Here is a 144,179-nt window from a genome sequence, read left to right on the forward strand (position 1 = left end):
GAATCACATTCCGGATATATTATGGAATTCAGAATCGGAATAACAGTTTTAGTCTTGGAATAAAACCATTTAAGTTGTTCGAACGTATGTTAGTACCTCCAGCAAACCCACTCATTTCCTGCGAGACTGATCCTAAGACTAAAACGATTCTTTTGAAACATCGACCCGGTGAGACAATTTAAACGTGGTTAGCGATGGTGTGCATGAGGTACCTTTGATAACACGTGTACTATGGAACGCTAAGGCTCAGATTTTGATATGATACGGGGAGTGATGGTAGGAACGTTCACATCCAAAGTGGGGGAAGAAAAAAAAAATGACCAGCTGGGCTCGTCCACCCCTTAGGGATGCTTACTTCTCAAAAGATATCCGATTAAATCGAGGAAAAAACGACTCAAGTCTGAAAAACGCAGCAATGCGTCAGCAATTTTGATGAATGTCAAATCAGTTTGGAAGTACTGGCTTCGGAGGGAGAGGGGGGGGGCGCGGGGCAGAGAGAGCGATTAAACCTGCATCTGCAAAAGCTATTCCATGTTTTATGAACTGTGACATTATAAATGACATTTTAGAACCATAATACCTCGTCTATTGCAGTGCATCTATCATATCTTATCACTGATCAAACCGGGTGTGCTTTCACTACAGTGGCCGAACTCCAACTTGCGCTGAATTGACCGACGCGTTACGGAAACAAACTGTTCGGGAGCTGAGCTTTGGGCGTGCAGATATCCTGTCCTTCCGACAACGGCGCTCGAGATCGGCGCTCATATAACGACGATATTAGTGTTAACACCGGATATTCTCTCATTTGTGCATGAGAGAAGTCTTCGGCTGACCAAATGACTCTTATCGTGCCGGAGCGGGGGGGTCAATGTTTTAAATGAACGCAGCAAACACACACGCACTACGACGGCCGCCGGGTCCGTTTCAGGTTCGATGTCAAGGAAAACACGTCTTTATCTCGCCCTCTCTCTCAAAGGTCAAAGACCCCCCCCCCCCCCCCCCCCCCCGACGTGTGCACAAGCCCTGGAACAAAGTACTCCAGGGGAACAGGGTATTCCCTCAGATGAAAGGTTAAAAGGGAGGGTCCCCGTTACTATGTAAAAAGGGCGCCGCAAAGCAGCACCACACGCGGTTTTCAAGCAACAATTTTTTAAAGGATTTGAAATTACTGATATTAAAAGGGCGCGGGACTCCGTTTGCATAGATAATGTGTGCAGAGGCGCACAGCCACACCCCTAATGTACATCATTGCATTTCCTCACATCTCATTTTAAATTTTTTTCCCTTCCAAATTCCACACAGTTAAATATTGTAGCTCAAAATCCAGTGTCCATATAAACAGGGGGAAAAAACAGCATTTTTCAGACTCAATCGGCTGGGACGCGATGCGGCTTTCGCGGCGGTTAGACAGACGTCTCGGCACGCTGACGGGATCTGAATCGAGGAGTTTTACTTCGCTTTATATAAAAAGGTTTAGAATGGATATATTGTGTTTCTAAAAAAACGGTTATCCTCCAGTATACTATATACAGCACTATGTTCGGTGCCCTATGCTGACCACCAACCCGCCCGCACGCACACGCACGCGCAAGCACACGCAGACACACACACACACACCAGTCATTCAGGCCATTAAAACAAATGCAATGGTGGAGAAAAAAAAACAAAAAACATTGCATGTCATGTTATGAGCAGCACCTCCCTCGTAAGGTCATCCCCAAGAGGCTCGACTGCTCTGTGCGTTTCTATGAACTGCCACTGGATGGCTGCTGCTGTGAATTATTGCTATGACCAGCGGTGGACGATTCCAGGTTCACAAAGTTAAAAGTCCTGCCATGTTTGTTTTTTGTTTTAATCCTCCGCCCATGCCAGCCGATTCCGCCCGTGCGCCGCCTACCTCTGGATAGTGCTAACTCAGCAAAGCCCAGGTGGGTTGACTCAAAAAGTAGCGGGAGAGGACTTTTATTTCTCTACCTGGAATTTTCCACCCCTGGCTCTCGACTGCTGCCCCTGAGTAGAACCAGGCACTTACTACGTGTGCTCGAGTGGAGCCCGACAAAACCTTTGTGTTGCATTATAATAATCAAAATATAAATAATTTATTATCGATGTAACAGGCGGGAAAAGAAAAAAAAAAAAAAAAAAAAGAAGACTTCACAAACTATACACAAGTCTGTGAGGCCTTGTGACCTAACCAGTGCAATCTAACCAGTGTCGATGAAAGAGGATATGGAGAGGCTCAATCCATCACAGTAAATCTTTTTTGTTTGTTTAAGTTGTAGTCTAGAGGATGCAAATCCACTGGGTTTATTCCTTAAAAAAATGGAGCTGAGGTGGCAAAATCCATATACGTAGCTAGTGGAGGTATTCGGTTTTCGGAATCCCGCGATACTATCAAGCTTGTTTTGCGGCTCGGGGATTTGTGACTTCCTGCTCCGGTGGTTGTAACGCCGCCCAGCCCCCCACCCCACGGTGAGCGAGTGAGAGAGAAGTGGGAGGGAGGGCTTTTACACCGGTGAACCACCAAAACCATACCGGTGAAATAAACAAGCCGCCAGAAACAGCTGTGCGTCGGCCTCCAAATGTCCTCCAAAACGGCGGAGCCTGTAAACACGGCGCGGGGAAAGCGATGAACGGGGGATAACGTCCCTTCATAACAGCGAGAGCACATGGGTAAGGATGAAGAGATGATGCAGGGATAGATGACACGGGGGGGTGGGGATGGAGGTGGGGGGTGGGATGTGTAGCCTCCCCTTAATCGCCTTTTTTTATTCTGAATTTTGAGTCCCAGAATTTTGAGGCTGTCGAGGGAGCCCGTATATCACTGCCGACAAGATCAAGTCCAGATCCATTTCAAAACTATTAGAAGCAAAAAAATAATAATAATAAATAAAAATACAATTAGTGAACTTCACATCGCTATTGTTGGATTTGGTCGATGCTCAGCAGATTTGCATCAGAGGGGTAAGAAAAGAAGAGGTTGAAGGAGTGAAGCCGTCCTAGTGTCCAGGTACTAAACAGTTATAACAGTAGCCACACCAACAGTACCAGATTGGTGGGGTGCGGTGGGGAGGCGCCTTTTCTGGCGACGGGCGCCAACGCCCGCGTCACTCGCCCTTTGCGTTGGCATCGTCCGTGACGGCGGCGGGCGCCCCGCCCCTGCAGCGGCTGCGCTGGTACAGGCGGAAGCCCTTGCGGCAGAGCAGCACGAACCAGTAGACCTGCGGCGCCAGGATGCAGGAGTTGCCCAGGTTGGTGGAGAGGGGCAGGTGGAAGGGGACGCTGTACAGCGGGATGCTGTGGTGGTGGCCGTACACCCAGTACATGTAGGGGAAGAGTGCGATGCGGCACGCAAAGAAGGTCAGCAGTACCATGCCGCCGTTCGCCTTGTGCAGCCAGCAGTCCTGGAGGCCCAGCTGAGGGACGGAGCGGGGTGGGGAGGGAAGGGGAAAGCAGAGAGACGTCATTTTGAATCCTCGGATACCATTTAATACTCACCTCAGTACAAGCTGATTATGAATTGTCTCACATCTGGTCAGTTAATACCTAACTTAGTATGAACTTGTCCAATGTTGACACTTGACACTATGAGTTTTATAATTGAATCAATGTCGATCAGAATCGCTGAACTTTGGGCTTTTTACAAGGGCTATATACTTAGTATAACATTATTGAAACAGTTGGTGCAAGGTTAAAGAAAGGGAGGTTTAGGTATAAGGTTAGAGAAAGGGAAGTTCAGGTATGGGTTTGGTGTGGTTAAGGTCAGAGTAAGTATATTAAAGGGTGGATACCAAAACAAAATGATTTAGGGAGTCCCTAATGTCCATATGAGGTCGATATCAAGTTAAGTAGTAAACGGGACCTATTATGCTCCTTTTGTTACACAAGTTGAGTAGGTCTCTGAAGGTCCCTAAAACATGTTTTTGAAATGTTTTTGCTGAAAATACCACCCAGATGATGCATTCTAGCCATTCTTACGTGCGTCCATACCATCCTGTACGAAAACGGGGTGTTTTATGTGAGAGGAGGCACCCTCCCGAGGTCTGTGAGCCAATAATGTTTGAGCGTGGCTTCCTGGGTTTCGTTGTATTTACGCCGAAACTTTCACTGGTTTCACCTCATCAGTTCACCAAAATCTGCTTCTGAACAAATTTGAGGACAGAAATAAGTAATCCAGTTGCTGAATTTTCACTGATTATCGATCTACAGGGCCTCATTTAAAAGTTTGTTCGGACTTTTGTTGCTGTATTCCAAGCATGTGGGAGACATGGACATCGCGATGCACCGCGAGGATCTTTTGTTTCATGTCAAAGTCGGAAAATAAAAAAAATACATCTACAATAAAAAACACTATTACACTAAAGCGAGTCGCGCTCTACCGTCAACCTACTGTGTCCTTTTTTTTTTAGAAAGCAAGAAACAGAATTATTTTAAAAATATTTACATTTATTATTTAGTATTTCCATCGTCTGCAGGTTCTTCATGGACAGTTGGTTATAATTCCTCTATCATTTAAAACTATTTGTTTGTTGAGTTACTCAGATGGGGGGCCACTTCTAATCCTACTATGGGCCCTGTGACGTAGGAAGGGTACAAAATCTGATCGGGGTGTTTCAGGACATGCTTTCTGAAATAAGACAACTCACATAAAACCGACTGGGTTGTCTTATCTCACAGTTTTTGTGTTAGTAGGTCCATCAGAAACCCAAATGTATGTGCAAAAGCACTGAAAAAGTGAGTTTTTCATAAAAGGTCCACTTTAAGCTGAGTTTACGGAACATGGACACTTAATTGAAACGAAAACTCAACTGATAGCCCGTCGATACAGAGTTGAGTATTAACATTGGATTATCCAAATATAAAAAGCGTCCAAATATAAAGCCCTTGGCAAAAAGGCTTGGGTTTTGTAAAAACAAAAACGATACATTTTGTGGACTGAATTTTGAGGCCCTTGGTTGGGGTGTGTGGGTGAGAGTATAGCTATTGTCGAGACTTACACATCGCTTAAAAAATGCTCAAGTTATCAGGGTAAGAGAGCGTTAACAAAGCATGAATGATTAGGGAGGGTAGCTTCTTCTACCGCCTACAGCTATTTTTTTACCTAAAATATTTAAATACATAAATAAGCCGTGGTGAAAAGACCCAGGAAAAGGGGAACCGCTCCAAGCGAACAAATCGGGTGCACGGCGTGCCGCGCTCAGCGCTACAATAAAAGCTATTTCACCATTACCGTCTCACCCTCGGGTCTTTTATATATCATGGCGTCAAATGAGTCTCAAAACTTGCGAGTGTACAGAAGGGTATCCGCCAGCGGAAAAACCACCTGCGCCGCGCACACGAATGCGATTCCTCGAGCGCCGGGGTGTGACGAGCGTGAGCTTCTGAGACTTTGTGGGCGGGGAGGGGGTGGGTGATGTCTCCGCTCCTTAGCTTGGTCACTTTGGACATCTATGAGAAGAAGTAGTTAAAATGCACTAGGATCGCATATGTCCACAGTTAATTTTATTAGATGGTGGGGGTTTTTTGGTGTTTAAAAAAAATAATAATAATAATAAAATGTACAAGTCAAGAAAGAAATCTATGGAGACAAAAGAGAAAGGAAAAGCAAGAAGCCTTTGGAAAGCTCTCAAAAAGGGAATCTCTCTCTAACCCCCTTAAATGCATCTACACATTCACTGTGATTTCATTTTCTATATGAATAGGATTTTATATTCTGTTGCTTCCCAGATACAACATTGTGATATTTGGAGGAGTGGGTTGTTTCCCCAGAAAGGTAACTGGTGGCTGCTACTACATACCACTGGCTATACATTTTAATTGATGATTAAAATGTTGATGATAAACAATGTTTACCAAGGCACTGGTCAGCCTGTCACGATAACTCATTTTGTTGGACGATATATTCTCCCAGAAATAATTGCGATAAATGATATTATTGTCAATTTAAGACCATTTTTGCCACTGATATAGTGATAATTTAGTAGCATAATAATGAAAGTACACCCTTTCCAACAGCAATGAACTTCTAACTCTTAAGAATATTCAGACATTGTAATATGGAAAAAAAAAAAATCGAAATATCCAAAATAGATAAAACGTAAATATCAAAAAACCACACAACTAAACAATAAATATAATGGACTCGAGTAACACGTTATCTTCAGCTGATTCTTTGTGTGTGTGCGTGCGTGGCTCCCAACAGAGAGCAGACGAGAGGACAAAAGCAGTGTGACCACAAATGACAGCAAAACATGTCTCAGCATAGGGGCTTTTTTCTGTTCATTCAGCTCAGTAAGATTCATTTGTAAAATGGTTGACACGAGGCAAGTAATACATTATTTGTTTTTGGATTTAGAAATACATTTATGTCTCAGATTTGTTTTAAACCTTAATACAGATTTGTAGATAGAGTATTAATTGATCTTCTCCCATTTGTATTTATTGCATTATATGTATTTGTGAATTGTGACAATTCCTTCCATAACGTGTTTTAATTGACTTTGAAACGTACAACATTTAGGCTACATCATGTCATTTAGCTGGCACTTTTGGTCAAAGCCACCTCCAAATACATTTTTCCTTAAGTTCAACTATAAGTAGAGTAGATATGGATATAAAAAACAGTTTGATGTTACGAGCAGCAGAAAGAAGAAAGTCTATGATCGTGGTCAATGTAAAAACCCCAAAAGATACAGAGGAGATCATGATTTCGGATGATTCTTTTGTACTGTTTAGGTTTTGTGACGTTGATACTTGGGAGTAGCGGCATCGCTCCCGGACGATGTGAAAAAATGCTTGGGCGCTGAGCACACTCTTATAATGGTAGGGTAAACACTGCTGTTTATTCTGGCATCATGTTGGCGATATTCTTATGTCAACAAACTTGATGTAAACACAACGGGCAATTATCCAGGTCAGAAAAATGATCGCCGTCATGTCCATATACGGTACGATAAGTCCCCTGTCACAGATAGTTACCCGGCGAATTATTGGGATAAGCTTTCCAGCACCGATAGTGAGTTTTACTATTCACACATGCAGCTACGTTCAGGAACAATTCCATCTTGCATCTTTTAACACATGCCATGATAAAGAGGAATAGTTGGGGCAGGGGACAGTCCACGATTCTGATTTTCGAATCGGAATCGTGACACCCCTAACGCTGGCATAGCCGGTGCACAGCATGGGGAATTACTAAAATACAGTAGCAGTCAGTTGCCTTTCTAGAGAAACCATCCACTGCTCCAAATATCAAAATGTTGGATCTGGGAAACAATACTGAAACTTCATTTTGGCACGACTGTAACGGATTTTTCATACGACCCACGCACCTTTTCGATTGTACTAACGAGCAAATCCGAAAAGAAGAAGAAATAGATAAATGTGCTTGTGGAACCGTCCTTTAAGTACACTTTATGTGGAGGAGGCGCTTCACGCAGGTATGGCGAGAGACTGGAACCACATTCAGCTCACCATTTATGTGTCTTGCACTTTAATAATTGATGCTACAAAGACGAGCTGCAACCCAGACCACACAGGCCGCTTAAAGGCTTTTTGGAGATAGTGTACGAGCGGAACAGGAGTTGCGATGGTGGTTGGAAAGAAACCGGATGCATTCCCTGCCGATTAAAAACGACATAACCACATAACCAAACGTGTATAACAAGGTGTAGAACGAACGAAAGGCACATCCCATACTTACACGAACGGACAGATTTTGTGTGCCGATGACATGCTGTTGGACTATGCATATGTGACATGGAAAAGGTGACGCTCGGTGGGCTGCTGGCGTGTGTCTGTGCACATTCTCACCTGAATAAGTATTTTCCCCAGAGAGACGAAGGGCGTGCTGAGCTCCGTGAGAAACAAACAGCCGACAAAGAAGTCCCCCTGGTCCTTCCTGAAGAACTGAGACACACAGAGCGAGCGAGAGAAAGAGAGAGAAAGAGAGAGAATGCACACGTTTAGCAAATAAACATAAGCACAGACAAGATGGAGCTGCCAGAACAGGAAAACAGGCAGCCCTGGAGAGGCCTTAAAGAGCCAAAAAGAAAGAGAGGATTTAGTATACTTTTTAATAAAAAGTCCGAAAACAACTATTCATACAACGATACAGGTCAGTATGAACAGAGAGTAGTAGTAGTAGTAGTAGTTTGATCCAAGATTATTTCATATTTAGTTATTGTAGTATAACAACAGATTAAACTAAATCAGAGGGAAAAAGTCAAATTTGTTAATCAGACAAATTTACAAACAATTTGCTCATTTTCTGGAATGAGAAAAATAGAATGAATAAAGTAAAACTGGTTTCCAAAATAAAAACATCAGAGAGTCAGAAGAGTCCGTTCGGCTCAGAGTTGTGAATGGGATTCTCCCAAAAATTGAATTCCGCCAAAATGGTTCCTTTTTGTGGACTGCAAAGTGTAAATCAGTCACATTCAAATATGAATTATGCCAAATGCCTGGACCTTGTTTTGTCTTGGACTCTAATCTCTCTCTCATCATTCCCATCACTCACTATAAGTAGTGCATAACAATGAGCACAGTTCACGAGGATTTTCGGGGTTCACGGGAAAGTGGTAGGCCATAGCATTTTTTTGTGTGCCCGTGTGCCGAAAAAAGAAAAAAGGTTGGGAAACACTGATCTGGATGGATGGACGGATAGGAGGCACCTGTCCTGACAAAAAAGATGAGACGAGACGAGACGAGACGGGACAAGCGCTGTCTGGTAACGGCCGCCCGTCGCTGATTTGTTGGCGATGAATAAACCATGAGTGTGAGCAGACGGAGGGTGCCGCCATCTGCCTGGGGGAGACTGACGGAGACCGCAGAGAGCAACGTAACACCACACAGACTAACCGCCGGGCTATGTCACCCCATCCCTGGCACCCTAAGTGTGTGTGTGTGTGTTGTGTTCATACGCCAGTGTGGCAACTTGTAAATGGCTACAGGAGTTCTATAGTGGACTCGAACCCACCGGCTGCGACCACCACATCGACTGCGGGCCCACCGCTTACTTCCATGCATTAACTTTCTGAGCGAGCGGGCAGGTTTAGCGATGGGAGGAGAGAAATGAGTAAAGAGGCGGGGGAAAAGGGAGGGGAGAGAGGCACGGAGTGAAGATTAGGGAGGCAGGGAGAGGACAGGGAGGACAGGAGCAGCTGGGGCTCAATAATGCAGGGTAAAGTAATCTCCTGTCGCCATTTACAGTTGTGGCAAAAACAATGGCGTCGAGTTTCGGTTGCACCTGGCCTGGCTAACCTGCCGTGTGCTGCGCTGAGAGAGAGAGAGAGAGAGAGAGAGAGAAAAAAGGCAGGTCAGGAGCGATCCAGGCCTCTGTGTGTTTAGGGGTTGTGTTACATGGGGAGGGTGGGCAGCCGTAGTCCAGCGTGGCCGTTCATTACAGGGAGGGATAGCAGCTTGTGTTGCCAAATAGCGAGAAGAGGGAGAGGAAATGACAGCACCGAACAATGCTGATTTCCGTCCTCTGACAACCTCTGATGACATTATGGGGATGGCTATTGGTGCTTTCCTAAAATATTAACACAAGACATATTTGAGAAACAATTACTAGCAATATGGATATTATGAACAACAGGTAGAGACAGAGAAGAACAGCTAGAACAGCTAGTTCGGAAAAACGCATTACTTTACTGTGATGCAGCCTCCGGGACAATATTTAACTGTGTCACAATGTCAAGATAACTAAAATCATATGCACGTGGGTAAGAACATTTCTAAGCACATATTTGTGAATACACATTGTGTGTAATGTGTATTTTATGGTGTTTATTTTATTCTGCATGTCATTGTGTCTTCAAACCATGAAGCCAAAGGTAAATTTCTACTTCCGTTGACAATAAAGTTCTGTTCTCTGGTAGCGATACCTAGTCTATATACTGGGGAAGCTAAGTAAGTTATGGAACCGTTCGGTACGCCCACAGCGGCTCAATATGTATGCGTGAACCACAGTATTATGATATCACGGTAGAAGTCCACCGGACGCGTTGGTGCAGAGTACGGTGGCGGCGCGGCGTGCAGTAAGTGCTGCTTCCTATTGAATCCACTGTTTCAGCTCCACCGGCCACGTCAGCCGCACTGCTCCGTGTGGGGTCCGCGCGGCATTTCTCAATTTTTGCGTGAGAGGTTTTTTTGTTTTGTTTTTCCTTTTCTTTTTAACTGCGCGTGGCTCCGCGGCCTTTACAATAGAAACACAAGGTCAAACTACGAAGAAATGTTTGTGTAAAGAGTGCAATCAATCAAGGTGTCCCGTCGGAAAAGAACCCCCTGCGATGGCAGTGTCCCCCTTTATTACGGACTTCTCTTCAGACACTCGCGTCCACTCGCACCGCGTCATAAGGGAACAGTCTCGGTGGGTGATGAGCCGTTCTTTTTCTGAACCGTGAGCCCACTGTACATTGCATCCCTACTATATACTACACTTAGTCTGGTATCGGACGCACGCTGTCATGGTGCAGAGGTTGGTTTGGTAATTATTGAGTAGTGAGCTGTTAACTAGCACAATGTTCCTGCTTTTCTCTCCACTACGGCCGTTGCACATATTGGTTTCCCCTGATTTGACTTGGGTTGTGCTTATAGGTATTCAACTAGTATCTAAGCGTTCTGATCTGATTCCTACACATGACTTCCGTGGGTACGACCTGACTTGACCAGAGAAAGGATTTTGGTGGTTCATTCCCATCCATCCAGCCTCCCTCCTACCTACCATCCATCCCTCCCTCCCTCCTTCACTCACCAGTGTGACGGGCAGCAAGATGGTAAGGAGGGCGATGTGGTGCAGCACCAGCAGAAACTCTCTGCGCACAAAGGAGTTCAGGGTCCTCAGGGAATGGCACTTGTACTCCTCGTGCCCTTTGACCTGGAAGCGGTAGTAGTGGCTGAGGTACATGGCGTAGATGTCGTACGTCATGTATGGAACGCCATACCAGATGACAAAGTAGGTGGTAAGCCAGTGCCTGCGTAGGGATGGGAGTGAAAGTTCGAAACAAATGAATGCTTTAACAATATTTACAACTGAATCGTCTTGCTCAGAAGACATTAAATGTTGCTCCATGCTGTCCAGAAATCAGCTGCCGGGGTTTGTAATGAGAAACCCAGAGATGGTGCAGCGTACTTTAGTATGAGAGTAAAAAGAACGATTGCTTCTCAGGCGTACTACGTTGTCATATAGATGCCCCACTTCCCTTCAGCGTGTTATGGGTTGCTGAGGACTGCATAGAAACTTTTACCAACATCTTGAACTTGCAACGCTTAACAATGTTTGTGTTTTACCTATCTGCTGGATTTCTTTTATTTTTTTTAGCTGATTTTTTCCTTTACAAATACTCACAGTGTTTGTAAAAGACTTGAAAAGTGTTCTTCAAAATAAAGTGCAATATTTCCATTATTACAGTATGTGGCACACTGCAATCAGTGTAGGCTTTATGTATTACCACTCCACATCAAAGTGGACTAGATGCATTCCTCGATTCATAAGCAAGAGGATTGAAGTACTAATACTTTAAAGCGATGTGGAGTTTTGTAGAGCATTTGACTGAACACGTTCCTTACCTCCATACAAATCAGTATTAGCAGTAAAAGTGTGTCTGAAAAGCATACGTCTGATCTAAAATATGAAGCAGATCGAATATCACATGTAGATACGGTATAACAAGGAAGGACTCAGGTTAAATACATTTTGAATGTTTAATTGTTACGCTTTGTTTACTCATTTGGCAGTGAGAAACAACAGAATTGGTCGAAAACAATCATATTGGTATTAAGAAACTATCGTAGTGGTTTAAATCATGAGTGGATTGTAACAAGGCGAGAAGCTGTTTCATTGTTGACGTGGTCCCTTTATTAATAGCTTAGGCTGTAAAAAACTCTTATTATGATATATGTACATGGAATGTATCGACCTGGTTCATACTGTAGTTACTCAGAAGTATGTTTTTTAAACAACGGAAAATCAATGGATATACAATATTGCGGCACATATAGGCTATAATCAAATGTTTCCCCACACACACACACCCACACTTGCAAAGCCATTTCAGGTTATCACAAAACCTTGGCCATCTGGAGGTTTAATTAGTGCTGATTACGGTGATGGTTAATTGTGTGTGGAAATGGGGCAAAAGCTGCAGGAGAGGGTCTGCGCTCCTGACCCTTGACCAGTCACTGGGTTCCTGCACTGTTCAGGTCAGCGGCACAGGGGATTACAGTGGAGGCACAGCAGAGTTCCAAGCTGGTGCTACACCCGTCACCTTTGTGCATTGTAGCCACTTGCTGAGGGGGCAGCCGAAAATGAGGACCAACTGGAGTGTTGGAGATTGGATCTGAATATCGCTCAAGGAAAGGATCTTGGTTGAGTTATTTACACATACACTCACGTGTGTGTCCATGTATAACATGTAACAGCTGTACTTTTATGAGCTATGCTATAATAGAATTTGTGAGTTTATACAGACATTTGTGAGCGAATGGAGCCTTTTCACAGAGGAACACAGGCATAGCTCACTCTAGGTGTAGCTTGGGTCTGTTTTCTTAAGGTACACCAGTAAAGACAAACTATGGTGATTAGGTTCAGTCTTTGAATTACAATATTTGTATAGTTTTGTCCAAGTGCACTGTCAAAACATTCTGTGGCATTCAATAGCAAAGTCTGATGCCTAAGTAGGTAATCTCTACGGCTCTATGGCTTCCCAGGCAGCAATGTTGCGGCGGTCAACATATCCCAGAATGCAGTTAAGTAGCAGTAAAATGTTGCTGCAAGAACAGCCAGTACAAGCGGATCTGTTCCAACTCTACATAATACATTCTGTATGGACAGGCTGTATCTACTCCATTTTTTGGTCTTTGGGTGCAGGACCGCCGTTGCCGTGTCTTCACCAGCAGAGGGCGCAGTATCAGCGGTCTAGTCGTCCTACAGTAGTCTTCGTCGAGAAGCCATAAATTCACTGTGGCTGATGTGATGAGTGCGAAAGGAAATGATAGACGGTGGTTCACTGCCGGTGCATGCCCACACCCCCACCCCTGAGTCCATGTGGGTACACCAGCGTTTGACTCGCGAGTACGTGACTCGAGACTAACTCCTGTCCATGTGCAGACCAAAGGAGAACAGAACTGAGCAGTGTCGTGGTAGGTATTAAGCCCTGGGGGTTGGGGGCAGGGGGGGGATTATCAGCCTGATGACTGGCCACAGGGAGAGAGCCAGGAACCAGGCTGACGCACTTCTGGCCACTGGCGCGGCGGGGGGATTAATACGCTAGCATTAGCTTGTGAACGCGCCATAGCCGGCCTGCGTGGAGATGCTAATGCTAGTCCATTCAATGGCTGACAGGTGGCCCCACCAATGGCCCGGGCGTTGGGGGGCAGGGCCGGAGATTCAGCGCGGGGCTTTGGCCAAAAGCGGCTACAGTGGGCTAATGCCAGATTGAGCTAGCCTACAGATGGGCTGGGAAAGGACAAGGGGTCAACAGATGTGGCATGGGAATGTCAATCAGCACACAGACAGCACTTACAGAATCATGTGGGGAGGCTAGAGAGGTCGCGCCCAGAAACAAGGTGCTTCATTTACTCCCCGGTGCTCGCCTGTATGCCGTGTCTCTGTACTTACGAATAAGTCTTGAGAAGGTTTAACCCAATATAATACATGTTACACACACGTGTCTGTGTGCAACCGCTGACCCTTAAGACCCTGTTGTGGGGTTGCATTACTTTAGGTAAGTATATGTAAGCCTTGAGATGCAAAGTACAAGAAATAGGTTGACAAAAAAAAATGTAAATAAATGTGTGTATATATTTATTTATTATATAAAAAAAAAAAAGTAAGTATCTAAAAGATTTGACAGGTTTATATTGACAAGAACTGCAGGGAAAGTATCAGTTATGGAAACATTCTGTGGTCTTCAACAGCACAGTGTGGTACCTAAGTAGTTAATCTCCTCAGCGTCATTGCGTCATTGAACCAAAAATAAAACCAAAGGTTTGCACAGTAAGAGTATTTGTTAAAAGGGATTTCATTTTTCTTTCAAGTTGGGCAGGAATGGAATTCTATATAAAAAGCAGACCTTTAACATTCAAAGATTGGCAGCGAAAAAAGGTATTGTTTACCAACGGTATCAAGTCAAGCCGCCTCTATCGCCGCCGGTATTGTACCTTTCTGACCAAGTCCGAGCCCTGTTGAGTACCCTGACAGGCGGAGAGCCTCACCTGTCGTTGATGACGTTGCCCCGGCACGAGGACACGATGATGACCCCTGCCGTGGTGGCCATGATGGCGTGGATGGAGGACACCAGCCTGGTGAAGAGAGAGCGAGACAGGGCAGAGGGAAGGAGACAAGCAGAGGAACGCGGGACAGAGGAAAGGGTGTCAGGTCAAACAGGCTCTGAAAAACCCCACCCATTTACTTTGAGCAGCTACTGTCATCCTATATAATATTTTGGCAAGAATGGACAAACATTGCGATAAAAACACTACATTGACGTATTAAAGTGATCGAATATTCTGTGTTTGATATAATTGTTTAAATGTATGCTGTGATCGTACACGCTTATGCTTGTCCCCAGATTCACACGTTTGATTTGAATCTATAGAAAGCACGAGTCGCCACGTGATTCCTATCTGGAGTCAGGAGGTTTGCTGTATGTTTACATGCATGGGTACCATCTCATTTAGAAATGAATGAATCGCGGTTGTTGGGATCACTCCGCTACCCTGGGTGCTGAATGAGATGCCACTCAGCCTTGAATTTGGACACGGCCTGAAATTGGTTTGACTTATTGTCCAGTTTGTAAACACTCAGGAAAGGGGAAATTTACTTACAGCTTATCTGTATTTGCTGGCGCACTATCGTTTTTTAAAGCGTATTGCATCAATGTGTGTGATTAAATTAATATGGTATCACTCTGCGTTCTTATCTTATGTAAATCTTTAGAAATGTCAGCCTAACTTTACAATACGGCTTATCTAATCTCTATGAGTGATTATGTTTTAATTTTATTGTTTAATAAAACATTGAAAATGGATTGACTTCGATAAAATTGTTGTGTTTAATGTTACAATTACTTATATTATTATATGTATGTAAACAGGACATACACATACATGTTAACAAATTATTTATTAACAAAGATATGAAGAAAGAAAAGGGACCACGTGCTCAGTCTTAAACCAAGTGCTGATTCCTTATATAAGCAGTTAAAAATAGGAGTGGGTGACACACAAAACACACATCTTGTCTGATATTGTAATTAAAACAGGAGAGGGAAACATTTCGGGCAACAAGGTTTGTTTAACCAATTTAGCAACTATGCTGTAAATCCAAAGTGGATGGATTTACAGCACTGTACAACTTAAAAGAAAGTGCAATAGCAGTGGCCCATGAGGCATGTGGGTACTATAGTATTTAGCCCTTTTTTAAAACACAAATCTAACAGAAAAACTTCCCAAACAGTCAAAGCTTTACTTAACGTAACGGAGGGACAATCAACCACCCTAATTCTAGACTCCTGTTGTACCGTGTTTCACCGCGGTCACTTATTATATTTAAAACTACAATGCTAAAAACTATCGGGGAAAAAAATACTTCCACGGCCAGCAGCAATCCCCTCGTTTCCAGTACTGTAGTTACATGGCTTTCCCCGGGTGTGGCCACGTGGGCTACCATACGGCTACTGTACAGGACCACCTCATTAAAACCTCGCCACTTCATAAAAAAATCATACGAAACCTCACTTCCTGCAGAGTCCTACATTAAAGGGCTAACAATGTACTTCAAAGGGAAAGGTTTAAAAAGTGTGTGTGTGTGTGTGTGTGTGTGTGTGTGTGTGAGAGAGAGAGCGAGAGAGAGAGAGAGAGAGACAAGCCGGTCATTTCCTGCTTGAACCTGTGACCTGCTGTTCCTGCCACTTTCCATGCCAATGACGAGGCGTCATGGCAACAGAGGTCACATGACCTGCCCTGCCAGGAAAATTTAAAAAAATATATATATTAAAAAAAATAAAATCACCGGGCTGAAACCTGGACAAGACTCTCTCACACACACACCTTTTCAATTTGGTACGACAAAGGATTCACGTGTGTCACTATAGCATAAAGAACATGATACAAGATAATTAAATACTATCAACGATAACAAATCCAAAAAATTCACAGTGGTTGCCACACACTCACATGTATAAAATGCGTACACGACAAACAGTCTCAGAGGGTTTCTCAGAAGGAGGGATCCCGCTTCCAGGATGACCAGGCTGCAATGTATGACGAGTGGGCAATGTTAATAGCTATTAATGACAAGTATTATGTGATAAACGAGTAGTAGATATTGAAGAATTGCGTAATGGCATAACTGAACACTTACAAACCCCCAAAAACAAACATCAGAAAAAGTTGTTAAGTTTATTAAACGTTCTCCTGGTGTGATCACCCACTGTCCCTCAGACTGTGAGCTGCCATGGCCTGTCTCGCTCTCTCTCCCTCCCTCCCTCCCCCGTGAGCCTTGCTGCCTCCCCTGGGCCGTCGTTGTGTACTCAAGTCATAGGACCAGAGTTCTACACAATCCCTTCTTTGTGTGTCCTCTGGTAACCTCCTTTGAGACGTGAAAACCAGGGTTCCAGGAGTGAGCGTGCAGTTGAGAAGGAGGGCGACACTGGTGACGGAGCGGCAGGGATGGAGCAGGGAGATAAATTACTTCCCCCGTCACCCCCTGCTGCGCCGCCGCACCGGCGCGGATCACCGCCTCCCGAACACCCCCCCCTCCTCGCCCCATGACCTCTGGCTCACTTTCACATCCCGCTTTGGACTTTCACCGCTGTGACTCAAACACACACGGCGTAGCTATCATGCAGATATGGGGGGCAGAAGCTCGGGAGATAAGAGCGTATCGTCTAGGGATCGTCAGATTGCCGGTTCGATCCCCGGCTCCTCCCGGTAGCGTGCTGGAGTGCACTTGAGTCAAGACACTCGCTCACTGCTCCCGTTGTGCTGGTGTGCACCAATGCACGGCCGCCAGCACCGATGCACGAATGCGGGTGTGAATGGGTGAATGTGAGGTATACGCATTGTAAATCACTTTGAGTCGTATGACTAGAAAAGCTCTATATAAATGCACCTCTTTCTCTCTCCCTCTCTCTCTCAAAAAGCTCCTCCGGTTAATGGGCTATGTAACACCCAGTTGCACACAGTCCACTGCTGCTGTTGCAAGCAGGTCTGAGGAGGAAGAGTGCACAGCAAATGGGAAAAGTGACAGCAGAAACTAAAAAAAGGCAAACGGAGCAAAGCACATTCAAGGCAAGCATTCTGCCCCCTCCCCGCCCTCCTCTGAAATGGATGCAGTCATTCCACTCACGGCATGTTTCCGTTCCCCAAATTGAATTCAATAGCACGGCTCTTTGTTTAAACTACAAGAAACACGCACGCACATTTCAACCGCAAATCTCCATGGTGTCCATACTTGGTTCCCTATTGCTCTCATGTGGGTCAAGTTGGGTCTTCCTATACATACTGTACACGCAAATGAATAGAGGCTCGTGTGTAGCGTGGATGGAAGGTCTGAGCTCTCCCGCTCATTACCATGGCTTGCAACTCAATCAGCCGTGATGGCGATGACCAGTGAGTCGTGAAGCATCCATCATCCACCATCTCACAGACCTAGTTTTGAGTCCCCCACCTTGTGCCCCCTCGCCTTTTCCTTTTATAGTGGACTTCTGTTGTTGGCGCGATGTGGCCGTCACACTGTGTGGTGCCCCTCCGTGCATGCTGAAAGAAAGCCACGCTCGCCGGGGCCCGGGCTGCACCCGACTGACACAATTCTGTCGCTTTTTATGGTGGTCAGTCGGGAGGGGCGGAGCTGTAGCCTACCACGCCGCTCGGGCTGTTTGTGGCGCACGGTATAGACTGTGTGGGGAGGGAGTTATTCCCTCAGAATAGAATACCTTGATTTTACTTTATAAGGTATCCCAGCCGGTCTGTGTGCACTGCGCAGTATTCCAAGCTGTATTCCAACCTCAGACATGTCTGTACAGAGTTGTTTAGGGACCTGTTTAGGGAGTCTCAAAATGATCATTTTAAGCGATGCGTTTGGAAGACGGGCCACGTATTCTCCATCTTTCGATGGTCTGCTCCTCATAAAGCTCCTGGATGGTGTTTTGTTGTTTTCCCAATGATTTCACTGCTCCACAATATCGCCCCGTCCAGCCGAATCTTCCAGGCATTCCTGAAAGACTCTCAGCACCACGCACTTTCGGTATCTGTTCATCGGCCTCGCTACATTTGTGTGGGTTTGAGCATTCTAATCCTCTGTGGTGTCGACGACCGGTCTTGAAACTAGGCCAAGGTCGAGCCACCCCGCTACCCCGCGTTGGGAGTCGAGCGTTTGCTCCCGGCGCCACGTTAAAGAGAAATATCCTCATCGTTGTGTAAATGCGTGTAAAAAGAAAAAGAAAATGCGCGTTAAAAACAGCGGTCGAGGTCCCCTGTTCGGTGTTTGACATGTTTTTTTGGGGTTTTTTTCCCCCAGTCAAGGCGAGTATCTACTCTGTGTAGGAATTAACCGACAAGCTATGGATGGGGCACAACCCTATACAGCTTGAGGAGCGAGTGAGTCAACAGCTGTTATCTGTTATCTGCACCCGCAGCTGTAGGAGCTGAGATCTTCTCGCCAAACATGGACCACCGCAATAAGTAAACAGTGGGTGACAGTGACTGAAGGCCAGACAGTTAAATAAGTTCAATGGATCACTGCCGAGCAGTCATCTTTAATTTATCAGCGCACCGTCGGCTTGGTGATCTCGCTGGAAAGATTCCGACACGTCAATGGTTAACCCAATATGGTATGATACCTTTTGTGTAAAAGTGTTTGACTTTCTTGAGCGCGTTAAAATCTCCAAATGGAACAAAAGGAGGTCGTCACGCATCACAACGTATTCAAGGAGAGGTGGAAATAACGCGATTAAATGCGGCTTGATTATGTCCAAAAAGGAGTTGAGGGCATATTTGGTGAAATAGACGGCGATCGTTTGAATTAAAAACAAATAAATGAAAGTTGAATTTGTCCTCAAATCAGACCAAAAGTGCGACGCGTTACATTTGTAACAATCCTGTAGTTCAAAATGGATTTTGTTGTCACACTTCCATCATTTCATTTCCAACTGGCAAGTGAAGGACTCACCACATATTATTGTATTTAAAAGTGCACATTCTTCCTGTCAATTTTGAGCTGGGAAAACACATATGTAAATAAACAATATCTCCAAAACCATTTGGTCAGTGTCAGTGATACATATATAGACATTTTTGTTGCTCTGATCTTATCGTTTCATACCCAATGAAAAATGTAAAAAGAATGCCAAAAGAAAAGAAAGAAGGAAAAGAAAGAATTCCAATTTCCATTCATCCCCCCGTTTAACAGTGTCAGGTCACAAAAATTGAAAAAAGTCAATTTGCATTTGAAACAATACATTTTTCCGTTCGATTCTTGTTAATTGCTTGCCACCATCGTGTTTATGGCCAGGCGATCATAAGTGTGGTAAGGCGCTTTACGCCACACAGCCAACTCAGCAGTCGGCGCTTACCCAAGCTCAGAGGTGGATTAACCAGAGTGACAGCGTTCAAATGAGCACTGATTTGACCCCTGCATGTGTGAACGTGTCACACTCGCCAGAAAACACTGGGTGATACACTGAAAAACATTGTTATATGACACTAGATATCGATCGCCCTGTCCTGAGTGTGCTTATCCTAATCTTCTGATAGAACTTTAAAACACTGACTGTCCCTGCGCTTCAAGGCTGTGCGACAGCAACATCGATGTTATTTTCTCCACTTATTTGAACTTATCAGACTTTGCTCAGCGAGTGCCTGTTTGGTCATCATTAGAGCCGGCACAATTGTTACATGATCCCCTGATCGGAATTATTTGATCGGATCACAATCCTTTTCGGAAAAAATTGTTTGATTCCACATCATTTGTTTCCTTCGAAATCGAAGGGGAGTTTTAAACCGGAGTTAGAAATGCTGCATTACATAGAACGTAAGATGCGATTTTCCATCGGTTTGGTTGAGGGAAATTTACTGTCTACCTGAACGTTTATGTTCCGATTTTGGATGTCAAAAAATAACTCTCCTGCAATAAGTAGACATTATAACACTCTTATAAGTTCCAGTTTACGACACTATTATAGTGGCATGAACTAACAGAACAAGACAAATGCATTGTTAATAGAAATTGTTTGCGTGACAATTAATCGTCAGTGATAACTACCAATAACTTCTCAAATGTATATATTTGTTTCGTTTTAAGAGAGACCATTTCATCGCCCAACCTTTGTTCATATTGCGCAGTCATGAAAGAACCAACAGTCAGCCCCAAAGTACCAATCGAGGTATTTCATCGTATATTGTCAAGTTTGACTCTTTCAGTAGTAGCCAGCTCTACCGGTAGTTTGATTGACATTGTTGTGTGTCTTTTCACTCCGTAAGAGTACTGATGATTTTCTTTTAATAGTATGGCTTTCTTCTTAATTATTAATCACTAAAGGCTACAGATAGATATAGCATCGATCGATGAACCACCGGAGAGAGTATGAGTTGGGGAAATTACAGATTTCAATTGTGCGTCAGCATTAAAGTAGAATTCAATGAAATAGCCCGTGTTGGCTGGATTACGCCCCACGCCGGATTAGGTCGCAAAATTCCCGTGGAAAGGGAAACTTTTTTCCCGGCTCCGCTGGTACCATCGGGACACAAGAACCCCCAAATCGGGCTCAACGCCTTCCGTCCCCGAAGGTCCACCTTCTTCCACTCGCCCACCTCTGTCACTCAAGGGCGCTGTGGGTTTTCTCGGGGAACGTTCATTCCCGTGGATGGTTTTATCGGCCCCCGACGAAAGCAGGATACCTGGTTTGCGGAATTGGCGGCGGCCCCGGCCACCGACGACAGACAGGGCTCAATAAGGGCTGACAGGGACGCCATTGTTAACTGATCACTCCCTACTGGAAGAATGCTCATGTCTTTAATTGATTATGATATATCATACTATTTTTTCCTGTATGTTTTCATGCATTTTGCTATTTACCTTCTTAATGTATGCGTATGTGGTTGCATGGAACTACTGAGCCCCGTGCTCTTGAACTTTTTAAAGGGGGGGGATATTTCTCTGACTAAAAGGTGCTGTTCTCTCTTTGCCAATGTCCATCCCTGTCGACAGTTTACGGACCACAACTAGCTACAGCACATAGAGCGTCTATAGCACATGCACAACGGTGAAACACCGAAGGGCTGGTCCGAGAAGAAGTGGCGGCGAAATAAATATTGGATAGATATTAAACACGGGATTGCTTCCGACAAAACAACATTTCGGATCACCGCTTCTAATGCCCGTTATTTGCTGTGGACCAGCGACGAGGGCCCCGAGTGGACATATAGGGTTTCAGTAGGGGTCCTTAAAAGTGCCAGTCCCGGGCTACCTCTAGGCTGAACTTGCTGAAGACGTGCCTGTCTAAATATGAGTAATGAGGACCCACGGCACCCCGCACAGTCACAGCATTTCGGACCTGGGAGATGCCTGCGCATTATTGTCGCGCGACATCGAATTTCCAGCCAGGCTGCTGCGGCTCCGGCGCGGCGAACGGGCTAAAACTGCTAGCACGGGGAGTTTTACCCGGGTGGTGGGTGGTGGTGGGTGGAGGGGGGGGTGGGGGGTGAAACGAGCTTACCTCTCGCTGACGAGCACCGCGTCCGCATCGGTCCACCGTTTGAAAATGGACGGGAGGATCCTCCGAAAGGCGAAGAACAGACCGGGGAAAACTACCACGCCACACGCCAAAACTTGCAACATCCTGCGCCTCGTCAGAAGGGAGCTCGATCTCCGTTTTCTTACCGGGGCTAAAACCTCTCTCCTGTAATTATTATTATTATTATTATTATTATTATTATTATTAGTCTTTTTTTTTTTTTTTTCCTCTCCCCTCTCCGCCCGCTACACGCGACGTTTACTCATTTTCGGTGGCCCGGGAGGGTATCGCCGTGCTCGGCTCGGCTCGGCTCGGCTCGCTGGACGGTCTCCGCGCTCACGCCACAATCCGGGCACCAGTGAGCGCAGCGTTCTCCCGTTGCCTCAGCAGCGCGACGTCCCCGGGTGGGCGGTCGCTGGACGATCAGTTCTTCTTGAACCGCGGCAGCGGGAGCCCACGTCCGTCGAGCGTGTGCGCCGGTGGCTGTTTCCCACGGGAACGTCACAGTTACTTACGACATAATAACAGTAGTCATGGTAATGCGTGGAGGGTGTCCCCGGGGGAATTGCGAACGCGTGCGAGCCCCCTGTACGCCTGTGCGTGTGTGCACGTGGGGCAGGGGTGTTGATGTATGTATGTGTTTGTATGTGTGGGGAATTCCACTAACATGTTTACTTACGTTTCCTTGACTACTTGAATTCCTTGACGGACTCTATTCCTTCCCATGGAAAACCTATTGGGCCAAAATGGGGCACTAGACAATTACCAGACAATCCCAGGTGAAATTGTAAACGTGCGCTGCCCCTCGCCACTCACTAATATGTTATTTTTATTATTAGAGGTCCATCACATAATAATAATAATAATAATAAAAAATAAAAAAATAATTATTATTATTATTATAATGGCCCATTATTCCGAAACCCCAATAGTCGAAAAAATGTTGTGTTCGAGATGGTTAAGTTTAGGTACAAGGTTAGAGATGGCAGGGGTTAGGGTGTCTCCCATGTGCAGTGGGACATTTTTCGTAATAACCGGAGGGTTGTGTTAACTTTAATTTGGGCTAGTTGGTAGCGGCGACGATGCTACTACTGTAGCAGCACACGCGCGCTTCATCCAATACACAGTTCTTCTGGTTGACGTACATGGGCCAGACGTGCACAAGCACCTCCTCTTTTTGCATTCTTCATATGGGATGGAAATAAAATAGCGTTGGTCCAGTGCGTCGATCAAAGGTCCGTAGGTGTAAAGCGGAAAGCCCTCCACGACGAGGGTGCGGGTCTCCTCCAGCCTGGGGTCGGACGGAGGGAGGATCTCGGGGTCCAGGGTGTTGTTGACGCCGTGCGATTTTTCAAACTTCACCGGATTCTCCAGCCAGGCGTAGACGGTGCTCATCATGGCGTCCGTGTCCAAAGCGGTAATGACATCGTACCGCTTAAAGCCACCTTCACCGACTTCAATCTGATGTCGGGGCTTGAAGAAGTCGTCCTGATGCGCCACACAGCAGTTAGGAAGGTTCTTGATGAGGTTGTGAGTGAGCATGAAATGGAAATGACCTGCCTAGCAGCATGCGCTCCCTGTGTCACCCGGGTGGCTTGCTGGCCATCCGTGCATCAACTAGAACGAAATTCAACCCTAACCCAATTACATAAATCAGTCAAAGATTGGCTCAATTTCATGGACACACTGTTCTAATAGTTGTATATCACAGTAATTCCAGGATGTAATTCAGGATAACATTAGTTTGTATCATATTAATTCAGGTAAGAGGCCTTTTCATTCATAGATCATGTAAAAAAAAATACATTGATAGTTTTGGGGGTTTTTTTCCCCGACAGTCCATTCCTCAGTACCTATACAGTATACCAGCGGTTCCCAACCTTTTTGGACTCACTTGAAAATCTCGAAGTGTCTGCGGCCCACATCCGACCAGAAGTAATACGGGAACCAAACACTGTGTTCTCAGAGGACGTATATTTTAACAATCATATGCATTCTCATACATACAGCCCAGTAGTGGGAAAACGAAAAAAATAGGTGGTTTAAAAATAACCACATATCTATGGAACTTTCGCATAACATTTGTAACGTAAAACTAACAATCACAGGAGCACATTAATATTGACTATTACCAACGAACTAATAACTTTCTATAACTCTATTACTCAGTCTATATGAGAAGGTTGGTGCTGCATGGCAGACACCAAATGCGTGATGTCTGGCTTAAGGGACGTCAGTCTCAGGCAAAGATCTGGCTCAACATTCAGTTTATTCCTGTGTCTCGTCTTCAATGCCACAAGCGCGTCTCACAGAGATACGTCGTCGGGAAAGGCATCAGAGCCGGCACAGCTCTGTTGGACGGATCAGGATTTGCCTTCACGGTGCCCATACGCGACGCTTCGACGACTTCCCTGATACTCCTTGAGTTTATTATTGAAAAACTCAAGCGGCTTGGACCTGTCCTGTTGGTGTTTTGTCTCGAGGTGACGGCGCAGGTTACTCGGAATCTCGGAACACACCACGCACAGCGGTAACGGTTCGTCCGCCGTGCCTGTCCAAAAAAATACCATTGATAAATATTCAGCGCTATGCTTTCTCTGAACCTTTCCTTTTCAGCGTGCCTGACGCTACCCAACCCTCCATTTTGATTATCACCGCAAGTTAAAAAATGTACAGGCGCACGTCCATCGTGGTCCGGCGTGGACGTAGTATGCCCGAACATAGGTTCCTATCTATCAATGATGAGGCATTTTTGAAGGTTTTAAAGAAAATACCATGATATGATTTTTTTTTTTTTTCACATTTAAAAATGTTTTTGAAATTAATATTGTTTTTATGTATTTTTCCAATAAAATGCGTTTTGCCCGAGATGTTGCGGCCCACTTTGCAATACCCTCACGGCCCACCAGCGGGCCGCAGCCCATAGGTTGGGATACCTTTGATGCCCATAATCTAAACCCTGCCCAGTGTCTCCTTTTAGTCGTTATCACCAAACACTGAATTTTTTTTTCCACCAGGCACGATCAGATAACAAAACAATGCTTCTTTCGAAATGTCACAGAGAGAGAGATACAGGAGAACAGTAAAAAGTCCTGGCTAGGTTGGGCCCGGGGCAACAGGGTTCAACCGCCTTCACTCTTTGAAGCCCCATTGAACACCGACAGCACTGTTAAAAAAAAAAATAATTAAATAAATAAATAAATAAAAAGTCCTAAAAGAAGAAAAATAAATGTGTTTAGGAGAAATAAGATACCTGAAACAAGCTAGAATATAATTCATTTTTGTAGCAAAGATATACAAAATATGGACTGTGTATGGCAATAAACCTCAATGACTCATGCAGCAGTTAGTGTTTATGAGTTTAGAGTCTTTATAGTGGTGTGTACTATGCAAAGGGAGATTATTTACGTACAAATGACCAGTTTAATTTAAATGAAGTGCTTCCTGGTGCCACTGTAGCAATGCTGCACTGTCAGAATCAAGTGAACCCTCCCTTCAGGGTCCCTGTGCACCTTTTCAGTTTGCCCTTTAAATTCCAATTCTAAATATACATGTAAATATAAAAATTATAAAAATAAAAAAAATTGAATTTCAATTCAGGTAGCAAACAGAATGCTGAATTGATATTGACATTTGAATTAGAGGAAGCCCAAAAAGAAATCTATATACATACTGAAACATGTGGAATGCTTCTCAAACATTGGTGTCTTTTCTCGAAAAGAAAAAAGTTCCATGTGAGGAATAGACTGTTGGATTTCATTTGTTTTGCCTTTAGTTTAGCGGATCACGGAGAAACAACACCCCATCTCCCACAATGTCTAACTTAACCCCAACGTCTTCAAACTGGAGCCAAACAATCCCTTGGAGCCAAACAGCAGGCATACCAGGAGTGTTTGCTTGGGTGGGTCTTTGCCATAAATCAGACTTTTAAGAGCTGGATTTTCATAGTTTCCGATATTGACGAAGAAAACCTGTAGAAAGATTCCAGGATGGAAGTCTCCACGTTCTCCTATAGATGTCATCAATGCCAGCGTTCCCTGTCTTCCCAACTGGGTCTAATTATTAGCCCATGAGTATTTAAATGGGACCTATTATGCTTTTCCTTATTTTCTGTCATATATATAATGTGACGATGTGGGATGTTCATATCAGACGTAAATAATGAGGTAAACTAATGACAAAGTAATCGCCCAGGCTTCCGACCGCTCTGAACGCTCGCTTTGCCAAGGTTTTCTCTACTCTCTGCACGAGCTGATGTAAGCTCGTCACGGATTTCTTTATATGGTCATCTGCTCCATCCCATCCACTGTGCGTTTCCTCCAATCCAAACCAATAAAAACAATGTGCTTTTATTGTTGATGTATTTCAGTTATTTTATTACATTTTATTTTTCAACATTTACATGAAACGAAAAAAATCCCTATGTCTTCCACAATCTTGGAGACCAACAACCAAAGTCAGAACTAACTTTTAAATGAGGCCTTGAATATGAGTGGAGATTCAACAACTGGACTGCTATTCCTTGCCTCAAATTTGTTCAGGAACAGATTTGGTCAGACCGATAAGTTGTAATAACTGAAAGTTACGGAGTAAATACAATGAAAGCCGGAAGCCATGCTCAAAAGCCATTGGCTCACAGACATTGGGGCCTCTGGAGGGAGGCTCCTCCCACTTAAACAACAAACAACAACTTGTTTTGGAACAAGAGGGTTATAGAGGCATGTTAAAATGGCTCGAATGCATAACGTGGACGGATTGTCCAGCAACAAACTTCAAATACATGTTTTGGGGACCCCAGAGACCTACGTATATTAACTAGTGTAAAAAGGAGCATAAAAAGTCCCCTTTAAGGTCCAGTCGTTTGCCAAGTACTCATTGTACACTTAAATATATCCCCTTTATTATGTACAAAGACCATTCTTATTGGGGGACTAGCCTTGGTTTTACTTGATTATTCAAAAATAAGTCTTTGGTGTAGTCCACCCTTACAAAATGAAGTAATGGGCAAAAAGGCCTTGTAGTTTTTGCAACAAGCACAGAGCTTTTCAACCTCTGTATGGACCGCTTGGCGCTTGCCAGCGGTGCTGTGATATTGTTTCAAATTCCACTTTCAAAAAACATGGATGGTTGATGTGGCGGACCAAGGGGGCGGGGTCAAGCCACCGCTGCAGACAGGCGGTGCGGGCTCCCATCCCGGGGCCGCTCAGCTGCTCTGGATCGGGCGAATCAATGGAAGGACTCCGCTGATTCGTCCAATCCCAAAACAGGAGGTAATAAATGTTTGGTTGTCCCCGCAGTGAGGATCGGCGTGCCTGCGGGGCATGTGGCACGGGGCGAGTTAAGCTTGACCGGCAAGATGCTGGACTCAGACAGCGGGAGATCACGAAAGCGGCGGACTGCATGGACTATTTGTCCCGTCTGCCCAAATTTACCACCTAAACCTCCTAAAACAATGGAGGGAAGGCGTGCCTGCACTGGCCACAGGGGCGATTGAGAGGGACGAGTTGGGGCCGGAGGTTCCAAAGCCGGCAGACTACACCGCGGCCCTTTCAAGCGACCATCTCTTTCCCGGCCAGGGAGAGAGATGGTCTGCCGACGTGTTCTCTCCCCTGCCCGGCCGTACGCCCCTCATACTCCACCATGTAGAGATGACCCCTGGGATGAAAGTGCGCTCTTGGCCGTATAATCTGCCCGAAAACAAACCAAAAATAGTGCCGGCGGAATTAGAGGCCATGCTGGACACGGGGGTAATAGAGGAATCTGTGAGCGAATGGTCCAGCCTCATCATGCTAGTGGGTAAGCCCGATGGGTCGGTGCGGTTATGCGTCGATTAAGGTCCCAAAACAGGAAGTAATAAATGTTTGGTTGTCCCCGCAGTGAGGATCGGCGTGCCTGCGGGACATATGGCACGGGGCGAGTTAAGCCCGACCGGCAAGCTGCCGGACACAGACAGCGGGAGAACCGCATGGACTATTTGTATATTGGCCTGCGAACCCCTGGGTTTTCCTTTTGGCCCAGGGGCCACCGTTTTGATCTAAAAAGACCGAACAATAAAGACGCCAACCGGTGCTGTTTTGCCTCCGCCTGCCTCCTCTTCCTCATTCCCCGGCCTGCGCCACTATGCACCTCCACAATGGAAATTAGCTTTTGTGTTGCAAGATCAAAATTGCTGGACCAATTCGTCTAGCTCATCAGTTCCAGACAGAAAACCAACAAGTTACACACTGAAAGTGAGGACGATTAGCAGTTACGAAAGGTTTGTCTCTTTTTCGAGATTTGGCCCTTCATGTGTCACTCAGAAAAAAGAGTTGTTTGATTTTCCGACCCTTGGTCCATTTGGTTCAGTCGGTGTCGTGCATGGTGTGCGAGCGAGGACTTTTTGTTTTTGAATTTAGAATTTGATAAAAAAAAAAAGATAACCGGATACAAATTGTTTCGTTGAAAATGAAAATGGATTACTACAAAAATCTCACACCCACACCCACACACACACAGTTTTATCGGTGGGAGGGCTAGAGATATGTTTATGATGGGATGGTGTTATAAAACTGACCATAAAAGAGGGTGCCTGCAAATATATACGCCAGTCTGACAGGAAAAGAAGCATCTCAATAACCATCATTGGCCTTCATCTAGGTGAGTGAATCATCTTGCTTGTAAGTTTTCTTTCGTTTTTGAGTCCCAGGGGAGAAACAAAACCTAAAGAAGAACATGGAATTTGGAATTCATCATTAGGATATACTTTATACAGAAAAGATGACTGATTGAACCTGGTCATTGAATCATGTTAAGCCTTTTTTGTGGTAAACCTAAACGATGACGAGGAAATTATCTAATGGAGAAAGCACTGCCTCCTTTTTTTAAAATAGATTCTCCACCAAGCTCTTGCCAACTGAATCGCTGTTCCGCCTATATCGGACTTGTCATCTTTTTATTGCAGCATTATTCCATTCAGAAATAAAGGGAAATGTTAATCAGTCAAAATGTTTCCCGTTGCTTTTGAAGCCATTGTTGATTGGGAGGTTCCTCCTTCATTTCAGAACAAACGCAGCTGAGATAAATGTGTTTTTGGAGAACGGGGAAGTTTCCGGATGGGAACAAATGATCTTCCTTTTGGGTGTCCGGAACAGTTCCTTTAATTCTCGCGAAGAGTATTTTGCATTTAGCACACGTTTAGCTTGTGTCTTAATTCAGGTTTTCCTGCACTGTGTCCTGTGTGCGTGTCTCTCTACCCTCAGGGACCCGGTGAAACACAACTGAAACTGAAGCCCTCACCATGCCTGGGAATATGCCGTCACTAACAGTTTGTCTTTTCTGCGCAGGTAAGAATCAGGGCCGTGTTCCAATGCTTAAGTACCAAACATATAGAGGTCACCGAAAGATCTATCACAGGAGTCTCCCAGTAAAAGAGAAACGTGTTGGTGTATTTCTGAATATGACCCAGATTAACCAGAAAAATGAAATAACACACAGTAGAAAACCTTCAACCAATACCTACAATCACTGCCCAACAACTGCTTGTTCTTCTCTGGAGATACTCCTGAGAGGTTTTCTGCTGTGTGGCACTTTCTAGGGCCTAGTTAGTTCATCAAATCCATCATTCCATATCTGATACCTCATGAACTGAACAGCACTTTCAAATGAATATTTCTTCCTCTGTAAATCGTTCAACGGGACGGGACCCCTTTCTACCTTTACCGACAGCATTTCTGGGTGGCGTTTTTGTTGATGAGCGCTCCGTCAGCGCGGAACCCCCCTCATTCATACACCTAGATGTCAAGTCAAGCCCCATGTCCGCCGTGGAGCCCGTCCCCAACACCAGCGCTGGCACCAGCCCACCTGTCGAGGGGACCACCGCCCCGTCCACCGTGGAGCCCGTCCCCCACACCAGAGCTGGCAGCGGCCCACCTGTCGAGGGGACCACCGCCCCGTCCACCGTGGAGCCCGTCCCCCACACCAGCGCTGGCACCGGCCCACCTGTCGAGGGGACCACCGCCCCGTCCACCGTGGAGCCCGTCCCCAACACCAGCGCTGGCACCGGCCCACCTGTCGAGGGGACCACCGCCCCGTCCACCGGGGAGCCCGTCCCCATCACCAGCGCTGGCACCGGCCCACCTGTCGAGGGGACCACCGCCCCGTCCACCGGGAAGCCCGTCCCCGACACCAGCGCTGGCACCGGCCCACCTGTCGAGGGGACCACCGCCCCGTCCACCGGGAAGCCCGTCCCCGACACCAGCGCTGGCACCGGCCCACCTGTCGAGGGGACCACCGCCCCGTCCACCGGGAAGCCCGTCCCCGACACCAGCGCTGGCACCGGCCCACCTGTCGAGGGGACCACCGCCCCGTCCACCGGGAAGCCCGTCCCCGACACCAGCGCTGGCACCGGCCCACCTGTCGAGGGGACCACCGCCCCGTCCACCGGGAAGCCCGTCCCCGACACCAGCGCTGGCACCGGCCCACCTGTCGAGGAGACCACTGCCCCGTCCACCGGGGAGCCCGTCACCAGCACCAGCGCCCCGACAGACCAGACCACTGAACCGGTGTTCGAGGAACCCTCGGGCCTCTCGTCGGGCGAGATTGCGGGTGTGGCCATTGGCTCCATCGCTGGCGTGGCGGCCGTGGGTGAGTTGGTACACGTGGCACACGGTGACTTGCTGTTTCTGCCAATCTGGGTCACCTTACAGCTTTTTATCATTAACTACTGCCCTAATGGCAGATGAACAAGAGGGTTTTATTGACACGCCCTCAATGGGTGATAATAAAACAAGTGAACAGCAAGAGAAAAGGAATGAAGAAGAAGAAGGAATGTGTAAAAGTGTGAAAGTTGGGAGTGATTTGGGATGAGGGTGAGATCTGATTGTGATTATCAAAAAACTTGACCTTCCACTGTGTGTCTCTTTTTTCCTCCATCTCTCTGTTTCAGGCGGAGGAATCTTTGCTGCCCTCAAGTTCACGGGAAGAGTGTGAGACATTCTAAAATGACCACAGGACCAACTAACCACAGATCCTAAAATCAGCACAATGTAAATATAGTATATTTAATTTGCGGATACAGCTGTGCAGGATGGATTCTGCTTCAGAATGCTCAGTGAGATTGGGAAAAATTGGGTAAAATGTCTTTTGAGCACTCATGTCTCATTTTCCCAATTTTAACTGAGTTATGAAATGAAACACACAAATGTAAATGATTAATTGCAAAAAATGAGCTGTGGAAGAGGGACAATATGATTTTAGTTAGTTCGTTTTTTCCATACACTCACAGTCTGAACTGCAGTTTAATACGGATGACAGCTGCATGAAACTCAGGGGCTGTTCACTCTCAAGGAACTACACTGTGCCAGACCCCATCAGAAAAACTTGACGTTATCCAAACACAGTTTCCTAATGTTTCTCAACTTAGTGGATAAAGTGTGCAACTTAGCCGTCAACATCGCATTGGAAATAGTGACATCGTGAGGAGTCAACATCAACAGCTATGGCATAAAGTTTTATGAAAGGGAAAGATTTCCCGATAAGCTCTCCATGATAACATTATTGATTGCTTTGTAAATTATTACATCCCATTGCTGCTCAACGTCAGGGACCGACCAAGCAAAGCACGAGACACGCAGGTATAGGGTGAAATAATTTGACGGTATTTGCTGTCCCAAAGGATAAATACATGGGCAATACAACCCAGGAAAAAGTAACATAAACATAGAGAGATAAGAAAACAATAAACAAATTGTCTGTAAAAGAACTATTCTCATGCCCCAAAATAAAAGTCCCTATGATTTCTGCAGAATGGAGCATTTTGTGTTTAAATGTTGTTGCTTTTCAAAATATGTTGATGATAATTTTGCCATGGGCCAGATCATAAACTACTTTTGCTTTTATAAAGTGATTTGTTTGACGGTGTAAAGTGATGATATTCTTAATGGGTGGTGTCTTATGGTCTGATATGCAGCTCAACGGGGACCATGAAACCCTAATAAACACTTGTTAATATTTTTGTCATTTGTGTCCTCCCAAGAGAATTTACACACACCTATGAAGACCTGTACGCAATGTGCTTTTTCGACTGCGAGCTTGGATGTGTTGTAGCAGGGCTAAAACTCAAGCAAACTCCATAGTATTTTCGGAAGATAAAAGCGCCTTCATGTCAAACGGTCAGGGTTGCAGGGCGGTGCTTCCCCGATGTTCTGTTCTTTTCAAGTCAATTGATCAAAATGACTCAAACTTGTTCCAACCTCCCGGCCCTCCACAGAATTCAAAATCAAGCACTAATTAATTCATAACTTATAGCACAATTAAATTCAAAGAGGGCAGTTTCATTTTCAATGGCAGGAATTTATTGGAGGGATTATTCATATTTTATATCCAGCAGAGCTGCTACGTTCTTATAGAGCTGTTGCTTTCTAATGACACGTTTTAACGGAACAAGTTTTAGCTGAAATCGAAATTGAAGAGTTCAATTTTTTTTCAGAAAGTGGTTTCACTGTGACTCAACGAGCGCCTTTATCATTATACATTTCAAATTGGACTTTGCTCCGCGTTGTGCGCTGTGGCCTTTTACGATGTGGTCATTAGCAGCGGAAGAGTCAACAAAAGGCCTGGGTGAGAACCTTGACAACAGCATCGCCACCACACAGGTACCAACCATCGAGCTGTTTCCACAAGACATATGGCATAAACGGTGTGTGTGTGTGTGTGTGTGTGTGTGTGTGTGTGTGTGTGTGAGAGAGAGAGACAAGCTTGTACATGAACAAAATAGGACAAAACTGATGTGAAGTCAACAATCCTTACCCTTTAATGCATGAGGAAGCCTCCAAGGGCCATGTGGTAGGGAAACACACAACATACAGTTTGCAGTGTGTGTGTGTGTGTGTGTGTGTGTGTGTGTGAGCGTGCGTGCGTGCGTGTGCATGTGTGTGTGTGCAGAAAGTTCTTCTATTTCGATCCTGAGCCTACACACCAATACATCGGGATAGTTGCAAGAAACCAAGTTGTCATTACCAACATCAGGTGCACAAACAAAGGCTGTCTCATAAGGGTTTATATCTTGAGAACTCAGTCAGACCGAGAGTCGTTTGAGAAAAAAGAAAATATTTATTGTAAATACAAAAAGACGAAAATCAGATGAAGAACGGGGAGAAGATCCAGCTGAAAAAAAAAATAAAAAAGAAATCGTTAATAAACAAACAAATAAATAAATAAATACATAAATAAACACAAGCAGGGGAGACATCTGGGCCGACCAAGCGTCGGCCCGTCGATGGGACTTTGCATTCTCACGAAAGCAAGCAGACGTAAACTAAACTGCAAAAAACCCAACCGGAACAAGGCGACGCGATCTCCCTGCCCAAAAAGAAAATGGATTATGACAGTGCATTGCACTGCTGCCTCACAGCAAGAAGGTCCTGGGTTCGATTCCCGCCTGAGTCGCTGTTGGCACCGTGCTCCGGCGGGTTATCTTCCAAATAGGAGCCTTTCTGTGTGGAGTTTGCATGTTCTCCCCGTGTTCACATGGGGTTTCCTCCACCTCACGTCAGTAAGGACCCCCCTCAAAAACATGCACCCATCATCGTCTGACCAGCGATGGACACTTATCACCTGGTCCCCGGGCGCGTCCACGTATGCTGCCCACTGCTCCTGGCTGCGCCCCTGGAGGAAGGACAAGCCAGGATGGGTTAAATGCAGAGGAACCATTTCACCGGCCACCATCCAAAAGTGTGTGTGTGCATGTGATGTGTTGTGTGGTAATTAAAGATACAAACTACATGTTTGTAAAAAGAACGGTGGACGTACTACATCTCTTTACGCTACCTCTCCTTACAGCATGTTTTTGCGGGTGGTGACGACGACACTGCAGAGAACCATTTTCCGGCCTTTTGCCCTCACAATGCATTGTGGGACACGCTGATATGTGTGCGATACTACGATAATTCAACCGACCCACTATGGCACCGGACATACTGATCTGCCGTGCTACGTAGCATGCTCGTGTAGCATGGGAGGAAAACAGACACAAGGGCTCGTGACACACCGTAACACCAACGTTGGTGAAACACACAGTGGCAGAGTTGGGGATGGGGTGGGGTGTGGGAATCCTCAGAACCAGGAAGGAATAAAGTTACGACTGAAATACCAGTGGCGGCCTGGTCACTTCCCTTCCAAGAAGTTGGCCTCCTCGCAAAGCGATCATCTGTCTTGACCCTGGAAATCCAATCTGCAAGAGCACAGGCACACACGCACAGCAACCAGCTCTGGACACGATAAACATGTCCACATACAATCCACACAAGACACTCAAGCTGACGAACATGCACGCACACACACGCACACACACACACACACACACACACACACACACACACACACACACACACACACACACGCATTTACCATGTAGTGTAGGCTAAGAAAAACACCCATGTACTTGCAGCGTTTGGAACCCCAGCAAGATCTGAGCTGTATACCATTACCTGGCCCTTCTCATGATCCCCTTTCCCCACTCCACACACACACACACACACACACACACACACACGCACACACTAATCGCATGAGAGACTAGCAGCATACACAACACCCTCCAGTGGAACAGCTTTGCATTAACTGCGATCTTGTCTTATGTGGGTCAGAAGTGTGTGTGTGCGTGTGTGTGTGTGTGTGTGTGTGTGTGTGTGTGTGTGTGTGTGACATAACTCCCATATGCCATTTGAACAGCTCGCTCAGGCCATAACTGCAAACTGACGTGGACAACGCAGCTCCTCGAGACGGACGCTTTGTTATCCAATTAAGTTGAAGCACATGTACGCACAGATTCCCTTTCTCTCTCTCTCTCCGATACTAGTCTGACGTGTAGGCCTAATCACCTCCCGTCACTGGATTAGCCACTAAGGCATGCGTGAATGTGCAAACGAGCTCAAACACCGGTTATGGGAAGACGTAGCATTTTATTGATTTCTACGGAATAAAACTGATTCCACTTTCGAGTCGCAGGCGCCATCACCTGTATTCAGCAGTCACAGGTGAACCCTTTCTCACATGAGATTTTATATAATGGTTGCATCAGTTACAACTGCAAAAACAGTACACAGAAGGTTTATCTCCAGAACATACCATGCAATACCATATCATACCACACATTGCCAAACGCATAAAGGCATGTCATGGTGTCTTTCAACTCCTTTCTTTAGTCAAATCAGCCGCTTGCCACATTATATTTTGTCTGTCAGGACTTCAGCAGCTTCAAGAGCTTTTCATAGAAGCTGCACCAGCAGAACTTCTATTCTTTTCTTTTTCTTTTTTTTTGCTCACAATGATAATTTCAAAGTACACCAATCAGCCACAACATTAAAACCACCACTTATAACCACTAATATTGGGTAGCTCCCCCTCGTGCCACCAAAACAGCTCTGACCCGTTGAGGCATGGACTCCACAAGACCCCTGAAGGTGTCCTGTGGTGTCTGGCACCAAGACGTTAGCAGCAGATCCTTTAAGTCCTGGAAGTTGCGAGGTGGGGCCCCCATGGATCGGGCTTGTTGCTCCAGCACATCCCACAGATGCTCGGATCGGATCGGACCCAAACCCCCGTCATCCACATGATGTAGAAGAAAACATGATTCATCAGACCAGGCCACCTTCTTCCATTGCTCCATGGTCCAGTTCTGATGCTCACCTGCCTATTATAGGCATTTTCGGCATATGCATATGTAGCCCCGTACGCAGCAAGCTGTGATGCACTGTGTGTTCTGACACCTTTCTATCATAGCAGCATGAACTTTTTCATCAATCAATGAGCCTTAGGCGGCCATGACCCTGTTGCCGGTTCACCGATTGGTAAACATAAAACCGCTTTTGGTAGGTACTTAACCCCTGCATGCTGGGAAGAACGCAACAAGACCTGTCGTTTTGAAGATGCTAGCCATCACAATTTCGCTCAGATCCTTACACTTTCCCATCATCCTGCTCCCAACACATCAACTTCAAGAACTGACTGGTCTAACTGCTGCCTAATATCCCAACCCATGACAGGTGACATGACAGGTTGAAACAAAATTATATGATAATGATCAGTGTATGTTCCTAATATCCATAATGACTAATCCCTGTGTTGTAGTACAGTTTCATGCCTACAATTAATAGTTACTACAATTAATTACAATAGGAGCCTTTCTGTGTGGAGTTTGCATGTTCTCCCCGTGCTCACATGGGGTTTCCTCCACCTCACGTCAGTAAGGACCCCCCTCAAAAACATGCACCCATCATCGTCTGACCAGCGATGGACACTCATCACCAGGTCCCCGGGCGCGTCCACGTATGCTGCCCACTGCTCCTGGCTGTGCCCCCGGAGGAAGGACAAGCCAGGATGGGTCAAATGCAGAGGAACCATTTCACCGGCCACCATCAAGCATGTGCGTGTGTGTGTGTGTGTGTGTGTGTGTGCAAGCATGTGTTGCAGTGTGGTGTGTTGTGTGACAAATAAAGACTGTTTCTTCTCTGTTTCTTCAATTTTGTACCATGGAGTAGAGGTAATATCCAAAGTCTCCTGTCGTGTTGTGTTAATGGGTGACATTTTGGCTTGACAAGGCAGACGCCCATATTTGTAATAACCGAAAGTCAACATTTTACCCCCAAACAATGTCATCACGTGTACCTTTAAAGGCCATGTTTGCTGCACGAGTCCTGTATAGACTCTAGAGGGCGCCAGAGGTTTGGCGTTTGCAGGCATGTGATTAAAATAAGACTCGGTTGTGGTCACGTTCAATGAAGAGACACGCGTAGCTCTGCAAGAAGAAAAGTGACCTTTGGATTGGTTTTAAGCCTCCTGTTAAGTTCAAATGTACTGACGACATTTTTGTTTGGGGTCAAATTGGCCAGTTTAAAACCACTGAATCTGATTGTAATTTAAACTGTTACCGGGTTCATGACCCAGCTACTTTGCGTTGGTCCCCTGAACATCTCAATAGCTGACCGAGTCTCGTTTGACTTGTAATGTCTCCCGAGCCTTTTTTTCACCTTTACATGAGCAGCACTAAGTCCACCCTGTGTTTCAAGTGGGGAGAGGGACCATGACGGCTTTCCATCTTTCAAAGCGAACGGGAACGACCTGAATCACAGTTCTTGCAGAATCTATGAAAAAAGTGCGGGAAGGTTTATTAAACCGCATGGGAGAGTCCCTCAATAGCAGCCCAGACGACAACAAAGTCAAATGAAACCAAATATTGAAAACAGCTGTAAAACTTTTATATCTTCGCAGATTTTATGGAGCCTGGGGTCAAAATGAGCCCAAACAACACCGTTGTATACTGTGTACAGTACAGGACATTGAACACATATTCTTATGTCTAATTTTATGTTTACCAGTTTCCTCTCATGAAATTAGGAAAGGTCATGAAGTTTCAAGCTGAAAACATATATTAGTCATGTTTTTAGAACTGCCAAAACATTGAATGGGGTCAAATTGATCCCAAACATAACAGGAGGGTTAAGCAAGGTTTAAGAAAAATAACACCATATTCATCCTTATCGCCCTCTCAACAGGAGAGGAACAGGGCCTGCCACTGTGAGTCCATATAGCCCCGGCTCTTAGAGCGGGGTTACCAGTCCACCGGGCGGAGAGCCCTGTCTCACAGCCCTGTCTCGGTACAGTATGTTGATGCCGTAGAGGGCTTTCCATTCACGCAACAAGTCCATCGACGACTCCATCCACCTACAGTCTGGTGCCCGGCGTGTGGGTGGAGGCGTGGTGCGGCCAGCTCGTAGAAAAGCATGTAGGCGTCGCTGCTGCGCACTTGGCGGGGGGAGATTGGGCTCACTCTGCGGGGATGGGAGCATAAACAGTGTGTTGCCAGAGTGTGGGATATTAATGGGAAAAATGTGGCTGTGTGGCTCCAAGGTAAATTCTTTGATCAGTTGATAAGATGACTAAGGATACGATGAAATAACACTTTAATCATTAGTCACCTTGAGGAATTAAGGTGCAGACAAAAAAAAAAGAGCTGAAAAATATTGTACTGTATGTATACGCATATAAACAGACGGTAACAAGGGGAAGCACTTGTACAGCTGCACGTTATCCCTTATCTATAGTCTGGTGATGCTAGCGTGATGCTAAAAAAAGAAACGGCAGCAAGCCCACTCAGTGACTTCAATAACAGGGATTAATACAGTGTGGGTGTCGGCTCGCTCCATTAGCGGCAGCACAAACAATACTTATGCTTATCTCGGGCAAATTGTTAGCAGAACTAACACAAAGTATTATACTGCAGGAGTGACACCTAGAACCAGGCAGCTTGACCTGCTTTGCTCCCACTTAGCAACTATCGATAACGATAACAACAAGTGGGCATCACTGAAATCAGTTATTTCTTGGCTAAAAGCGCTTTAGGCCGGCTTTACAACGAATCCGACAAACGACAGCAATGCACCACAAGTGTCATTTTTCGTCATTTCTATGGAGAGTTGGAAGCTGCATGCAAAATGCTCCAACACTGCGGTGAAGGGCTGGACCCGACTCCGAATTTTGTCGGTCGAATCGCATTCGGCTGTTCAAAGGGAATATTCGACTATTTGTTGGCACAGGCTGGCCGGCGCTGTCTACCTCTCCGGCGGCACCAGTGCACCGTGCGCCAGCGACAGGGTGCCTGCGATCAGCTCGCAGAAACAGTGTGTTTTTATTTTAGACGCAGGTTAGTTCATTTTACTTCTCCTTATGGAAACAAAACAAGTGCGTATCCAACGGTATGGAACGAAACCATGCATAATGACTCCCCTCCCTCCGTGACTCCCCCTGATCACCCTCTCTCCATGCGTTATGCCTAGAAAATAATCTTAAAGAGTCGACGAGTTGTCCCCCATTCCTCTGTGCCCTGTGCCCCGTCCCCACACTGTTTTTAGTTGTTTTATTTGGAGGAACAGGGCACGGCGATGGGGGTGCACGGAGAGCCGTGTTCGATTCACACATATTAAGATTAATTTCTGATTCCCCTTATTTCCAATTCTTAATTGAAATGTTATCCCTGTGCATTTTATTGTCATGGACACTGACTGAAAAAACAAACAAAACAAAAAAAAAAACGCCCGCTCGACTTGAAGAATCTCAGTCGAGCGACGGGTTTCCAACTGATGATTCGACTCGTGGACTTTCGGGGGGCGGCCCTACTGTGGTGAAAGACTTTGCATCCGACCGAGGCTCCAGGCTGCGCTGAATGTTCTCAACTCCCGCGACAAATATTAGATCCGACAGTCCGACCGGAAGCAACTGTTGCCGAGCATGACGAGCTAGAGTTATCGTAACTGGGCTCTGAATTAAGTAAATAAGTCATGTTTAATGACACTATTAACCTTGACGTAGGATCTTACCATATTCACGATCGATACATCTCTATTTATATGAATGAATTGTGTGTATTTTCCAATTTGTGCACACTTTACAAACACTTTATAAACACTATATAAAGGAAGTTTTCAGCTCTGTTTCATTAAATATGGTAAATGTCCAGCTGACCAAACTACCTGCTGATGTACTGGAAAAGACCAAGCTCCCATTTTCACCAAAATATTTTGTGACATGATATCAAGGCAAGTGCACTAAGGCAGCCACTAGGGTGCCGACATTCGGATCCGATTTTTTCGGATTGATTGTAAACGCCGATATCCTGAGGGTTTAGCTGTTGCGAGTTAAGTGTATTGATGGAGTACCTGGAGTCGTTGTAGCTGTACCACTGTCCCAGCGCAGGGTTCCTGCAGAAGGCCGTGTAATGGCCGCCCAACGTGTTCCCTGAGTGGTTGGACACAGCATACAAGTTGTACACAGCGGGTTCTAAACAGGAAGAGAGGGGACACTGAGCTTCAAAAAAACAAAAAAAACGTATTGAAAAATAAATATCTATTCAACTTCTTGTTTTGTTAACAATTACTTTAATTGTTAACAAAACAAGAAGTAGAATATTTATTTATTTCCTCTCGGCTCTCACCGCCGCCCTCCAAGGAGAACTCCCCGAGGTCCAACTCCTGGAGAGGAAAGTGGATGAAGGTGGAGAGCTTGCTGCTGTGGATCTGGGACTTGGAGAAACGCTTCAGGTCTGGGGAGGAACGGCGGGTCAAGGAACAGAGGAAAAAAAAAAGCCTGATACAATATGTAATTTTAAGTAAACATAGTCTTCGAGGCTCTTTATTAAGTACAAACTGTTCCTCCAAATGTCACTTAACAATGTCATGTCAAATTACAAGTGGAATTAGACTAAAAAGCATCACGGGGAAGGTATATTCACATTTGGATACACTAGTGTAGTTCTTATGGCATTGTGGTAGTTTCTTACAAGTTTCTGTGTAGCGGTAACCATTTGTCCAATGTTACATATTGCACCTTTAAAGAAATCAGTTCTGTTATGGCCACCCAAGTGGCTTTTTCAGGGACCTACGGCACAAAGACACAGACGATGAAGTTTAGAAAACACAATTTATTGTGGCTTGATACAACAAGCCCCGGAGCAAATGGACACGAGTCATGACACGTGCTCCTCTCCTGAGTGTGTGTGGGGATGGGTTTGACCTGTTGCTCATTAGACAAACCAACAAGCAACAGGTATGCAGCCACTTTGATCCTGGGCCCCAATTTCCTAGACCCAGGACAGGTGTGGCTGCTCAGACCACACCACCCCAACACCATGTACCCCTGACACCAAGCAGAGAACAAAAAAATAAAGGAAATGCCTGGACTCTGACACAGAGTTCCTATACCTAGAAAGAACAGACTCTGACACAGGGTTCCGAAACAAGCTACAGTGCCAAGACTGTTGTGTAAGTGCATTTACTGCTTTTTATCTGTTATCTAGTATTGTACTGTTGTAACTCAGGACTGCTGGTTTCACTCTGAACCCATCACTGTTAATTGCTTAGCCATCAACAAAGGGTGTGACTTCTAGACACTCCCCCAAATCGGTAAGTCCTTGTCTTTGTGTGGGCGTGCCTTCAGCCGGGTGCCATCAGTCCGAGCACGAGAACAGCCGTCTTCAATCAGCGGTCATGCTACATTCACAGGGCTGTTACTAAAGCGTCAGCCCCGTGTGCAGCTGTTCTCGTGTGAAGACGGTATTGTGCAAAGACTTGCAAGTCTACCTGTGCAAGTCCACCAAAGCAAGGACACCGAACAAGGCAAACCTGTCTTGTTTTTGTCACCTGATACACAATGTGCAACTACCACATTTCTGTAATTTCAAAGTCACACAGAAAGCCTCGTTATAACAAACCCCGATGCAATCTGGGTCACCTCAGGTCTCTGCAGCAAACATCATCTGCAAAGACCTCCTTCTCTGTTGGCTTGGCTGCAGTTAACAAGGCCAACTTTATTTCTGGTTCTGCTAACCACCTCTCCTTGGAGCGCCTTGCTCTCACTGAGATGTGGATTAAACCTGAAAATAGTGCAACCCCGGCTGCGCTTTCCACAACCTACTCATTCTCCCACACCTCCCGACCATCTGGCCGTGGTGGTGGGACTGGCCTTCTAATTTCCAACACATGGAAATTTAATCCACTGCTGCCTTTAAACAACTTTGTCTCCTTTGAATATCATGCCATCCTGGTGAGTGCTCCGGTAAAAGCCTATGTGGTCGTCATCTACCGTCCCATGCTCGTCCTCGGTGACATGAACATCCACTTGGACAGTGCGAGCTCGGTTGACTTCCTGTCTTTGGTTCGCTCATTCGACCTAAGACAGGTCCCGCCTCCACCGACTCACGAGGCTGGCAAAGAGCTTGATCTCATTCTTGCTCGGAGCTGCACCACAGACAACCTAATGGTCACCCCTCTCCATCTCTCAGACCACTTCTTCATCCGCTTCAATGTTCAGCTTCCGGAACAACCGTCTACCTCCCCACCCATGATTTCCATCCACCGCAATCTCCGCAACATGTCTCCCACCCACTTCTCCTCTGTGCTCTCCTCTTCTCTTCCACCTCATGGCACTTTCTCCTCTCTACAGGTTAATGATGCCACAAATTCTCTCTGCTCTACCTTGAGCTCATGTCTGGAGAGCCTGTGTCCACTATCCACCAGACCTGCTCGATCAACCCAGTCGCACCCATGGCTGAGTGTCAGCCTCCGGACATCGCGCACTGACCTCAGAGTAGTCGAGAGAAAATGGCACAAATCCAAAGCAACTGAAGATCTTGCAAGCTACCAGACACTGCTGTCCTCCTTCTCTTCCAGCATCACTGCTGCTAAGAAGGCTTTCTTCAACGACAGGATCAACGGTGCCACGGACACATGTAAGTTATTCTCCACCTTTGAGTCTCTGCTCTACCCTCCACCACCTCCTACAGCTACCAACCTCACTGCTGATAGCTTTGCCTCCTTTTTTACTGACAAAGTGGCAGCTATCAGCAGCCAATTCTCCAAACAACTAACTCACAACTTGTCTACTCCGGCATACATACATACATACATACACACACACACACACACACACACACACACACACACACACACACACACACACACACACACACACACACACACACACACACACACACACACACACACACACACACACACACACACACACACACACACACAGCATATATTGTATATAGTTTTTTTTTCTTCTGCTAGCAAGGAAGGGAGGGGTGAGTCTGACATCAGTGTGAGAGCAAAGGATACGAAGGACGAGGATCTGGGGAAACCTCTGGATGGTGAATCTTTTGGTGCATTGTGTTCTGGCTTTGCATCGCTGGCAGGTCTGAGCCAGTGAGCGAGCCAGCCAGCCAGACACAGACAGACAGACAGACAGACAAACAGGACACAGCGTGAGCTTATCTGCGGACATCATTAAAGTCCCTATGACTTGGGGGGCGAGGGGGTTACTGACTGGTTTCTCCTCTCCGTCCAGCATGTCCTCCTTGGTGAAGAGCCTCATGCAGTCTATCAGAGACACCTCTCCTGAGCTCCTCTGAAGACAGACACAGCACATCCAGTCCCAAATAAGTCACCTTCTTTGAGGGAGAGGTGACTGTCTAGAGCAGGCTAATTCAACAATGAATTGGAAACAAATCACTGCAAAACTGGACTTTACTTAGATAAGATGCAGTTAAAATTCAGGTCCAACTGACTTTTGTATCTGGACGTAAGATAGATGTTAAAGCTACTTCTTTATTGATCTGCTTTAATATGCCATGCCATTTACTGTATCTAATGTAGTTGTGATGATTTATAACATATAGTACCTGATATGATACCTGTATTTTATGCACTTGCCCCACAGTGCTATATAGTTGTTTGGTATATGAATTTGGCATGTCTGTTTTATTAAGAGTTAAGGTGGACAGTAGAAAACAAATTTGCACTAAGTGGACAATAAAAGTTTGAACATTTGAACACCACGGACTGCAGATGAAACTTGGCCACCCTCAGCTAACTCTGATAGATATACATATCGATTAATGTGCATTGTCCATGACAAATAACAAAATAAATGAATAAAAATGGAAACACTGGTTCCAAACTAAATGTGTTGTGTGTGTGTGTGTGTGTGTGTGTGTGTGTGTGTGTGTGTGTGTGTGTGTGTCCGTGTGTGTGTGAGCGTGTGTGTGTATGCGAGTACATGTACCTGTGCGATGGGCAGAGACAGATCCCAGAACGGGTCAAACGTGGTGGAGTAGAAGCCACACTCATTACAAGTGAGACAGCTCTTCAGCTGTCCCACGAACAGATCTACACAAATGGACACACACATTCAGCATACAGTTACAATTACACAGCCCAGCTATGAAATGGAACGGAAATGTGACATAAAGAGACAAAGGATTCGAAGTTTGAGTGTGGAGGTCCCTATTCAATCTTCATAAATTACAGGTCACCCACCGACCACTTTGCTGTCCTCCCTCTCTTGGTATTTATTCCACATGCGGTGGCCTTTCTCATCGTCCCTGCAAAGATAAACGCAGAGCTTGACCTCTCACCTCTCCTCTTGTTAAAAGTCAACCTCCAGTGAATTTTGTATTTTTTCAGCAATTTAATGTTTTTCGATACTGTCAATGGATCCAGATATTTGAGAAATAACTGATTTTAGCACCAAATGTTCAAAATGTCGAGCTCTTGTTGCTCACTCTCCATTACTGGCGCTAGCGAGTAGCCCGGTGCTGGGAAGAATCTGTTTTGTTTATCACTGGATGCCTCGTGTTATAATATGTCAGGTTCATTTAGGACTGAAACCTATATTTTCTGTTTGGAGAAACTTTAGAAACAGAATCGGAATGAGTTTATTCCGCTAAGTACATTTTCATATTTGAGGAATTTGTCATGCTGAAGATTGGTGTTTTAATCTACAGACAATTGGCACCAAAAAGTTGAACAGTCTGGAAAATAATAATAATAATACATAAATAAATGTATAATTTTATTATAAATAGACTACAATAAAATAGGCAAATATACACAAATAGCCCCCAAAAAACACAAAACAGAGATAGCCAAATATATAAAAATAGATAAAATAGAAACTAGAATAGAATCACAAGATGTACAATTTGCCGCAATCAGGATTTATTTGAATACCAACAAAAAACAAACATATGAATATCCTATAGTATAGATGATCCATAAACAAGAGACATATCCAGTCTAGTTTTCAATATGATCGATGGACAAACGATCGCTAGGTGGTGGAGACTTACGGGAGGTGGTCACAGTCATCTGTGGACGCTTTGGGGCGCACCGTCGCCCTGTTTAATTCACTGTGGAGACAGTCCAATAAGAAGCGCAGGAACTCCTGAGCATCATGCTGACTGGACAGTGAGGGTTGGTATAGAGCAAGCGAGAGAGCGAGAGAGCGAGAGAGAGAGAGAGAGAGAGAGAGAGAGAGAGAGAGAGAGAGAGAGAGAGAGAGACAGACGGCTCATTCCTGATCCTACAACGGACATCAGCTGAGGAGAAACACCCTGATCTACCAGCAGCAACTAGGGTCTTTAACTAGTCACCTCCAAAGACATTCAGTCTTTGGAGGTGGGACATACAAAATACTATGTTTAAGGCAGATCCAGGTAACTGTTTAAAAAAATGGTCGGCCAAGAGACGTGTTTGCACCCTAATTGGCCAAAGGAGCAGTGGCTCTGGCAAATGGAAAGACAGACTCACTAGCAGCCCACAAATTTGGGCCCGTATCTCTGGAGCTGGCTCTTGAAATCCAAGGGGCTGACGGCCGTGCTGCTGATCGACGTCCAGAGGGTCTGAGTGAGTTTGGCAAACTCTGACAGCGAGAGAGAGAGAAAGAGAGAGAGAGAGGATGGGGTTGGAGTGGCTTTCAGTTTTCCACCGGGATAAAAATAGTTAGACCTCCTTCAAAAGAGGTTCTTATATGAATAAAGAAAATGGTCCCACAATTCTTGACCCACAATTTCAGCAATTTAATATAATTCAAAAAAGTACATACTACATATTCATTAGTTACATAGTTTTTTCCTCAAAAAAACATTGAATCTTCCGTTAAAATAATTGTCGCCATAATTTCTTCTTATATCAGATTTCTTAAACTTTTCACAAGAACTATGAAAGAAAACACTTACTACCTAAAATAAAACTGCAGTTCAGCAAGGCTTACAGTTCCAAATATGATATCTGTATTGTCTCCCTTCTCATTGAGTAGAGCATCTAAAGGGTTAAGCCTAAACACCTCCAAGCACAGCAGTCACACTTTGGGTGGTTTTAAACAACTCGACATCCTTGAAAATATTTTTTCATTACTATCTTTTTAAGACATGGCATAGATTCACAACATACACACATACTGTATGAATAACTTGTGCCTTAATGGAATATATGCATAGATATTCTTTGTATATATATATATACTTTTTTTTTTAAATGTTTTTTTTTAATTTATTTTTTATTGACTCCCTTATAGCTCCTCCTACAGTACAACTTCCCTATCTACCGTAGTGCTTACAACTGCTTGTCCATTAACGATCCAATAGACTTTTCATACAGTACATGCAGACTGATATATAGTCGACTATATTTAGGCTGTTATCCTCCAACGTTTGGGTGCGCTCATCTGGAGTCGATGCACTCAACTGTTTCACCGTTGTTGTGGTGACCTTCCATCTTACCCTCCGTGAGCGCCGCCTGGGCCCTGCAGCAGCTCTGGTCCAAGCGGTGCCTGTACCTCAGGCAGAAGTCCCTCAGCTCCGGCGTGTTGCTCAGACATTGCAGGACTGAGTTCATAAAACACTGTCCATCGCGAGCAGCAACACAAATACAGGTGAAAGAGAAAGTGAATTAAAAGGAATTAGGCTAAAATACTCATGCCACGACAGGTGCTTGAGACAGTAATTATTAAATGAGGCAGACAATAGTGCAGAACCACGCCTTTAAGCAAAGTGGCTTTAAGAGAAGTCAGTTCACTCGGGCAAAATCTTGTTAACACCTATACTCGGCGTGACTCTTTTTTGAGATTCAGCAGAGTTGCCAAGTCAAGAGGAAAGAATCGTTTAATTTTCATTGTAAAGAGTGTGCCGTTACAGACAAAACATTTGGTTGGCAAACACTGGTCTACTTTTAGCATTACAAGATTCAAGGAGAGCATGCAATGTCAACACAACGGTGCGTCAGTTCTGCTGACGCTGCCACGTCTTACGCCCTCTGTGCTGCCTTTAGCATTTCAAATTACATTCAAAAATATGAGAATGTTCCTCTACGAAACATTCTGTCTCCGCTAAATCATATGGTTTCCTTACAGTGTTGCCTAGGTTCCTCAAGCCCACCAGGCCCTGGGGGGTCTTGTTCTGCTTGGATAAGTGAGCAAGAGCGAGAGAGCGAGAGACTTTAAAAAACATTTTATTGAACATTGAACAAGGAACCAAAAAATGTTGCTTAGCAACAGAATCAATTCTTGCCCTTTGAATATAAAACAGTTAGAGAAAATGAAAACATACACAAAAAAATAACCAGTAAATAAATCAGATAAACTAAAATATAATTCACAGTATTATTGTTGATAATAGTGGTTAATTAATGAAATAAATAATAAACAAATACATTTATAGTACAAATAAAAGTGATTGTGAAAATGAAAGTGAAAAATTAATGATTGAAAGTGATTGCAATTAAAAAACAAAACATATAGCTGTAGGCAGAAATACACAGTGTCCAGTTTAGTCATGTTAGGCACATAACAGTTTTCCAGCTTTTCTGAAACGCAGCACGAGTTACAATTTTCAGAGTTTACGTTGAACGCTGCATCAGCTCCTCCGGTCTGTGGTCTGAACAAGCGCAACTACAACGCAAAGCAACCAAGTTGACACAGCGCAACTCTCTGAATGCAAATGAGCACTCGGAGATGAAGCCTGGACTTACATAACATCGGATGGCGATGACATCATAAAGCGCGCCGCTCGACAAACTAATCAATGTGTGCCTAATAATGTCATAATATACCAAGTCCTTCTTGTCCCTTGGCGTATAGTATTGGCGATGGACAAACGTTCTGCTACTTCCGGTAAAATTTCATTGCTATTTACTAATTCCCACTCCAAATGTATATTGACATGGATCAAACTTAAACCACGAGATATCTGAGTTTGGGGATTGTCGTGTTCCAGACACTTTTAGCCTGAAAAATGCCAAGGAGAATAATACTAAAAATCCCAGCGATAACAGCCCTTGTGGGCTGGCCCCCCGGTTTTAGTGGAGTTGGGTACGCATTATAGTTTTCTGAGTTTCTGTAATGCCGGGATCAGACTACACAAATTCAGCCAGATTTTGACCTGATTTTGTCGTGGCCAACAACACATAAGCTTTGAAAAAGCGGAAGATTCCAACTCCAAGCGGGGCCACTTAGCAAAGCGAGGTCTTTCCTGAAAACGCTGTTGAATGATAAACCACCCAAAAGGTAAATGAGTGGCACGCTCTTTCCAATAGTGTTTAAGCCCTGGAAGGAATTACACACATTGCCGTATGTCAGCAGTAATAGGTTACATATTGTTAGAACTCTGTGGATCAGCCTGTCCATATGATAGTGTAATACAATGATAACTGTGTAACAAGATTACGCAGCCAACGTTGTTGTTTTTCTGCATCGATGCCTAACTTGACTGAGTGGCAGAGGGTGGACATTGGGGAATGCTTTTTTTTTTTTACCTATTAACATTTTATTTGATAGCAAAGTTACCAGATGCAGCATGGCTTTGGTTACTGACTTTCCAGCTTAATATTAAAGATTTGGCAATGTTTGTGCTATTCTGAACAAGCAGGAAGAGAAATTATAGGAACTATGGGTCAGGGCCACTCCCTGATAACCTGTAAAAAGTTTTGTTTTCCATCATTGAGGTCTTTGGATCAGAAAATCTTTCCCCTTCAGCAATCAGGGACGTCAAAGGATTCACAAATAAGCTACTTTATAAAGCTCAGTGTAATAATAATTGTAGCAGAAAAGAACATTGTGTCCAACAGTTTCAACGGTCAGGGTATTTTTGGTGGTACGGTAATGCCACAACGGCAGATTCAATATGCAATATTCCGATGTTGTTACAACGGAATGTATATAAATCCAGACTTCCAGCTTATATTGTCTTTATAATAAGAAAAAGGACTCGATGCGTACATGATGTAATATGATGCTTCTTATGTGCCCTTTTGGTCAAGTCAAACCTGCACTATATTCATTAATCCCTCCACCCATATGGTGCCAAGTCCCTGAAGAAGCTGCTTCATTGGAAAGACAACCAACACAAAATTTGCATATTGCCACAGCTGTCCGAAGCTGTGTTCTTCAGTGCGAAGGAGGATATGTGGAGTGTAGGATGTCTGTAGACCTATAGACATATTATGAGGGCAGACGCCAAATCACCATTGTATCATCCATCTGCTGGCCAAAGCAGTTCTAGGAGGTGAAGACTGTACTGCATCAGGTGATACTTATCAGTGTATCCCTAATGTTCCATCCCATAGTGCAAAATTGCGTCCTACTTTTTTTTTCAACCTGTGCTGTCACCATGCTGGGCATACAACAAAGAGTATTTGTATGCCATTGCATTTAGGACAGAGTTAGTTTGCAAGTTCTCAACCTGCAATGCAACTCTTTATTAATTCTTAAATCATCAAGAACTGCTGCAATAACTCTGTCCTGTGGACGACCTATAGGATGACAAGAGCACAGTTTTTGGTTATAGAGAACCAGCACCAACCCCCCTCTTTGGAGAATTATTTATCATGTTTGGGTCTATAAACAACTGATCACTACTCCAAGAGGGGGAAAATCAATTAAACATAAAACCAAACAACATTTACACAGAAACATCGGATGACAACATGTATTGAAAAACAGTGAATTAGGTCCAGGAAAGCTAGAACTACAATTAGTCACGTGGCCTCTTCCCGTAAATGACGGAGGAAAGGAGAAGAATGCAACCAGGAGGGTACTGGGGTGCACTCGAAGCAGGTGTGGTGGTGTGTGCGTGTGTGTGTGTGTGTGTGTGTGTATGCGTGTGTGTGTGTGGGTAAGGTGTAAGGTGTAAGGTGTCCACCGGTGAGTGTACATGACTTATCCCAATTTTATTCTGGTGTATAAGGTCGGTATTATGTCATGGCGCCTCCAAGCAGCAGAGAGGGCCCCGAAGCCCCCCCCAAGCTCTGCAGCCGCGTAGACACCCTACGGCTGTGGGAAAGCCCTAAGCACCCTGCCCCACAGAAGACCTCCAGAGTAGCCGGAGGGCCGTCGAGCAACCTCCACGCCCAGCCCCTAGGAGCATAACCCGGTCCCAGGGAGCACCAGGAGACCTCGCACCTCAGGGGCGCACACATACAACCCACCCCCAAGTGCAGGCTTAAGACGCAGCCGCAGGCACAGAACCCGGGTCACGGGTGCCAGGCACGGACCGCAGGATCCAGGCCACGCGCCGCAAGACCGACACCCCGCCTGAACTGCCTGCCCCACAAGCGAGCCGGCCGTACCCCCATGCCCACCCACGCCCCGCAAAAGGGCGGGGCCCACCACACCGCAGCCGACCAGACGTCCCACCCGGCGTGAGCGCCGAGTGCCCATCCACGTAACAGAGTGTGCTCAGCGCGAGGCACCTGGATGTTAGCTCCCACCGAGCACGCAGACCACAGAACAGAGGGCAGCAGACAGCACCCCCACCCACAGCCCGACCCCCAGGGACAAGCGCCCCGCGCACCGAGAGCGCCAGAGGACAGGTATCCCGGCAGCCCGGTGTGACGACAGGAGACCGCCTCCTACCGCAGAAGGCCACATGGTGAGCCCTGCATCAAGCACACCCAGCCAGGTTCAGGACCGGACGCAGAAGGACATGCAAGCACATGGACATGTATTTTGGAGTTGGGGGTCATAGAAAAGGCGTTGATATCAGTGGGAACAGTGAGGTCTCTTTCCCATTCCATTGTAGGTAAAGATAAAGTGTCATTTGTTTTTAATAAAAGTTGGTATATTCTGGAAAACTGTATTTTTTAAATGACCGATATGAGTGAGGTGTTCAATCATTGGAGGTGGTTGTCGGATGTTCGTCAATTTGATTTTAACTTTTAGAGACTGCTGTAGTTGAAGAAACAAAATTAATGCACATTGGAGGTGCCGCCCCGCCTCCGCTGCATATCAGTGGAGAGGAGGTTGAGTTTGTGACCTCCTTCACCTACCTCGGGTCCATCATCACCAACGATGGCAACATTTCACCAGAAATAAACCGGAGACGTGCCCTGGCAGCCAGTGCCATGAAAACACTTTGGAAGCCGCTGTGGAGACACCACTCCATATCAAAAGCGACCAAACTAAGGATTTATAACACCTCAGTCCTCTCCATCCTCCTCTACAGAGCTGAAGCCTGGCTTCTCAACAAGACCCTGGCTGCCAGAATCGATGGCTTTGACACCAGAGCACTATGCTCAATAGAGGGGATAAAACGGCAAGATAGGGTTTCTAACATCATGCTGCGGGAACGCACCCAACAGCCCCCTGTGTCCCACCTGGCAGCACAGCGTCAGATGCGCTGGTATGGCCATGTCAAAAGCCTTCCCTCGGATCACCCTACTCACGCTATCCTCCACTTCCAACCTAAAGCTGCAGGCTGGAAACGCCCCCGCGGTGCCCCCCGCACCCGATGGATTGATGCCGTCACTAGGGACCTACACCAAATGGACCTGTCGCTTATTGAAGCCAAGTCCCTAGCACTGGACCGACCCAAATGGAGAAGATTGGTGAAACTGATTGGCTCTACGCATGCCGTCGCCCCCGTCGCCGAGCAAGAGACCTGATGATGATGATGATGATGATGATGATGTAGTTGAAGGAATTGAAGGAGGCCGTGGCCACCGATATTATACCTTTGGATTAAGGTTGTAAAGGATATAAGCAAATTGCTTTCAAAAATGTGTTCCAGATGAGTAATTCATTGTCTTTTCCAAGACCTAAAGATTATTGGTCTGTTTTTCACCAGAAAATCTGGGGTGTGCCAGATTGGGGTGAATTTGTTTGGAGATAGAGTGTGACCACTGAGTTTGAGGGATCTCCACCAGGCTGACAGAATTGTTGCGATGAATTGGGTTTTTGAAGCAATAATGTTTCCTTATTGATTCAGTGAGGAATGGGAGATCAGATAATGACAACTCCTAAGATTCTGTTGGTTAAATGTCTCGCCAACCATGGGCCAATTGTTGCTCTGGTTGTAACCATTTAATTATAAATTGAAGATTGTTCGCTAGATAGTAGTATCTAACATTTGTGGCTGCTAGGCCTCCTCAGTCTTTGTTTTTCTGTAGTGTTGCTAGTTTAATTCTTGGTTTCTTGTATTTCCAATAACATTGATTGACTATTGAGTCTAGAGTATTAAACCAATGTATTGTTGGTTGCACTGGGGTAATTGAAAATATATAGTTTATTTTTGGAAGTATATTTATTTTCACTGCTGCTATCCTACCAATTAGTGAGATGGGTAGGTTGTTCCATTTGATGAGGTCTTCTTCAATGGATATGAGCAATGGAGTGAAGTTAAGGGTAAACATATCTGACAGATTTGTGGAGATATAGATACCGGGGTATCTAATATTGAGAATTTAGATATAAGACTGAACACCTCTGGTAGGGATGATATTGGGTTCTGTACGTACAACACAATATCGTCTGTATACAAACTGACTATCGTCTGCATACAAACTGATTATGGTCTGCATACAAACTGAACATTGTGTCCTACTTAAAGCTGTGTTCATTCCTGTATACATAGTTCACACTGAAGAGCCATGGGTACTTACTTCAATTCTGGTAAGGGGCTCTTTGGTCTCCCAAAACCAGGCACAAAAACAATGTTAAATCTCACTATTACAGAAAGAAGAGCTAGAAATTCAACATTATTGTTTACCGTTGCACAGGGATATTGTATCACCATGTATCATGATGAAATCAACATAAACAATTTTGTAGTTTTGTAGTCTAATGATGATGATAAAAAAGGACCCGACTTCATTGTAAAAATCCCGAACATAATTGTGACAATTAAAAAAATTCTCATGCATCACTGAAAGTCATTGCTTTTTAGACGTGAATCCATTGGAGTCACGGAAAAATCGCCCAAAACGCATCCTGGTGGGAAACTCCGGTGGAATGAGGCATCGATTGAAATGGTGTCAGGACTAAACCATCTGCAGAGGGGTCTGTACCGGTGACTTTTAGGGCTTTTTGGGGATGCAGCTTTGGCTCTCCTGATTTGTTCTGACCAGGTTACGTTAGGCGTACACATACACGTTTAAAAATCATAACTTCACCAAAACAAGGCTACACATGTCATTATAGGCTTTGCAATATTCAAAAGACATATTTGTCACATACATAATGCACTATAACATACAACCTGCGGTGAAATGCTTTTTTTGCTAACTCCAGATACTGTGCTGGGCATAGTACAAATATCAAAATAAAAAAAGAAAACAAGAAAAGCTCAAAAAATGAGAATGAAAATACAAGTTAAGTAAAGAATTATACAGCATCAAAGAGAAAAAAAAAATACCTGATCCACAGAAACTATATGTATGCATGCATATAAATGTCTATAATTATGTACATTGTGCAATATTGTTGTGCAATATATAATGTTTGCAATGTTTGAGAACTGAGAATAATAATGATAAATACCAAAGAATATAAATGCGTGCAGTATTACAGCAGATGTGGGCACAGTATTTATGAGACGAGTCCTAGGTTGTGGAAGGCAACAAGCCTCAAAGCTTCACTGTCAAGAAAGAGCAAAACACACAGAACATACAAAATGTATTCTACGCACAGGATAGATGTCAAGGCTATGGCAGTATGGCTGCTAGTGTTGGCTGAGGGTAAAAATATAAATATAGATGGGATATTCTGTACAGGATGGATCCCTCTCCTGTAAAGTGACCTTGGGTTTTTTGAAAGGCGCTAGACAAATGTAAGTTATTATTATTATTATTATTATTAATACTGTATGCATGCAATTAGTGAACATCCAAATTTTAAGCAATTTAAACCAAGAAACAAAGAACAACAAAGAACAAATTATTCATAGATCTTTTTGCAAATTGCTACTCTCAAAATTGGTGGCTAACAACCGTTTTTGTGGCTTCTACCTAAAACAACCAATTTTGTGGCTACTTCCTCGCATTTAAGCCTTAGGTTTAAACGACGTTACGACTGAAAGTCTAACTTTTGTCCTTGTTTCGCTCGCCAAGGTCACGAAGCAGCTGGTGAGGCTGAACAAATAGTACAGTCATCAACAAATAAATCGAATAGATCCACAATCCTGCTGAGGATTGAGGATACTCTGTATTATCGCACGCATCGTCTAAGTCCAGTGCAGTGAACCTGCCAAGCCTGAGCAAAGCGACGTAGGAAGAGTAACGAAAACATAGAGTTGTAGTACTGTACATCTGACTCAGAGAGAAATCATACACAGGAAGCAAAAATATAAGCAAACACGAATATCGCAAACAAAGCTGTGTATGAAATATGTATGTGTGTGCAGTAGCATCACAGTACAGTAAGGTTCATCGGTCCATCGGTTCATCGGAGAGGCATATCGCTCACTGGGGGGGGGGGGGGGTTGTCCGGTCACTCACCCTGGCTTGGTTGATCAGCAAACCCAGGCAACTGGACGTCAACACGGACCGCGACACCGGGCGGTTCTTTCGCCGCAGGTCCTGCCCCTCGGACACGGTCACGGTGTACGACTGCCGCACTGACAGCATGGTGGAGTTGAGCGTAAAAGAACGGACAAAAAACACGAAGTTGTCCAAAACAAAAACAAAAAAACAAAAAAAAACCCGAAACAAAACTAAACAAAACAAAACAACGGAGTGCCGTCTTTGACGACCTGCATTTATATTTGATGTGTTGTATAAACGAAGGAGAATCGCGCCGGGCGTGGCGGCGGGTCCTCCGGTCTCCGGGTCGTTTCACCGACGCGAAAAAAATAAATAAGAAAATAAATAAAAAGACACAACAACAACGTGGACGCCCCCGCGGAGCGTGTTAAAGCGGACGAACGGAATCGATGGAGGGTGAGATTTATTTCGTTTCCATCCGTAGTGGTTATATTTATGGGACCCCCCCCCCCCCCAGAGGTCCTACAAGAGGTTCCAGGGGGGCCCGCGGGCAAAATGATGAATAGTTCAACTTCAACATTACTATTACTATACAAATGTCATATTGTAATATATTCGCAATCCTAAAAAAAACAAAAACAAAAACAAAAAAAAAAAGGTTTATTAGGCATAATTATGTAGACAAAAATAGTATTAAACGTTGCTTGAAGATATGTAAAGATGCACAACATATCTGTTGTGCTCAGACCATTGTGCTGGTTGGGAGAGTGTTGTGCGAGTGACGAAGTGTAATTCTTGTAATGCAAATATTTTGGAAGAAAAGACATATAATAAATCATAAAGGGAACCTCCTTAAAAATAAATACGAAGTAAATAATAATTTGTGATTAGAGGGCAGTATACACTGATCAGCCACAACATTGAAAGCACTGACAGGTGAAGTGTATAACATTGCTCAATTCGTTCCGGTGGCACGTGTCAAGGGGTGGGATATATTAGGCAGCAAGTGAACAGTCAGTTCTCGAAGTTGATGTGTTGGAAGCAGGAAAGATGGGCAAGTGTAAGGATCTGAGCCACTTTGACAAGGGCCACATTGTGATGGCTAGACCACCGGGTCAGAGCATCTCCAAAATGCAGTGGTTAGTACCTACCAAAAGTGGTCCAAGGAAGGGCATCCGGTGAACTGGCGGCAGGGTCATGGGTGCCCAGGGGCTCATGGGCACCCATGGGGAGGGAGGGAAGTCTAGCTCGTCTGGTCCGATCCCGCAGAAGAGCTACTGTAGGACAAATTGCTGAAAAGGCTATTGGTGCATCGCAGCTTGCTACGTGTGGGACTGTGTAGCCGCTGAGCCCTGTCCAATGCCAAAATAGTGAAATATTGCCTATAATAGGCACATGAGTGTCAGAACTAGACCATGTGAGCAATGGAAGAAGGTGGCCTGGTCTGATAAATCACGTTTTCTTTTGTGTGTCGATTACGCACATTCTGGTATTTTTAGTATTTATACAGTTTATAAAGCCTATTGTGCGTAATCACCGGGTGTCATGACACTGCATATATGTATGACCGTATGTATATGTAAGTGACAAATAACCTCTTGAAGTTGAACATCATGTGGATGACTGGGTGCGTGTACACTATTACCTACATGTAGGTAAGAGATGGCACCAAGATGCACTATGGGAAGAAGGCAAGCTGGCGGACGCAGTGTGATGCTCTGGGCAATGTTCTGCTGGGAAACCTTGGGTGCTGGGATTCATGTGGATGTTAGTTTGACACGTACCACCTACCTAAACATTTTTGCAGACCAAGTACACCCCTTCATGGCAACGATATTTCCTGAACGCAGTGGCCTCTTTCAGCAGGATAATGGGCCATGCCACACTGCAGAAATTTTTCCGGAATGATTTGAAGAACATGACAAAGTGTTGACTCTGCCTCCAAATTCCCCAGATCTCAATCCAATGGAGCATCTCTGGGGTGTGCTGGAACAACAAGTCAGATCCATGGGGGCCCCACCTCACAACTTCCAGGACTTAAAGGATCTGCTGCTAACGTCTTGGTAACAGATACCACAGGACACCTTCAGAGGTCTTGTGGAGTCCATGCCTCCAGGGGTCAGAGCTGTTTTGGTGGCACGAGGGGGAGCTACACAATATTAGTGCTTATTAGTTCTTATGTACTTTTAAAATTACATACGTAGACATTAGTGTCTTAACCTTTTTGAGTGTAAAGACCTGATTATCCCTCCTCTCTGGGTGTAAACAGTGGTAAGTTACTTCATGGGTCTGTGAACCAAATACCCTTTAACCCTTCCAACAACCGCTGCAGAGAGAAAATAAACAAAGCACCCTCCTGCCACCCCCACGATGCATATTTGTGTCGTTATCCTGGGAAACTCTCTGATCTCGTCACAACCTCGACAATAGAGAAAGGAGGTGGCTGAGGTCCGGGGAGCAGGTAAGGTTTATTCTGTTGCCAGAGCAGGAGAGCAAAGCAGCCGGACCATGGCACGGTGGCGTGACACGGCAACGCCCCGGAGGCTGATAACATTCTTGTTAGTTCTGCCTCTTAAAACCTGTGCAGCAGCGTATTTTATGGCCCCGATAGAGGAGTGTTTGGCTGTGGCGGGACCGGAGTCCACAGCAGCCACATCAACGCAACGCGTCGTACGCGGGTGATTCATTATTTGTTACAGCTGGGAGGTCATATTCTGCACCTTTTTGTATGCCCTCTGCCAAAGTTCACAGGCGTACCATACAATCTCACAAACACATCAACAGATCAACTTTTCCTAACTTATAACGTTTTGCTGACCTACTGTGGTAAACTCCTGCACCACGGCTGGATGTGGGTCACATAATACTGTAGCGACCCAAGGGGGTGGGCCTGGGCCTTTTTGGTTATGTTGGTGCAAAGTATTATGGGTTCGGAGATGTTATGTGTCTCCGTATGTGTTTTCAATCGTTGGGGATATTCTGTTGGTGTTGGGCTGCGTTGTTGTTTGTGTTGGGGGGTGACCTGGACTGCGTTGCCGGTTGTTGACTAGGACAGGACCGTGACGTTGACTGACGTAGCCGGTTATGGCCTCCAGGGAGTTCTACGTGTAATCGTGGGCTGTGAGAATAAATGGAAGCTGCCCCTGCTGGTTGTGTAGTGTATGGGGCGGTGGTTTAGAAATTAATGCTCTAGTCTTGACCAAATACATTTGTTTCACGGTGCGAGCTCGCCACAATACTGAAGATACACAATACGTGCTGTACTGAAGCACTCCTCCATCATCACAATTAACCCATCTGATTGTTTGAGTCAATTTAAGGGCATAACTTAAACATGATTCCTACGCTAGTGGACTCTCAGGAAGGATGTTCCTCTTGTACCGATGCGTTCATTCATGAAGCCACAACCACACAACGTCATCACTCTAGTTGAGCCGACTGACTTGGAAAATGCATTGTGCAATTTCAAAGTATCTTTACAGTGATCAAATGGAGGAAAACGGTAAACAACCATGCAGTTGTATTCATGAAGTTATAATGTAGTCGTACAGAGTTATGCAACTATAGATAAACTGAGCAGGGGGGGGGGGGGTGTTCCCTGTTGATAATGCTGCCCACACCTGCTAAATTAACCAATGTGATGTAACGCAACCTTTGCCCTTGTCTGGTAAATCAGGTTTGTAAATTCTGTCCAATTAATATTTGTCTACAATGGTCGTATATATTTTAATACAGTCACTATCTTACTCCAAATCTAATTTGATCAAATGTCGGACTGAAATCTGTTTTCTTTTCACTCATAATCATCAACACCTCTTGACTGTGGTCGTGGTAAAATTGCAAAGGGGTCCCACCCCCGGTCTCTGAGTAGGTTTGAGCATGAAATACACCTGACCCACAATGACCTTGAGAAGGTTTCAATTTATTAAGATAACTTGACCGGAATTGAGATTGTGTTCCCAAAGGAAGAAGAAAGAAAAAAAACAAAACATCTTTTGGGCACATTTATATAAAAACAAAATTAAATTAGTGTTTTTGTTTTTTTTTATTTATGCGAATACCAAATTAACAAGGACTGTACATTTGTACATAAAATGACACATTATGAAACTGTTGCTTAAGGTTAATGGGAGACTGTGTTCTTTGTTGTTTGTGGCGGTCCGTATTACTTGTTCCGTGGTTTACTTTGTTTCACTTTCCATTGATTGTCAAATATAAAACATTTGACAGTGATTACCTCTAGGTGCCCACAGAAAGCAATACTATTAATAGGAGTTGCTTTTATCACTACATTTCAACATGGCTGTCCTAACAGGCATATGTAACATAAACAATCACAACCAAAGATCAGCATTAAAGTCAGAATTACAAGAAGAGTGAAAGCAACAGAGTGAAGATGCTGAAGTGATACCAGAGAAATATTTGTAGATTTGATATAATGAAATTACTGCACGTCATATCTGATGACTTTCAAGTTGATTTCATAACTTACGGTACGAGAACTCACCAAAATTGTTTCAAGAGAATACAAAATCAATTCTCAATGTTGCATAAATAATCATTTCATTCACAAAATACGCTCTGACCCCCAAAGGAAATGTAGGGAGCGCTTGGGCTGCACCAACTCCTCGTGTTCTCGCGTTATAATCAACATTCTACGCTGTTTGCGTGATGAAATATCCCATCCCGAAATCCAACATGCTACAAAAACATCCGTTCTTCGTGGGGCCCAGTTGCACCTTTGAGGCCATCGGAGGATGCGCAATTTGTTGCATTTAAATGAAAGGCAGGAGAAGGAGAAGCGCAAAGTGAATAGATCAGCTGGCTTTTGTTTCAAGTTCACTGATGAATCCACTGTCTGCGAGCTGAGAAGGCAGGAAGGAGAATTCACATTCACAAATATTTCATTCTAGATATAATCTGGACTTGGCTTCAAAATGAAAGCTTCGATCTATTAAGAAAATTATATATATATAAAAAACAAAACAAAAAATGGCCCAAATAAAAGCCTATGAGTAGTAACGAGTCCGGAAGCAAAATATTTCCTTTTTCATTTAAATTTGGACTTTTATGATTTTATGCCATGGCCAAAAATAGGATTATGCAATAATCTTCCAGCAGAGTTCAAAAGGAATTTAAATTACTTCAAACACCAATATCAATACTCAAAGGTTTGGGAATGTAAATTCTCTTGATTGTCTGTTCTATTAGCTATGTGGGTTTAAAAAAAAAAACAAAAAAAAAAACTGTGCTTCTTTTAAGTCTTTTCTCCTCCTTTTCTCCTCTTTTTGACTCGTCCTCACGGGAGGTTAGGAGACGAGCGAAGTGTGAATGTGAGCGAGGAGCAAGACCGAGACCAGGACGCTCACAGCGGAAACTCGGGCTCCGCGGCCGCCACCAGAGCTCACAGCTGCGAAAAAAAACCAAAAAAACAAAAACAGCACTTAAAACCCCAAAAGTCCAGTCCTCCAGTCGCATCTCATCAGTCCTCCGAGAACTATGCTGCATTGGTTGTGATTATTGGGGTATGGAATTGCTGAATTCACAGTGGCGCTCTACAACCAATTGATAAAATATGCAGATTGTTTTTACTTACTTGGGAGAAAAATAGCAGCAGCGACTAAAAATTGCAATTCAGCTGGAAAAATGTTCTGTTTTGCAGCTGTTACAGAAATGAATCATTCATTTGGCTAAGTAATAATGGATGAATAAGTGGACAAGTGTTCATATGTGAATTTCCAAAATACAGAAAGAAAGAAACAGAAAAAAGGGTAATTATCTTTGGAGGATCTTGTCCAGAAGTCTTGTCCATGATTTTGTCATTAATTACATATTACACAGACATCAGGAAGACAGCAAAAGTGAGAGAGGTAGGGGGGTGGGGGCGGTCACATGCTGTTGGTTGCACAGTTGAGACATATAGGCCTGAAAGCTGCCGATAATGAGACTTCCAATGCTTCCAATGCCCGTGCAGAGATACTGATTGGACCATATGGGTCGGTTATCTGCTTTGGTGCAAATGGTAGGTCGACTGCATTTAAGTACAGTCAGTGCATTTATATGAGCTTGAATAAGTCGATCGCAATCGGGTTGAGTCAATGTTCCGAATATTCCAACTCTCACGTAAACACCTTATAACCTTGTAAACACATATTTTAGCCACAAGCCCAACCTGATTAACAGACCTGGATTTCTCCTAAATCATTCGATTTTTTGTGGCTTGTAAAACACCTTAAACCACAAGGCTGACAGATGCATATTTGTGTGTGTGTGTGTGTGTGTGTGTGTGTGTGTGTGTGTGTGTGTGTGTGTGTGTGTGTGTGTGTGTGTGTGTGTGTTTACTTGTGGACTCACCCCGGCAGCTTTTTCCATCCTTCTGCAGCATCCCAGTCACGCAGCTGCAGACGCGCCCGGCTCCTTTACTGCTGCAGATCTGCTCACAGCCACCGTTATCCACCTCACACCAGTCTGACTCTGAGGGGAAACACCAGGTGCAGAACTCCCATTCATACCTGGTTTATTTTGTTATCTGATGCAGAAATATCCTTAAAAATTAGATTAAAACTACATGCGGTGACAACATTTGACATTAAATCCGACATTACAAGCTGAATATAGCCTTCTCTAAGGCACTGGAACTCGGTGAGACGGATTAATACTTACCTCTCCTTCTGATGGGCCCCACGGACAAAATGTGCTCCTTATGTTCACTGTTCTCCGCGTACATCCTTCTGTTGTGTGGACAGTTCTGCATGCATAGTGAACACAGATCAGTTAGTGCGTGGACCTTTTCCCCGGTCAGGCGTATCCTAGCGGCCGAGCCGGGGGCAAACGGCAGCGCTCCTCACCACTTTGCAGACGTTGGTCTCGGAGTCACACAGCGACACGTCGCAGTGCAGGTGCACCTCGTCGTAGTCCCCGATGAACTTGAAGACTGTGACGTGGAAGCGGCAGGTGAGGGAGACGCCGTTCTCCGCCATGCCGATGGTGTTGTCCTTGATGTTGGGACACCTGCAGGGCGGTGGAAGCAGTGTTGAAGAGAGGTTTTGGGTTGGGAGGCTCAATGAGCTGTTGTGGTGCAATAAACTACTGTAATTACTAATTTGGCCTACTAAACAGTGTGCTAAAATGCCTTTATTTTTTGCAGCACGGTAAAAGTGGGGTGGCTGTATGACCGTATGAATGTTGGAGAAGCCATTGTTCTCCTATACTAAAGCACGCTACATCACAGTACGAACACGTAGAACGTCGCACACCATTTAGGAGGCAGGGATAGATTATATTGCTGCAGAAGTGTACAAAAGCAGCAAAACTGTAATGAGTCTAAAAAAACCACCTCGTCCAGAGCATTATGCCGTTAAAACACACCCTCTGGTATGTTTTTACCTACCCTCTCTCAATGATGATGTAGCGCAGCCGGTCACTGCTGTAGCGCGATGGCGTGGCCCAGCACATGTTGACGATGAGTATGAGCTGGTTTTCATCCGCCCCCTCCACAAAGACGCCAACGAAGAGCACGTCGCGCGTGCTGAGCACCACCTCGCCCTCCCTGTAAGGCTGCCGGTAGGAGGAGTTCTTATACAGGGCCATCTTGGTGATGAAGTTTCCCTCCTGGGTGGGCAGGGTGAGGTTGATTACACTGGAGTGATGAATGTGGATGAGAAGATGGATGGACGGATGGATGGACGGGGGGTAAAGAGAGAAAAGCAAAGACGTGGGTGAGATCGGAGAAAGTGGGAGAGATTGTTTTACCATCGAAGGCTCATGTCAGAGTTCTCATGGGCGGAGGACACTGTAGTTTCAAGATGTAATGCCCCATTGCCCCCCCCCCCATAGTATCTATCTTTAAAATCTTTTTTTTTTTTTAAACAAAATATTACATACACATATTTTTGATGCTCGCCACTCTGAAAAAAGACATTTCGGGTAAAGACGTCTTCTTCTTCTGCGAACCGACAAACACCATTTATGACTCTCTCCCCTCCTTGGTAGATCATTTGGCTCGAATCGAACGTAAATCTTCATAAACTTTTTTTTTTTTTTCTCTCTCTCTCTGCGGTTGTTTCTCCTCCAACTATGATTCACCTCACGGGAAAACGAATTAATCTATGGGAATAAACCAAAATGTGAATACTCTATTTTCCAAACATATTTGGGAAAACGTGTGACTCCTCGTGCACTTCGTCTAACCTGAGCATGGGTTTGAGGACGGTCTCCAGGGAGATCTTAAGGTCCAGCTCGTAGGCGCAGGAGAACTCCACGTTGATAGTCTTGTCCCTCGTGATGATGTTCCCCGTGTTGTTCACGCTCTCAATCCACACCGTGTTCTTGTACATGATGTGCGTGCTGTTCGACTGTTGGGGAGGACGGGTTAGCAACGAGTGAATCAAATAAATACTGGCTCATTGGCCGAGCCACATCAAATTGACATTGGTGACTACAAGCCCCAGGTTAAAGCTGTGTTGTTATTATAGCTCATCACCAGCACTGCATCTGAACTGGCGGACGAGCAAAATATTTAGCACTCCAAATTAGTAAGTGAACGTTTTTATGTCCCAAAACCATAGTATGCATCGAACAGTATGCGAAAGTACCAAGATGACATACTACATTATTGTGGTACGCAAACACTGCAGGCTAGAGGAGGAAAGTACAGGTCAGTTAGAAAGATTAAAAGAAAAAAAAGGGAGCACCCAAGAAATGAACACACCGGCCTGAGAAGAGTTAGAAACAACTTGTCCTTGGACCTCGGAGAGACCAAACATGTAAATCAATACCAGCTCGCCGACCTGCACGATGGAGCCGCAGTGTCCCTTGGTGTTATTGATGTGGAAGGAGATGAAATCCTCGCCCTCGATGCCGGGGCAGTGCTGGTCGTTGATCCTGACATCCTCCCTCTCGAAGCCCAGCTGGAAGAGCTTGCACTTGGAGATGGACACCTCCATCTGCGCATGCTTGCAGGTCACCTCCGCCTGGATGATGTCGTCATCGCCTGGGGAATCACGCACAAAGTGGAAGGGTTCCTTACCAACTTTCACCCTATTTGTTTGCTAAAATGTCCGGTAACACCAGTAAATGCAAGCAGCATGTAAAAATGAGTGGACAAGATAGGTTTGTTTACAGGTTCTGGAAGGTGGCCACTCCATTATGGCTGACAAATTAATATCCGGTGTGTGAGTCTTAATATAAATCATCAAATATAGAAAGATAATTGCTATTGTGGGAAATTTGCCCATTGATCCCAATTAATTTAGCACCTACTGAGTTTCTAGTGCCCCCTGGTGGTCAATTTCTGAGCGGTGCATCTTTCCCATGGTTTTTTGTAATGCACTCACCCCCAGGGTTGCTCGGTAACTCTGGACATCCACACAGGTCCCCCCCATTCTCCTGCTCGCAGGTGTTGTTTGTGCAGATCTCTCCTGCACAGGGGTCGTAGATCCATTCTGCTAAAGACAGTTCCACGCACAATGTTAGCTGTACCACACACGGGACCTCATGGCACAACCTCATTGCAAAAAATATTTTTAAAGTAAGCCCTTCAAGCCAAGCAGTATTTCCCACATGACTAACAAAGTCCGACAACGACTGTCAACATTGGATATTTGTCATGCTCTTTGAAACCATGTAGACGAACAATGCTTAAGAAGCATTTCGAATCGAATAGAATATGCTGAGGGGGAAGTTAGGAGAGGATCTGGGCAGGAGGAGGATGTTGCCTTGCGGTGCCCTTACAGCAGTTCTCCTGGGTGATCCACTTGGTGGTCAGGGTGCCCAGGGAGCGGCAGGCCTCAGCGTAGGCGGCCAGCGAGCCACAGACTTGGGCCTTGCGGTGGTTGTAGCAGCCGTCCAGGTAGCAGGACTGGTAGAAGGGCCGGGGGTCCAGCAGGCCGTGGCAGGGCTGGAAGAAGCCCTTCATCTGGGTCAGCTTCTGGCAGCCGTCCTCACCCTGAAGGCCAAGCACTGCTGTGTTCTCGCAGGACTGGGCCAGAGCCACGTATTGGGTCTCGTCACAACTGCAGGTGGCAGGGATAGATCATTGTCTTGTTAATCGTCATGGACTGATATCACTTATTCACTGCCCATACAGATTCTGAATCCTAAACTTTAAGTCTATACTCCTGTCTATACTGAGTACAAATCAGATCTTTACTGTATTTACACTTAATTAACACTTAAACTTTATTTGGGGTTATAGAATTGAATAACTAATATCTATTTTCTCCATTAGACATCTGAAAAGCTTCTATGTGTCAAAATGCAGGAGATCAAATCACTTTTATATTTATGTATGACACTTTTGATAAGGCTCTTTGTATCATGTTAAAGTCCCAATCCGTAAAAGAAAAACAGCGACCCCTAGGCTCCAGGGTTTTGGGATTTCAAGTCAAATCGAATTTCCCCTTGTTAAGCAAAATCAAATGTGTTGGAAAAGAACACTCTGGTATTAGCATCATAACTAGCAGTCCTCTGACAAGCCTCACCTGTTCTGCATACCGTTAGTCTTCCAGCTCTGAGCCAGTTCCAGGGCACTGACCGCCGGCTTACCCCTGGAAGTGATGTAGTCATCGCTGGGAATTCCGTTAAAGTTCCCGCACAGGCCACACACCTTGTTCTGGAGCCGCTGGCCCATGGTGATGCTGAGGGTGTTGAAGCGATTGTAGCGCACCTGGATGTCCTGAGGCGTGTCAATGACCAGGAAGCCCTCGGAAGTGGACACACGGGTCATCAGCCCCGTGACAAAGGGCACAGACACTGGTGTGCCATTCACCTGACCGAGTGAGGAAATGTGCTCGTCTATTACTTTGTCAAAGAGACAAACCAAAAAGTTGTTCTTTTGAAACAACATGGAGAAACTACTTTTTTTATAATTAACGTCAAAACAGCTGAGAGACTTGGCCAAAAGCGATAATGCGTAGAGAGCGTTTAGTGCCGAAATGCATATCAAGGTAAGAAATTTTAGAATACATATAGAAGCCATCTTATGCCCTTCACCTTGACAGTGCTTCCGGAAATGAGTATGTTCTCCTCATTGATGTACAGGTAGACGTGGGAGATGGTGGTGAGATTGGGAGTGCTCCACTTGTCGAAGTTAGCAATGAGCTGGAAGGAGAGGTCAGGAAGCTTGTGGCAGTTTGTGGACAGGACGAAGGAGCAGGAGGCCGGCAGGCGCAGCGAGGCGCCGTCGAAGGTGCGGAAGACGCCGCCGCCTGAGGCCACGCAGTGCTGTGAGCGGCGTGCAAAGCAGCCACGCACGCCGTGGCGCAGGGTGCACTCCTCCTCAGCCTTGCAGCGCCGGGGGTCACACTGGACCAGGTTACGCCCGATGCACTGACAGCGCTTGGTGCAGTCGCTGTTCCAGAACAGCTGCTTGGGCTGACGGCACATTACGACAGAAAGGAGAGAGAGAGAGAGAGAGAGAGAGGGGTGAACAGTTTTATTTTACTCAAGCTGGAGCAGGAATCATCGTTTTTAAACCCTACATTATGCTGCTTGAATATTCAAGATGCATTCCATTTCTCGCCTCGGTTCACGGACTTGGGGTAGCTTTGCTGACCTCATAGTATTTGCCATCGGTGTAGCAACCACAGTTCTGGGGCAGGATGCAGCTCTTGCCGTTGAGGACGTAGCCCTGGTCACATTGGCAGCCCTCCACACACTCCTGGGTGCAGTCCCTCTGGCCACGGATGGGGGCGCACTGCGGCGGGCACACCGACATGCAGCTGGAGTAGTAACTGTTGGCTGGACAGCCCAGGACTGAGAGCAGAGCAAGTCCACGATAAGACACCAACTACTGGTTGGATACATACACTTATTACTACTTGGATATTTATTTGACTTCCATCTGTTCTTGAAATTATGGATTCCCTTCAAACCCTAGTTTCCTTAAAGGAACAAAAATAATCTATGGTGAAATTAAAAAGAAAAAACGTATTCATTCTTTTGTGAACTTCGAGAGGGGATTCAGACAAGAAGGTCAACACCAGTTTTATCCAGTACTGAGACAGCAACGGGCTGCATGCCAACTGTGGGAGGCGAGCGAATGGATAAATGCTAACCGTCAATCCATCTACATTTAAAACGACAAGGGTGTCATTTTTATGTTTTTTATTTGTACTCGTCATAAAGATGCACGATGTATCGCTTAAATAACTCAACATTTGAGACACTAGAGCTAGGCTAGTGGCTAGTACCTCTGCAGCCTTGCATGGCGCTGACACAGTAAGCCTAGCCGTAGCCCTTGGTTTTATTCGTACCGGGCAAATAAGGATGAAATTGCGATTTACCTTCTCGTCTGAATCTGGGTAACATGGACAAAAAGCAAATTTGCCCCAAAAATTGGAATATCCATTTCAATCAAGCATCTTTGTCCTGGTACTTGTGGTGTATCATTGTTTCGGGAGACCCCTGAAGAAGTTACTGTATGATTTTACAGCCATGGGTTAAAGATTTATATCAATTGTTCTGTGGTTAAGGAGTTGCATGTTCAATCAAAATATAGAAGGTTAAGAACCTATTTAACCAATTTAACCCCCACTAACATCTAATTATGCTTGCACTATGTGATTGACATTGAAAATAAAACGTTTTTCACATCTCACAAATGTGTATTCCCAAAATTTTATGGAATCCGATCGAATGGTCGCAGCTAGCTTCATTTTGAGTACATTTTGAACATTTGAGACATTTCTAAAACGATTAGTATTGCAGTTACATAACGCAGAACCTGCTAATACCAGCATAGCTACAGTACCTTCAAACAAAAGGAAAGGTGAGCGTCTCAAAACACTCAAACAGCAGCTCCTAAATGTTATTATTATTATAGAAGACGCAAAACAAGATTACGTGGCAGACTGGCAGTAAAATGTCACAGCGAGAATGGCCAATTAGCCCCAAAACTGGCATCAACGCATCTAAAATGAAGAAAGTGGTCCCACAGTGTCAAAAGGGTATGACAGTCTCATTACAGCGATGGCATTTTACTTTTTTTTTTTTTTTTTTAATTTAAATTTTATTTTAATGCCATAATCATCAAACTCGCAGAGAGTACAAAACATGACACCAAGCTCACCACTTCTTCCGAGAAAATTCCTTTTAACAGTTATACTGCAATAGAGACACGGTGAATAGAGAGTCATTCATAATTTGCACCCATTCACTCATATTTTCCGGGTAAATAAAAACAGCAACATATAATTAATGAGATTGACTTGTTGTGAGTGACATTGTGCATTGCCTGATGATTAAAAAAAACTGAACAAGGACCCCCACTCACCGCAGGGCGTGTCAGCCCTCCAACCAATCACAGGCACTCCTTGGGTTTGACAGGTACTGGCATAGATTTGCAGCCAGTTACAGATGGTCTCCTGGGCGCCTTGGTCCAGACAGGTGTCCTGTAGGCAGCTCTGATAAAAGAAGGCTGGCGCCACCTTGCTGTGGCAGCGAGCGAACACACCCGCCCTGTCAATGATCAGACCACAGAGTCGCACCGCCTCTGGTTCCACAAACACGTACAGGCCGTCCCCGATGTGAAAGCGTATGCCCATGTTACCCTCAGCAGTATCTCCCTCTGTGACAGCGCCCGCACTGATATCCGCCGCTATGAGGGGGACATCGTTAGTCAGGCTTTTCTCTCCCAGGCCGCAACGCGGGCAGGAGTCCCCGCAGCCCACCTGGCAGAAGGTGTCCCGCTCAGCCCAGGCCATGCCCCAGTCTGTGGTTGTATGGGTCGGTGGGGACATGGGCATGCCCTGGCAGATGCCACAGGAAGTGTTGTAGAAGTCCCGTGGCAAGGTGAGCAGGAGGAGAGTGTTCCAGTCGAAGGCCACTTTCAGGCCAAAGTCAGTCTCCAGAAGTAACTGCATGCCAAAGGAGAAGATATTCACCTTCCCCGGGCCCAACTTCAACGGAAGGTATAGGCGCTCCTTGTTCACCTGGGCATTCAGAGATAAAGAACACAGGTTGTGTTGTCTTTTTTCTTTTTAGCATGTCTTTCCAATTATGCATTATGCTCTACGATAAGTGCGTATTTGAGTTTGTACACAGTACGTGTGCATTCACTTATATTTCACGAGAAACGGAGAAAGAAAGGATTGTGAACATTGCACTCAATGTGTATTACTGTGTTTGTTTGTGTGTGTGAATGTGTCTGAGTATGTGTGTGTGTGTGTGTGTGTGTGTGTTGGATTATGTTTGTGTGATTTCTGGCTCTCCTCAGATCTTTTGAGGCAGTTTGTGAACCCATTCCAAATGTCGCTCAGGGTCAGCGTTTGTCTGAGCCAAATCCAGTGTGTTAAAAGATGCCCATTGAAATCAGATCCACCTAAAGCCAATCAAAGTGGAATTCACTCTGCCTGGTTATTCTATCAGCTTGATTAGAAATAACTTGCCCCCACAAATACAACAATCGTGACCTTCACAGCTCAGGAAAGAAATGACCATTGATATGATATCTGTGCCAAATTCTCCAACATAGCTTATTTTTGGCCTTGCCCATTCCTTATTCCAGGTGCTCTCTGGGGCAGGGGGGGAGGGTGGAAAAAGGTTGACTCTGCTTAAATGGATTTTCAAAGTTCTCCTGTAATCCACTCACCGTGACAGTGTTTTTGTAGCTACGAGACACTTCAATCTCATAATTGTAGACCTCTAGCACGAACCCCCTGACCCATATGGCCTGGCCTGTGTCCCTTTCCTCGTTTCTAGCTGCCAATTTGAATAGAGGGAAGGTTCTGGAGGTTTCTGCCACCGTTGCATGGTTCCTGTCCTCCACTCCCCTACAGTTAGTGGTGGCCAACTGAAGAGTGCAGGAACTCTGCAGCTCAAATGGCACACCACCGAATGGCAGAAAGTGTCCGTAACCAGCGGCCACGCACAGGGCCTCAGTACGTGGTTGGCAGAAGTAGAGTCCATCGTTCTCTTGGCACCACTCCTCAGGGTGGCAAGGTGCAAGCTGACAGTACACGCTGTTGTCGGAACCATTGCAGTAACAGCGCTCCTGGCACTCCCAATCACTCCAGAAGGTCTGATTAGTGGCAAGCTGACGTCCATGGCTAACACAGCCACAGTCGCCGCGTGTCACACAAAAGCCATCCCGCAGGGCAAAGCCTTCCTCACACTGGCAGCCCTCATGACATGGCAAGGCGCATGGTGTCTCGGGCTCATCCAGGTTGGCACAAGTCAAGGGGCAGGCAGTGGTGCACTCATCAAAGTGACTGTTCTCTGGACAGGGCAATGCTGCAGTGGAAAAAAATGCATAAAAGTTAAGCATCGATGAAAGACACACTTGGGATTAAAAGGTAAAACAGACTCCCAAAGTATGTCCTATGAAGAAATTAATGTTCATTCCTTCCCATATAATTGTAAGTATACTTACGACAGTTGGCGGCAGTCCTCCAGGAAGCCAGGCCCACCTGAGCATCCTGACATGCAGAGGCGTAGGCCTGCAGCGAGGAACACAGAGCTGAACGGTTACCCTCCTTCACACACATGTTATAGAGGCAGTTCCTGAAGAATGCTGAGGGATTCACAGCTGCGTGACACGCAAGGAAAGAGCTGTTTCCGGGGTCATTGATGTTGCCGCACATCCAAGGGCTCTGGTAGAGACGCAGATCGGTGCACATACGGTAGAGGTCGTCACAGTCCCCGTTGCAGGTGAGGTCATCTGCGATGGCCCGCCAGCCCTCCGTAAATTGCTCGGCTGATTCTGCCATACGCCCGTTGGGCAGTCGGAGATCATCAGTTATGTTGCTGTTGAAGACCCCACACAAACCACAGGTGGCATTGTAAAAGACGGTGGAGAGGGAGATGTTGAGAAAACCCTGGCGTGTGTAGTGGACACGGATCAGGCCATTGGATTCCACCACTGTGGCATTGCCAGGGGCTTTGTAGATCATCATGGTCTCTTGTGGGTGGACGTATGGTAGCGCCACAGAATCACCGTTTAGCTGGAATACAAAAACAAACACACAGCATTAGGCTAAGAAAGATGCTGGGAACTCAAATGAAATTATCTTGGTGAGGTGTTTTCCTCCCTTAATAACACAATACTAACCTTTACCATGTCAAAATCTGTCCCACCGACTTGCGCCTCAAGGTTTCCCACTCTGACAACAACAGGCCTCATCCAAGTGGGACCTTTGTTCACCAACCGCCGGCCTATCTTCACCTCTACTGTTGATACATTGGCTGGCACCTTGCCACATAGCTTCAGCAGGTAGTAGGAGCTGTCATCTGGGAAGGGCAGGAAGCCACCGTCAAAGGACGACATCACTGAGTTCTGGGTGATGGAGCACATTCCCTCTCTACGAGGATAGCAGCCCAACCTGCCCACCTCAGCTGTGCACACCTCGCCATCCCTGCAGGAGTCATTGAAGCAGGAGACCTCACCAGCGGGGCCACAGATGCAGCGTAGCATACACTCGCTCCGGTCGCCATCGGAGCTTGCCCAGAAAGTGTCATTAAGTGGATAATAGAGGCCATCATGCTCACAGCCACAGTTGTCGAGCTCCACACAGCGGCTGCCGCTCAGGACGTACCCTGGACCACACTCACAGCCCTCAGTGCAAGGGTGGGCGCAGTAGAGGGCAGAGGTGAGGTCTGAGCAGGATGCAGGACAGGCACTTGTACATACCTGGTAGTGGCTGTATTCCGGACATGATAAAGCTGACAGCCAATGAGAGAGAAGAAATTAAAGTCAGATCTGAAAAGGTTAGCTTCACAGATGCAAGTTAGCAAAGCTGCTGACTGATTACACTTACCTACGCTTCTATAGCAAAATTTTATTCATGCTAAGATGTCATAGTGAGAACTCACCACAGAAGTTGCGTGATCTCCAGGGTCTTATAGTGACACCCAAGGCCTGACAGGCCAGTGCGTAGGCCTGGATGGCACGACACAGTGTAGTGATGTTATCCCTGTTGCTACACATGTCATATACACAGCTGTAGACAAATGCTGTCGGGTCCACTACCGCTCTACAGTCTCTAAATGGACCATCAGTTTTATTGATCAGGCCACAGTAGTCAGAGCGAAAGTAAAAGGCCTCTATAACCGGGTCACACATTGTGCAGTTCTGAGTACATCCATCCGTACACCTCCAATCTGCGTCCTCGGCCCGCCAGCCTCCACCCAGCTCCACCACACTCTCTGCCAGTGACCCATCGGGCAGCACCGGATCATCGGCGGGATCATCGTTGTAGTTGCCACACAGACCGCAGGTGTTGTTGAAGTAGGAGCTGGGCAAGGAGATAGAGGCATAGTGTTGGCCATCATAAGTTACCAAGAGGCCAAAGTCTGTTTCTAAGGCAATGGCAACCCCAGACTGGTACACCCTAATGGCGCCGAGTTGAAGCTGGACGGGCAAGGTTTTCATCAGACCATCTACCTGCAAGAAGAAGTAGAAAGACCAAACAGGAGAAATAATTGAATGGGTCTGTTTTATCTTGAGGACAAACCTGTTTTACTTTCATCATCATTCATTATAGCAAAATATAGAGGTTAGGTTTACCTGGACTGTTCCCAAGCTGCCCTTTGGCAGTGTGACTCGATGCCCATATACTTCCACTGTAACATCCCTGAGCCAAGAGACGGCGGTCACACCACGGTTCTCGTTTTTGGCCTCTACGCTGAAGAAGGGCAGCCCTGCCACTTCCCAGCAGGGCCGTGCTAGTAAATAAGAGCAGGTGCCCTGGAAGTGATAGAGGAAGCCGTCAAAGGTGTGGTAGTGGGGGTCTCCAAACACCACACAAGTGCTGGTCCGGGTGGGCTGGCAGTAGAATGCACCCTCCTGCTGCTCACAGGTCTCCAGCTGCCCACATGGGGACTCTTGGCATAGAACCTCGTTGTCTGTGTCCAGACATCGGCATCGCTGGGAGCACTGGTCAGAGAGCCAGAAGATCTCACCCCTTCTATAGAAACGTCCTGGTGAGGATTCAGTAAAGGTAAAATATGAATTACTTTTTAAAGTTATTCAAAACCACTGTAGTTGTTTGCTACAAATAGAGTACCTGCACTGAAAAGAGTCTCGTCTTTAATGTTTGTATTATTTAACATCTATAAATAGAGATATGGATTATAATTGTAAAGACCTGGGTAAGATAGCAAACAGTATCACTGATGTACTGACAGTAATTTCTGCTGTGATGTGATTGGATGAATACAAATACTACCAAAATGGAAAGTGAATTTTATTTTGAAACTTGCCATTGAAGCTGCAGCCATTGGCAGGATCGATCAGTTCAGTGTCTATACGGAAGACCCACCGACCGGGAAAATTAACATTGGTTGTCTGCTCAATGTTCACAACGTCATTGGACCGTGAACCTGGCAAGTTGAAGAAGTGGCCAATGTCTCCTCCATTGAAACCTGACTGAATAGGGGAGAGGCGTGAGGGATTCAGGACAAAATATCTCATCATCTGCTGTTTTTTTTAACATTTGTGGCAATAACCTGAAAGTATAATAAATTAATCAATCCCATGAAACTTTGTTGGGGACATCATGATCAGAATACCTGTGCTGTTGTCCCACCCAATCCGGTTAAAGGATCTCCTCCACTGGCTGTCCCTGTACTCCAAGAGATTTCTCCATAATTGAACATAGAAAAGGATGCCGCACCACCGGAGATGAGAACGGTTTGGAACGTGTTCACCTTTGAGGACAAAGAACCACAATTAAATTAGCTTTTTCCAGGGTAAAACCTCTCCTTCTCAAAAACTTTACACTTGACAATTGACAATGAATGCATGAATTCACTCCTTTCAAAAATAGGTTAAGGAAGGTTCATTTATTCTTCCAAATCCATATAACATAAGATTTTTTTATTTTTCTACTTGATGGAATATTAACAATTAAAACCCAACTACATTCTCATTTCTCTCCATAATTGTGTGAAACTGCAATGTACACATGCACAGGATTGCGTAGGAAGGTTCTGTCCATTACCGGGGTGGTTTGGCTACCTCCGTAGAAGGTGACCTGGTGCCACGTTGCGATGAAAGCCCAGGTGGCTGTAAAAACCGGAAGGTTTTTGAAGTACTTGCGGATGTCTTGGGTAGCCCGCTCGAGTATGTCTGGATCGGTGGTCTCACGGTAATAAACATCTCCCCTGATGCCATTGTGCACATCTGCCCAAAGCGGGGCTATGAATGACCTGCTGTCACTCAGTGGAAAGGCTTCTGGTGTGAATTGGCTGACCTGAACGTTGAAGGAGATGACACCATTGTTGTTGACCTGCAAATGAAAAGTGAAACCCAATCTTATCCATGATACATGAGATTCATCGTATCCTCCAGGTGAAAAGCAAGTTGCTGTTATGGCTTTGATCAAGGCTTACATAGATGGAACGGTAGGGCACGTTGAAGAAAATGAATGGCATGAGCAGGGTAATCTCAGTAGAACTCCCATCATCCATCTTGGGAGTCTCTAGATCCCTATGGCCGGGTCCAAAGGGGTACAGGAGATCCTGAGTACTAGCTAAAGGAGGGTCAGGTGAGAATGGCCAAGATCTAATAATTAGATGCATTTAAGCCTGATATGAATTGGCTGTAGGCTCTTTCACCCTTGATTGAAATTATATTACAGAGTGAGAGCATTATTCATGTCAGCATGTCCTACCTATGTTCTGAGCAAATATGCTGAGGAGGTGAAGCAGGATGACTGGATTGCATGGCCGGACCATCCTAAAAGATTTAGAAAGAAAAGGCGAGGGCTTACATAACAGCATGTAATTTGTTGATACCATGAGAGGAGGTAGTGATCTTTGGTATCACCTCATTAATCAGCGACTAATGCACTTAATCTGGAGAGACTTGTATTACTTTTGTAGCCCTAACATAATTCTTTTTAAATTGACACTAAAGTTCAAAACTGAGTCATTGAACTTAATTCTCGTAAGTGAGGGTATTAGACAAAAGTAAAAAGGAGCACGAAATGACTTTTCAGGCTAGTCCAGGCTAACTTCTTTAAGATCAGACTCCCAGGTCTCCCCCGAGATGCCCTGAAAAGGCCCCATTATGCATGCCAGAACAATGTGTCAGGATCACATTCGTCTCAAGATCCCATGTGAGCGGACAACAGTGTACTTGGGGCCCCTCTCTGTGCCTTGGTTCCCTGTGGCCCACCCAACCGACCCACTCCGGGCCAGCGTCTCTGTGTCTGAGGCCAGGAGCTGCTTAGGACCTCATTACCACTTCTGTTTGGGAGACATCCATGCCTTGTTAAGTAAAGGACGAACGGCGTAAACACGGGGGCCACTAATGGCTTTAAGTGACTTGGTTTGAATTGCCAAGGTCTCTGAGGTGGCCCTTGGGGGCTGTTCGTGGCGGGCTTGGCAGACTTCCAATTGCCAAACTGGAGTGTACTGCCAAGATGGCAGATCTAGCCGTCAGTATTTAGCAGCAAACTTGATTGACATGATTAATTCAGTGGATCTTGAGGGCGGTGACAATTTAACATTTTAAAGTGCAATATGGAAGACCAGCAGTGTCTTTCAACACAAGTGGAAACTTGTGTTGAAAAACACTGTTATTTAATCATCTCAATACAATCACTATATAATTAGCAATTTCAATTAAGTTAGTATTGAACTGAGCTAGAAGTTGAAACATTGGGATAATTTGGTGGCATGAAGCCTGTACTTCCAAGTGAATATATCTCCCCAGAAGTGTCTGTGTCCCATAAGGCTGTGTCCCATCACTGAAAATCACATAAGAGATCAACATCCTCCGACATCCTCACTGATTTACTTTAGGTTATAAAATACTCAGACAGCATGACATTCTAAACCAAAAACATAACACTCAAAATATGTTAAGTGACATGAAACTAAAACTCCTTATATATTATCTGATATGACATGTAAACCAACATAGGATACTCTTTGCCAACATTGGTGATGGTGGAAATGTGACTCGTATTGATGAATACAGACCAATGAACTTTGCGCAAACTTCTATAAACTTCAAGATGATCTACAATGTTGTTTTTAAACATCGACAGATGGTTTAATGGTTTTGAGATGTTGCAGTTAAAGGTCTACCATCAGTAGCCATCTTAGCCATCTTAATGACGTTTACGGTCACCATCGGTCCATGGGTCCATGGGACCGATGGTGACCGTTAACGTCATTAAGATGCTCCTCTCCAAAAATCTTCTCCCAGTCTCTTCTGTGATGTGTGAATCAAATTTGTGTCCAATGGTTAATTGTGCTCAGGTGTGCCAAGATGAGTGAGCCCCGGTGAGAGAGGATTCATTGTCCTGTCACCACCCCGACATCAAACATCCTGGGCAGAGAGATTACCGCAGTTGCCATCTTCAGTCTTACAGCTCACCAACTCACCACATAGGCATTCAATGTATGCTTTTTTTTCCCCCTCAAAGAGCTGATGAAGACAAAGCCCTTAGAAACTTGGAGGCTTAACAAGAGATCCTACACATGGGGGGGGGGGGGGGGTCACACAGATATTTGACTCTTAATGTGTTGGCGAGGCAGGACCCGCAGTCCCAAGGTAATTCATACATTCCGGGGACATAAGGTTTAGTGTGGCTATTTCCACGAAAGAGCTCAACTCACAGTAACTCTCTAATCCAGCCAAGAATCAAATTCACAGTCATGAATCATTCTTTTTCACTCGAATTTAGGATTGACATTACCAGTACATGGAGTGCATCAGCCTTAACTCCAACGTCTTCTTTTATCCCAACAGATTAGTTATTAAATGATAGACTACTGCATCTGCTGACCAAAATAGAGTGGCTGATGAGAAACCTGAGCAGGACCCCTTGAAATCTCACCGACAACTGTACAAGTACCTGTGCAAATTCCAATGCAGGCACCATGTAAGCTCCAACATTCCAGAATGACACAGAGAAGGCTATGCCCTGAGATGTCACACAACACACACAAATGTTACCTACGCCAACAGATGATGCGTCCTGGCAAAGAATGAAATCAATGTCTAATAATAATAATAATAATTATAATTATTATTTTTATTATTATTATAATTATTATTATTATTATTTTATTTTTATCATCATTATTATTATTATTATCATTATTATAAAAATGAATGTTCAAAATGCAAAGAGAGAGAAGGAGATGGGGAGGGAGCTGGTTACTGAACAGACAGAGAAATGATGGGACTCACCTGGCTTCAGATGACGGACATCTAGCACCGCACCGCTCTGCTGCCGGGCTGCCTCCACAGAGCAGTGAGCAAGGGACCATCCACTGGGGGGTGTGGGGCGGTGATGGGAGGAGGAGGAGGAGGAAGAGACACCAGCTGCGGATGTCCCGCTAGAAGGAGCACCTGTTTTCTGATAGCGGCAGCAATTACTCTAGTCTGGCCCCAAAAATAAACTTGATATAGAAATGAATGAATGACAGAAAAAAAAAAAATCGAGAGGGTGAAAAAGAAAACAAAATCCCTTGTTGGAAGCTAAGGGGAAGGAGCTGGTGAATGGAGGCAAAGGGAAAACTTTACCTGGATAGTGTTCAGCTAAATCTGAGCTCAGCGTTTGGAGAGAGAGAGAGAAGAGGGGAGATGGGGGGAGGGGGGTAGCAGGTAGGAATGATGTGTGTGTGTGTGTGTGTGTGTGTGTGTGTGTGTGTGTGTGTGTGTGTGTGTGTGTGTGTGTGTGTGTGTGTGTGTGTGTGTGTGTATATATATGTGTGTGCTTGTGTGTGCACTGAAAAAGTCAATGACATAAAAGAAGAAACAGTGAAAATAAATTTGCCCAGAAAATTTTTTTGAAAATGGTTTCTTCAAACAAAACAAAACAAATATATTTAGTTGTTTATTCTTTACATTTTCGACAACAAAGCACAAACAAGAACATCAGGACACCAGAGATAGGAAGAAAAAAAAAAGGAATGTGATAGAAATCAAAATGATACTCTTACCCAACAGTCCACAAATCAAACGAAAGATGTTGATGTTGAAATTTGGTCTGGAAATATTTGGAGTGGATCTCCAGTCTGCTGTTCTCTTTGATACATTCATTGGAAGAAATCTCTGGATTTAGAGTCAGGTGGTTGAATACACACTTCCCCAAATCCATCTCAAAAGGAAAAGAATCCACATCACCACCACATTTTCTGGGAGTGCCCGGTTCCTCTTCCATATTGGCAGGAAATACGCTGGAAGATTCTAGAAGCTATTTTTTGGGTTAGGTAAGATTTAATTGTGATTTAAATGTGGCAGAGAAATGATAAGAAATTGGTCCTGATGCTCCTAGCAGCACGCCAGACCCACCTTGTATTGATGAATCGATAGATATAATACATGATATACTGTATACATAACAGCTCTTTGAGTTCTGTTGTGGACAATTTGTTTTACAGACAAAGAAATAATTTGGAAAAGTATCGATACAAAAATATTGACGTTGGCAGTTATCTGTTTTCTTTTGGTTTTTTTTCTGGTAAGTCATTGCCCATGCAATGTCACCGACACTCGAAAAATGTGAAATCTGTGCTTTTCTAAATCAAAACATTTCCAGATTTTCTTTAACTACACAGGTTCTGTACAAAAGTTATTTCTACGAAGAGTATTAAAAAGACCTTGACTGTAACTGTGCTCAATCTCAGCCCAATCTAAGCCCCTGCGCACTCAGGACGAACCCAGGCAACAGAAAAGTCCCACTCAGGGGGATGCTCACATACCAAACAACAACAAAAAAGGAACCTCAAGCTTTTCAGGCTCAGAGGTAGGTTAGAGTTACAGTATTAACATGACTCACTTAGGACACACTGTGCACTCTCCCCTGTGCTCTTTCTCTAATTAAAGACGGCCTCATTTACAAGGACACACAAGACATTTGATTTCCATAGATCCTGTGGAGATAACGTTGGGCTAATGGGGTCTGGGAAGGATCGGGCAGAGTCAGTCGAAACATTGTTCCAGGAGGGGACAGTGGAAGTAACTGGAGAGGGGGGGGGGCTGAAGACGTGTAAAAAAGGGCTTACGGAACAATAAATAAAACAAACATTTTGAACAGCCGAGGGTCAGTGTTCCTGGGAATGTCCAGACACAAAAGACACGGCTGTGAAACAACATGTTGATGGGATGATAGGGCCTGAACGGCCACTTGTCTGAGAGAGAGGGATGTAAAGGGAGAACGAAAACTGAAAACACACACCGATCAGCCACAGCATTGAAACCCACTAATAACCACTAATCTTGTGTAGCTCCCCCTAGTGCCGCCAAAACAGCTCTGACCCATCGAGGCTTGGACACCACAAGACCTCTGAAGGTGTCCTGTGGTATCTGGTACCAAGATGTTAGCAGCAGATCCTTTAAGTCCTGGAAGTTGTGAGGTGGGGCCTCCATGGATCAGGCTTATTGTTCCAATAGATCCTCGTTCGGATCGGACCCTGACCCCGGTCATCCACGTGATGTAGAAGAAAGTCTCTGCGTGAAATTTCACCTGCGCCGCTACGATAGCGTTTTGACGAGGGCTTGTCAGTGTGGCTTTCATGGATAGCAAGTCTAGATTAATGCCCAGGTGAGTAAAACAGAACAAGAATATCGTCCTGCCTCTCCTCCAAAGTGGATTCAGTGCAGTCTCCATGCACTTTGAAAAGGTGCGTGGTGCTAGGGAGTACCCGAACAGTATCCGTGGGATTTGACATCACCGTCTGTCTGATCCCTTGGGGGGTGGGGGGGGTGATGTGCCTGTCTTGCACAAGGGGGGCCCTTTCCAAAAGGGAGGGGGCCCACTTGGTGACTGCGGACTAGATGAGAACGGCGTTGATATTACACAACACGTTTCATCTCGCTCAGCCAGGCGAGTTGTGGGCATGGCTATCAGCGAAGATTCCGCTTGTTGGATGTCAGCGCTGGAAACTCTCCCTGTGGAAAACCTGTATAGAACCATCCACGAAGGGGCTGCCGATGTTACATGAGTGGGCAGCCCTGTTTGGGTCTAGTGAGGCAGTTAAACATAAAGAATTGGCCCTAGTGTCTCCACTCATGACATTGTCGCCGATAATGTCACAGGCCCTTTTTCTGTTATCAAGGCCAGCAATAAGCTTCCCTGCAGAATTAGCGACTGCTGTGAAGACACCCGGTGTCCTACCTGTGGCTGATTCAGGTCTCCAGTCTCATCCTTTTGGCAGAAACAGAGGGCAAGGCGGTGGCCGACCTGGGTCGCTGTCTGAACCCTGTAGAGAAACCACCTTCCCGTATACCCGTACCGTCACTCAAGAGAGGCAGTGTGGATAGAGGATTACGATTTTTGCTCTTTAGAGGAGATGTATTTTTGTTTATTATAATTTTTATTTTTCACATCACATTTTATAAAAAGTTGCATTGGACCAGGTGGAGGGCAGTCGGTAAGGAGTTCTCCCAGCACCCGCTGGTCTGGCTGTTTGCTGGCGGTCGCTGGGTGCTGGTGGTCGTCTGCTCGGTGGGGGGGGCCTTGGGGGCCGTGCATTCCTTCCTGGCTCGCTGGTTGGTTCGGTGGGTACGTGGGGGGCAATGGTGCCAGTCCGCCAAGGGGACATGGCGGCCCAGATTGGCCCTCTCTTCCTCTGAGCGGTGGAGCAGCTCGGTGAAGGAGGATCCAAATAGACAGTCACCGGTGAGCTGTGCGCTTACGAGCCTCATTTTCTCGGGCTTTGGGAGAGCAGTGCCCGAGATCCAGCCACAGAGCACGTTGGGTCTGCGTGGACCATGTCATGGCTTTCCCTGCTGAGACTGCCAGGGCTTGGGTTAGTTGGAGAATGGGGCTGAAGATCCTCGCTGCCTCGTCTATTTCCTCTGGAGACAGTATCTCTTTGTCCACCATCAAGTTGCCCAGAGAAGCGCCAAGGAGGGAGATCCTCCTCTCTGTGTACCCTAAGAGGAGCTGGTGGCATTTATTTGGCAAGGTGGGCTTTCTGTCCGGCTGCCACGCGGCATGAGGGATCAGGAGAGCTGCAAGTCCGGTCTCCAGACAAGGGATCCCCTTCGTCTGGACGACGATTCTTCCCCTCTATGGCCGTAAAGGGGAGGTAGGTGGCGACTGGCACCTGGAACAACCAGTTGTGGTCCCAGCCTGGTCCATGTAGCTGTTGATGGCGGGGAACTGTTGGCAGAGGATATCCCTTCTGGCTGCACACAGGTTTTGTAGACCTCCGCCACCATTTCATCAGGCGCCTTGTTGGTGGGGAAGGGAGGGAGGGGTATGCCCCGCCTTGCCACCACTGAGTGGATGAGCCCCAGGAAATTGTCACAGAGCAGACAGACCATGGGTATGCTAATGTCTAGCGCCAGGGAGATGATAGATGCACCAGATGAATCTGCCTCCTCGTACTCATCCACAGGGCAACCCATTCGGGTTACAGTGGATGATCCGGTGGGGGATCTGCCCGGTGCAGGGAGACAGAGGGATGGGGCAGATCTTGCTCCGGTTCCTCATTCCACACTCCAAACAGAACGATATTGTCTCCAGAGGGATGCCATAGTTGAAAAATAAGTGAGTGAGAAGGCGGTCACTTTGGCAGGGCTGTGCACGCTGCACAGGTAGAGTCTTCAGCTCCCTGTTCAGCATTGAAGGAGCCCAGGCACTCGAAGCAGTGGATGTGTTGGTCCGCCGGCAAGAAATAGACTAGGTATCCCTTGCACCACCACCCAAGGGAACCTGGCCCTTAAAAGCGCGAGTCAGAGGGTGAAACAACCTCTGTGGTGCAATGTCCTTTTCAAAAGTTAGTCAGTGTTTGTGGAGAGCCCAAGAAGTTTGAGGTCAGGCCTGGTTGAGGCACATACGATGAGGGTAAATAGCAATACAGCTTACAGGAAAACTTCTGGATCGCTTCAGTAAAACATTGCTTTTGTTAAAGATTGCCATGAATGGGGGTTGAAAACCAGATAGACCAGAGTACATCAGTAAATAATAGCAAATACTTCAACACTCATGGCTTAAAGGTTAAGTACAGGGGAGAGTGGACTAAACCTTATTCGACCGGAAGGTTAAACCAGACAATCAAGGCCATCCCAAGAGTCCCAAGAAAGTCATAGGAAGAGAGTCCTCACATTTTGCACAGCATCCACACATTTTTTTCTGATTATATCATGATCTTCTGCAATTTGATCAGATTTTGATTGCTTATGTACCAAATGCCATGAGAAATAGGCCCACTGCGATTTACAACATTTACTATATGTTAATGGTATTAATTTCACTGGGAACAATATTGATAACTCATGGCAATCAAGACAAGACAGACTTCATTTGAAATGTATTGTATACCCAAGTGTGATGGAGCTAGAGAAGAGAAAAGGCACTATGTCACCAGTGTGTGAGGCGCAGGTTGGTACTGTGTGGGAACCAGGTGTCAGGCTATCCAGCCTGGTGCGTTCTGGAGAACCCATCAAGCCTGACCTTCACAAAGCAGGTCCTGGACTCTATTCCGGGGAACGAGCTCACCTCGAGCTGTCACTTAATCCCCAAGAGTGGGCGGCCTGGTCTTTTTCTACATCCAACCCCCTGCAAAAACTTCCCCCGTTTGCAGCCCGTGCTGCGGTTGGCCTTGACCTGCCCTCCCCTGCTCTCTCTTTCTGTGCACAATGTTGAATCTCCTGCTGGTAACCCTAACCATATCACCTCCCGATCGCTCCTTCACCCCAGCACACAATAGACCCCGTTCAGTCCACCCTAAACCTCAATCCCCACTTCATTTTGTGGTTGGTGCCGGTCAGACCAACTGGCTACTCCTCCACGCTGCCATAATCCCCGAGTGTGTCCTTGGGTGGCATTGAGACGACTCCAAGAACTCCTTTAGGAAGTGTCTCAGAGTTCTGTAACACTGGTTGGTTTTGAGTCTAGCCGCTGCAATGCCCCAAGACTGGATCCACACGGGTTGCAGTGACTATAGTGTGGGGTTATGCTTCAAAGGCCAATGAAATATACTACATTCAAGACTATCTATTGTGTTGTCTTGTAACTTAGACTAATGCGGTAATCAGCAGTGACTACACTGGTGTAAGGGGCTTTTATTCTCCCAGGGGGAACACACACCAAAAACTTCATTCATTGCATGATGAGAAGTTTGGTATAAATTACAACAAAGTGGCTTTGACCAAGAACAAATCTATCTGCAAGTTCTTTCATGTGTTTCCTTTGAGGCAAGAAATGTTTCCCCCAAGTTGTCTTTTAACCCAAGTGTCAACGAATGCAAGACGTCCTTACAGAACTTGACTATTTAGCTATCACCTTCATCAAGCAACAGTCATGCTGAATTTACAAAATTAAGGTTTTTCTGTTTTTTTAAGGGAAATGATCTAGAGAATAAAGGACATAAACAAACTAGTGCCAAAACAATGGATGTAATAGAAGACAAGGGCTGGTGTAGTTGCTTACACGGTAAAGTATGGCCTTCACCCTGACATCAGTGGATCTTTTGTCAACTTCTTGTAAATGGTTTTCCCTCATTGTTAATCCTGCTGGCCGGGGAAGTCATTCACAACCATCGAAGATGGCAAACCAGACTTTACCATCAGCAGTTTTCTAAACTGGAGTTTCTATTTCTGAAAATGTGAGGGGTTAGCACAACATGACATCATTAGGATTTTGTAAACTGGACTAATGGTAATGCAAATTCAGGAATTCATACGTAAATTGTGATAACTCTGACCAAGCTATGTATGCATTATCACCCTTTTATAGTATATCAAGAATATCAATCAAGCACCTTTCTATCTAAAAACATTGATTCAATATAGAACAGGCATCATGTCCAAAATAAAAAAGAAACTTCCAATGTACATGGTAAGAAATCACATTACACTTTCTTCAATATGCATTGCTATTGACTTTGAAAGAAAACCATGTACAATGTACATATACCATGTACAATCAACATTTTGACACCTTTTCATAATGTGTCATGTTTGGTAAAATCTCCCATTTAAGCCAGGTGCCAACTGAATCGAACAGTTAAAAAATGATGGATTGAAAGACTACAATTAATAAAAATGACTTTTGCAACATTGTACTACTTGTAAGACGACCTGTTTACTTTTAAGAGTAGATAAAGCTTTAGAACAAGCTGCTAGTTTGCTGTGTGGATGACTTTGCTGTTTTGAGTGCTGCGTGATGCATAGTATTCAGTTAGCTATAGATCAAGCCTAAATCTTTTTAACTTGGAAACATTTAAGTCAAAAAAAACAAGACATCAGACAAGTCAAGAGGCAGGTGGGCTTGTGCATTCACCCCCTAAACATGATGAAGATGCCTGTGCTGACTTCAAGTATCAGGGGTATTTCTCTTTGAGGTCCGTCAGGTGAAAGGAGGGGTATACTGTTGTATCGCCATTACTCACAGGCAGCGACACAACTCCCGAAGATTACGTGAACTTACTGGCAGACCCTTTAACCTGGAGGGTCCTAGTGGTGGTGGTGTGCTGTGTATGTGTTAAGTGGCCGGGTCAGAGATACCAGAGACACCCCACTGAGGATTAGAGCCACGCTGCTGGGAAGTGGAGGAGGGATGGAGGGCGCATCAGAGGGAATGCCCCAGAAACACAACACCGCCTGACACGTATGGAATGGAGTTTCGGCAGCTTGGCTACAGGCAGGCAGGCAGGCATGCCTGCCAGCACACACGCACGCACGCACACACACAAATAGAGTTGTGAAGAGCAACCACAAACACAAACTGACGAACAACAAGCTGGCCCGTCCTATACAAGGACATTCCAAAGTTATGTTTGATTGTTATTATGAACACGTATTATTACAGATTTTCTTTTAACCCTCGGTTTGTGTTGTTTCTATTGTTTGTACAACACCCTTTACCAACTTCCTTTCCAATCATTATTAGAACTTCTATACTTCTTTAAGGAATTCATTGTCTATAGACCTAATTTACATTAAATAATACAACTTGTTTTTGACTTAAAATAAGTCCAATTGATGTATTATCTTGACTATAGTTAAGAGGAAAAATTGTTGAGGGGACCAAATACAGGTATATGTCAATGTTTAACCAAGATTCAGTTAAGAACCCATTTACATTTTTAAAGAGATCATTAATTCAAATAGCTACATACATTTAATGGTTTTTTTTACATCTACATATTAATTTTGCTGTGCTGTCTTCAGCAAAATGTAAAGAGTAGCAGTTTGAGCTTTAAAGTTAATAGATTATCATCACTGTGAAATACATACAATATATGAAAACAATGGTTCACATAAAAGGCCTGGTTAATTGAATCGACTTTTTTCAGTAGAAATGTTGAAAACAGTTAAATATATATCTTTATTAACATTATAATTATCCCCATTTTTCCTTGATGAAACAGTAAAAGAGAGAATACCATTTTACACTTACACAATTTACGTTTCCTACCTTACAAAACTAAAATGTCAGTCAGCGCATTTGAAAATGCAGGACGGCAATTCAAAAATAAAAAATAAAATAAAAAATAAAAGGAAAGAATGTATGGACAAAAGTTGTTGTTTTACACAGCATCCATAGAGTAAAGTAAATTGTTATTGAAACTGCCACGACCGTTCAAGTCAACATGTCAACTGAGACATCAGGTGAACTTGGAAGGGGAGCAGCGAATACAGTTGTAAACAGGCATGTTCATTTTACACAATGTGACATCATAAAATAGTAAAATATAACATCACATAATTCACCAACAAATTCCAGATCCCTTATGTACTCGGCAGGTCAACTCAAAATGATTAGAATGGTCCAGACAACAAGGCCTGACAATACTTCTGAATAAGGCAGTTTTTACAAGGATCCCATTATCTCTCATGCAAACACTTATTATAACACAGTGATAAGCACGAGACCCAACTAAGAACAAAGCCACAAAAAATATATTCAGTAATCGGGCCATCTGCAAAAACTAAAAAAGCAAATGTGTGTCGAGAGGTGGGTATTCGGACAGCACACACACTCCCACACCAATATTCAATGAACTTGGATGGGTTTGTGAAGCTATATTTGGCAGTGACTCTTTATATTGGGTTCAAATCATTAACACTTAAAAACTATTACTGGCCTATTAAAAAATCTCCATCTAATCAAGTTCAAACTCACGGTCACTACGGAGAATTACACTTTGAGCTTGTTGACAATTCATCTTTTTCGCATCCTTTACCGATTAGAAATGCATATCACTTTCTCCAATAGCGTAAGTAAGCTTCAATCCAGTCATTCACATCCGTGCGCATTGTTCTGTGTATCTTTGTTTGGAGGGGTTCTTGAGCCAACCGGGACATATGCGCCCCCCCCCCCCAAAAAAAAAAAACCCCACCTCCACCCTGACGGTCCTTGGGTGAGCGAGAGGGATGTAAGCCAGAAAGAATGAGAGAGTTATTGATGGAGGTGGATGGTGGTGCAACAGCCTGTTGGTTGAACCCAACGTAACCCTCAATGCAGGGGAAGTGGCCATGACAAAGCATTGCTAGTGTGTGGTTACCTTACACAGAGAGGGGGAAGGGGAGGGGGGGGTTCTCCATTCACGGCCACGGACAGACGGACAGCACCGGGACCCGCAGTAACTTGAGCGTCCAAACACCCCCTTCTTCTTCTTCTCTCTCCCAGACCCCAGCTCACCTTGGGTAGTTTTCTCCTCTTCCTACCGGAGGCGTGTGGGGTGGAGAGGGGCGTCCTGCACTGTGCCTGAGGACAAGCCGTAGTACCCGTGTGGTCCGACATGCAGCGGCCGGTTATGCACACACACACACACACACACACACACACACACACACACACACACACACACACACACACACACACACACACACACACACACACACACACACACACACACACACACACACACACACACACACACAGCTCCAGTTCGATAGAGTCATCTGGGGACATTCGGCGAGGGCGTCTCAACTTGAATGAACTGGTGAACTGAGACCAGAGTACAATGACATAGGACTTTTGTCACCTGTGTGTTTGAAAGCAGAACGTAGCAGTTATACATTAGAGACTCTCCATGCACACATTAACGTGAATGACCAGAAGGACGTGATATTTTGGATGAGGTGTTTACACGCCTTTACATCATTTCGATTCCTTGCCAACATGAAAACATTCAACGGAAGGTAAGTCAGGTGAGCGACATTCTCAAGTTCCTAAGATTCCACCGTTTCAGCTAGAAGCCGTGTCATCGTCACTCCATAAGTGTGGCTCCCTGCTACCGCCATGTTGATCAGTGTAGATGGAAACACGCATCGTTCAAGGGGTGAATCAGCTGTTTTCGGGTCAAATCTCGCAAATGACCTCTGACCCCGTGTGTGCGGAATGGACGCACCTGAAGCAACACGATTAAGGGAAAGGTTTGGATTAGGTTTAGGTTTATCCCCAATTTATAGCTTTACACCTTTCCTTTAAGGTCAATCGGTCAATCAAAAGTTTGTTATTGAATCTTATTATTAAGATTTAAGTCTTTTAATTGTAATACTCTCGGGGTTTTTACAAATCAGGCATTACGAATACGATGTTGAAAAGCCTAACTTCATTGTGCACTGTCTGTGGTTTATGTACAACGTGGTGGAGGTTTCTGCCAAGTATATTTACATTCAGAGTTAAAAAAAAAATTAAAAAATAAAAATAAAACATTTCTTCTCTCATCTAAAAAAAAATAAAATAAAAAATAAAATAAAAGTCTCAATACACAAGCAAAACATCCAGTGGGTGTTCATTTCTTTGGACATGATTCTCAGCCTCGCAGGACTCAAATGTCTGACGAGCGGCAGCGGGCTTTGATTTTGGGCACCATCAGGATCTCGTCCCCGTCGCGGATGCCGTAGGAGTGGAGGGCCCGGCATGGGTACTTCATCTCCTGGGGCACCAAGACCGAGCAGGCCTCGCGGCCGATGTAGAAGAGCCGCATGCCACTGGGGGGCAGCTGCACCAGGGCCTTCAGCATCTTCTTGAGCTCCGCTACAGTCTGCTCCGGGCGCAGACTCACTGCCTCCACCCGGTCGCCCCAGCGCACGTCCACCCGGGTGCTGCGGGGGCTCATGTCCACCTCCGCCAGCGGCGCCAGCTTGCCATACTTCGATACCAGGACGTGGTACCTCGAGAGAAGGGGAGGAAATGGCACCAGCGTTGGATAACTTAAACCTTTTTTTTGTTGACTAGATGAGTGATTGTGAAGTGGGAACATACTGAAAATGATTATACGTAGGGCAAAGCACGTGCCTGATTCGGTGAGTGCATTTGTGCGCTGGGCTAGTGTGCTCGCGCATGTGCATTTCAGGGTCGGTGAAACAGCAGAGTTCTCTGCCTCTCGCTTGCCGTGAGAAAGCTCTCAGCGGCCTCAGGGGGAATGTGGGCTAGAGATAAGGGAACGATTAAATAAAATCCAGGAGAAAGGGCTTGTGCTTTCAAAGGTACTGTAACAGCTGGGCCAATCAAAGCAATTTCCCTTCCCTCTCTAAATACTTTGCAACAAAGCCGATCCCCTGGCCTGCCGTTTCTGGCCAAAACTCCGAGCCTGCCCTGGGAATTGTCCTCTAAGTCTACGGTGCACAAAGTGCCATTCTATTAAGGGATATTTAGCTGAGAGCTCCCATTCAATATGGTGAGAATGGTTTAACGAGACCAATAATACGGCAAGTAATAGCTCATGAGCATTCTGAAAAATGCTTTCAAATAGCCATTGGTAAAATAAGAGCAATAAAGCAGCAGATTTGTTGACAGCATTTATCTGCGTTGCCAAATCTGGTAAGGCCCAATCCAGACATTATCTAGCCTAGATCTTAAACTAACTTCTCTTGTGACTGTTTTATACAGTGGCTCATTCACCTGTTCATTAATTGCTCTCTGAATTTGTCAAGCTGAAAGCTGGGCTGTTTGAAAGCTAAAAAGCTTGGGCGTTGCCTCATTCCTTTGGCCCTTCCATCTTTTTCCTGGGAGCCCATCTCCCTTGCAGCCCCACATGGCCTACGTGAGGCCACTCCAAGTCTCTATCGCATCTTTGTGTCCTTCTCTAATATTACGCTCTCACCACAAATCCCTCAAACACTTTTCCTTTGCTTACTGTGACGGTGCGGTTTAGTAAGAAGGGAAATCAACTTTTTACGCACACCCACCCCCACGTTCCCAATTCAATTTCAGAACTTAGAAATGTTTCTATTCGTGGTCCGGGTCATGCATCTAAAGAGAGGTTGGTTAAGTGGTTCCACAGCCTGTGCTTTTAACCCAGAGTCTTTGATCCTTTGCATAAAATGCTGATGCCCAGGACTAGTCTTTGCCCTATCCCCAAAGGTGAAAGATGATAAGCAGGCTGTCCACTGCTCCTTGACCCTGTGCAAGAGCCAGAACCCCCCACCCAGGTAGCCATGCTGATTGTTGGTGAATGAAAAGTGCTGATACCTCAGACTGACTTGGCTGTCTCAGCACTATTAATACATATATATTTTTTTAAATCAAATAATGCACATTCAAATGGGAAATTCCGCTGCTGCTGAATCCTCGGCCTTCGTATCCTGAAAGCCATTTGATCGTTGACATAGATAGACCAGAACATGATGAAGCAGCCCCGTCGGCGGCTTCAGTGACATCATCAATAATCAAATCCATCTCTCAGCTCGCGGATTAAGGTTGACAGAGGAGATGTATGCCCAAAGAAAAGAATTTAGACCAAAAAAAATAAAATCTACCTGCCATCCTGTGTATCGCTTTTCCCAATCTGAGAATTCCCGGCACAAAGGAGTCATTGAGTGGGGAGAGACTGGTGGCATTGTCTTCCAAAGGTTAGCCCCCTCCCCCCCAACCACCACCACCACCACCACCACCACCACCAGTCAGGGACCAACCGCGCCCACTTACTCTGACAAATCCCTCCCACGCATTCTGCTAAGGTTAAGTGGAATGCCGATTATTGGGCAATTTCCCTTTTAGAGAATCTTTTTTCCTTTTCTTTCTTTAAAGGGGAAATTATTATGAAAACTCACTTTTTCAGTGCTTGTGCACATACATTTGGGTCAGTGATGGACCTACTTACACACAAACTGTGAAATAAGAAAACACGGTCAGTTTTTGTGGGCTCCCTGTTTCAAAAAACATGTGATTCCACAAGACGTTCAGATTTGCATCTCCTTCCTACGTCACTTGGAGACTGATTAGAATTAGAACGGAAGTTCTAACGCGGCATTTTTTTGGTCGCATGCGCCGTACCCGCTGGCATTATGTCGAAGCTAAGAGCTACAGTAAGCCTGGGCACTGCTCTGTTGTTGCACAAATCTTTTAAAAGAGAGAGGGATTAATACCAACTGTCCGTGACAAAACTGCAGACGAGGGAAATGTAAGTATTTAAAAAATAATTGTGCTGTGTTTCTTTTGCCATGTTTGAGGCATACCTTTCAACCCCGTTTTCACAGGATTCTCCCGTACTTTACCATTTCCACCTGCTGTCCTCCCATTTAAATATTGTCCCGTAAACCTCCAATATTTTGGAGAAATACCTTTCTTAAATAAAAAATAAAAATAACTTTTTATAGTTAAGAGTAGCTGTTTCCTGGGTTTCAGAAGATGCCATCAATGATACAAAAATCCTGATTAGTTGGATTTCTTATGTCCCAGCGGTGGAACTACACCAGGTGCGTTGGTGGAGCGCACGGGCGCAGGGCAGAGTGCCGTGCGTTGGTGGAGCTACACTGTCTGCCGTGTGGCATTTCCCTACGTTTGCGCAAACCTTTTCCATAGAAACACAAGAGAAAACTACATAGAAATGTTTTTGTAAAGCGTGCAATCAATTTAAATGTGTTTGATGAGCCTATATTGTACCAGACACCTGGCCTCATTAGAGCCAGACCTTGCGCATACAGGGCGAGGACCTAAAGACCTCGCAAGAAAGGCTAGTGGAGTCAGGCTACCAGAGACCTAGAGCTGCTGTCGGATTTGCTTATTGATCAAGACCCGTTTTAAATACAAAGAACAAACACATATGTAATACGTAGAAGTAATGCAATACAGTACAAACATATGAACACTGACCAATTTCAACAATTGCAGTTGTAGTTCACATTTAAATTACATTAAAAGTTATTTATCGCAGACTACTAGAAAAACATTGTTTTTAACTTGATAACTGCAACACTTTAACTTAAAGTGTATACAGAGTTGGAGATCATAGGACACATTTTGAGAGAGCAAACAGGATCAACATGTTATAATGTAATTTTTAAACAATTAATAATCAGAAATTACAAAGATTTATCTTATTTCTCACACAATAACTAATAAAGACATTGGCGGCACTGCAGAAATCAAAATATTATCAAACTGTGTGTTAAAAAAGATTTAAATGGCTGTTGTTTTCAATATTCCTCCATTCTCTACAACAACATCAGCTTGTCTGGGACGCTTCACCATGTAGCCGGTAAAAAAGCACGCTCCGCCCCGCGCCCGCTGCGCCAGCGTGCCTGGTATAGTTCTACCGTAACGCCACTACACTATTTAAACAGCAGCAGCAACAACAATTTGAGCTGTGGGGTTGTTGAGTTGAGTAAACGTCAGTTCAATTGACAGATTCCACGATGGATCGTGGAATCTCAAACACCCGCCGACCTTCCTGAAGAGCACAACCCCACCCCGAGAACATTAAAAAAGAAAATAATAATAATAAAAAAATAAAGGATAGGACGGGGGGGGAGAAAGCGGACTACTAAGCAGTTCACTTGGAGTGCACAGTGATAGAGGTCATACCTTCTTGGGAGCTCCTCTTCGGGTCGGTCTTGGTAATGTCTAATGAAGAACCTCTCTGCGTCCTCTCTCTCCTCGTCTGCCACCAGACTGCCATTCAACACTGATACGCGGGGCAGCCTGGTCAAACAGCACACTGTTGACTTTTATGTGTTTTAGGTCCGAACTGTCTGAAATGAACTGTCATGTGTGTGTCTGTATACCACTCATATGTCTGTATACCACTCACTGTGCCACTATGAAGCTGCGTCTCTGCTGGTTGCTGTAGTTCTCCAGTAAGGGAATACTCTTTGCCTTGACCTCCTTCAGCTTAGGAAAGAAATTCAGCCTCTCAATATCCTCCCACTTGTTTAAGCCTAAGCAGACAGAAATGTAGCATTAAACAAGCTTTCAGATGTTATGTTTGCCGTAAAATTGATGCTCTGTCAGTTGAGGAAGAACTATTTTTACTGTGCCACAGCGCCTAAAGGAACTATATATTTTCATGTAATTTGGCTTCTAGATTTGTTATCTAAAGTGTGAGTCTGACCACACCTAAGGGCTCTCAGACCTGAGTTGTTGAGGTTGATGCTCCGCAGGTTGGGGAACCGGCACTCCAGCATGTCTTGGGAGTCGTCCAGAGACATCAGGCCATTGTTGGCCAGCACCAGCGTGTCCAGGCCAGGGTACATGGGTCCCAGCTTCCTGACCTCCGCCCACTCCTGCAACCGGTTATCCGTGATCTGGAGCAGCCGCAGGGAGGCGCACGGCGTCTCAGACTCCTGCACAGCCTCATAATGGTTTAGACACAGGAAGAGCTCTTCCAACCTGGTGAGAGAGGCAGTTGGATATGACCCATCTGGAATCAGGGAAAGGTAAACAGAAACACTGTGGGACATACTTCATAGAGTTCTCTTACTCTGGGGTGTGCCGTGTAAGTGTGTGCACGGTGTCCCAGGTGACGTTTGTGTTGATGAGAACTAGTCGTCGCACCCTGCAGAAGACCTCAGCCAAGCAGGGCTCCAGCTCCACCCCGCTTAGAGGGTTCATGCTAAGATTGAGGAAGTCCAGGTGGGGGATGTTGGATACAATGGTGCCAATCTGGCAACCCAAAAATGAAACAGAAAAATCTCAAATAATCCATGTTCAAAATGCCTGTGGTTGTTGAGATCAATACATTTTGTATTTATTTGGAGTAAATATTTTTGAATTGGGCCATTGTGCAAACAGCTACTTATCAACAGCTACATAAATCACAATTATTAAAAAAAAAATGGTCAATCAGTTTTGACAGACAGTAATAACAGACAAAGGACTGATTAAATCATTGGTTAATGGCCAATTATTGTAAGCTAATAGTATTGTGAGCGTTCTGTCTCTTTTAAGCCCTAATCTGTAACAGCAAAACACCACTCTCTAGACTCCCTGTACACCCCGGACCCCTGATGCATTTTTTTTGGCGAAATTATCAGATAAATGCTTGACCCTTGTGTACTTTTCTTTTAAGAGTGACTTTAAAATGATTCGTTTTGCATCAATCCCTTCTGCCATTAGCTAGATTGGGCTACTGGAGTTGGGGTGCATTCAACACTACAACCGTTAGTGTTGGTAACGCCTGAAGAAATGACACGGCCTGTGTCACTTCTTTAACAAGCTCTCTTAAATCTTCCAGCAGACACCCACCTCCTCCCAATCCTTGAGTTGGTTGTAGGACAGGTCCAGCTCGACTACATGGGCGCAGAAAGTGGCAACTTCGGCCCTGTTGCCAGCTTTGCTGATTCCACAGTCGTTGAGCACCAGCACACTGGGCAGGTTGAGCCGGTCTGGAGCAGAGGATGGGGGAAATGGTTAGCTTCACCGCTAACTGTCCTGTACACATGTACAGGTACTTCTCACTTAACAACTGAGTTCCGTTCCTACAGCCAGGTCGTTAAGCCAATTGGTCGATAAGCTAGGACCCGTGGCATTTCACGGTAAGGGGGTGTGGCGATTGTGTGCAGTGTAGTGAATACTGACAGACTGTTGTAACGAGACTGAGAAGGGTGATGAGATAAGATGTATACAGTATATATAGTATATATAGTGTATATTATATAGTGTATATAGCATATATGGTGTATCTAGTCTATATAGTATAGTGTATATAGTATATACAGTGTATATATTATATAGCTTATATAGTGTTTATAGTATATACAGTGTATATAGGATATATAGCGTATCTAGTATATATGGTGTATCTGGTGTATATAATATACTGTATATAGTATATACAGTGTATATAGTATATATAGCGTATATAGTATATATGGTGTATCTAGTGTATATAGTATACTGTATATAGTATATATAGTGTATATAGTATATAGCATATATTGTGTATATAGTATATACAGTTTATATAGTGTATATAGTGTATATAGTATATAGCTTATATAGTGTATATAGTATATACAGTGTATATAGCATATATAGCGTATATACTATATATGGTGTATCTAGTGTATATAGTATACTGTATATAGTATATACAGTGTATATAGTATATAGCAAATACTGTGTATATAGTATATACAGTGTATATAGCGTATATAGTGTATATAGTATATATAGTATATACAGTGTATAAAGTATATAAAGGGTGATGCGCGATGAGATGCTTGACGCTGGGACGCCGTGGTATTGTGCACAGCGTACAATACAGACTGGTCAGAGAGCTGGTCGTGAGTCCAAACGGTCGTTAAACAGGTAGGTCGTTAAATGAGGAGTACCTGTATTGGACTGAACGCACAGAGCTGCACGCTGCACTTTACACAACGATAATACAGAGATATATAAAGTAAATTATCAAGGTTCGAAGTCTTCATTGCAAAGGGAGGGCCCATGCAGCCTCTGACCTTTTACGGGTGAGCCTGGGGGGCTGGGCAGCACCACCACTTCCATGCCCTGGCTGCGGCAGTAGGGGAAGTTGTCCGGACAGTACTTCTTGCTCACGACCTCGACGAAGGTTTGCCCCTCCTCTTCATCAGAGGACAAGTCCATGGCCCCAGCCCTGTCGCACAAGGAATGAGACGGAGTGGCGAATTATGTGGCCAATAACATGTCTATGTTAATATATTAATGGGATCAATAAATCTTTGCTTACACTTCAAACCAATTAGTGGGGCCAAAGAGTTAACAGGTAATAGGAGCTAAAAGAATCAGCTGCCAGATTCCCACATGAGACAGGAGAAAAGCATGAGACTTACAACTTAAACGGTGGGAAAGCTCCTTAGGGCAACATGAATGTGAAGACAGTTAAATATATTCTTCGGGTTTGGCCCTATCAAGAGAAAATAAACATTGCAAATGTAGCTGCGGTAGTGGGGAGTGGTTTTGGCGCCATCTGCAGGTGGGGAGAGCCAGCACTGGCAACCGGAAGGGGACACAGCTGGGGGAGATTTGGGGTAACAAGCATTTATTGGCAGAGTCTTGAAAAGCTGCTGTGATGTCACCTCTTGCTCTCCTGTGACAGCAAGGCTGGGCTCTGTTCCTGTGTGTGGTGACATAGCAGCACGTGCCTGAACGTGAAGGTTCTAATTTTCTTGATATTTATTCGGAAAATGAACGCCCGTGCCTCCTGTCGGTCCATCGGGCCCCACTGAAACCAGTGTCTGTCGCTGCGGCGTAAGAGATGGACCAGCAGGCGGGTTGAACAGGAAACCAGTTGCTGGACGTTGACTTTACAAACATCAACCTTTTCTTCAGACAAATAGAAAGTTCACACTTTCAGGCACATGCTGCTACGCCCCACAGTAATGAGCCCAGCCTTGTTGTCAGGAGAGTTAGAGAGGTGACACCACAGCATCTTTTCAAGACTCTGCTCGGTACCTCAATCTGCTGCAGCTGCGTCCCCCTCCGGTTGCCAGTGCTGGCTCTTCCCACCTGCAGAAGGCACCAAAACCACTGCCCACTACCACAGTAGCTTATTGTATAGTATGGCAAGATGCCTGTCCAAAACCCAGAAGCAACTTTTATTGTTCTTGTAAATCTGTATTGTAAAGGAATCTTTGCGTCATCTTTGCGAAACACTTCTAAATGAGAACATTACTAATAAATGAGCAAGTGACTAGGCCACCTCCATTATCTTGGAGGGATTTCTGAGCTACTTACTCTTTCTATGGCACTCACTGTTGGAGTATATTAATTCTACGTCACCCGCCTGTTGCAGGGGAAAAATATTTAAGCATCAAAAGCTCAAAATGTCCTGCTCTTGTTAAAACAGTACTTGGTAAAAAGTGGTAAGAAACTCAATTTCTTTGTGCTTGTTTCACCAGGATATGCGGTGGGCTGAATTTGGCCTTTTTTGTTGTTTGTTTACATATTCTGGGAATTTATATTTATTCATTGGGCATACATATTATTTGGTTTGATCTGGTTGAGCTACAGGATGCCCTATAGAGGAGGCCATTAAAGCATCAGATGGTCAGAAAAGACTTTTAGCAAGCTATTTTGAAGCCATTGAAAATACTAGATTTTTTAGGTTTTTAATTTCAAGCTCATGCAATTTCCAAAGACTCATTTCACCAGCTGCTAAAGTTGAATAAAAGAAAAAAGACATAAATTATCCCCCTACTCAGGCAACCTTAACACAGGGAAAATGCAATATGTTGTGCATTATTATCGCTATTTTTCCACCAACACCGACATTTTATTTAAACAGAAATCGAACCTTGTTGGTCAAGACAACAGTTTCCACAAAGGTTTCCCCCGTGATGGCATTCATTGACTTCACGGAGGAAAACACTGAACTCACAAACACATTCAGGGACAATCCTTGTGGGGTTACAACTGTGAGCTAAATGGCCTAATAAAATAATACTGCACCAAAGACCATTTACTTTGACACTCTAAATCGCCAGTTGCTTTTTTAGACAAGCAACGAGTAATGTTCTATAGCTATCTATGTAATACACTTAGTTGATGTACCTCACACCTGTACTTGAGGGATGAGAAGAAGTTCTAAAAAAAAAAATCTCCTGTAGGCTACCGCTTGCCAGGCAGCTGGTAGCAGCTGATATGGCATCTAGGGCCCCAAGGAGACCGAAAAGTGTCTCAAAGAGTTTGAGCGTGACACCCATACAGGCTGTTCTGAACTGAATCATTCATTATTCTAGAATTTTCATTTAGAATTATAAATGTGATAGCATTGGGTTGAAAAGGATTACCAAGGGGGTGTCACTAAAACATTAACAGTCTTTTATGTGATACAAGATAAGGCTTGGCAATGACAACACAATGTGACAGCACTAGAACTATTAGCAACGGACATTGTGATTATGACCTTGGGCTAGAGTATAAAACACTTGGACCGCTCAATGTGCCCCCTTATAGGCTGCATAAGAAGAAGCAGTACTTGAGCAATAACATGAAATGCTTACGCTGTTAAAAAACACTAAGGTCAAAGGGGGAAAAAAAAAATGTAATTTGAAACCCAATTAAATGTTTTTTTTATGTGAGCAGTTAAGAAAGAATGACAATTTCTTTAACAATATATTATTGTAAAAGCACTAAACATTGGCTTTCTTTCCATATAGTAAACCCAGGTCAAAAGGGATTCACACAAAGAACTCTTAAACCCTGATAACACCCTATCGTTTTGAGGTGGACAGGTGCAATGTGATCTAGCTGATCATCTCAGCCCCAACTCCAGTGGCTTGGCCGTAAAACAGATGAGCACTCGGGACCCTGTGTGATGTTGTGTCAAAGACGGTTTCCTATATCACAGACCCGGCCCGACGCTTACCTCTGATATGTGAACGACCGAGGGAAAGGCCTTTTCAACACATCTGATCGGAGGCTTTCGTGACCTGCTGAGGGGGAGACGGTGACGGCAGAGCAGGGAAAGATTCAACGAAGCACTGTTGGGTGGAGGTCATTTGAAATGTAAAAGCAACAAAAGCAGGTCGGGCAAAAAAAAACAAAAAACAAAAAAACAACAACAAAATTAAAACCATTTCCCTGTAGGTGGGAATGTATGAAAGGTGCAGTGGATCACGTTACATTTGATAGCGCGATCAACATCTGAAAACAAGCTCTAAATGCCGAGAGGTTGATGACAATTATGTGTGTGTGTGTGTGTGTGTGTGTGTGGGGGGGGGGCTCTGCCTTTACAGCTGCTATGACAACACGCTTGTTTAACGGTGGAAAACGCATGCATTCACGTTGTAACGACTGACGTACTGGACTTGAACGCAGCACAAGACTAGGACTTGTCAGCGTCGTTAGAACAGTAACAAATATGAATGTGAGGTGGAAAATACAAGCAAAGCAAAAACAACAAAACAAAAAAAAAAACAGGAGAATTGGATGAAATAAACAGTGGAGTTTGTCGATAAATGTTTATTTTCGCAACCAGAAAAAAAAAACAACAACAACAACAAGTGAAGAAAAGCGACCTTTGTATATAAGGGCATGGTGGAAATAAGCGAAGTAACAGGTTGTCCAGGACTGTCATAACCTTCACGACTGTACTGCGCATTTGAATCCCATTGTCTTTTTCATTGCCATGCTGGACTATTTAGAGGATTCCAACGCTGACAAAAAAAAACAACAACCCAAAAACGAAGCTATTTCTGACACACATTGCACTCACCGTATGGGGGAAAAGCTCGCAGATCTCCGCGTAGCGTCGGTTTGTTTTCGTTCTTCGGTTCGGTCACAACTTAAGATCCACCCCTTTCCCGGAAGTGACGTTGTTTAAAAGCGGTCAAACTCTATATACCGCCGTGCATATATATATTTGGGGTTTTAAATGTTGTTTTACACTTGATTGACGCACACAAATGCACGACAAACAACGACCCACCGATCTATTTGTGAGTGTTACACTTAGTTATTATTATACTTAAGATGAAGGCTTACAATGATTACAATTAAGGCTGCCACCCATCCATTATAATACGGAGTCGTCCCGTAATGAGGAATCCCGTAATTGTTATGTTCTTTATTATTATATTATACGCTTACACAGGGGAGGTGCTGTGTGTGTGTGTGTGTGTGTGTGTGTGTGTGTGTGTGTGTGTGTGTGTGTGTGTGTGTGTGTGTGTGTGTGTGTGTGTGTGTGTGTGTGCAGACGTGTTTTGAAGAAGCGACACGAGTGGGACTGGAGCGGGACAGAGCGAGGCTGGTTTGAGCTTTCTAATGAGAGCTTGAAGGGATACAGCCATTGGGACCTCTGGACCATAAATGGACCTGGTCCTAAATTAGCGTCTCATGGCTTGATTCATAGTGGCAGTCACCCGCAGTTTGTTGGTTTGTGGGTGGTTTGCGTGCGGGTTAGTTAACTGTGAACGCGTGAACGTTCAAAACAGGTTTTGAAAGCGTTTTCGCGGGTGCGGCCATCACTTCGTCTCACTCACAGTCAGCAGGGCGGGTTGCTGACGGGTTGACTGAAAGCAACGCTAATGTAAGTGCAATATTAATCAGTCTGTGCTCCGTTTCAACTTCACACTAATGTGCAAAGTGTGAGGACCTCACATTTTGTGTGTTTGAATCTACTTACCTCAGCACGTCCACATAGAGAAAATTGTCAATTACTGTCAACAATGATTCCAGTTGGACAGGTTATTAAATAGACCTCGTGGATATTGTGTTACTCAAATTTCAGTTTCCTTGACCCGAATGGAGGCATTTTCATGTAAATGTGTGTTTGTATATGCACTGCCGCAGGTGCTGAGTCCCACCTACAAGCAACGCAATGACTTCAGGAAGCTCTTCAAGCAACTACCTGACACTGAGCGCCTCATTGTGGGTGAGTTTAAAACCGGACATCCCTTGGAAAGTGGCCATAGAATTTATCGCTTACGAGATCTCTTTTGCAATTCTATGGCCACCACGGTCCCTTATTGTTCTTTTTAACTGTCCTCACGACCAAGCATTGCCATTTTATCTACACCCGAAAGCCTTAAATTCCATCATGTGCCGAATTTGATTTCAATGGACAGTAACCATGGAGGGTGTATTTGTTGTGTGGGTTGAGGAAACACTCATTTAAATACTTAATTCTCTTGTCAGGAGAAAAGTAGATTTACAATGCCACATCACTGCCATCCATGCTATCCATCCCTTGTAAATAAAAGCAGATTTGGCCACAAACACAAGCAGCGCATGGAAGTCCCAGCGCAATTCCAGGTGCCTTTGTTGTTGTTTGGATACACTTTGACCTTTGCGCCCCCGATGTCCCCACCCTCTCCACCCCAATTCCAGACTACTCCTGTGCCTTGCAGAGGGACATCCTCCTGCAGGGACGTCTCTACCTCTCCGAAAACTGGATCTGTTTCTATAGCAACATCTTCCGATGGGAAACTCTGGTGAGGGTTCTGTCAGATGCTGTAGTCCTCCTGCTGTAGTCTTCATTGCAAGAGGCATTGGATACTTCTGAATCGCTCCGCTGACTTTGTTACTCGTTATTCAGATACACTTTTAAGCCTTGTCTAACCACTTCAAGATGCTCTTCTGCTCTGAGAAGTTTGAAAATAATGTCCATTTCCTTTCAGCTGATGGTGCGACTGAAGGACATCTGCTCCATGACCAAGGAGAAGACGGCGCGCCTCATCCCCAACGCCATACAGCTGTGCACTGACAATGAAAAGGTGAAAACAATGTTTTTTTTAATGAGCAGTCAAAATCCCTTTATAATGCCAGGTCGATCGTTAACAAATTAATGTGTCTAAAATGTTGGTTCTAAATTTGGGCCCATCCTCTTTCGTGTGTGTGGAAAAGCAAATGCGCTCCCTCTGGTGGTTGCTTTCCAAACCTGGGGTGAAATGCGTCGTCTTTCCCGTAAAGACTTCTGACTTGTCCTGTGCTGATTTCTGCAACAGCATTTTGAATAAAAAAAACCCCGACCCAATGCTGCAAGAAATGACAAAAAATACACTTGGAACAGAGAGTAGTTCAAAACTGATGAACTGCACTAGACAGGGAAGTTATACTGTTTGTTTAACTAGTTTGTTTAAAGAGTTTTATTTTATTTATTATTTATAATTGTGGTTCTAATGTAATGCTTGTTTTAATGTGTATTGCCATAATTTCTATACATTTATGTTTGGTTAACTTCAAAAGGGCTATCTTGAACAAAGTTTTATTTTTGCCTTTTTTGAGTATGTTGTAAAAAAACAACAAAAACACAGCGGTGCCAACTTTAAGTATGGGCCTCTGTTTTCTTGAGGCAACGTCATCAGTATTCTTCCATGATTACAGTTGTCTGTCCGTGTGGTTCCATAAACTTTCAAGCCTGGCTGGCACAAGTTGAAATAATACGACTGTACATCCACAGAATCAGAAAAATCGGTCAGACACAGAAAAATTCCTTTTTATAATGTTTTTTTTAATCATTGAAGGTGGCAAACCCTAATTACAATGCCTCACTATGTAGTTTGGTATGTTATTGATATGGGCTGACCACCCTTCCACGATGATATAATTAATAATTGTCTACTTTTTTTTATACCACATTAGGGGCCGACTAATGCGCTAAATCATTCACATTTCTTATTTTATTTCTGATAAGTCAACAGCACCAGGGGTCCATTACAAAACCTTTACTGGAATCTCCATGCGCTCTGTGAATGTGTCTTTGGCAGCATGGCTCAAGATCCTGTTCTTGTTTAGGGTGATTCACACTTATTTGTGAATTAAACATCCAAATTTACTTTTCAAAACTCAAACAATATAAACATTGTTCATAAAGCATCGCAGGCCTAAAGCTGCCTGCCAGTGTCTTTACCCCCTCCCCACATTGTTCCGTACTGTTCCCAGTGCAGTGGTTTCAATATGGTATTTGAAATTTACAATTGAAAAGGTTTAAAATGCTGTATCAAACTGCAGGAGATGCCTGGGAAATCCAGATGAGATTTTGATGACACCCATTGTAAAACATAAATATAGAACTATTCAAACTAGTTGCTGGTGAAACTTTGGGCATTAATTTACTGTGAATAGTGTGCAAAGCCTTCTCCAGATTTGAGGGCAGGCTGGGATCAAGTTGTTAAGACAATGGAATCTATATACAGTAGGCGTGTCAACATTTCAAAAGCTGATCCTTGTGAGGTTGTGAAGTTAACGCCATTTTTACCCACTCCTCTGGCTCTAAAGCTCTTCTGAGTCAGAGCCAACACCCGAGTCGTCGTCGCCACAGTAGTCGGAAGGTGAGTGCACCAGTTTTTAAAGTGACTAACAAACAGCTCCTTTCTCAGGGGGCCAAAAGGCGCAGTGATGATGACTGCTGGCCACACGGCCACTGTAGCATTTCTTGACATTGACATTTCCATCCTAAAAAAAAAAAAAAAAAAAGATAAAGTGATTTAGAAGATTCTAGAAACATACAACAAATTCTATTTTTGGAAATACATCATTTTAAAAAGGTGTTTGTGCGAGGGCAATAAACAATCATGTCACTCACAATAATATTTTTTTCAGAGGGTCCACGCCTATAAACTTCATTTTTGCAGAGTGAATGTGTGATAATCCTCAAATCGTGTTATTAAACTCACACTGGTTTGTTATTCCAGCATTACTAACAGAACCTGAATATAAATCTAATTTGGAATGTCAAAGCTAACACAAACAAAATAATTAATTTAGACCAAGACAATAGACAGTATGAGGCGTTATCCCTTTAGGAAACTTGGAGACCATTCAAATTTCCAAAGATGAAATATATGATAATATAGATGGAATTACCTCCTTATTTTACAACGGACCTCTGGTGCGGACCACCTAAAACCAGGTCTAGATCTGTACTTATAGTAGTCACACTACTGGACTTAAAGCTGTCAAACCTGGACTAGATCATAATAAGAAGATTGCATTTCCGACACTTTCTGATTTGTGAAAGTATTATTATAGTTGTGAAAACAGGGACATGGTGGATTTCACCGTTTTGTTTTTTTCCACACTGAGCACTTTAGACAGTGGTCCGCCGAACGTAGTTTGTTAAAATGCACCAAAATGAACACATCCAAAAACCTAAACAATAAATATGTATTAATCTGTCAGCTGTTCATTAACCGGTTGGTCGGGCTTGGCCGCCCTCACCCAGCCGCCGTGGCGTGCGGGGGGGCGTGGTTTGAGGAGCCGCGGTTGGCGTTGGCCCGGAAGCAAGTTGTTGACGCCAAGCCGTGGAAGATTCGATCTCTTTTTTCAGATTCGCTTTTTGACGAGTCGCTCGGTTAAAAAATAAATAAAATTAAATTAAAAAAAAAAAAAAAAAAAAAAAAAAGAGTCGTTTGATTTTGGGGGAGAGGCCGGATTTGTTTCGGTGGTGCGCGAGGTGTAAATCATCCATAGTCGATATGATTCATCCCGAATGCCTTGGACGTTGTGTTCGTCGTCAGCACTCGTGGTCAGTTTGTGGGTCCCGCCTCCCGAGTCGTTCTGAAAGATCCGTTCGCTACGGACGACTCGTTCGTCCCGTGAGTCTTGCGTCACGTCTTCCACGCCATTACTGACACGCGTGACCTTACGGAGCCTGGCGAGCGTTCCCAGCACGCCCCCGACGGTGGTCGGCTGGTTGATGGTTTCGCTGCGTGCTTTCAGGGTGCAGACACGGGGATGGGTCCGAGTAGCACGAGCGCCCGTTGACGAAGAGCTCCGATCACCCCCTCGGCCGTCCGGCCCCCGGCGATGGCGACGTGGGGAAGGCTACGCGGGTGGCTGCGGTCCTGTGGCGTGATCCGGCAGCATGCGCGGCTGTGCGGACACGGGTGGAGGAGTTTGAGCACCGGGAGGACCGTCCTCCTCCAGGACGACTTCTTCAAAGGTAGGGAGGGAGGACTGGTGCCTGTTTTTCCCCCCCCACACCTGTTTTCTTTCACGGCACACTTCGTACAACGACATGATCCCACGATCGTGGTTTAATTCACATGCCACTTTAAATGCACATATCTGTATATACATAGGCATATTCCTTCTATCTATTCCATTTTATTTCAATTTATTTTTATTGTATTTTATTCTATATATTTTTATCTTATTCTATAAGTGTTCAACTTACTGTATTACGTTTTAGGAGTCAGTTAGTCGGTCTATTAGAAAGGAATTTTCTACTTTTATTTTATTTTTTATTTTTTCCTAGGACATATTGTGTGCTATCACCGGGTGCGTTGCATTACATTTCACTGCATATATGTATGAAAGTATGTATATGTATGTGACAAATAAAAAAAAATCTTGAATCTTGAACCAATAAACACCAGAAACATCTACAGCTGCTCATTGTTATGGGCTGCAACAGATTCGTTCCTAGCGAACACATCTTTTAAATGACTCGAATCACTCTGTCAAAAGAGTGAATCTTCAGGTTCAAGAGATCGACTCACATCGACTCACAAAACTAAAAATAATTCCAGTAAATTAAAGGCATTTGGAACAATTCATATTGGATGTGAGTGATTTAAGCCACCGAAAGTAACATTTGATTAAGCCTAAATTTCAGAGTTGTACAGAATGAAATAATTCTTGTTAGAATAAGGCAACTAATAGAACAGCTTTGAGCCAACTGGCTCTAACAATGGTTCACTCGGAAATCCTCCCTTGCCCACCGTGCATTACACCCACAGAATCAAATCCACTCTTTACTGAGCGACTCGTCACGAACCGAATCTCAAAAAACGAACCTAAACTAACCTGCCATCGATATGTATAGTTCTCACTTACAGAACGAAACTTGTCTGCTGGGGCTGCTATTCTGTCTGGAACTGATGAGTTAGTGCAATTAACAAGTAATTTAGATTTTGCAACACAAGAGATGCAAGGCACAGTGGTTGAAAAACACTGGTCTCGTTGATATTATGGATTCAGGTGAATGATCCTGCTTCTATGTGTTTGTTTTTTTTAATCCAGAGCTGGAGAGCCACTTCAAATCAGCGCGGCAGAAGGCGGCGGATGCTATGCCAGGCAGCGACTGGAGCCCCTTCGAGAGGAACCCCAACCTGCCTCCAGAGCTGGCCGACATAGTGATCGTGGGAGGGGGAGTGGTCGGCTGGTCCATAGCTTATTGGCTCAAAAGGAAGGAGCTTGTGCGAGGTGGGGTGAAAGTGGTCGTGGTGGAGAAGGACCCCACGGTAATTGTCCCAGACTTTCCCAATCCTCATCAACTCAATCAGACCATGTTATTATGTCATTATTGTTCATTTCTCCCGGGGATGAATTATCTATCTATCTATCTATCTGTCTATCCGTCTATCTATTTATCTATCTATCTAGTTGTAGCCTGTTCAATGTTGTTCAATGGTATGCCACTCCTCTCAGTACTCCAGGGCCTCCACGGTGCTCTCTGCTGGGGGGATCCGACAGCAGTTCTCCCTGACGGAGAACATCAACCTCTCGCTAGCGTCTGCTGACTTCATGAGGAACATCAATGTAAGCACTTCTAACCTCAGCACGGCTAGTCTTATGATGGGCACGGCATATAAAGTAACACTTCTATCCACTAATGGCAAGCCACATCTCGAGGCGATTGTGAATGAGTGAAGAATTAATGGCCTCATCATGCCACATGGTCATGCCACCTGTAAATCTATGCCAGGTTTTCTTCCCCGTGTGCTAGTAAATGATTACATCTAGGGGGGGGTTGTGAATCTGCAATGAAAGGGAGCCACCTTCTGTGCCCCTTCCTCGCAGGAACACCTCGGGATTCTGAACGAAGAGCCGGTGGACCTGCAGTTCAACCACTGCGGGTACCTCTTCATGGCTAGTGAGAAGGCGGCTCATGTCATGGAGGAGAACCACAACACCCAGAGGTTTCAGCGTCGTTCTGATCCCTTGTTAGAGACTGAATAACGACATCATTTGGTTATGCAGTTTGTCAGTTAGTGCTGAGCGACTGCCTTTGAACCACAACCAACATGGCAACCTGTGCAGTGCAAATGCTGACCGATAAAACTGACCGACGGATCGAGCAGTCACGATCGTGACATTTTAATTTACGGTTAATTTCCATACAAATAATTGTGATTGAGTACTAAATTGCCTTTTTTATAATGTTATGCCACTGCAGTATAAGTATAAGCCTATAATAGTGTAATAATACACATCTACCTTATTAAGAAGAACTGGAACAAAACAATGTGGGTAGACAGTTAAATTGCCTGAACCAAACTGATGGAAATGCCAGCAATTTGCCTTTTACACATTGCAACTTTTCTAACATTGGTCCCTTGTCTCCATGAGTTTTGAAGCATATAATTGTGGAATCTGATGATCTTACAAAGTGATCACGGTCAGCTGAAATAATTTCGATCAGACGATTATGTAATAACTGGGACAGCTCTACCAACGCGGTGACCCACACGCTGCAACGTTCGGTTGCAGAAATGAGTTTCTCCCGCTGGCCCCGCACCGCGCTTAATTTCGTATCGCCTTGAAATGATCGTTGTTGTTTTTTTTACCTAACGCCCAGGTGCGCCGGAGCCAAAGTAACGCTCCTGTCTCCCACGCAGCTGAAGGAGAAGTTTCCCTGGATCCGCACGGACGGTGTGGCCCTCGCCTCATACGGTGAGATGCACAAAACGGGAGAGCGGCCGTTACGCCGACGTTGTTGTGAGACTGCATGGTTCGAGATCAGAGATGGTAGTGGTCTACAGTAAACACCTCGGGGGGGGGGAACAAGGCCACATTCATCATTCATTTTTCTGTTTTAATTCCAAGGAACAACCTTAGTCAATTGTCCCCCCCCCCCCCCCCCCCATCACCCCATTTCATTCAGGGCTGGAGAATGAGGGGTGGTTTGATCCTTGGACTCTGCTGAATGCCTTCAGAAGGAAAGCCATATCCATGGGAGTCATTCAGTGCTTCGGTGAAGTCACAGGTACATTATGAGCCTCAAATAAAAACGAAAGGAAACAACACGTGATATATGTCTTATACTTTAAGCAATGGGTTTACACTATTGGCTATGCAAGCTTAATATGAGACCGCAGTATTTATTTTACGTTCAATTTGTCTGTGTCAACTTGTGGGGCTATTATAGTGATTTGTCTTTTCCATCAATTTCTCTCCTCCAGGTTTTGAATCTACAGTTAACAGAATACACACTGTTGAAGATGATCTAGTCGAAATGCGGAGAATAAATCGTGTCAATGTAAGTGAATCTGTGTGTCCCGTACCGCCCTGTTTTGACGGTCTGCGTGAATGTCAGTCTGGTCGGACTTTGGCCCTGAAATACAAAATAAAAACTGATTGTGCGGGTTAAACAGCTTAACATCTACAGGATGTATGTTCAGTTAAAATTGTATTTAAAAAAAAAAATAATAATAAATAAAAAAAGTCAAGCCATACTAGTGTAAAAATGGGGACCATTCATTATGTTAACTTTGCTCCGCCATGGGTTCCCTTGCTGAAACTCCAATGTAGATTTTCCCATTTGGGTTTTCTAATGACGCTGAGAATAAGCCCTGTGGACGACGGGCCATCTAAACCTGATCAACAGGTGAATACCGCTTTATTGATTATTGAAACACAACAGCAGAATTATTGTTTTTTTATAATTGATATCATAGAACGATCATGTATCATGTGCCCTTGTTCGCCACACACTTTACTTCATGCATCTAACTGTATCTATCTAACAGATTTTTGGCAAGGGAGCCCATGAAAAGTGTGTTATGCTGCATTCCAGTGAAGTCAGAACTCATAAAACTCCAAACTTGTTTTTACTTGAACAAAGGAATGATTATTTAAGTCAGAATTCCAAGTGGAAATTTCGGGGCAGATCGCTCTGGCCCAAGTTTGTCGGGATAACAGATCCGAGGTCCACGTCACGGCAACATGGCGGCGCACAGAATGCAGCATGACTAACACTATGCCTACACTAACGGTATAAACCTGCAACACTCTATAAACCTGTTGTGTTCTAATGTGGGGAGGAAAATCCCACGGCAGAGTGAGACTTTGTAAACAAGGTCAAAAATGATGTAGCCGGAATGGCTGATGCCTTGTGTTGTGCAGGTTCAGATGCCCAACAGTATGGAGTACCAGCCTGTCGAGTGTGCCCTCGTGGTGAACGCGGCAGGCGCCTTCTCCGCTAAAGTGGCGGAGATGCTCGGCATCGGCGCCGGTCCCAGCGACTCCATTGCCGGTATCCCCTTCCCTGTGGAACCGCGGAAAAGGTAGAGGCCAAAAGCTTGATTCATAGATTTGCCATCAAAAAAGTACCTGTGGGATCGTGCTTTTTTTTTTTTGTAATATATCTATATATCTGGATTGGTTAGATGGTATTCAATAAACTAGATACGGCGAGAAACCAGAGATTTGAATTTTACAGTTAATGACATATAAATAACATATAAGTATAAAATGACCACCAAAACCACCAACAGAAACATCATACATGTATGTGTGTAAACATATGCACTTTGTCTCCCTAAAACTTTCGGTAGGTATATCTATGTGATGCACTGTCCGGATGGGCCTGGACTGGACACTCCCTTCGTCATCGATCACTCCGGGGTCTACTTCCGAAGGGAGGGCTTGGCAGGAAACTACATCGCTGGGGCGTCCCCTGATGAGGTTAATCACATTGCAGGCTTCTCTTTCTTTTGTCTTGAAACGCAGAATTGACATGCTATGTTGTCGTGTAACATAATAAAAAAATTAATTCCAGCACAAATTAGTGGTTCAGTACAGAGTTCTAGTTACAGTGTGTCAGTAGTGTGGGGGCGTTTTGCACATCCTTTTATCCAAGCAGTGTCGCTGTACCTCAGCAGTGGAGTGCAAGTGTTCTGCTGTCGGTTCAGCTGTACAATCCCCCAAGACAGAAGATTTGAGTAATAAAGAATAAACAGTGAAAGTCGATTATCTGTCATTTGACATCTGTTACAAGAACACTTTTGTGTTTCTATTTTTCCAATTTGGGGGGAAAAAAAAAAAAAAAGTCTCCCTTGCTTCAGGATGGGGAACCAGACACTGCTGACCTAGAGGTGGACCACCAGTTTTTTGAGGAGAAGGTTTGGCCACAATTGGCTTACCGTGTTCCTGCTTTTGAGAGCCTAAAGGTGAGGTTACAATCCTTTTTTTGTACCTTCGAAACCAACAATATTGGAAAGTTAGTTTGGTTTATTTGTGCTAAAGATTACTTACTTGACAATTAATTTTTTTTCATGCTGAACTGCCCATCTCTCAGGTGACCAGTGCGTGGGCGGGTTTCTACGACTACAACACCTTCGACCAGAATGCCGTCTTGGGCGTGCACCCGCTGGTCAATAACATGTACTTTGCCACGGGCTTCAGCGGGCACGGCCTGCAGCACTCGCCAGCTGTGGGGCGAGCTATAGCCGAGCTGATCCTCGACGGGAACTTCAAAACCCTGGACCTAAGTGCCTTGGGATTCAAACGCATCCTGCTCCAGGAGCCCATGCTGGAGAGGAACATTGTCTAGAACAGTGTTTTCCGACCTTTTTTTTCTGCCACGTCATGTTTTTCCAGTCAAATAATCCCACGGCACACAACTATTCTGTTCACCACAAAGACATGTCAGAAACATGTAGAACTGTGCTTATTATCATGGCTTACTTAAAGTGATGGAAGACTCGAGAACGATTTGTTCGCACCGAACAAATCTTTTAACATGACTTGGGAGTCGGAAGGGACGTCACTCTGGCAAAACAGTTGCCAAACAAATTAAACTTTGAAACCAAAAATGTATAACTAAGGACTAAATGAAAATCGAATGCAAAAAATGGGCCAAGGCATTTGTCATAATTTATAACGAATGTGAATGATTTACTCTTTGCTTTCTTTTTAAAATATTTGCAATAGCAAGGTATCTCTCCCTCTAAATAAGTAAATAACTTTTAAGAACAAAGTGTTACATCTCTTTCTCACAAACACTATGGGCGGCTTGCGTCAACGAGGATTACGCTTTAAATGTTATTTAATCCAGGTTTATATATTAATCCTGTTGCACCATACTGTAAACCTAGTTTAGAGTTTAATTTGGATCCTCGTTCAAATATCAAAACACAGATTCAAACTCCGATTAGGGAGTAACTTTAAACTGACTAAATCTGTCAGTTTATTGGGTGGATGGCCAAAATAATGTTGAATGGTGGTGGGCGGGGTTACTACTACGACTACTACTGCTACTAATAGTAATGCAACAAAAAAAAAACCCTGCAACAGTCAACCCAATTGATTCAGGAAAGGGTTTCGTAACATCACCGTGCGCAATCTGTGCTTCATGTATTGTGTTGTGTTTATTACTTCGTTTTGACCGTGAAGGAACTGCCAGCCATTAATAAGCCCAGCACACTCCACGGCCAGTTGCGCAGTGGTGGGTGTGGTGAGGCTTGATTACAAAAATTCGTAAAGAAAAGGGATTTTCATTCCAGAAAAGTCATGTTTGGGCCCCCAGCTCGGGCACGTTCCAGCGCGTAGCACCGCTTTAACACACGCCCTTCCCGTGCTGCATTCACGTCATATGGGAGACGACGACTGCGAGCGCCCAGGCGGACGTACGCTTCAAGTTCAAGAGATGCAGTGACGCGTCGACACCCGGTCGACGTTTTCCTCCCACTTGACGTCATCACCTGGAAATAGAATCGTTTTGGGGCAAAACGCTAAATATCCTAAAGATAAAAAAAGAAGCAACTGAAATCACGTAACCTATTCATGCAGTACACACAGGCTACAAAGATACAACGATATACACGATCACGATACATTTATCAATTAAATTCATATGAATTATAATAATGTAATGAATTAAAGATGATTTAACCTTACTCGCTTCCGGTGTTTTCGGCTGTCTTTAAGTCGAGCGAATCGTTGTAACTGACGGGGCTCTCGCACCAAACAAAAAACAAATGTTTCCGGCGACACCGTCGTGGGTGGGTGCAGTTATTCCCCACGCGACGCGAACGCCGCACGAAGTTGTCTCTACACGGTCCGGGCCAGCAGGCGGCAACATGGCGCCGGACGCGCGGCGGCGGCGGCGGCGGCGTCGGGGAGTCGGGCGGAAGTCGTTGAACGTGACGCTGAACCACCGTAGTCTGGTCTAACCGGCGCGGAGAGCGACCCGCTTGTTGTCGTGCCTTGCGTCGCACAGGTAAGACTTTATACCGATACGTGGGATAACAACGCGGAGGCCTGTTTGTAGATCGCCGTGTGTGTGTGTGTGCGTGCACACGCCAAAGAGATGACCAGCTTCTACCATCATCACTACACCGTCGACCCCTCTACGAAATAAACTGCGTCTTCTGCTGTGACGGTTATAGGCGCAGAGGCGTTCGGGTGCTTGCGGGGGCCGTCACGGACGCAAGGTGTCTGGTCGTCCATCTCAGCCCGATCGGGCTGCCGTTAAAGGAGACGGAGGCTCCCTTCGCGAGCCGGAGTTACACAGTTCCATAACTCAAATGTGTACATTTGCTTCTGCTCCGCCCTGCGACTGCCGGTTCCATTTTGACTGTCGTGTCGTGCCCAGACAAACGTCAGGGCCATTAACGCTTTTTTATTGTTGTTGTTGTTGTTGTTGTTGTTATTCTTTCTGCGTTGGAGGCGGGGGTCTGTGGTGGTAAATGCCATGGAAATGACATGCTGTTCGATTGTCGTAAATACGCCTCCGGGCCATGCTGGGCCAGGCCACCTGCAGTGAAATCCAGACAAACTGTCGTGATCCTCTGGAGCAATGTTGAGTGAACCGTCCAAACCGCATCGGCAGTTTTCGTCCCCACGGCGTTATTTGAATGTTGCAGTTAACATGGTGGTGTAGGGTGGGGTTTACGTTTCTACTGCACCGTCACACTGGAAGTCGAGAGAGTCGCTGAATTAAGCATAGATAAAATAAAAGATCAGTTTTCCGGTAAAGCGGCCGTCACCATTTGCCAAAAGCTATTAGTGTAATCCTCACTGTGATGTATTGATTCTTCGCATTCTTTCCGCATGTCTACTACAAGTGGTGGCCATGAGCAGTGAACTCAACGTGCCCATGGGATGCCCGACCCCGGCCGGCTCCGAACGGATGCAGGCGGACGTCGGGGGGATGGACTACAGGGACTGGGTGCGGCGCAGCTACCTGGAGCTGGTCAGCTCCAACCACCACTCGGTGCAGGCTCTGTCCTGGAGGAAGCTTTACCTGAGCCGGGCCAAGCTGAAGGCCTCCAGCCGGACCTCAGCGCTCCTGTCAGGCTTCGCCATGGTGCGTCGGAGCGCCAAACTTTGCCTCTCGCCACGTTAAGCCATTCTGTTAATTTGTCCTTCCACTTCCTTCTGTATAGTTTGTTTTTTGAAAAAGTACGTGGGGGGAGAGCAATGAAGGGAGGGAGAGAAAAGGAGTAGGCTAGTGAGATCATTTTTATGGTTTAAAGTTTGTTGTTGTTTTTTATTTTTCAATTATTAAATATTTTTCTATGCCGCCCTCTTCTGCAATAAACTGGAAACCTAACCCCAGTCACCGCCAGGCAAAAAGGGAAAATTTCTAGGTTTTATTCAAAATGGCACTTGGCACCTATGAAATAAAACCATTACTTCTTCAGCCTCTTAAGACGTCTATATAGAACAGTCCTCCACTAACTTTTACTCTTACTAACTTACTTTACCCTCCATTACCCCTTATTATTGCTATTAGCAATTAGTGTTGGTGAGAATCTGTTTATCACTGGTTACCATGGAGATTTTAATGCCAGACATTAAATTACCGACCACACCATTTCCCATCAAGAGAAAATAAGTGAATTTAACTGAAGGTGGCCTTTAAGCCACAGTGAGCCACCAAATGTTTCCACACAGCAAGGAAATGAACTCATCTGTATTTCTCTCTTCATTTTTTCCTTTGTGTACGTTATAATCACAAATCCCTCAGGGAGGGATTGACTTTGGAGTGGAGTGGCGACAGGGCGGACTTTAGAAATAATGTTGTGTGTCTGGAAGGAAAATGTATTTCTCTTGTCTGGAGAAATTGGAGACATTTCCCCAACATAACCAAACTGTAACGGAAGAGGCCCCCCCCCCCCGTTCCCAGGCTGCTAAAAATAACAGGTCATCCTGGTATCGCTGTTCCTCCCTCTGGAGCTCTGTTGAGCTGCTGTCTAGTGAGTGATAATTGGAAAAAAAAACAATTGAAATTATCCATCTCACATGTAATGAGGAGAAATTGTCCCCCCAACAGGTCGCCATGGTGGAGGTGCAGCTGGAGATGCAGTACAGGTACCCACGGGCGCTGCTCATCGCCTTCAGCGTGTGCACCACGGTGCTGGTGGCGGTGCACCTCTTCGCCCTGCTCATCAGCACGTGCATCCTGCCCAACGTGGAGGCGGTCAGCAACATCCATAACCTCAACTCGGTCAGCGAGTCCCCTCACGAGCGCATGCACCACTACGTGGAGCTGGCCTGGGGCTTCAGCACCGCCCTGGGCATCCTGCTCTTCCTGGCCGAGGTGGTGCTGCTCTGCTGGGTCAAGTTCCTTCCCGTGGACGCGGGCGGGGTCCCCAGTCAGGTGGCTGTGGCGGCGGCCGAGCTGGCGCTGGTGGCGGCCAACTGCAGCGGGACGACGAGGACACAGCCCAGGCCACCGCCAACCCCGGCAGAGGGGCCGGCGCAGCACAGCGGCTGGCAGGCGGCGCTGGCCTCCACCATCATCATGGTGCCGGTGGGTGTGATCTTTGTGGTGTTCACCGTCCACTTCTACCGCTCGCTGGTGCGCCACAAAACTGAGCGCCACCACCAGGAGATCGAGGAGCTGCACAAGATCAAGGTGCAGCTGGACGGCCATGAGCGGGGGCTGCAGGCTGTCTGAGGAGGGCGGGGGCCCAGAGCCTTTTTTGGGGGGCAGGGGGAGGGGTGACAGACCCGAGGAGCTTTTAAGGAATTTCTCTCACCCCCCCCATCTTCTGTTTATAAAGCTCCCCCTTTCTTCTCCCAGGACCCTCGCTCGGGTCACTGTGGATACCTCGCTAAGATTCAAAGTGAAAATAAGGAGCTTTGAAAAGATCCTCACCCCAACAGTAAAGGAAATTCTTACTCTGCCAGACTGGGAAGATTCATCAAAGTCAGGGCTTAGCCATCCTGTTTATGAATCAGACTGTATGGTCTTGTTTGTAAAATTGACACTTAGAATGTGCGCAGGCCGATCGATCCTGTCATAGAATGCATCAAGGTGGCCGTACTTTAGATATTTATATAAACACTTGATATCTCCAAATGCTCTGTTATTGGCTTTAAGAAAGAAACTTATTGGGCAGACGCAATCGCAGCAACAGGGCTGCTTTGTTTGTTACTGGTGTCAGTTGTCTCGGTTGGTCAGAGTAACACAGCTTTTATTTTAAAGAGATCAAACGCCGTTCATAAACCCTGGACAGCCCTTGCCATTACAGTCTGGAAATGTAGGGCTGTCGGTGTTCCATTAAAGCCACCTCTGCGTAGTGTGAGGTTTGCGTGGACAAGAAGCTGCATTTGAGCCATCGAGGGCTATCCCGAATAGCATGAAATGCGGTTCTAAGGTGCCTTTATTTGGCTGTTTTGTTTGTTGTTCTTGAAAGCAGCATCCAATATGCCGTCTTTTCGAGATCCTTTCAACCAGACAATGTTTTGAAATGGTTACAAGCGGCAGAGTGGACTATCGGCGTTGAGGAATGAAAAAATAATCTTGTTAAAATGGGGGGCGGGGGTGACTGTGAATTATTTTAACAACTTTGCCTTGTGGATTAGCAGATTTCTCATTTTGTTTCCTTTTCACATTCTTGTTTGTTGTTGTTGTCTTTTTTGTTTTGTTTTTTTGTCCTTGACCCAATTGCTCCGACCATTGAGCGGTGACGGTGCCTTTGTTCTGTTTACTTTTGATACCTTTTTTTTTTTCAACCGGTGCCGTCCATTCAATGATTTAACACAGCCAACTCTTGAAGACCCCCGCTTGGGTTAAAATGGTACAGAGCGGAAAGCTTTTCTTTGCTGTTGTTTTCTTCTGTAACTGTGGAGCTTTTGAAACTTTCTGCAACTTTTTTGTACGCGCCAAAAGGGGGGGGCGGGGGCCAAAGTGCCAAAAAAATGTCTGTTACACATGGGGCATCACTATCGAATATATCGTCATATTGATGTTTAGAAAACATCCAACTATATCAAAGATCGGTGTGTATCCCCATGGTTATTGTTTCACATTTGTTAATGATGAGAAGGTAGTGACTATCATGAAATCCAAGCCAAAACTAGCTTAAAAAAAATTTTATTTGTCTGTTAAAAATTGCAAAGTAACACTTTTTTAACACCATCTTATACCATAGCGGAAATTTCCCCGAGTCCCTGACAAGATCGCCGGTTGCCAGTCAAACAAACCCTCAGTGTATCTGTATCTTTGGTACCAGATTCACTGTGAGTTTTCACCTCATGCCAAACGCTATGCTCATTCTGCTGTCACAAGAACAAAGAAGTTGATTTGTCTTAAAATGTTTTGAGTCAAAATATGTTTACAATGTCACTGAAACGGCCCACTTGGCTGAGTGAGGGCCGAATGGAGTTAAGAGTTGCTGAATACATGCTAATGGAATCACTGTGTGGCCTCCGGTGGGACTGGCCAGTCGATATGTGACAGCCCTTTATTTTGAGGCTGTGTTGTATTTGGGTCAAAATGGGGGGGGGGGGGAAGGAAGATCCTTTTTTACATTCCAAACAATTTGACTGACCAAAAACCTGTTGCACAAATGCTTGTCCTCATGTTCTGTTTTAATGCGGGTGTATGTCTGGGGTTGGGCTATGGCACTATACGGTATATCATAATGTTTGTGATTTGCGCTACATGGAGTAGCAACGCACAGGTCAGTTCTGTTGTAATGTGATTATAAAAAGAAATGGAGGGAAAAAAAAACACACATCCTGCAACGCAATGTAAACTGAAAAATTTATTAAAATAATATAAAAATACAATCATTTGCTTCTTTCAAATCCACAACCAACTGTAATAGTATTCAAACCGAGGTTGAAATACAGAAGTGAAAATTCAGAAGTGTCAGACTAAGCCCGTTTTATTCACCCGATCCAGTGTATTAACTTTACTACAATAATTGTTTTCTATTTGTTTGTTTGTTCAGTCAGTAATGGCAAGGGTGGACATTTTGGAATGATGTTATATATTGATAGATACAATGTAGAGTCAGGGTGACTGAGCACATATTCATAGCCACTGGTCAATACTCACCCTGTCACCTATAGCGGTTGTTTGCAGCTTGGAAGCAAGCTAAGCCATTTGGAGGTGGTTTAGGGAAATTTTTGATGGCACTGCCATGTGTCCGCTTGGAAAGACAACTGGCAGCAGAGGATACTACATTGCTTTAGACTATGGAAAGGCTTTGACTATGACTAGGGGGAGAAACAGAGCTGGTCAGTTCAGAAAGGGAGGGAAAGAAGCTGCAGGTTTGCTCATGTGGGTGGAAGGAATTGACATCTATGAAGGGATCAGACGAAGAATAGGTGTTTGACTGAGGGAGCAGGGGGGCCCCCGCTTTGATCAGTTCTTTGTAGGTAGTAGAAGTAGGTGAAGTCCAATGGATATCCAGAGGATATCAGTCCCCCTGTTGCAGAGGAGACAGGTCCTAGCACTCTGTTGTGGGATGGTGGAGAGCAAGGGGTAGCTAACCAGCACAAAAGGGAAAATATTGATAGTGATTTGATAAGAAGGCCGAGCAAATTGAAGGGAACAGCTGATAGCAAGTTGGAGACTATAGGCAAAGTCATTTATAATTATGTCATTTATATAATTGAAGAGATTTAGAATCCCACAGGGGGAAGATGAAGGAAAGCAGCAAAATCGAAAAGGGCCCGGAGAAATAGAGGCTTATCCGGGAGAGAACAGAAGCCTCAGAAACGGGTGAGGAGGGAAGCGCACCGATGAAGCTGAGCCTGAAGAGCAGATTTTTGAGAAGGGGGCGGAGCATCTCAGAATGAGGAAGGAGGAGTGCGCAACGGCAGCATTCGTTAGGGACCCATCTGAATTTGTCGGGGTGGTGTGCCGCAAAAGCGACCGCTTGAATGTCGAAAGGGAGGTTAAGAGTATCTCTGCAGGGCGCACACGGATCGTGAGAGAGCCAGGGAACGTGTACTGTCAGCAGATATCCCACCAATTCGGGTAGATAGAATGTCAGGTTGATGTCAGCGCGGCTTGGTGGAGAGGGGGTGCAAAGGGCCTCTCCTGCACTTGTGCCTAATGGGATTCCTCTATAAATGTTCACCCGATGTGTTGAAAGTATTTATGGAAGTTAATTATTCCAAGGGCGTGACGGAGTCCAGGGGAGATTTCCATACCAAAGTTCTTCTTAATCGTGCAGGGAAGGTCTTATTTAATGCACAAAGATTTGTAGCATGGCATAGAAAGGCGCACAGGTTCATACATAAAAACAGCAATTTCAGCATCGTCTGGGTGCTTTGAGCACACAAGCATCATTTGGCACCAAATTCAAGCAGCCAAGAGCGAGAAATCTCCATGTAGTATTTTTGGACCTTGCTTTTGGCTCTGTGACACATAACCTTTTGTGGATGGTATTTTGTTTCCTTCTGGTCGCTGATAGTATTTCAAGGCTAAAGTTGGAGCATATTTTGAGGACATTCAGTTTCGTTGTACTACAGGTGAGTGCACAGCATCATGGCAGCATTTGGAGATCGGGCTAATGGCAGGTTGCACTATCACACCCTCAGCTGTTCGCTTGGCTCTAGTACTGTTTTTCAATTCAATTCAAGATGGTTTATTGTCATTTCAGCCATATACACAGTACACAGTGCAATGAGATAACGTTTCCCAAGAACCTCGGTGCAACATAGAACACAATTGGATGACATGCTACATACAGTATAGTCTGGCAGGTTAAGTGGCTGTAGAAAAGTAATTTGACTAAGCGTTGAGGAGTCAGATGGCCTGTGGGAAGAAGCTTTTGCATAGTCTGGATGTGAGGGACCGTATGCTTCGGTACCTTCTGCCAGATGGGAGGGGGCTGAAAAGTTGATGTGAGGGGTGGGTGGGGTCTTCCGCAATGCTGGTTGCAGCGTGTGGTGTAGATGTCTGAGATGGAGGGGAGAGGGATTCCGATGATCTATTCAGCTGTCCTCACTACACGCTGCAGGTTCTTCTTTAACCCTTCTGACCTTCGTTCTTTTTTTATACACCCATCAGCCACAACATTAAAACCACCTGCCTAATATTGTGTAGCTCCCCCTTGTGCTGCTAAAAACAGCTCTGAACCGTCGAGGCATGGACTCCACAAGACCTCTGAAGGTGTCCTGTGGTATCTGGCACCAAGACGTTAGCAGCAGATCCTTTAATTCCTGGAAGTTGTGAGGTGGGGCCCCCATGGATCGGGTTTGTTGTTCCAGCACATCCCACAGATGCTCGATCAGCTTGAGGTCTGGGGAATTTGGAGGCCCAGGCAACACCTTGAACTCTTTGTCATGTTCCTCAAAGCATTCCTCAACAACTTTTGCAGTGTGGCAGGGCACATTTACCTGCTGAATCATCTGCTGTATTACGCAATGGAGAAAGAAAAGGAATCCATGTGTTTAGAGAACTTTGCTTTTAAACGTTTCTGCACATTATTTTGTCAATGTGTGTACTGTTACAGTGTTATGTCCTGTACTGTGTCTAGGGCCAGGCCTATGAATCCATGACATGAGAAATCAATCATATAAGTATGCAGTTAAAATAATATTAAAGTAAATGCATTGATTTCCTCAAGCCTCAGTCAGCTCACCATTGAGGACGATGGGACAAATGAAAGCATAAGCCTTGAGAGCATAGATGCTCATCAAGGCCAGGTAAGCTTATTTGTACAGCACATTTCATAGAAAAGGCCAATTCAAAGAGATAAAATACATTTTTATAAAAGCATGGAAATAAAAAACTAAAAACAAATTTAAAAAAAATTCTAAATTGGGGACTGAGGTAGTGGGGTGTGGTTTGTGATTTATAGGTCGGTTTTGTTAGCATTGTCAAGTGAATGCATGAAATGTTTATTTTTTTCCCGCTCATAATTTATTTATTTTGAACCTGTGCTGTCAGCATGCCGGGCATACAACACAGCGTATTTGTAGGTACAGGTACTCCTCACTTAACGACCGAGTTCCGTTCCTAGGACCAGGTCGCAAAGCGAATTGGTCGATAAGCGAGGACCCGTGTTATTTCACGTAAGGGGGCGTGGCCATTGCGAACGCTAGTGTAGTGAATACTGACAGACTGTGGGAAGGAGACTGAGGCTGTGATGAGGGTGATGTGCCACGAGAGGCTTGGCGCTGAGGCGCCGTGCACACAGCGCACACGCCGCAGTATCGTACGCAGCGTAAAAGTGCTGGAGGTACGTAAGTTCAGGTAAGTTTCATTTAGGAGGATTTAAATGTATACTTAATACAACACAGTCAATTAATTCTATTATATAAGTATAGAACCCAGAGTCGCGATTGTGGCGCCTCCCCTTGCGGCCGCCTGCGCGAGCACCTTGTGTCGATTACGCACATTTTTGTATTTTTTTGTATTTTTAAAGCTTATAGAGCTTATTGTGCGTAATCACCAGGTGTCATGACATTTGACTGCATACATGTATGACCGTATGCATATGTATGTGACAAATAACCTCTTGAACTTGAACTTGAACTTGAACAATACAGACTGGTCGGAGAGCTGGTCGGAAGTCCGAACGGTCGTTAAACGGGTAGGTCGTTAAGTGAGGAGTACCTGTATTGCATCTAGGACAGAGTTAGTCTGCAAGTGGAGTTCAAGTTCTCAACCGGCAGTGCAACTCTTTATTCATTCTTTAATCATCAAGAATTGCAATAACTCTGTCCTGTGGTCGACCTGTAGGATGACAAGGGCACAGATTTTGTGATACAGAGCCTCCGCCACCGCTCAGATTTGAACGAGTCTTTCTTCCAGATGTTTAAATGGATTGTTCTTTGAATGCAGTTGTCTTTGCCTCCTCATGTGATCCGGTCGAGTGACGAGGAAAACTAAGAGGACTCCATCGTCAGGCTGCCCCACAACTCCAGGGACTTCTTTCAGCGACACACATTGAGTAACGTTTTAAAAACAACTGCACGTGATGAAATATCGAGAAATATTGAAGCAGAGATACAATTTAAGAATTCTGATTCGAATTACCTTATCAAATTATTTTTGTCAACTCTATTGACGGATTTGCGGGAAAATTGTATTGTGTTATTTTCTTGACATCGTTTTTTTGTTGTCGCACTGTATGTAAACTAGCACCCCGCCCCTCGCCCGCCACCCCACGAGGGTATAGATGATGGATGGATGGATGGATGGATGGATGGATGGATACTAGCGCCGCCCAGTGGTGGAAATGACTCCCTGAATGTGAAAATTCCTTGAAATCTTGAAAAGATTCAAGATTCCAGAGGTTTATCTGTCACACACATACACATACGTTCATACATAGATGCAGTGAAATGTCCTCGCAACGCACCCGGAGATTATGCACAATAAGCTCTAAACCGAACATAACTAATTAGTATTCCAAGCAGAAAGATGCATTTAAGCATCAGTGTTATACAATAATCAAATATCCACATGGAGCTGGGTCATCAGGCATTAACTTCTTGCCAAGTTCTACTCTGCTGGATTACACGCTATCACATCTGTAATTGTCCTAAAACGTAAAAAAAAAAAAATGAAATACAACAAACCTAAACCGTCGGAAATGATTCCAGTTCAAAACACACTCATAATGTTTCAAATATGTGTGTGTGTGTGTGTGTGGATTTGATGGCGTTCAGTGGCGTAGACCAGCGCCTGAGACAGCCCGCGGTGCTGCGCGCTGACGTCACAACTCCGTTTCTAATCGGAGGAGACGCTAAGCCCGTCAGGCAGCTCACCCATCTGCTCCGCGCGTCACGGGATGAGACGCTGTGGGAACAGACACGGAGAGGAGCGAGCAGAAGTGAGGGAACGGCTGACAAGAGAAGCTAAACCTGTGAGAGGGTAGAAAAGCGGGGCGGGGGGGGGTAAAGAAAGACAACTTATCAACTCTCGGCCTGTCATTTTTTGGAAACTACCATTCGGAGAATCCCGCTCCCCCTGTTTTAAGTGGCTCTCCTTTTCCTTCGGGGGCCTCACTCAAGATGAGCTGCATTCCTGCCTCGCACAGGTAAGCCCAGAAGGAAGATTTAAGGAGAACAATGGAGCGGCTCCAACAGCGCTATTCAAGGCAGCGTTACGATACAACAAAATACAGCAGCCAAAATTCCAACAGCACGGAACAACTCCCAAAAAATGAGAAGCCATGAGAAGAATAATAATTAAAAAAAAACAGTTGAAAAGGCTCTGTGGTAAATTCAATTAGTTGGTGAGGAAATTAATGTGAGGTTTTGGGCCAATTTTGAAAACTTAACTTAAAAAAATTGAAATTGGACTCCTTGTGCATGACATGATGATGATGATGATGATGATGATGATACTGCATTGAATTTTTTAACCGGCATCTTGGCCTCACAACGCATTGTGGGATACACTTGCCAGTCTGGTATTTCACTGGATGTAGTACGTCATCCTTGTACTTTCCACATACCATTCGAGTATATGGTTTTGACAAACACTCATTTTGCAGACTAAATATTATGCAAGTGGGCCATTTCAGATGCAACGCCAGTTTCTGCTGTGACCAGGGTTTCATGGACAAACATGTATCCGCCAAAGGTTGTTTTTTTCTAAATGCAAACCCGGGGGTTTGAGGGGTCCTCAAAACCCTGGCGAGGACTCTTACGCCTTATTTGAAGCGAGGCTAGTCATGTTTTCACACGTCCAAACGCATCACGGAAGAATATGCGATTAGTGAAGGTGAGCAAAGTTTATCCGCTGGGTAGGTAGTTCATTTCAATTGAATCTGTTGTGTTTTCTTTTAATTGTGTAAATGCTGAAACTGCCATGGTCTCCCACATTTCAGAGTCGTCCACTGTACATCCCGTGCATCGATGAAATCTGGAATACCTGCAGTTACTGCAGAATCACATATGCTGTAAATAGTCAACAGGGAAATTATTATAGTTGGACGATTTGTTGGTGGATGTAGAAATTCTCCATTGACCTCCAGGCCCTTTCTGCTTTATCATCATTATCATAATCATTACGCTCATCCCACACACACCTCCCTCCCTTCCCCCCTTCTTGTCTCCTCCCCCTGGGGGAATCTGACGAGTCACTTGTATCCCAAGCCCTTCATCCCATTAAGTTCTTACCTGCAGATCTCCTCTGCGAGCCTATAGGGGTCGGCGCTGCCTAGTGCGCTCTGACTGGAGCATCACCAAGGCTCTGAGTTGGTAATCCCTCCCCGGTGATGCGCCTTCTCTGATCTCAGGTCACGTTTCATAAGGCCACATCTGTGAAGTAGGACAGGTTGATAACAGAAAGCGTAATGCTGTAGGGTGAAAGACGGAACAATGGGGAGGGTTAGAGCTTACTCACATGCAGTGCTGTTAAATGTAAAAAAAAAAAGAGTATATACATATACAGTAAATATATATATACATACACACACACACACACACACACGCACTTTCATATACAATACCTCTATGCCACCATTCCTATACTAAAGTAAGACCATAGCTTATTTTACTCCATTGCTTTTGATTAAGGTGACTCTTGCTTGTCTCTGGTGAGTTATGTAAATAGTTTGTAGTTGAGTAGAGTTGCTGTGCCTCTTACATTCTGGGAAAGCTTTTGTTGTTCTTAGGAATCCACAATACTTCTGCTACTGTAGCTAGAAGTATATTTTCAAGGTATGAAAATCGGAATAATAATTCTGGCTTTTATAGCTTTTGGACGGGGCGGATCTCTTTGGTTACTTTGAGACTGAAAGCCGTTTAGGCATAGCTCCATGCGGTAGTCACCTATTATTGAGTGACCTAAACGTGTGTACTTGACGTTTATTTTTCGGAAGCCACTAACTACATCTTTTTGTATGTGTTTGCTTGTGTGCAGTATGATCACAGCACTCAACACAGTAGCTTCGCAGATGGAGGACAGTCCAGCTCCCAGGAGAGGCAGTAAAGTCTACCAGGTACACGCAGTAAACCACACATACTGCTTACACGTGCATGCACAGATGATGCTGTGATTCCGTGCTCTTAATCCTCTTTGGAACTGATCACTGCCACCCTTCCCCCCCCCCCCCCCCCCCCCCCCACCCCTTTCTCTTTAAACCCGGCAACCAGCTCTTCCCGGAATCCCTGTCGGGCACCGATTCCGAGTTGATTTCGGAGGAGATGACCTATCGGCGTGAGCGCCTCCCGTCCATCGTGCTGGAGCCCACGGAGCAGAGCGAGGTGGAGTGCGGTGGGCAGCAGTGGGCCCTGCACCGCTGCAGGCACGAGGGCGATGAGGAGGGGGAGGACGGCTCGGCGGAGCATGTGCAGGACTCCCTGGATGGGGGCCAACGGGAAGAGATGGGAATAGATGTTGGGTAAGGACCAAATCCGAGTCACAAGGAGGAAGGGTATAATTTGTTTAATATTAGCTATGATTGAATAATATAGTTACTTCAACAATAACAGTGTTTAATGGAGCGATATGGCTAGTATAATGCCAACTGTTTTGAGTATTGAGCAACTGACTTAAAGCCGTACTATGCAAGTTTGTGTTATCAGCTTCTGTGCCCCCACAACCTGTTTGGAACCATTTCAATACGGGGATGTGGTGTTGAGCTGAAGACAAACCTAAAGTTGGGAAGTCTATTGGCGCCTTCAAGACCCAAATTCGCTTCAATTTAAACACAACACAGAAAATGGTACAGTTTAGGTTTTGATTCAGATAACCACAGGAGACCAAATTATTCGGCCCCATATGATAGTATAGGTATTTTTAAACTCATCTGCAGGTCTGAGAAGAGAACAGAGATTGTTTTGTCCTTTCGTTTCGCTTACAACGGACATTGTGCAGCAGCTAACCGCAATATCTTCCTTTTTCCATCGGTGCAGCTCCACCGCTAGAAAGAGTTCTATTGGGCAGGGTAATTTGGCGTTCTCCCGGCTGACTCCGCCCTCTTCTATCACCACCCCGGAGGCTGCCCCGCCCTGCCTGAGAAGCTGAGTGAACATGGGGAAGCCACCCGACGCTGCTGACTGGAACGCTCACCCACATCACGACGAGACTCCTGTTGACTAGGTGGCCCGTACTGTCTGACGATGCTAAGGCAAGCGGTGTCAAGTGGGAGGGATGAAAGTATATCTGTAAATAAACAGTAACAGCACATCTGTCAATCATGTCTCAAAATAAGAAATTGAACAATCCCTTTAAAAAGGGGCAATATGACACTTTTTGTGTACTATATACTTTTGGCGAAAGAAAGAAAGAATGATGTAAGTTTAAATGATTTTTTTTTATAAGTTGCTGCAGTCTGACGTATGGGAAGAGGCTTAAACACACTTCATATGCTGATATTTTCCCTTTGTGACGCATTTCTTACGCATATCACCCAAAACTCCTAATTTATGAGTGTCAGGCTTTGTTTTCCGACCAAGAACCTATTCCTCTGTTAGGGTATTAAAGTATCTGTTACTATAGTAACACTAACCCCAGTGTTGAGACAATAAGCAAACAGACTGAAATGACTAGCTCTGGGTCCTGCAGTGATGGTGTCATTACAGTACAGAATATTTTTGAACGGTAAGAGAGAGATGGCAGTGGCACAGCAAGTCACAACTTCCTAACATTGCACTGTAGGTCCGTAGTTACAGTGGAAACAGACAACTTTTCAACTTCCACCCCGAGCGTTTCCGACTGCTAGTATGGCGCCGCTGTCGTAAAGACCACCGGGTCCCTTTTACGTTTTACTCAGAGCCTAGCTCTGTGAAGAAATGATCAACACCACTTTGGAAATAAGAGAGAAGTAAGAAGCATGTTCACTGGAGAGGTCAATTGAAATTGTCTCAATTCTATATTAAATTAAAATGAGATTGTGTGGCATGCGCGAGTTGTGAGTTAGTTGCCAGACTGCATTCCACTTTGTCTGGTTTGGGACAGCGATTCAGAGCGTTATGCTCTAACTCTTTTGGTTGCACAATAGTTGATGCGCTTCCCTTGTGCCGTAAATCGGGGCTTCAATTTCCCGGAAGATCGTACCAGGTGGCAGACAGAATTGCATCGTGTAAGCGAGGCTTATAGGGGAACCAATCCAAATGCTGATGTCATTATTTTATAGCCATTTCTCTACATTGTGCAATCAGCAAATACTTTCATAATGATGAGGAAAAGCAAAAACGTTGTCTATTTACACCTTAGCGTTTTACAGTCCTACAGAGAAATAAAGATGAACATAATCAAACAACCAAAGACAATTAATATTCACATGTAACCTTGTTCCCCTCATTCAGGTCAAACTTCCCTCATTCTCTGGTCATTGACATTATGTTCCCCAACCCCCGCAGTATGTACAGTATATACAGTATATACAGTATATACAGTAAAGGACATGCACCAACTATCAGTAGAGACCTTCTCTCCATATCTTGTATGCAACCTTGCCACATTATTCTGATTTGTATATTTTCTTCTGTGAGGATTTTTAGTGGGTTTGGGTATTCTTGTATTTAATCGGTTCACTGTGTTTCATGAATTGGCGTGATACACGATGGCATTTTAGCATCAAGTCAAGCTTTTTGCCCCCATAATGTCATAGCACAACAACTTGCGGCCGTTAAAACTCTTGCTGATGTTCCACGAGGTTATCCATCATAATCAGTAGAATGTGTCGAACATTACGCCTATGCACCTTAACTGCTGTTGCACTTGCACGTGTTGTGTTTTCTCAAAGCGTAAAGCTATTTTAAGATCAATTTGGCTCATGTCTTTTGAAATGTAATGTAATTTTCCGTTCTTGTGTCTCAATGTCCATTGTAATGATTGAAATTCACGTGTGTCCAAACTTCCAGCCCTCTAAAGATTAAAATTCCACATGATATCCCATGACGACTTTTGGCCTTCATTTGAGGCACCATAAAAAATCAAATCCGTAACTTTTCCATTTGACCTGTTTATGATCTCTGTGCACATTAGTGGTGAAAGATGTAGGATGTTTGACTGCCTAAAACAAACAGGCTTGTTCAACAAAACAATGTCAGATAAAAACAACTATAATCCGAATTGTAGCTGAGAGCTCTATTAACTGCCCAATATCTGGTGATGGATCATTAACATTCGCCCCCGTGTGTCGGTCAGAACATGTAGAATTCATTTATTTTCAATGTTTCAGGACCTTGAATGATTGACTTTCTTCAACATTTTATGGAAAGCATTATGTAAAGCATGTGCACCTTACATCTACACAACCATGGTTTCACTTGTGTATGTGCACATGTGGTTCGAAAGAAAAATTAACATGTCGACATCAACGTATGTTATACGTGTAAAATAAACTGACGGATGCATTTATAATAATCTACCTGGGATGATGTACCTAAAAGACCTATCACCGCAATTTATTCGCCAGCTCCACATTCAAATTTTTCTGTCCACCTTAAATGGCCGCAACAACGTGATTTGGCCAGTAGATGGGTCTATTTAGTGACTAATCCCTGTCCTGTACTGTAGAGGCCTCTATTGAGAGATTTCCAAAATGACTAATCTGTTATGAACACTCTGCATGTAAAAAGAACAAACAATGACTGTCCAGGGTACATTTTTACAGTGGAATATATTAAAATCTTTTTCGAAAAGCTATCCTATTGTAGCGTTGCGGGGTAACTGAACGGATGGAAGAGGACGGCCAGGAGACGGTGATGCGCTCGATAGCTCAAACGAGCACGGTTTTATTTCTTTGCCGCAGCAACAGCTAACTCGAGGTTGAGGTGTCCCCCTATTTCGATCTAGAAGTATATCATTACCTACGTCCTGTAGAAAGGTTGCCTCGGCAAGAACCACGGTCACATTTTTGCTTGGCAGAGCTGTTGCGCTGTTCAACCATCTCAGTATAACTTGCCTTCAGCCACTGTCCAAACATTCCTCTCTCCATTTGCGGTGTGGATACACGGGCTGATCTCCGCTCCTGATAAGGAAATAAACCCTCCTCCACATGGCTCTGATAAAGGTCTGCCTGGGTTGAATGCACCTCTATTTTCCTTTGCTGGACTTGAAAGCCACCTTCATTTCTCCTGCAGTTTGACTCGAACACACCTCGCTCACTTTCGGTGTTGCTGACGGAGGTGGTGTCAGGAATCCATAATTGCCGTCCAGCTACCGGAGGTTTGAGGTACTCCAACACTTCCGACCTTTGCGGGATAACTGAACGGATGGAGAAGAACGGCGAGGAGACGATGACGCGTTCGATAGCTCAAACGAGCACGGTTTTATTTCCTTGCCGCAGCAACAGCTTACCTGAGGTTGAGGTGTCCCCAGTGACAAAATAAAACGGGTGGCTAACTCGCTGGTTCTCTCCTTGTATCTCGTCTCCCTCCTTCCGCCCAGAGACACTTCCACTTAACCCCAATTATCCCGCCCTGGAAGAACTCCCTAGCCAATGACCCACTACGGCGAACACCTCCTTCAATAAAACATTTCAAAACAACAAAAGATAAAAAGGTCTTATACCCAGCGTCACATATGAAGCAACCAGAAACCAAACGTGACAAAATGGACTGTAATTAAATGAGAAAGGCAAAAAGTGATCGCACTTTCTACATAATTGTCGTGACTTTACGATATAATTTTTTATTATGACTTATTACGAATATGACATTTTTATTATTAACCTCTGAACATGGGATGCTGACTGGTGTCATTGTGTCACTGCAATTTTTCCCTGATTGCTATGGTCCTCTCCCCATATTTTCAAAACGTCTCAAAAATCAGACACTCGTCTATGACAAACAATGTAACTAAGTTTCAGAATAACTCATGTTAGCATTTAATCGACTATCGATTAATTGCTAATAAGAACTGAATCGATTACCATTTTGTCTTATCGATAATAACTGAACAATCTGCAGTCTTGTTGTTATTGTATCAACAGGAGTCTTTGTGGGGCGCAGGACGTTTCCAGAATAGAAATACCCAGCCAGAAAGCAGTAGAACTCACAGGAACGACAGGGGGGGAGTCGAGAAAGAAAATACCCAGTGGAGCAGGAAGTAGATGGAGAAGTAGGTGGAAGCTTCCGGAAGAACGATGAACAAGAAACATGGCTGCGCGCATCGAAACAAGCGATATGTTGCTATGGTGATGACACCAATAAAATATATTACACTCAATCATTTGAGTTTGTTTGTATGCAAGAATTTTAGTGATGTTTGGTTATTTTATTAGCCTCTCGTTGTCCATATCTGCACCAGACTTTATCTGCTACGTAACATCCGACTTATTCCATCACGGAGGATGGCAAAAAGTTTTTATACTTAACTCGCGCAAAGACAGGTCATAAATATTCCTGCATGAGCTAACCAGCTCAGCTGGCAATTAAGGAAAAACTGCAATAACACAATGACAACCACAGTTCGCATACCATGTTCGGAGGTCAATAATAAAAATGTCATATTCATAATAAACGTCAATAAAAACTCCTATACTAAAGTCATGACAATAATACAAAAAGTGCAATCACTTTTTGCCTCTCTCATTTAATTACAGTCCATCTTGTTATGATGCGTTTCTGGTTTCTTCGTAAAGTAGCTTTTCAATTTATTTTATATATATATATATATATATATTTATTGTTTTGAATACAGAGCATTCATTACAAATTTGTCATTTTGGAAACCTCTCAATAGAGGCCTCTACAGTCCATGACAGTGATATACTAAATAGAGCTATCTAAAGGCCAAATAACGTTATTGCGGCCATTTAAGGGGGGCTGAAACATTTGAATAAAGAGCTGGCGAGTGACACCAGATGTGCAACATTAAAATATAAAACAAACATATAGACTCATAGAATACGTTATCCTACTACAGAAACGGTCATTCATAAGGGAGATGATTAATAATACTCGTTATTATCATTAGCGCACAAATACTGAATGAAGTATCAACGCTAACTGAACTAGACCGTTACTAAAGTCCCATAATGCACTGCTGCGTTAGATGGTCGTCAAGGGTCAAAGTTGGAGGACCTACCTCAAGTTCAAGTTCAAGTTTAAGCGATTAGACATACACATACGCAATGACTGAATCGAATATAAAACTACTGGATACAACATTAAAGAATGAACAAAGACCCCAAGTTATTTATTTATTTAGTATTTTACTTAATAGGACCAGTGTGTAAGATTTTGTGGCATCTAGTGGAACGGACTTGGCAGAAATGGAATATAATATTTATAAGTATGTTTTAATTAGTTAGTGACACATTATTTATTTTTCTATTTTTCATTGTTTGATTCATTGCGTTTTTGTAATTTATTTATTTGCATATTTATTTCTTTATTATTTTGTATTTTGTATTTTGTATTTTTTAATTATTTATGTATTTGTTTGTTTATTTGTTATGTATTTATTTGTTTGTTTAATATTTATTTATTTATTGTTTATTATTCATTTACTTATGTGCGTGCTTATTAATTGATGCATTAATGTGTTTATGTATTTTTTATTTATTTGTCCATTTATTTATTTATTTGTTTATTAATTTATCAATTCATTCGATTTATTTGTTTATTTCTTTATGTATTTATTTATTTTGCTAGTTAGTTAGTTAGTTAGTTAGTTAGTTGGTTAGTTAGTTATTTTGCAGTGAGTGACCATGTATTTCTTTGGACCTCACGGGTCAGTCAGAAACAGTAAAACTGTTTGGCTCAGTAGTTTGGCTCAGTCGTCATAGAAACGGCTGATGATGACTTGAGCAGACAATCGGGACATGGAAACCGTTCTCCCCGTGCAGGGGGCAGCAGAACACCATGTAACCGCGGCCACCCCCGTGGTCGTCTGGGAGCCATGGAGCTTCATCAAATTAGATATAGACAGAATGGATAGAAGATAATATGCTTCATATTAGTAATAACAGGGGTTTCTGAAGCTCTGCCGTCTGTGCCCTTAGTCCCGTTTGCGTCTGGCTGTATTGCAGAGCTTTCACCGTACACCTTATTTCTAATGACCATCCCAGTAACCACCCTGTCTCAGTGTTCTTCTCCTACATGGCTTTGCATGTTTAATAGGCTATAGCATCAGTCAACGTTTGAAAAGTTAAAATGTTTGCAATCAAGTGCTGAGAAGCTATGAGCTATGAGATTATCTAGATTTTATCTAGATAAAGTAAAGCACATATTCAGTGTTCAAAATATATTTAGTGCTCACCCATATAGGGCTACTTGACTCCCCTGTCCTCCACCGATAGTCCAAATAAATTTTGTAAGAAAGCAAAATGTGGACAGCGCATCTTATGGGGTCGTCCTCCAGATTTATATTTATTTCGTTTTAATGGGCATATCAGTCTCATGCAACTCATAACTCAATTCAAATATCAACATCAAGCATGTTAACCTCACCAAAAAATTGTGCTGCTACTTTGAGGAATGCTGTGCTTCACCCAAATAAAGAAATAAAAATGGCGTGGCCTGGTGAAGTCAATGTGCTCTCCTGAAAGTGACCCCTAGGTGTCGATTCTACCAGAACGGAACTTATTTTGAGGCAGCCCAGGCCGTCGCAGCTTCACATCGCTCTGCTCAACATATTCCTCTGCTCTTCTATCGAATTACATCCAACTTCTTGATCTCAACTGGAACACATAAAGTAAACCCTGATATGGAGGGGGACTATGTTTGCGGTTTCGAGCTTGATTACATTTTTGCAGATTTGTTTGATTTGCACGGCCTGTTCTTCTCCCCAGAAAGCTGCTGGGATCCCACAATCACTTATTGTTGTCAAAAGAGAGTACTGGCGTCTGTTAGAAGTATCCTGTACGCCATGAGAGCTTGTCATTAACACCGAAAGGTGTTTGCAGTGCATTTCTTAGTTTCCCTCATTAGCTGTTCAACGTATGATCTATTCATTCTGAGGAAACTGCAGACATTTTAAGTGTAATTGCGAGGGAATTCTCCATTGAGCACCATCAAGCATGGGAATCAGGAATAAATAGGAAGGAATGTTCTGGAAAAAGGGAAAAAAAAAAAAAAAAGCACATGCTCTGCCAGTCGGGCTTTTGGTCTAACCATTTAAAATGTGTGTATGACTTGCTTGGACATAGAGGTACTTATATAATATTAGAAAAAGCTTGCTGTTACCGTTTTCACCGCGGCTTTCAGACCCAGCGGAGCACTCTGTTGGATATACATGAGACAGCTCACCCCAGAATCCGACCTAACTTAAAATTCCAAAATGTTTCTACACTTTTAGACCACTCACTACCAAGTAATAACATGTGGAATGCGTGAGCCGCTCGCTTCTCATCACTGTATAAATGGAGTCTGATGATAAAATGATAAAAATAATTATTTAGACTGGTAGACTGCAGGACAGGAGATGAAGGAGTGTGTGTGTGTGTGTGTGTGTGTGTGTGTGTGTGTGTGTGTGTGTGTGTGTGTGTGTGTGTGTGTGTGTGTGTGTGTGTGTGTGTCGTGCAGGGGAGGGGTGCTGTGGAGGAAGCCGCTGGGGGAGTGCAGGACATTTTTCAGGGAGAGAAGAGAATCAGGGAAGGGATGTTGCGCCTCCTTGGCACCAGACCACATTTGCACTTTGTTCTCTTGTTCATTCAAGGCTACAATCATCTGCAGAAGTGTAACAGATTGAATCGTATGATACAATGTATCATTATTACAATGTATCTACATTACAATATATCCATGATTCAATGTATCCATGTTACAATATATCCATGATACAATGTATCAATGTTACGAAGTATCCATGATACAATTTATCCATGATACAATGTATCAATGTTACAATGTACCAATGATACAATGTTACCATGTATCAATGATACAATGTTACAATGTATCAATGGTACAACGTATCAACATTACCAAGTATCCATGATACAATGTATCCACAATACAATGTATCGATGTTACAATCTATCCATGATACAATGTATCCATGTTACAATATATCATAATACAATGTATCAATGTTACGAAGTATCCATGATACAAAGTATCGGCGATACAATGTATCCATGATACAATGTATCAATGTTACAATGTACCAATGATACAATGTTACAATGTATCAATGATACAATGTCCCAATGATGCAATGTTACAATGTATCAATGATACAATGTTACAATGTATCAATGGTACAACGTATCAACATTACCAAGTATCCATGATACAATGTATCCGCAATACAATGTATCCATGTTACAATCTATCCATGATACAATGTATCCATGTTACAATATATCCATGATACAATGTATCACTGTTACAAAGTATCCATGATACAAAGTATCGACGATACAATGTATCCACGATACAATTTATCCATGATAAAATGTATCCACAATACAATGTATCCATGTTACAATGTATCAATGTTACGATTTTTCAATGATACAATGTTTCAATTTTACAATGTATCAATGTCACAATGTTACAATGATACAACAGCACACAAAGCACCTTTGATCCAGATGTTTCATTGCAGTAGGGTTTTCACAGCAATTGCGATACCATAACGAATTTGACTTACAGTTTAGTGAATTATGCCTGGAGAGATGGGTTTTTTTTTTTTTTGTTCCTGCCTGACTCGGTCTTGGTCATACCATATATGGATCAACAAGATGAGGAAAAACTCCTTTGCATATACCAAGCAAACACACATACAAACATAGGAAGATGGCCAAATTCTCACCAAGTAACATGGGTTTGGCCTTTGTCACGATTTATTTTATATAGTTTTAATATTTTTTGGCTTTCATATCTTTAATCTTGTAGTTTTAATGTATTATTTTACATTAAAACATTTTCTACATGATTGTTAATTTATGCTCGTGCCTGCCCGCTCTGCTTTTACTTGAACTTTCTAGCTTGTATAAATTGTCATTGTTTTAGATTTAATTTGTTTGTACTTGATTGTTCAGTGCTTTGTACGGTTTTGAGAAAAGCACATTATAAATAAAATTCATTGTTATTATTATTATTATTATTATTATTATTATTATTATTATTATTATTATTATTATTATTATTATTATTATTCTCCTTGGCATTTTTTTGGGCTAGGGACATGGTTGAGGTCTCGTTAGAACCAGGACGTCTCAGACATCTCAAGGTTTAAGTTGATCCAGATCGATCTACATTCAAAGAAGGAATAATAGAAAAAACAATAAAATTTTACCGGAAGCAGCAGAATGTTCGTGCATTGCCAAAATGCCAAGGTTCTAAAACTTCCGGTTGGATGGTGAACCAAGATGAGTTTGTTGAGTAGGACACTTTATGACAGCATCCAATTCGTTATGTATGTGCAGGTGGTGGCTTCGGACGGCCATTGGCATCATGCGAGCTGCATGGTGTAGACTCCATCACTCTGTTGTGGATGCAAACTGCGAGTGTGTATGTGTATGTGTTTGTGTGTGTGAGTGTGTATCGTCTGCTTGACGTTGGTGGGTTTTTTTTGTTTAGTATTTGATCTTTTTTGCCCTTTTTGTAAATAAATGCATTCTGATCGCATCTAACCCAGTGCCATCTCCTTCCATATTTTGGGGCATTCTAGCCAGTCGTAACACACAAACTGCAGGAGTCGAAAGCACTCAAAGGCATATTCTGTTTTTGTGTCCTCACACATGGAGTTCACTTGCAGCTCCAGAGCAACGGGTCCGAATCATGTCCGTTTTATTTTAGTCCCAAAGGTTTAAAAAGTTGTTAAAATGCCTCTGAGGGGCATGCAGTTTTTAATCTCTTTGAACAGAATCGTGTTGTTGGGAACTTCCACACGGAGTGATTTCCTTCCACAGAAACACCGCGAGGCAGAACTCTTTGGACCACAGGTAGTAGACAGCCACCCTCTAACTTTTAGGATAAAGTTATAACACGCAACAAGTCGATCAGCTTATAATAGTAATTCTGCGTACCACCAGAACTTGCATCACCGCATCATTGCGTCAGGAAACGTACGTTAGGTACGTTAAAGGAAACTCGGAAAATCCTAACTCGTTTTAGTAGCAATGTTGATGTTAAGATGAGCAACAGCATGAACAGATGCTACGTTCCATGGGAACTCAAAAATGTGTAATTGGACTAGATACTGTGTGTAGCCTGCAGCTGTATTTATTATTATTATTAGGGATCCAGCCCGCAGCGTTTTCCGAGTTTATAGTATCTCAAACACGACAACTGCAGTACGCAGAGACATGGTTGAGGTCTCACTGTTGTAATTTCATTCGTTTCAGCAGCGGGCCGCTTTGGGACATCATCATGCGAAGTTATTTAAGTCCAAGCTTTGTCCTTCGGAAGCCATTTCCCTCCAGCCACTTGCGAGTACAGCACAGAGGGTGAAAAAGGGTCATTTAATCTTCGTGCGGATCTTTGTACACGGAGCATAGCTGCTTCATGTTCCTTTCTGATATATTCCTTTCCACTCTTTCATTCATTTTGGGGATACGACAGAATACATGGAGTATCAATGCAAAAAATGTCACAATTACTGATAAGTCCGTAGCCTTGTCCAAACCAAATCGAGTATTTCCAGTAGGTGTGAACGTGTCTGACAATGAAAATCTCAGGTTGTGAGCTACATGTGTGAAAGGTCAACGTCCGGACCTGATTATCTGGATATTATCCGGAGTTCATGTGTGAAATCAGCTCCAGACAGACAGCTTGAGCTGGTGCTGCGTTTAAAGGAAACTCTGAAAACGAGCTTCTGCTGCTTTTTACAAAACCCCGGAAACTATAATCATTCAAAGAAGAGGTTTCGCGCCACAGGAAGTTCGAAGAACCATTGGAGGAACCAACCTTCTCCTTTGTGTCGGCACTGCGTCATCCAGGAACCATCTCCGCGGGCGCATCGCTGGCGTCGCTGCTGCCCCCAAATTTTAAAGCATGTGTGTTAGTCGCCGTCACTGCACGAGTGCATGTGTTGTGGTGTGTGTGCCGTGCGCTAAATAAAGAATGTTCTTCTTCTTCTTCTTCTTCTTCTTCCTAATTCTTAAAACACCGTTCTTCAGGTATTTTTTAAACTGAACGCCAGAAGAGGAACATGCAAATGTGCAGTAAGTGCATGTTGATTGGTCCAGATGTAAGTCCACAGTGTTTGTAACTTTTGTAACTTGTGCTGCGTTTCACAGAACCCGGAAAACTGTAATACGTCCCTAAAACGAATAAACTGAACGCTGTAATTGCTGCCTGCAGCTATATTTATTATTATTATTATGATTATGATTATTATGATTATGATTATTATTATTATTATTATTATTATTATTATTATTATTATTGTTATTATTATTATTATTATTGTTATTATTTGGGGTTTACAAGACAAATACAGAACTATACTGCCCTTTGAGGTCGTAAATCATAATTAACGTATACTGCTTATTTCTATTGCATTCATACACTCTAATGGTAGATCATGTTATTAGTCAAGTGTCAAAGGTTTGGATGCTGAGGAGTCCAGGAGTTTGAGAGTCAGCCTTCTCAAAAAACGAGTGTAGGGGTGGATGGCGTCCTCCAGAGGTATGTGTGTATGGGATGTTCCTTTATAATTTTATTCAGGTGAGCATTTACATAAAAACAAGTATGAGGTGTAAATGTGTGGAAAGCTAGCTGACTGTAGAAGAGTAAATGGAAAAAAAATATGGGGGGGAGAGAGAGAGAGAGAGAGGCCACACCTTTAAAACGATGTCTTCTTTGTCTGCAGACGAAAAGCTATAGCTGGAGAAATCAGACTTGGAATGTGAACAAAACAGCACACGCACGTGCACGCGCGCATACAGACGGACGGACGGACGGACGGACGGACACACACACTCACACACACACACACACACACTTTCTCTCTCACACACACACACACAAACAAAAAGTAAATAAAATTGCTCCACCATTCTGTCCCCCGTAGCGTTGATAATAAAACCCCTCTGTTTCCTTCCCTCCTCCTCCTGCTCCACTCGGCCGTGGCGCTCTCTCTCCGTCTGGATAATCGAAGCCAGATGTGTGTGAGAAGAACGCGAGGCCTTCATTCAAGTCTGCCCCCCCCCCCCCCCCCCCCTTCCTCCATCACTCCAGCCGCTCTGTTTCTCTTCCTCTCTCGGTGTGGCTTAGACAGGAAACACTCCTGGTTCCTGGCCCTGAAGGTTTTGTGGGGGAAGGATGGAGGGGTGGGGGTAGCGGAGGAGGAGGGGGGGGCTTGTTCCTTCTAACCAATGCCAGATGGGAGGATGAGGGAGGAAGAGACAGAGAGGTTGGAGGCTGGGAAAATGCCGGAGCGTGCAGAGGGGGATTATTGGACGATTAAGATCTTTGTCCCTCGTTCGTTCGTCCGTTCTCTCTCTCTCTCTCTCTCTCTCTCTCTCTCTCGCTCTCCCTCCCACGGCGTGTTTTAAGGTGGAGTGGCGCATCATGGGAGGCTGCACCCACTCTTTCCTTGTATAAACCCCGCGTGTTGAATACCACAATTGTGACACTAAAAAAAGATGCCATAGTCAACATGGCTATGTGTGTGTGGGTTCTAGAGCTCGGTGTCTGAGGAGAATCAGCCACCATTCGGCAAAATGTTTCCCCCCCCAAAAAAGAGACAAAAATGAGTGTTTGACATTCGGTGACGCAACTGTAATTCAGCTTTACTCGACTTGTGTCAAGTGCAGTATTAACATTGGACTATCCAAATGAAGTGTAAGACCATTTGTAATTGTTCTCAATGCTCCTGACTGAGCATTTCAACGGTAGGAATCAATAAGGCAATCAACTTGAAAATGGCCTCAGATTTGGTAAAACACTAACTGGTCGAGTCTTGTCAAGGTGTCTGTTGCTTGTCTCCAGAGGCAGACAGAGTTTAAGCAGTTCTTTTAGAATTCACAACATTATTACTAAAAAATAGTATTAGTTTTACGACAAATGAGGAGTGGTGGAGGGTGGGGGACAAGCAGTGATATGGTAGGGCGAACAAAACGTCCAAGTCACGCGAAGGGCGCCCTGTTAAGATCCACGCCGGCGTCTTTACGCTTAAAACAAACAGCTAAATCTCCAATTCAAAGCACTCTGGCTCGCTAATCCCTCCCCTTTCTCTTCCCCTTTTGTCGCATTTCGCCGTCACTCTGTGTGTGTGTGTTTCTCTACCTGTGGTTGCTGTGCGTGTGCGTGTGTGTGTGGTCCGCCTGCTGTCAGCGTGGGGACATTATTGCGGTTTTGCCATTTGGTACCCTAAAAGAGTGTTTCCCAACCTCTTTTCTTCCCCGGCACACTTTTTACAATGAACTAATCCCACAGCACTAAACCACTATCCTGTTAACCACTAAAAACATCAGAAACATGTAGAGGCAAAAAAGACCAATTCATATTGAATGCGACTGATTTACTCTTTGCATTCCACCAAAATTGACAGAATTGAATGATTCCCGTGAGAATTTCATTCACAACTCGGAGGCAAACCGACTCGTCTGACTCCCATTCACCAACTGAAGCAAATGACCAAAGAGTCGGAAAATCAAACGACTGTTTTCCCTGAGTGACTCGTCAAGAACCGAATCTCAAATAAGAGTCGAACCTTTCGTCACTAGGTATGGTCCGCAGTTTCAGAGGTAAAATTGTTCAGCTGTGGCTGCTATTCTGTCTGGAACTGATGAATTACACGAATGAGTGCATCCCTGCAAATTTGCTTTTAATATAACATCATAATACCATCACAACAAAAGAGCAGATTACGTTGGTTTTAGTGATAATGCATAAAAAAATAAACCACAGGAAGGAAGTAGAACAAGTCAATGCAGAAAACATAAAAATGATTGTTTAAAATGACAAATATCTTTAGTTGTTTTATTTGGTAAAAACCTTTACATTTCATATTCTGCTTTTAGGCAGTCAAATTCAGTACAAAGAAGCTAATAGTGGGCTAGTGCACCTAAAATGATAATACTGTCAATTTCTTAAAGTGACAATGTAATATTAAATACATTCTTTGGAATCAGAAAGGCCACGTGTATTACACAAAAACAGCAGAAATTGTACTTTTTGGATGAACTTTATACTGTTTATTGTGGCCTTGGAAGCTACTCACCGAGAATTTGACCTTACTGCCCCTTGTAAGATGGGTGGTTTCAATCTTACGTGCATTTTCTGCATTCGCTAAAGCAAAGTTTCATAGGAAGCCTTACACTGTTATATTCCCATAAAGGTTATTTTCTGTTGAATCAAGTTTATATACAATTTCACAAAGAAATGTCTTGAAAAAACGTCACATACTTATACTGTACAGTATGATACAGTACCTTGTGCTAAAAGCTCATTCCTTCCAATTCTTCATCTCATTTGTATGGCGACATTTAATCACTTTGGCAGAGCAGAGCATTTATTTATATAAATTGTTTTCACAAGATGTGTCTGAATGGAGAATGAAAATAAACAGATTAACTTTCATGCATCCTTAGCAAACATCACTGACCATGTAGGCCCATGGGAGTTTGGAAGGGATTTGTCTACTTTATAGTTAGTCGGGGCCATTCACCCATAAACCGGGAGTGGTACAGCTTTAAAATAGCTACCTCGAGTCCCAGTAAAGCATCCTGTCAGGGCTGTTTAGCAAAATGAGTGTGGCTTGGGGGGGCATTACGTCACTTGGATTAGTGGTCTAGTTGGGCCTAACTGGACGTTTATTTTGTATCGTTTTTTTTTGCCAATCTAAATTTTCGACAATCTCTTTGTTGTTGCTAGAAAAAACCCCAACCCTTATTATTACACATTAAAACCTGAAGCACAGCTCAAACAAGCTCAAATTAACATGTAAGCGATACCTGTGAAACTCAAACAACATGATCCGTCAGCTCTGAAGTTGTACCAACAAAATAAAGTCTGGATCTACTTTTTTTTCAGTGTTTTTTTGGCTACAATATGCCAGATTCCTTGTGCAAATGCATTTGGCACATTTTATTCTGAGACAGGAGGATAGCATTTCAGAAATGGCTAACTGCCCGAGGCATTTAAGCAAATATATTTTGCAGTCTGTCCTTGGTGGCAGCCATTGACCACATGGCAACCAAACGTACATACCAAATTTTCCATCCTAAATTCACTTGTATGAGTGTGTTTTCTACTGTGTATAATGGCACGTGGCAAACCAAAATATCATCCAAAACAGCTCCTAGAATAAAACAGATTGTCATTCACTCAAATTTGACTTTGTCCTGGAGACGAGCAAGGAAGGTAGGGTACTGTTTCACAGTGACATAATTGATTATCATTATGGCATTTAGTAATGGTACAAATCTTATGCCAATATGTGAGTCATCCATGTGAGATATTTAACTCGTTTAGTTAGTAAATCACTTCCTCATGTACCATTTTCAAGCCAATTGTTTGAATTGGCAAACAGAATGCTATGCTGATTAAAGCTTAGCGTCCTAGGTTTCTTTTTCAGTACATTTTGGGGCTGATCTCAAGTCATGACTATCTTAAGTACATATTGTTTATCGTGTAAAGCCTTGTATAAACTGAACATGCTAGTCTACCACTGGCTGTAGCGACTGCTACTCGCAATGGGAGGTGTTACGGCCCAAACTAAGCCTACATCCCCACGACGAAACACATTGAATCAAGTCCTGACAATTCTACTTCACACAGTAGTCATAACTTTTAGTGAGCCAGTGCGGAAGCGAAGGATCTTCTTCTTTAGAGCATGCGAGGCCTTTATCTTGACGAAGGCCTTGGGTTGCAGGGGGCTGGGATCGGCCGGTACGGGGGGCGATGGGAGTGAGAGCTGAGGCGGTAACTGCTGAGGCCAAACTAGTCCCCCACTCTCGTCCGAGTCACTGGAGAGGGAGCTGGAGTCTGGGGAGTCGGCCTCACTGGTGCTGGATTCGGATTCGCCGCGTCCCTGGTGACCGTAGACATCATCAGGCCGAGAGGGCGGCATTTGCTCCCTCTCCAGCTGGTATTCCACATGCTGGTGATGGTGGATGGGGTTTTGGTGAGTGTGGCTGTGGTGGGGGTAGGGATGGGAGTGGGAGTAGGACAAGTGTGTCTGCCGAGATTTGCGGGAGCGCCTGCCGCAGTGATCCTTCTGGCCGGAAGTTGATGGGGGCATCTGCGTGGGTGGCTGGTCAGACTCATCCTGGCTGAGCTCCACGGTGGAACGCCAGCGTCGGTGGCCTTCGCCGCTCTGTTGGGGCTTCTTCCCTCTGGAATGGCTGCTGCGGCTGCCCCCTCCACCACTTCCACTCCCGCCACCATCCCGCTCCACTGTGCTGTACTTGCGCTCTGGAACCCGTTGGAGGCTGTTCTCCGACTGAGACCGGCAAGCCTTTTTCCCCGGCTTTCTGGTGGCTCCGCCTCTGTCTTCGCTTAAGCGACACTTCTTGGAGGTCGCTCTGGATTTGGAGTGCTGAATCTGGTGAGCAGAGGGGTGCTGCTCCTGTTGCGGATGCCCCCTATCTGGTGAGTATGCACTACAGCTTGGTTTGGACCCCCCTGAGCCCCTTAAGGAGTTGGAGTGGGGGTGGGCAGAAGACCTGGTGGATGCACGACAGGGCTGTGCTGGGATGTACTCGGCGTTGACCAGCTGTTCCTCAGGTGGAGGCAATGAGTGTGGCAGTGGAATAGGTGGAAGCGGCTGGGAATGGTAGTTGCGGAAGTGCTGAGGTGAATCAGGCTCGCTGTTGCTGGAGTCCTGCTGGGCTTGCAGCACCCTGCAGGGGGAATAGTCCAAGGAGGTTGAGCGGGGGGTGTTGGCCAAAGGCTGCTGCCTGGGCCTGGGGTAGAGGCCTGGATGATGTTTGGTACTATGCTGGATGTGGTGGTAGGGGTGTGGGGAATCTTCAGTAAATCCTGGCCCCTGAGGACATGCCTGATCCGTGTTACGGCAACCCTGGGGGGGCGGTCCCTCAAGACTTTGGGATGAAGTGGGGAGCCCTGGCAGCTCTTGGATGGAACCCTGAGCCTGAAATTGCTGTTCCTCTTTGCGGCACAAGCTGTTCTGTCTTGCCACAATAACAGCTCGGGGATCATGCCCCAGGTTGGTGCGGGGTTTAGAGGGGCGTTGGGGTAGCGCCCGTCGTTGGATCAGTCCAGATATATAGGTCTCCACCCGTTGGGCTTGTTGATAATCCTCCTCAGTGGGTTCTCCATCCTCTATGTTCTCCAAGTCATTCCCAACTTCCGCTTCCCTCTGAGGTTCCAAAATCCAGGTTTTCCCTGCCTCGGTCTCCTCTGCCCTTTTGGCAACAGCGTCCAGAGGAGGGCAGAGGGCAGTTAGGGAACTCAGGGCGGGAATGGGGCGGGAGCCAGAGTCATGCAGTGCATCTTGATTCGACACAAGGATCTCTGCGGGCAAAGGACAGAAGGAAAAAGAAAATGGATCAGAATCGTACAATACATCTAACTGAATGGTCATAAGAAGTTATTAAGCTAAGTAAGAACTGAATGTGATTTTCAATGACAAATAATTAAGCATCTTGCCAATTAAATGAAGGACACTACATGAATGAGAAGGGTTAAGGTTAATGGAACGCTCATTTGGTTGTACATGTAAAAGTCCAGTTTATTATATTTGCCACTGATATTATTTTCATTGTCACTGTACATTTACCAGTTAGAGTAGGTTCAGATAGATAAACAATGGTTTTTGACACAAACACAGGCCACATGACACCACAAACAAATTCCCCAGCTCTAAACCTAATCGGATTTCTTATTCTAACACCATGACTTTCAACTGACTAAAATAATCTCTCATTTAACACAGTCCTGGCTAATGGTCGGAAAGCTGGCAAACTCCAAATCAACCTTCAACCCAGAAAGGAACGAAACCCCCTCACCCCCAAGCAAGGCAGCCTCCTTAATGACTGATGGTTTGTTAGTGTGTAATTACAGGAGTTGACATGAATGACACAATTGCTCAGTATATACGATTTGGTCCTCGCCTCTTCTTCCCATGTTGAGGGGAAAGATACACACTGCTCTGTGATAAGTGGGGGGAAAAAAAAAACAGACTCAAACGACATCGCTAGTTAAGAAGGCGAAACTCAACGTACGGTAAACTAACTGTTGCATTATTAAAATCGTCTCTATGCGTTTCTACTATCAAGCAAGAAGAATTTGACTACTGAGCTCCAGTGTCGGCCAAATGTAAACAGTCGCGAGAGTTGGTATACCATCCACACAGGGAAATGGGGTCAGGGGAAAGAGGGGGATGGTTGAAAAATGTGGGAACTAAATGAGAGGTCCTTTTGTAAAAGCATTCATCAACCTAATGAAGAATTTGAGAAGAAAAATCAAGACAAGACAATTAAGTAATACATGAAAAGTGTTCATTCATAAAGTGCTACATTCTTCCTCCTAATAGTAATATCACTATACATTACTTTTTTAAATTCCTTTGAAAGCTCTTCCAAAAGTCATTAATCTTACAACACCAATGTGTCGTCTGGTTATGGTCATGTAAAGTCATTCCATGTGGTGAAATCGATGCTGCTTTTGTGGAATTTTTGGGGCTGGAAGCCATTATTGATTGAAAGGTAGATAACTGTGGCTCATTAGTGCTACCAAATGTTAAAATCACATCTATTACTAATATAGTATCTTTAAGCACTTTTAGCCCAAAAAAAAACAAAAAACGACAAGTACAAAACCTCTTCATCGAGCCATCAGCCATCAACAATCCAAGAATAAGGTTTTTTGACCGATCAAGCTTTTACTACTTCTCAGTAGGAAGATTCCACAGACTTTGTGTCCCTCACTGCTCAGACGCAGCTTATTAAGGACATGACGGAGACTTCAGGGACGTGTGGAGGATTTATCTGGCTGCTTCTGCTCCTGCCAGACACAAAACCCACATTCCATCCCTTCGGCATCCCAGCAGGTCAAACCACCAGCGCAGGGTGGGGGAGACTCGTCGCATCGCGTCGGTGCTCGGTTTGAATGGGAGCTGGGAAGTATAGGCTCCTTTATTCCTTTATTAACAACTCATTAACAACCAAATCTAGCGGTTAAATAGCGTTTTCTATAGATAGGGGTTAGTTATAGTGCTGGAGATGCCCCTCACAGCAGTCGGGGCAAAAGAGGCCTCCGTCCCAGAAAATAAGCTCTCTAGTTTTAGAAGAAGCTGCAAGCAACCCATTGGCAGGATAGTATGAGAAGCAGTCGGCTTTAATGGAGTGTGTGACAAGGTCAGAGTAAGGCGAAGCAGAAGGCGTAATGGCTGCATGTGATAACTCATTAGTTCCCGCTGTTAAACGCTGCATTGTGCACAATACCGTCTCTCTACGGATAGCGGAGGAGTTTTGCAACATGCGCTTCCCTTCACCGAGGCCACATTTGACTTCAAAATTTGTTCTCCTCTCTTCACCTCCCTCGTCCCTCAGATAGGGAGAGTTGCAGTCCAAGGTGTGCGCAAGGCCACAGTATTATGAAAAAAGGAAAAACTTGGTCACAACTTCAGACCTATTTCAAACTATTACTAAGACTATTTCAATATTTTTAAAACAATAATAATGCTACATTCTATCCATGACATACAAAACAGAAAAAAAAACTTCAACAACTTCTTTTTTGTTTTATGACTATTACCATATATTCAATAAACAATAACATCAAATTAACAATTTATATCATTATAGTCGAGCTTCTTACCTGCGGCGAGTCGGCTCTCCGCGGGGTCAGTGGGGGAATCTGCCGGCCTGGGCTCGGCGTTCACCCTCAGCTCTGCCACCTGCTGCTCCAGAGATGCTACTAAACCCCAGGGTGTGCACTGGAGGCTGCTCTGCAATGCACAGAGGAGGAGAAGGAGGAAGAGGAGGAGGAAGAGAAGGAAGGAGAGAATGGGACAGAGGCAGAAAGCGGGCGGGAAAAAAATTGAATATCATCAGTTGAGGAATAATGCACGCACGATGAGGCGTCGGCCTCGAATTGACACAAAGTGAAGAGTGGGAGTGACGTCAGCGTGAAGCAGAAGATTTCGCATCAATTATGAATGACAGATTAAAATGTCTGGGTCTGTAAAAAAAACGTTTTCATTTAACTCGGGGAATGCAAAAGATTCCCCTACATCCAAATGTGCATCAAAATGTTAGAGGATGTAGACGCGTCGCTGCTGGTCGGTCATAGGCTACTGCTACACAAAGTCACACGTGGCTGAGAAGCACATTGACAGCAATGCAGAAGGGGGATGGGGGTGACACACACACAAAGTAGACACGACACGACAATTGCAGGCGTGCATTACACACACGCTGACACTCGATCGCCGCCCTAAACCCCCTGAGCTCGCAGATACGCACACTAGATACACAGGACAGCCCTCGTCTCACAGGACCCAGGACAGACGTACGAGCAAACAACCTTCACATTCACAGACAGCTACGACCACAAGCACTCATTAACAAAACACTGGAACAATAACATGACGTCCCCAACACACACGCACGCACGCACGCACACACACACACACGCACACACACACACATGCACACACACAAACACACACACACACACACACACACACACTTCAGCTGACCAAACCCAAGCTGAAGGATGGGAACGGCGTTGGCTGTGAAGCTGTCCAAACAACAGGCCACGGCCGCCTCTGCAGTACAATACACAGAACCAGGGGAGCGAGGAGGCAAATATCAATATCCCTTCTTAAAAAAATAAACAAACAAAACAAAACAAAACAAAGCAGATGAGCCGCAAAAGAAATTCCACACAACCAATGAAACGGCCTTGAAATGAATTCAGCTTGACGGAAAGACGGTCACAGCTGAATCTAAAAAGAATCAACGTGGTGAGTCAGCCGCGTTGGAGAGAGAGCCGCTCACATTCGACACAGCTCATGCGGTGAAAACAGCTTGTGTTTTGGGTTTCAGAGCACGAACGGCTCGAACCGCAACCTGGCTCAGTGTGTAGCTTCTGAAAGGAGTTTGCTTTTTCGACCCAGGGAAAGTTAATGAGTGTGCATTCAGGCTCTAAAGGCATCAAACTCTTAACAGATATGAAACGTAGGCACAGTGACGGATTACAGTGGCAGGATTAGACTTTCCAGCACTCGTCAAAATCGTTGATGGTTGATGGTGTTACTTGTTGCACAGAAAAAGAAAGACAGAAAGAAAGACAGATTAAGGCATAGAGCAGCAAAGGTTGGAGCACAGAGATAAGGATGCAGGACAAAGACCCGAGGCAAAACCTCAGACATGCAGTGATGCTGAGCAGGAGAAGGCAGAGCTGCGGGGATGTGCACGAGTTCGAAACCCACTACCCCAAATAAAGACTGTGGACTCCTCACATGAAAGGGGAGGAATGGAGGGAGCGGGAGAAAGTGTCTTGTTGCTTTGAACGACAAAATGTCTCCTTATTATGTTTACTGAAATCATCTTTAATTGGAAAAAATAAAAATAAATCATGTCATATGTCATTGTTTATTTTATTTATTTAAGATGACAAAATATCTATTCTATAAAGTATTCACTTCTTCTTTTAGGAGATCACATCAAGCAAAAGGATACGACCCCCATTGGCAAATCATTCTGTGTAGCTCAAGCAGTGCCTCGTAGAAGTGCAGCGTGTGCCGCGTGATTTTTTTGGGGATATTTCAAATTCTCAAATGTAATTACGATGAGTACTGCATCTGGCTTTGTTGTGCTTAAACGAAACCATCAACACAACGTGACAGTGAGGGTTTATGGATTTGTTGATTCTGAGTGTGTACT

At 44.5% G+C, this 144,179-nt stretch overlaps 7 protein-coding genes across 9 annotated transcripts in view; 2 read left to right on the top strand and 5 right to left on the bottom strand.

Annotated features, from left to right (window-relative positions):
* Positions 1 to 3,110: 3,110 nt before the first annotated feature.
* Positions 3,111 to 21,918, bottom strand: tlcd3a (TLC domain containing 3A; the record flags this gene model as incomplete). The annotated part of the gene is made up of 5 exons (XM_080014222.1): positions 21,723 to 21,918; positions 14,221 to 14,307; positions 10,760 to 10,979; positions 7,816 to 7,911; positions 3,111 to 3,419 (listed from the first exon to the last, which is right to left on the bottom strand). Exons 1-5 carry the CDS (start codon positions 21,842 to 21,844, stop codon positions 3,111 to 3,113), a joined length of 834 nt encoding a protein of 277 aa, XP_079870348.1. The 5' UTR covers positions 21,845 to 21,918.
* A 14,923-nt stretch (positions 21,919 to 36,841) lies between these two features.
* LOC307240439 (ubiquitin carboxyl-terminal hydrolase 2-like) lies at positions 36,842 to 53,944 on the bottom strand (the record flags this gene model as incomplete). The annotated part of the gene is made up of 13 exons (XM_080014223.1): positions 36,842 to 36,859; positions 37,444 to 37,546; positions 39,431 to 39,551; positions 39,706 to 39,813; positions 42,389 to 42,467; positions 42,597 to 42,677; positions 43,335 to 43,438; positions 43,589 to 43,653; positions 44,401 to 44,511; positions 44,861 to 44,972; positions 45,832 to 45,952; positions 46,459 to 46,506; positions 53,816 to 53,944. The coding sequence occupies 13 exons, from the start codon at positions 53,942 to 53,944 to the stop codon at positions 36,842 to 36,844; spliced, it is 1,200 nt and encodes a 399-aa protein (XP_079870349.1).
* Positions 53,945 to 59,109: 5,165 nt separating this feature from the next.
* tecta (tectorin alpha) lies at positions 59,110 to 73,474 on the bottom strand (the record flags this gene model as incomplete). The annotated part of the gene is made up of 23 exons (XM_080014224.1): positions 59,110 to 59,210; positions 60,155 to 60,274; positions 60,464 to 60,548; positions 60,649 to 60,811; positions 61,191 to 61,439; positions 61,991 to 62,154; positions 62,590 to 62,792; positions 63,136 to 63,246; positions 63,533 to 63,813; positions 64,282 to 64,568; positions 64,793 to 65,173; positions 65,355 to 65,554; positions 67,074 to 67,731; positions 68,391 to 69,031; positions 69,171 to 69,741; positions 69,849 to 70,459; positions 70,610 to 71,180; positions 71,304 to 71,716; positions 71,999 to 72,164; positions 72,308 to 72,445; positions 72,739 to 73,026; positions 73,130 to 73,269; positions 73,411 to 73,474. 23 exons carry the CDS (start codon positions 73,472 to 73,474, stop codon positions 59,110 to 59,112), a joined length of 6,606 nt encoding a protein of 2,201 aa, XP_079870350.1.
* Positions 73,475 to 84,063: 10,589 nt separating this feature from the next.
* LOC307240375 (tubulin-specific chaperone cofactor E-like protein) lies at positions 84,064 to 97,138 on the bottom strand. Of its 2 annotated transcripts, none has more exons than XM_080014144.1 (9): positions 97,082 to 97,138; positions 96,233 to 96,347; positions 93,345 to 93,499; positions 92,131 to 92,270; positions 91,367 to 91,548; positions 91,019 to 91,275; positions 90,698 to 90,824; positions 90,472 to 90,588; positions 84,064 to 86,837 (listed from the first exon to the last, which is right to left on the bottom strand). In XM_080014144.1, the coding sequence occupies exons 3-9, from the start codon at positions 93,487 to 93,489 to the stop codon at positions 86,492 to 86,494; spliced, it is 1,314 nt and encodes a 437-aa protein (XP_079870270.1). In that variant the 5' UTR covers positions 93,490 to 93,499; positions 96,233 to 96,347; positions 97,082 to 97,138; the 3' UTR covers positions 84,064 to 86,491. The 2 variants fall into 2 exon arrangements, with proteins under 2 accessions (XP_079870270.1, XP_079870271.1); XM_080014145.1 differs by having other exon boundaries at positions 96,233 to 96,296; positions 97,082 to 97,105.
* Positions 97,139 to 101,901: 4,763 nt separating this feature from the next.
* foxred1 (FAD-dependent oxidoreductase domain containing 1) lies at positions 101,902 to 108,299 on the top strand. 2 transcript variants are annotated; one of them, XM_080014029.1, is made up of 11 exons: positions 101,902 to 102,250; positions 103,333 to 103,553; positions 103,741 to 103,851; positions 104,113 to 104,231; positions 104,891 to 104,985; positions 105,197 to 105,298; positions 105,495 to 105,571; positions 106,438 to 106,598; positions 106,869 to 106,998; positions 107,364 to 107,483; positions 107,612 to 108,299. In XM_080014029.1, exons 1-11 carry the CDS (start codon positions 102,115 to 102,117, stop codon positions 107,864 to 107,866), a joined length of 1,527 nt encoding a protein of 508 aa, XP_079870155.1. In that variant the 5' UTR covers positions 101,902 to 102,114; the 3' UTR covers positions 107,867 to 108,299. The 2 variants fall into 2 exon arrangements, with proteins under 2 accessions (XP_079870155.1, XP_079870156.1); XM_080014030.1 differs by having other exon boundaries at positions 101,903 to 102,250; positions 107,379 to 107,483.
* A 1,176-nt stretch (positions 108,300 to 109,475) lies between these two features.
* Positions 109,476 to 112,219, top strand: orai2 (ORAI calcium release-activated calcium modulator 2; the record flags this gene model as incomplete). The annotated part of the gene is made up of 3 exons (XM_080013708.1): positions 109,476 to 109,534; positions 110,382 to 110,623; positions 111,593 to 112,219. Exons 2-3 carry the CDS (start codon positions 110,390 to 110,392, stop codon positions 112,217 to 112,219), a joined length of 861 nt encoding a protein of 286 aa, XP_079869834.1. The 5' UTR covers positions 109,476 to 109,534; positions 110,382 to 110,389.
* A 24,069-nt stretch (positions 112,220 to 136,288) lies between these two features.
* Positions 136,289 to 144,179, bottom strand: part of dact3a (dishevelled-binding antagonist of beta-catenin 3a) — a 19,971-nt gene continuing 12,080 nt past the window's right edge. The window contains exons 2-3 of the mRNA XM_080013324.1: positions 142,108 to 142,237; positions 136,289 to 139,800 (exon numbers count right to left, since the gene is read on the bottom strand). Of these exons, the coding sequence (XP_079869450.1) occupies positions 138,095 to 139,800; positions 142,108 to 142,237 (1,836 nt within the window). The 3' untranslated portion in view covers positions 136,289 to 138,094. The remainder of the gene's footprint in view (positions 139,801 to 142,107; positions 142,238 to 144,179) is intronic.

The sequence above is a fragment of the Zeus faber genome (assembly GCF_960531495.2).
Source record: "Zeus faber genome assembly, chromosome: 14".
NCBI classification, from domain to species: domain Eukaryota; kingdom Metazoa; phylum Chordata; class Actinopteri; order Zeiformes; family Zeidae; genus Zeus; species Zeus faber.

Bases quoted from the DNA above. Each gene is read 5' to 3' on its own strand.
- LOC307240375 (XM_080014144.1), bottom strand. From the start codon at position 93,489: ATGGACTTGTCCTCTGATGAAGAGGAGGGGCAAACCTTCGTCGAGGTC. The intron at 92,271-93,344 runs GTCAGAGGCTGC...CCTCTGCTCCAG, and splicing joins CCCAGGCTCACCCGTAAAAG to ACCGGCTCAACCTGCCCAGT. The intron at 86,838-90,471 runs GTATGACCTCTA...CCTTCTCTCGAG, and splicing joins GAAGAGGAGCTCCCAAGAAG to GTACCACGTCCTGGTATCGA.
- foxred1 (XM_080014029.1), top strand. From the start codon at position 102,115: ATGGCGACGTGGGGAAGGCTACGCGGGTGGCTGCGGTCCTGTGGCGTG. The intron at 104,232-104,890 runs GTTTCAGCGTCG...CCTAACGCCCAG, and splicing joins GAGAACCACAACACCCAGAG to GTGCGCCGGAGCCAAAGTAA. The intron at 107,484-107,611 runs GTGAGGTTACAA...CCCATCTCTCAG, and splicing joins CTGCTTTTGAGAGCCTAAAG to GTGACCAGTGCGTGGGCGGG.